This window comes from Rhamphochromis longiceps, linkage group LG4, assembly GCF_057381845.1.
Source record: "Rhamphochromis longiceps isolate RC_006_pf linkage group LG4, R_longiceps_female_GT1.1, whole genome shotgun sequence".
Lineage (NCBI taxonomy): Eukaryota > Metazoa > Chordata > Actinopteri > Cichliformes > Cichlidae > Rhamphochromis > Rhamphochromis longiceps.
This window is the reverse complement of record NC_140560.1, coordinates 34,250,211-34,383,373: the sequence shown is the minus strand read 5'-3', so window position 1 is coordinate 34,383,373 and position 133,163 is coordinate 34,250,211. Positions and strand designations below refer to the sequence as shown.

At 39.6% G+C, this 133,163-nt stretch overlaps 4 protein-coding genes across 6 annotated transcripts; 3 read left to right on the top strand and 1 right to left on the bottom strand.

Moving 5' to 3' along the window:
* The first annotated feature begins 48,931 nt into the window (after positions 1 to 48,931).
* LOC146672174 (E3 SUMO-protein ligase ZBED1-like) lies at positions 48,932 to 50,345 on the top strand. Its single transcript, XM_085405299.1, has 3 exons — positions 48,932 to 49,259; positions 49,557 to 49,707; positions 49,813 to 50,345. The coding sequence occupies exons 1-3, from the start codon at positions 48,955 to 48,957 to the stop codon at positions 50,257 to 50,259; spliced, it is 903 nt and encodes a 300-aa protein (XP_085261425.1). The 5' UTR covers positions 48,932 to 48,954; the 3' UTR covers positions 50,260 to 50,345.
* Positions 50,346 to 51,404: 1,059 nt separating this feature from the next.
* Positions 51,405 to 97,885, top strand: sstr3a (somatostatin receptor 3a). Its single transcript, XM_085404694.1, has 2 exons — positions 51,405 to 51,585; positions 91,192 to 97,885. The coding sequence occupies exon 2, from the start codon at positions 91,226 to 91,228 to the stop codon at positions 92,675 to 92,677; it is 1,452 nt and encodes a 483-aa protein (XP_085260820.1). The 5' UTR covers positions 51,405 to 51,585; positions 91,192 to 91,225; the 3' UTR covers positions 92,678 to 97,885.
* Positions 97,886 to 112,812: 14,927 nt separating this feature from the next.
* Positions 112,813 to 121,160, top strand: eif3d (eukaryotic translation initiation factor 3, subunit D). 2 transcript variants are annotated; one of them, XM_085404696.1, is made up of 16 exons: positions 112,813 to 112,968; positions 114,828 to 114,953; positions 115,041 to 115,086; positions 116,170 to 116,306; positions 116,398 to 116,483; positions 116,573 to 116,645; positions 117,156 to 117,271; positions 117,360 to 117,492; positions 117,586 to 117,733; positions 118,067 to 118,197; positions 118,307 to 118,392; positions 118,517 to 118,646; positions 119,381 to 119,523; positions 119,707 to 119,899; positions 119,983 to 120,076; positions 121,043 to 121,160. In XM_085404696.1, exons 2-16 carry the CDS (start codon positions 114,831 to 114,833, stop codon positions 121,054 to 121,056), a joined length of 1,653 nt encoding a protein of 550 aa, XP_085260822.1. In that variant the 5' UTR covers positions 112,813 to 112,968; positions 114,828 to 114,830; the 3' UTR covers positions 121,057 to 121,160. The 2 variants fall into 2 exon arrangements, with proteins under 2 accessions (XP_085260822.1, XP_085260821.1); XM_085404695.1 differs by having other exon boundaries at positions 112,814 to 112,968; positions 117,150 to 117,271.
* On the bottom strand, positions 121,147 to 126,759 carry LOC146672171 (amine sulfotransferase-like). Of its 2 annotated transcripts, XM_085404698.1 has the most exons (7): positions 126,058 to 126,759; positions 124,144 to 124,229; positions 123,842 to 124,041; positions 123,119 to 123,245; positions 122,187 to 122,281; positions 121,917 to 122,088; positions 121,147 to 121,838 (listed from the first exon to the last, which is right to left on the bottom strand). In XM_085404698.1, the coding sequence occupies exons 1-7, from the start codon at positions 126,177 to 126,179 to the stop codon at positions 121,729 to 121,731; spliced, it is 912 nt and encodes a 303-aa protein (XP_085260824.1). In that variant the 5' UTR covers positions 126,180 to 126,759; the 3' UTR covers positions 121,147 to 121,728. The 2 variants fall into 2 exon arrangements, with proteins under 2 accessions (XP_085260824.1, XP_085260825.1); XM_085404699.1 differs by having other exon boundaries at positions 124,144 to 126,150.
* Positions 126,760 to 133,163: the final 6,404 nt, after the last annotated feature.

Genomic DNA, 133,163 nt, shown 5'->3' with positions numbered 1-133,163 from the left:
TACAGTATGTCATCAGACCTCCAGCTCCTTCGCTCCATGACCTCAATAAACACGTTCTTACCAGTTTATGTCTTATTTAACACATTTCCTAAATTAAGGTCCTCATTAGAGTCAATAAAGACTCAGTGCCAAAAGATTCTTAGTCACCAAACACCAAGATGATGATGGTAAAACACAGTCCATTTCTAAAAGGTCTTATTGAAGGGAGAGGATGAACTGAGGGGCAGCACTAAGGTCCAGCATAAGATTCATGTGAATTAATTTAAGCTGTGACTCATGAGAAGCAACTTTATTCCAGGAGTCCAGATGCAATTGAGGCCCATAGGTCAACTTTAATGTGGAACAAATGGCAAAATCTGCAAATAGACAAAAACAAGTCATCGAGTGTGCGGAGGTGGATTTTTCTGTGCAATAAATCAGATATATCTTAGACCTCGTGAGTCAGGATCATTGTCTTTTTATAACCTTTTGCTCTGTGATTCACTTACTGGGACTCTTCATAGTTCCTCTTTGTTTTCCTCCACAATAAACTCTTGATTGAAAAGACAAACTATCCAGTTTTTAGAGCCACATTTGCTGTCAACAGAATATTCCCTCACAAAGCACTTTATCAGGACCAGTAGTCAGCCAGTCATTTGGCAGGGCACAACATAAAACCTTCCTTCAGTTAACATGATTCTGGCAGGACTGCTGGCAGCAGATAGGCTGGTTTGCGAGAGTTCGGTCAGAAAGATGGATGAGCAGCAGTTGTTTGGATGGACACTCTTTGCTGATGCCAGAGTTCAGAGGTGTTCAGCCCCCTTCCTTCAGAGAAAAACAGAAAAAACAAATGTGAGCCTGCAGTGGGCACAGGCTCACCTTCTAGTGTTAAAGTTTGGTATTAGCAGCATGAATGCACAGCCTGTAATGGGACTGACCCAAAGCTGCAGTTCCTCTAATAGCCACTTGAGGCTGCTGCCAAATGTTAAACCCCACAGACATTAAATTTCGAGGCATACTGAGAAAAAGGAGTCAATTTTATAAATGTTGGTCATTCTAAGTTTCAAAAATGAGGATCATTTAGATTATGCTCATTGGCTTTCACAGTCAGATCAACCCCTCTCTCCTCACATCAAGTTTCAACACAAAGATGATGATGGCAAAAATCCTCGGGGCTTCAAACACCAATGGATGATGTCATGATGGCGACATTCATATTATCTTTTTCATCTGCCTCTTAAGTCTGACATCATTAGCCGTCATTGAGAGTTTAAAACTGTCTAAATTCCTTCATTTGTAATAAAATGATCAGTGTGGCTGCTCTACCAGGTGTATCAATAAAGTTTAACATCCAGGAGTCCATGAACAGAAGTTAGCATTTAGTTAGCTTCCAGTTCCCATCTAAATATGATATACTATAAGGGATTTCTGAAAGCCTAAAATATACAGCTCTGCTATCACTTTGGATAAAATGAAGAAGGAAAATTAAGCAGCAAGGACGTTTGTAGGGTTACTGAAGTTGGGCCAGCTGGCATATAATGGTACGCTGCGTGTTGGCTAGCTAAAGAGCTATGGTTAGGATATTAAAAACACTTTTGCAGAGTGAAGCTGGAGGATTCATTTATTTTTTTTCCAATCAATTAAATATGAGAGCCCCAGATGGGTAGCGACGAATGCAATCACACGAAAGGAAAAACATGGTGAAAACAGACCAAACTTCATCAGGACAGCATCTGAGATAATCCATCCAAAATACGAGGTTAGTCATTTATATATTGCTGCATGATTTGGATTACTCATTATAAAAACCTCCTGATCTTCAGCTTCATGTACTCATTCAAGTCTTTGTTAGCCTCAGAGTGATGCTTTTCTGACCTGTTCAAATATTTGGTGTCTGGCAAACTGTGTTTTAAAAACAAAGCTTTAAAATGTGCTGCAGATGAATGGCAGTAATAAAAACTGAGAGAGGCCAACAGTGATCACTGACTGTTTTTAAGGGCTTGTTCAGATTGAATAGAACAAAATACAAAATATTAAAACACATTAAAATGACAACAGCCTTAATAAACATAGTGTAATTTGGACCCGGAAGCAGGGTTTATATGTCATCCCTTAACAACCGAATGGTGGCTTTTATATGGAATTTTTTTATATGAAACAAAAGACTAAAAAAGTAACAAAACAAAAAAAGCCCAAACAGAAGACAGCCAAAATTTGTGAAAAGGTGCTGCAATGCAGAAGAGAATTCAGAGTACAGGAGACAATCTGTCAAGAACTTGGAAGTACATACACTAGATTTCAGCGTATATGCTGAGTAAAAAATTTGCTTAAACGGAAACAAAGGGAGGAAGTGCAACTACCGGCGATGAAAAGGAAATGATTACTTTTTTATGCCTGCAGGTTGGCATACAACCTGTGCTGTGTAAAGTCTGCTGCTGGTGGTGTAATGGTGTGGAAAGTTTCCATAGCACACTGAATGTTGTTTTCAGTGTTGTTATTGACGATTTGAGTCCATTTACGGCCACAGTTTGCCATCTTTCAGTGGCTATTTCCAGTATCAAAATACACAGAATTGTCTCTTTCCTGGTCACCAGCTCTGAAACCAATTACAAAAGTCCCTTTGGGATGTGCTGGATTCACATCATAACAGTGCAGCTAACAAACCTGCAGAAATAATGTGAATCTCAAATAAACATTTCCCACATCTTGTCCAGACCAAGAAATTAGGTTGTTTTGACAGCCAAGAGAGGTTCAGTGCATTAGTATTAGTACAGCGTTCCTAATGAAGTCCTCACTGAGTGTATTACTGCTGTTAAAGAAGCACTTCAGTTGTTAAGCATACTGACTATTCATTTATGAATGTGTCATAAAATATAAAACAAACCCTGATTTCATTATTTAATGCCTCTCTATGGTTCAATTGAAGCTGCGCGTGCAAACATTGTTAATCATAAAGGAGATAGTATACACAAACAGGGAAGGTTTGGTTGAGAATATTACTTTAAGTTAGCGTGTCACTGTGCTGCTGCAGGAAATACTGACAGAATGTGACTCTGTGTTACCAAAAAACTAATTCGGCACAGACATGAATAGGCCAGATAAGTCTCTCAGATGGGTTGTTCTGAGCTGACCCTTGTCAAATTAGATCTGTTGCCACCAATGCCAATCAACTGGAGTATTTATTACGAGATAAGGTAATCTGCCTGCTGCAGACTTTTCTGACTGCATCGCTTTGACTCGCTGTAACGGCTTTCATCATTGTAGTCTGTCCATTATGAAGAATCCATTGTTCCCACTGCTCCATTCATAGGAGAATAGTTTGTTGCAAGGCAAACCACAAAATGGATTTAACGGGGTGCTGGATATTTGTGCGGCGGTCCAAGATGTTCTTCGGCCTTGGATTTTTGTTTCTTACTGAAAAGTCACTCTGAGAGCTGTGAATAAAAAAGGACCGCAAAAAGATACAAAACAATCACAAGTGGCATAAAACATAGACACAAAATAACAGATGAGACCAAATAGGATGCAATAGGGACACAAAACAATCACAAAAGAGATGTAAAATAATCAAAAAGAGACTTAAAAGCAAAAAAAAGAGAAAGTAGCCACAGAGCCTCTAAACAACCCAAAGATATACATAATAACTACAAACAGAAAAAAGATACAAATTAACCACAAAGGGACACCAAACAACCAAAAATATCACAAAACAATCTTAAAGAGAAACAAATTAACCACAAGGAGACACCAAACGGAAAATAAGAGATCCAAAACCCCCACAGAGACGTGAAAGAACTACAGACACAAAATAATCCAATTTAATTTTATTTCGATAGTGCCACATCAAAGCAATCGCTGGTGGTGTGCAATACTCTAAGATTTGGTATTGATCCGATACCGAGTAAATACAAAATACGGATACTTTTTAGTAATTAACATAGATGCATCACCATTTCTAAATGTGAATGGGTTTTCATGACCTTTAAGTGTTTGGGGGGATTTTTCCTTTAAGTTATTAATGAGTTAAAACCCAGGACAGGAATACTATAATGAGTAAGTCTGTAGCACATCTAGTTGTAGTTTAAATATAATAATCATACTGTATCTGTTTCATGGTTAACACAAAGGGGTAATTACATTCAATCAAATCTGAGCCATATTATAATTGGAATGTTTGCTTTAATTCAATTATATCAAGGTCTCAATGTAATTTATACTTTTTTAGTTGATTAAAATAAGAATTAGCCTGCTGGACTTTAAAAATTACAGCAATGCTGAAGATAACTAAAATATTACTGTTACCACCATCATATTTCTGGATACTCTCTGCCATGCTGCGCTGCTGGGCAGCCTGGCTAGCTGAACATGCTTGCTTCTTTGTCTAGCGCTGCTGAGACACGTGACATGACCAAACTGTGGCTGCTCTGCGCTGTGACACTTGAAAGCAGCGGCACTTACACAGGCAGCCAGGTTGCCCCTTTGCAGCAGTGCATGCAGAAACTAAAGTATCAATCTCATTACACATGGATTGGATCGACCCGCCCACCACCAGCAATCGCCTCAGGCACTTTATATTGTAAGGTGATGACCCAGTTCTACAACAATAGACCTAAAATAGCTAATTAGAATTACAAAGGAGACACAAAGATACGGTGGCCCCTAGAGACAAAGCATGTATAAACTCCAAAACACTTACAAATTCCAAATAGCACGCACAAACTCCTCAACACATACAAAATCCAAAACACATGCAAACTCCAAAACACATGCAAAATCCAAAACACGTACAAAATCCAAGACACGTACAAGCTCCAAAACACGTACAAAATACAAAACACGTACAAAATTCAAAACACATACAAAATCCAAAACACGTACAAAATCCAAAACACATGCAAAATCCAAGACACGTACAAAATCCAAAACACGTGCAAAATCCAAAACACGTACAAAATTCAAAACACGTGCAAAATCCAAAACACGTACAAAATTCAAAACACGTGCAAACTCCAAAACACATGCAAACTCCAAAACACGTACAAAATTCAAAACACGTACAAACTCCAAAACACGTACAAAATTCAAAACACGTGCAAACTCCAAAACACGTACAAAATTCAAAACACGTGCAAACTCCAAAACACATACAAAATCCAAAACACGTGCAAAATCCAAAACACGTACAAAATCCAAAACACGTGCAAAATCCAAAACACGTGCAAAATCCAAAACACAACGGAAGTGCTCCAGGACGCTAGGGGCAGTGTTGAGCTCGATTTGTAAAATAAACGGCAAGTTTGTTGCAAACACATGGGCTCTAGTCTCCGTTGCGCTTCCCAGGTTGCCTAGCAACTATGATACTAACAGCTGGAAACGTGTCATACAACTTTTTTTGACAGAAATGAAGGAGAACATATTTTTTTTCATTTGTTTGTTTGTTTCTACAAGAGCTTTGTGTGATTTGATAAGTATCTGAGGCTGAGACCACAGGACAGTAAAACATGATTTTTGGGCTTCATTTCTGTACTGAACAGTCATTTAAGATTACCTAGTAAATAACAATTAGCTAATGTTGTTCATGAGACTAAAGTCATATCACTTTGGTAATGTAAATATAATATGGCCAATATTATGGTTATTATATTAGTCATTATTAGGTATTACAGCAGTGAACATGAACTCTTTGTCAAATACTGAGCTTCAGTACAGATTCAAGTTGCAGTTATTTACATGTCTTACCACCTTAAATCTTCACTCAAAGACAAGTATATAGGAATGACTGCCAAATTTATTTGCCACTGAAGCCGAAGGATGGCATCTGAATAAAACCTCTCTTGACATGCCTAGATGACATTAAAGCTTGGTTGGCTCTAAACTTTTTAAATTTGAATGAAAAGAAAACAGATTTGTTGGTGTTTGGACCCAGTGGCCCCTGTGAGTCCTCTTCTTTTCATTTGGAACCCCTGGAGGTTTATTTTAAACCTGTTGTTACTGCCCTTGGTTTTAAGTTGGACCAGTCCATTTTTATCATTTAAGGCGACTGGCAAGAGTGAAATCATTTCTTTCTAGGCAGCACTTTGAAACCGTGATCCATGCTTTTATTTCTTCCCCTGTGGACTACTGTAACGCACTTTATGTGGGGGTCAGTCAGTTGTTACTCTGACATCTGCAGCTGGTTCAAAATGTATATTGACAGTGCATATATAGGTGTATCATATATAAGAGACAAATGTTGTTCCTTCAGTATGTTGGCATTACTAAATTTGGCTCAAATGCTTACATACATGTGTAAAAAGAAAATGTACAAGCTGTGAGCTGTTTCAAATCAAATCACTTTTATTGTCACATCACATGTGCAGGTACATTGGTACAGCACATGTGAGTGAAATTCTTGTGTGCGAGCTTCACAAGCAACAGAGTTGTGCAAAATACAATAATGTAAACAAGCAAAATACAAGAATGGCTACATCTGAAACTAATAAATATATGTACAATATATAATAGTATATATATGTTTCTGATAAAATGAAGAGTAGACTGATGTATTAAATATTCCTTTATTGGGTGAGAAAATCAGACCATGTCATAACTGCTTTAAGTCATACAGAATAGATATCAGAGCCTTAAACAGGCTGGCTTCTGCTAAATGGGTCAAACTGGGCAGAAAGTATACAAACACATAACATCCTTATAGAATATGATGTAACACTATAGATCAACTTACCTCAGAATATATAAAGCATATAAACAATTACAGCAATATGATGCAACAAACACAGCAGTGCTACTGATCCAAAATACTCAAAGCTTCATAGAACTGAAACAAACATTTATTTTTAGTTCCATTCTGCTGCTGATACAGACTTTAGGTTTCTGAACATTAAACTTGTTGCTGCCTTTCATAGTGCGTAACTTGAAGGCCCTGAGTACTTTCTCCCACACTGGAAACACTGGAATGATAAAATTATTTGAACATTACCTAATAAGACTGATTCAGGACAGACAATTAGTTATTTTAAACGTTTCTAGCAGTCCTTCACAAACAGGGAACAGTCTGTCTATTCTCTCCATCTGTCAGCTGCTGCTGGCTCTTCCTCCTCCTCTTCCTCACATACTGCTGAGATTGTCCTGGTGGATCATCAGGGGTGCAAAGCCTCACAGATGATGTAATGCAGTGGGTCTCTCAGTCTGTCCTCACTCTGGACACTTGCAGGTGTCACACATAGAAATCAAATGTGTGATAAGCTGCAGGATTCAAACACAAGTGTGACTTATAAATACATGTTCATACTTTTATTCCACAATCAGAGAGAAAGAAACAGAGAGAGAGTGCAGGACAGACAGACAGGTGACAGTCTCAGGTGTACACACTGCTACAAAACAGCACCAGAGAAGGAGGATTTAGTGTTTGTGTCATTACGAGTGCTAAACAAGAAGAGTTCCCAGATGGTACAGTGGACACATGTATGACTCCTGTGATTAAAGCATCTTTCTTTCAGCTTAAGGAGTGAACCGTCAGCTGACTGACTTTAATTACGCATAAAATCATCACATTCTCTGTAAGATTAAAGTCAGCTATTGAACGGCGAATATTTTGAAGTGAAGGCTTTAAAACCAAGTTAGTACAAACGTCGCTAATGTCACATAACTTTCCCGACATGTTGCCAACAGTAATGTTTTAATGTTCTTCATTATAAAAACATTTGCGCATAAATAAGTGACATAATATTCAGTACTTACTTCTGGAAGTTTACTCTTCGTCCGCTCCGCTTCCGCCGTTTTTTTTCGGCAAAATTATCCAAACCACCGCCGCGCTATGAAGTCTGGGATATGTTGGGCCATGAAGGCTACACAGACCCATCCTTAAAATTCAGGGAAATTAAGGACGCATTTGAGGGCCGCATTTCGAGCAGCCTTTGAATTGGGACAGTCTTTGTCGTGTCGCTGTGACATAATCGGCCTTAAAATGCGGCCTTTAAGGCTGCAGACCCCAAATCCGGTCATTGGTACTTCCTGGCTTGTGTAGTTACTAGGTAACAAAAGCTCAACACTGCCCCTAGCGTCCTGGAGCACTTCCGTTGTGTTTTGGATTTTGCATGTGTTTTGGAGTTTGCGCGTGTTTTGGGGTTTGCACGTGTTTTGGATTTTGCACGTGTTTTGGATTTTGTACGTGTTTTGTATTTTGCACGTGTTTTGTATTTTGCACGTGTTTTGTATTTTGTAAGTGTTTTGGAGTTTGCACGCGTTTTGTATTTTGTACGTGTTTTGTATTTTGCACGTGTTTTGGATTTTGTACGTGTTTTGTATTTTGTAAGTGTTTTGGAGTTTGCACGTGTTTTGTATTTTGCACGTGTTTTGTATATTGTACGTGTTTTGTATTTTGTACGTGTTTTGTATTTTGCATGTGTTTTGTATTTTGTACGTGTTTTGGAGTTTGCATGTGTTTTGGATTTTGTACGTGTTTTGGAGTTTGCACGTGTTTTGGATTTTGTAAGTGCTTTGGAGTTTGCATGTGTTTTGTATTTTGTACGTGTTTTGTCTTTTGCATGTGTTTTTTATTTTGTAAGTGTTTTGGAGTTTGCACGTGTTTTGGATTTTGTAAGTGCTTTGGAGTTTGCACGTGTTTTGTATTTTGTACGTGTTTTGTATTTTGCATGTTTTTTGTATTTTGTACGTGTTTTGTCTTTTGCATGTGTTTTTTATTTTGTAAGTGTTTTGGAGCTTGCATGTGTTTTGGATTTTGCACGTGTTTTGGATTTTGTAAGTGTTTTGGAGTTTGTACGTGCTTTGTCTCTAGGGGCCACCGTACAAAGAAACCCAATTAGAGAGACTTAAAATAACCAAAAAGAGGTACCAAACACTCACAACAGAGACACACTTAAAACATCTGTAAAGAGGCACTAAACAAAACCCTACACATAAACTGAGCACATGCATTTAAGGGAAATTAAATGCATTTAAGGGAAATTGATCACAAAGTTTAGATAAACTAAGTTTATGGAAGAGTTTAAAATCTAAAATTACCCAGCTCTTCACTAGTCTGATGATTCAGTCTAATGTCACATTACCCCCCTCTGTGTCCTCCTGCCACTTTTGGCATAAATGCAAAACCATATACAGTACAGATTGGTTCAGAAACATTTGTGCAGAAACAGTTTTCTTCTTTTTATATTTGCAATCAAGATGTAACCGAAGGGTTTATTTGGTTTTAATACAAGATATGCAACAATCTCTTTCAACTGACTATCTCATCTGGCTACCTTTGTAGTGGAAGATTTAATATCATTTATTATCCAGTGTTTACACAGACAGATAACTGCATGGGAAAAGTGGGCACATGCCCAGGGCATTAAGGTTTTATTATTGTATAGCATACAATGTTTATTTAAAAGGTATTAGTTAGTAGCATGATTACTGTTAGTCTGGTGGGAGAAAGGCAAACTAAGAGAAAAGTCAGAGCATAAACTGTCAGCAGATGTGTCAGAGTGCCTGGATGCTAATGCTGCTAGAATGAGTTCACAGGATGACTGCAACATTAGGATGAGTGATGTTTGTGGTGCAGCAGTGCTCACACTACCAAACCAACTGTCTAAAGTTAAGAATTTTCTCTGGCCCCTGTTGAAGGCTACTGAGGAAAATAGCTTTTTTCTTATGATTTAGGATGTTAAAAATCAACTGAATTGAATCTGAAGCGGGACTTTAACAACTGTATTTTTCTCTCAAGAACCTCACAGAAAGTTAGTCCTTAGCAGGGGCAGTTCCAGATGTTTTACATGGGTTGCCTAGAAAGGGAGCCAAGAACAAGATATCTATATTATAAATATTTTATTATATTAAATAGTTTAAAATCGGAGCAACATCTAATGTAGAAAAACTGTAAAAAACACGCACATAATTTCATGGACATGAAGCTTTGAGTGTTAATACAGATTTGTTACATGAAAAGTTGACCTACACACAGCAGAAGACCACGCCAGGTGGAACACCTGTGATCTAAGAACTGGAAACTGAGGCTGCAGTTCACACAGGCTCTCCAAATTGGACAATAAAATATTGGAAAAACGTCCCCTGGTATCATGAGTCTTGATATCTGGATGGATCAGATATTTTGGCCACTTAGTAACAAATTTAGATCGTTTAAAAGTCACAGCATACCTAAATATTGTTGCTGACCATGTAAATCCCGTTAACCTTCTTCTGATGGCTGCTCTTGGGAGGATAAGGTGTCCCAAAGCTCAGACTGTTTTAAAATGGCTTCCTCAACATGGCAGGGAGTTCACTGTACTCAAGTGGTCTCCACAGTCACCAGATCACGATTCAACAGGGCACGGAACAATTGACGGAAAAAGTGTGGAGTTTATACCAGTTTTTAAATTGTGTTGATCGGCCACGTAAAACCAGAGTTATGATAAAAATATCTGCAATGTTTGGTTTTCTTCCTGAATACTGTCGTTGTTTATATTTACTGCAGGAAGAAACAGTAAAAACTGCGTTTTATAAGAAAAACACTGGAAAGCCTGTGAGCAAAAACACAATCAAAAAACCCCAGCCTTTCCTATTCGTCGAAAAATGTACCATGTCGACCAATCAAAAAATGATATGGCAACATGGCATTTATTGTTTAGGAAGGTGGAAGTTTTAGGAGTGACGGCGGTGTTTTGAGATGTGAGAGATTTGCGACGTTTAGCGCAAATCTTGTGTAGTTAGTGTGTAGTGTAGTCAGTAGTTTTGTTGTGTGTGTCAGAACAATGAGGCAACTACTGAATGTTACAGGTGTTACAGGAGTGATACATCTCCTGTTGTCAGGCCTGCAGGTATCAGGCTGTTGTTCTCCTTTATCTCATAGTGGACAGAAATAATTTTTTAGAGTGGCACAAATAATTTGTGTGGCATCAGATTCGATGCAGAACAGCTGATTGTTCTGTAAATAGTTTGAAATGTTTGTTTAAAAAATGCCTTGGCTGCATTTTTAGGTAAACAGCTGCAAAAAACTTCGTTGTTCGCATAACTCAGTTACTTTTTTGAAGAAGTAACTATATAATTAACTGCCCAACATTGGTCATTATTTACTGTATTTTGCAGACAGAGTTACAGGACTCTCTCCCAGACCACAGACTCATACTCATAATACAAATCAGAGCTTTATTTAAAAGAAGAAAGTTTTGTTTTCAAAATTGGAGTTCAAGTTACTTTTTACTTCCAATAGTGTTAACATGCTACACAGGTCATGAACAAGATTTGTTTTTTTAATTTTCATTGTAAGTGGGCTAAAGCAGTTAATTAAAAGTAGTCAAACATAAATGCTGTAATTTGATTATTTTAATAAACCATGTAACTTGGATGGATTCGATGCTGGTGTGACCACAGTGCACACGTCTGCTGTTGCTCACAGTGGTCCAAGAGACCGCTCAGGGAATTTGTGCGTTCACTCAGACACATGAAAAATTAGAGGGAACATTGGAACTGAGGTATATGTAACCTATGATACCTAAACAGATTAGATCAGAACTGTAACTCAGTAAACCTTATGAGTAAAAGTACTCAGTTACATGCTTTCCATTGTTGGACACTATAAGATTAACTCTATCCTCATGGCTTCAGTTGGGGATGAGGGGGGTCATGTGCCCAGTGCTCAGGAAGAACAGTGCTCACTGCACTTTCATTCAGATTAAAGTGTGTGTTTGACTCCTAAAGATGTTTATGTTGTGTTGCACATGGCAGGTACAGAAAGCAACAGAAGAGCAGTAATCTAACAAGATGTCAAAAAAAGCGAATGCAACAAACACAAACTCAAAGTAATGTGGCTGAAGTTGTAAGCTGCCTCGTGCTATGAATGTACGTTTTTCTAATGGAGTCATTTGGCAGAGACGTAGACAGACACTTACATCGATCAGTATGCGGCTCCAGTCTCTATGAGCCTTGATTCAGTCAAAGCAAAAATAATTGCCTCCAAAGTGGGCTCCAGCAGCTGCGGTGGCGACGGTCTGAAACAGCAGCAGCGAGTCATGAGGACGAAGCGGTTTGAACCTGCTGCATAAAGCGCAGGTGCGACAGAAGAGAGGCAAAATTGTCCTTGATATTGGTAATTATTGAGGTGCCATCCATCCCATTTTGTTCCATTTAGAATCTCCTCGCCTGCATAAACAAGTGTACTCAGTGTTTTGATTTGGTCATTAAGTCCCAACAACAGGCCCTCATGCCAAAGCAGACACGCTTCCACATGTGAAACTTTGATTTCCAACACTCCTCTTTAGCCTCTCGCTTAAGGTCATTGTGTTTGACTAAGTTGCCACGGTAACCACATATCTATAATGCAAATGCTGCCTTGTCAGATCCGTGAGCTTTAGGTAAGGAAAGCAGATCTATTTACAGCAGCGGTGTGTAGGCATAATGCACTATAACAGTGTTGGAAAGTCACATAAAATGTAGCAGCTAAGTATCTCTGCTGGATACTCACATTATGTTATATAACAAACATTTGATACAGTAAACAGTGTACTTATGACATCATCGTTAAATGAAACAATCGAACTGCAAAAAGTCAACAGAAAAAACAAACAGTTATTTGAAATGGACTGGCGTGCAAAACGTGTTCCGATTCATTTTTAATCCGAGCAGCAAACCCAGAGCTGAAAAATAACGTCAGTGAAAATCTGCAGTTCCTCTAATGACCATGAAATAGTGTTAAAAAGCTCAACTTTACAGCAGAAATAATCATGTTTACAGCATGCAACAATATACAGCTCTATACAGGGTGAATTCCTGTATTACTAATCCATTTGGATACCAGTAAAGTAATTTAACAGCTTTACCAGCTAAACTGAATCACTGAACTACACCTTGTCTGTCCAAAACTATAACACATGTATATACAAGATGTTTAATAGGTGGTATGGCTATCTCCCATCTACACATGACATATCAGAAATGCAGAAAGACCTACACTTCTCTGCCAGTGCGTAGGTGGGCTTTGTTCTGCTCAAACAGAACCAACAAATATCAGCAAACACACAAAACTGTTTTTTGTGACTTTTGTGACCATGCAAACACTGCACTACACAGTTTAGTGCAGGCTACACTAATGTTATTGTAGGATCTTTACCTTACAATATAAAATGCCCTGAGGCTGTTTATGTTTTGAATTATGTTTGAGCAGAACAAAGCCCACCTGCACACTGCCGGGGTGCCGCAAGACTGACACAAGTACCACACGGCACTTTCATGGACATCCTGGGTTGCAGCAACAACTTGGACATGCATGCCATGCCAGCATCCAGCAGGCGGTGTAGTCCAGCCTCAGTCACCTTGAGTCAGTTGCACTACAGTGGCACTAATGACGTTGATATTGTGTGGACCCTTTTTGTGTCACATGACCAATGGCTGGAGAATGGAGTGCACCAAACTGATTCTGAGGTGCAAAAGTTCATTTATGCTCAGTAAACAAATTACCAACTTGAGTGACATCCCGTTCTTAATCCACAGGATTTAATGTGATCTTGGTCCACCCTTTGGACCTATAACAGCTTCAATTCTTCTGGGAAGGCTTCCCGCAAGGTTAAGGAGTGACTTTATGGGACGTTTTGAACATTCGACACTGATGTTAGACGAGAAGTCCTAGTTCATAGTCTCCACTCTAAATGATCCCAAAGGTATCCATGGGGTTGAGGTCAGTTCTTCCACTGCAAACTTGCTCATCTATTATGGACCTCGCTTTGTGGAAGGTGCCCAGCTATGTTGGAACAGGAAGGGGCCATCGCCAAACTGTTCCCACAAAGTTGGGAGTATGAAGTTGTCCAAAACGTTCCTTTGGACAATTCCTGAAATCCTGAACTCCTTAAAAACAACCCCACACCACCAAACTTTACACTTAACACACTGCACTCAGAGAAGTACTGTTCTCCTGCAAACTGCAAAAACCAGACTCACCCATCATATTGTCAGACAGAGAAACCTGATTCATCACTCCAGAGAACACGTCTGCACTGCTCTGGAGTCCAGTGATGGTGTGCTTTATTCGCTGCATCCAACACTTTGCATATTGCATTGTTAGGGTTAGGGTTGCATTAAAAATGTGATGAAATTCCTTAAACCTGCTTTCTAATGGCCAGCAGGGGGCGACCCCTTCGGTAGCAAAAAGTTCAGCTGTAAAGATGTTTGAGAAAATTAGCCCATTTCTCACTTAGAGATGTAGTCTCTTTAATATTATCACTACAATTGATTTATGACTTCAACTTTTATGATTTGTGTTAGCTCCTTGGAAAACAGAGTGATTAGTACTACAGCAAATAAATCAAATCAAATCAAATCACTTTTATTGTCACATCACATGTGCAGGTACATTGGTACAGTACATGTGAGTGAAATTCTTGTGTGCGAGCTTCACAAGCAACAGAGTTGTGCAAATATTAGGATATTTATAGTGTATTTGTTCTCACAGAAGCTTCATAATTTTGCACTTAATAGATTTCAGGCAATACGCAACTCAGAGAGATACAAGTGAATAATAATTAATTTAATTACATTAATTAAATCCCAGAAAACGTGCAGACATACTGAAAAGGAAAGAAAAGAACAGTAAGAATTCAGCACGTGGCAGCAAAATCACCCGATGTAAAAAGTAAATTTCTGTTTATGTTCTTAAATAATCCTTTTTTACCGGTACCACTTTACTGTACTCAGACTTTAAAAAAAGATGTTTTAAATAGAGCCATCACACAGACAGAGAAACCTGTTCATTACTTTATTACCAATTAACTGTGCAGAAGGTCACGTTACCTTTCAAATTGCATTTTAAAATACTCAAAATGACACCACAGCTAATCAAGAGGGCATGCCTGTGGGTATCTCTTGTTTCATTTTAAGGGCTTTGCAGCAGTAGCACAAGGTCTTCTGGACGACTGAATACTGAATATTGAGGAGTTTTGATATTAGAGACAGTTCATATGTCTACACACTGGATACACACAGAGGTTAAACTTGATTTGGCAGGTGGGTTAACCCTAAGATGAGGCGTAGCAGTGCATCATGAAGAAAATAATTACATAGATATAAGTCACATAATTTGCTTTGTGAGCTCCAGCAGATTTTCCTTTGTGAACAGCTGACCTGTGCTCCTACTGCAATATTCACTAAGTTAACTCAGTTAACTCAAAAAGATATAAGCAGGTGTTATGTGAGCAGATTTCTAACCTGCAGACATTATGAAGCTAGTATAAAAAGCAGACTTCAGTGAGTGAATCTAATCAGCTTCATCACCTAAAATATAAATTGATATCTGCCGCCCGTGATATAACCTAGTAACAGCACCCTAGATGTAACCAGTCCAATATAGTGCATCAATATAAGTGTTATCACAGTAAAATGGTTAAATTAAAAGCAGTTTGATTGATTAGCACCAATTCAAAACATAAACAGCCTCAGGGCATTTTATATTGTAAGGTAAAGATCCTACAATAACATTAGTGTAGCCTGCACTAAACTGTGTAGTGCAGTGTTTGCATGGTCACAAAAGTCACAAAAAACAGTTTTGTGTGTTTGCTGATATTTGTTGGTTTGATTAAAAAGTTGCATTTGAAATTGGCTGCTGCTTAAAAATGTTTAATCTTTGTACCTCTATGCTTATATACTACTGTATGACCACAGCTCTACGTTTGTGCCATGAAGGTATCACTGCGATGAGAAGGAAAAAGGCTGTGCTGAGAGTTTAAGAGGGCTGTGGGATATCATTTTTTTTTAAAAAATTATCAAGCAAGTATATAAATGTTACCAGAAGCAATGCCCTGCTGCAGCACAGGAAAAATTACTCTCATTTAATAATTATGTGCATTAACCAGCCTATCAGATTTAATTACTCAGTAATTGAAGGTGCTGTTCTGGCCCACAGATGCAAACATTAAATTTTTTACATTTATTTTTGACTGGATTTTATTGTTCAGAAAAATCGCCTAGTTTGCTATTTCTGTTTGTTTGTTAGAGTTACTGGATCTGAATCCATTATAGTTTTGAGGGATTACTGAACAATGCAAGCTTGGGCACAACAAAGTTTTTAGCCTTGCTGGCTAGTCTAAAGTAAGAAAACCCTTAGAAAATAGCCAAAGCTAAGCGCGGTTAAATGGATGATGTTAGGGTTGCAAACATAATTTGAGATTAGTTTGCCGAGTGTGGCTGACGTTAGGAGGCTAGCATCCACATCCGCTTAATTCACACCTTGTTCATTTCTAACGTCTTGCTACAAAGAGAGAAAGGTGCTGCTCTGGCTAGTGGTGGGTGGCGTCATAACATCTTAGAACCAAAAGGGAAAACTGTTTTATTAAACAAGAATAAGGTGTTAAGGTGTTCCTGCCTCTTTACATTCAGCTGCAAGCCACTCCAGTGCAAGTGCGAGTTTCTTGTGTTTTTTTTCATTTAGTATTATGTCAGTCTATTTTTGTTATTGTGTGTTATAGTGACTTGGTTATTCAGTTTAGCTTTTGTTTATTAGATTCCCTGTTGTGTCTTTGCCGTCTGTGTCTCTGTGTTTATTTAATTGTGTGAGTTCTCGTGCCGTGTTTCTCCTCGTGTTTTATTCCATCATGTTCACCTATGTTCCCCAGCTCGTCATGTTCTCTCTCCCCGTCCAGTCTGCGTCTCTGTGTACTTCCTGTTTTACTTTGATAGTCTCCCATCAGTGTACGCCAGGTTGTGTTTGCTCTTCCCCTGTCTTGTTATGACTCGTGTCAGCTGTGTTCGCCGTGTGCTCCCACGTCTCCCTCAGTTCCGTGTTGCATTTTTCTTAGTATTCAGGTGTGAATGCAAACTTGAAAACCAGCATAAAGAGAGTTCAGAGTGATCACCACAGTGATTGTAGAAACATGAACAGATAGAAACAGAGGCTGCAGCCTGACTGCTCATCAATTTGTTTTCTGTTTAAGGTCAGGGTCTGGTCTGCTGGGCTCGGCATTCATCAGTCTGGGTCCTTAGCTAGCTCAGCATTAGCATGGATTAGCATGCTTGCAAAGAGCTCAAGTTGTCTTGGCAGCTTAAGTCAGTTGTTCCTGTTCTGGATGCACTTTACCATCACGTTCTAGTCTGTTATGCAATAATTATAAAAGTAATGTCCAAATCCAACTGTAGACTGCTAATAATTTTCTCCTCTGACAAACTGAAATCAGCTGATTGTAGCGCAAGTGCAAATGTTACCAGTAAGCGAGGTCAATAGTGAAGCAGACTAACAATTCCAAGGAACTAGACTACTGGGAACCAGCTCTCTACAAGAACCAGTTCTTAATTCCCATCTCTAGACATGACAACGGAGTGTGGAGGGAATGATAGCACTATCATATAATGATATGTACTTACTGTGGTGCATGTCCAGCTGCCTTAAAGTAGTATCAGAGGTTAGGGACCGTGACCTGCTTGCCATTTAAAAAGCATTCTTATGGCTCCCCTCGCTGACATTTAAGTCAAAATATTATTTCTTCTTCACAGAGCAGTTTCTCTTCTTTTGATCAAAAATGTGGTCATTTAGTGTTCAAGGTCAGCTGAGAAACAATCCATCACCTTTGTGACAAATCCATCCATCATCAAAAGCAGCGTGATGACTCACTGCCTTTTATTCACCGGCTTCTTAAAAGATGATGAGCCACATGTAAATGCTTTTTTAACTTACATTCACTGACTGAAGGCTTCGCTGTACGTGGACAGAAATAATCTTTTGTCCTCTCTTGTTTTCATCGACTCCTCCTCATAATAGCTATTCATCTGCTCCTCTGTTAGAGGCTAAAAAACACTCATTTCCAGAGGGAAAGCTGAATGCCCCCAAACAACTCCTCAATTATGTCTGTGCTGAATCATTTACTTTAATTTGTGCAGCGTTTTCTATTTCTTTCACAGATAGCAAACCAGGTCAAGATGATTGTGGATGTTTCAAAACCAAACTGTCGCTCTTGTGGGCTTGTTGATTTTTTTGTCCTTGAAAGAAGGTCCTAGAGTATCGGTGCTGTTGTTGCTGCATCTTAAATGTGAATTTTTTTTCTCAGTTAAACAACAACTGATTGTTGACTGATTTTTTATGCATTCAGGTTTATTATTCCCTTTGTCTCCATTAAGGTATGAATCACCACTTGACCACGACCATAAATATATTTCTTTGATCTCTGAACAGTCACAACGGTTTAACATCTGTGACCTTTACCGTTAGCAGATTGAGTAAAAAACATCACAAGAAACACACACAGGGGAGTTTACCTGAACTTGAAAGGGTTCCCCGTTCATTTTAAACATAAAGGTCAATACACAGACTTTAAAAACAGTTATATATAAAGTTTTAACCACTTTTCTGATTAGCTCAAATTGTTCCCCATCCACTAATTTGATGTTTATTTTATTTAGAAGACACTTTTAGCTCAGCATGTATTTCCAGTCATGTGAATTTGTCTGATTTGGAGTGTACATCCCTGCAAGTTCATGGTTTTTAGAGACAGAGGCAGAAAAGCAAAGATGCAAAAACATCCATGCATAAATAAGCACCAGAAGCATTTGAATACAAAAAAAGATATACACATATAAAAAGTCACAGAAAAACACAAATTAACAAAATTACAGAAACACAAAAATTTAGTTTAAAGAGTTAAACAGCTTTAGCTGAGTGATGCTATTTTGACCAGAGCCAAAATCTGCAGTTCCTCTAACGGCCACGTTAGCCTGACTCCAAAAGGGAGTCTCTCAAAGACTCAACAGGCACAAATTTACAACAATACATACTACATAATTAATCTTATTTATATTCTGTCTGGGACAAACAGTTTTGGCCTCTATAGATAGTTTCACCTCTCATAACAACTCTGACCTTTTCAAATCTCTGTGTGAGCTGCTGGAGCCTTCTGGAGCATTTTAATGGATTATTGGAGTAATACTATGTCTGGTGGTGAATTACAAACCATAACAGAGGGTGTGCTTGAATTTTAGAGAGTGGAAACGAGAGAGATGGGACCCAAATGCAGACACGGTGTAGCAGGATGATGTTAAACTGAAAGCAAGCCTTTTTTTTGGGTGGCTGTACAAAAAACTCTTCAAAGTAACCAACGAAGGGATGAACTGAAAACACTAACAAAACCTAAACTTGGTGGAACACAGTTAAGAGTAATCAGACAAGAGGAGACAATGGGGAAGCTAAACTAAAAACACTGAACACAGGATGTGACACTTTCCAAAGTAAAACAGGAAATACACGAATGTGGAGACAAGGATGACAAGAAGGAACACAAAGGAGGCACAGGAACGCCTAAACACTAGAAATAATGAACAAATAAGCAGAAACCGGACCAGTTTAAAACATACCTTTACTTTGCAAAGGTGATCTGCATCAGGTAATATATTGCTGCTGCAGATTTTTAAGGTTGAGGTCAGTATAAATATCTTCTATTCTCTTTAAACTCCAGCATAATATTCTAAAAATGTATATGTTTTTACTGTAAATGTCCTGAGTGCCATATATTTCTAAAACAACTCATACAGGAAAGCAGGCCTACCGCTGGCTTTTACAAAATTAAAATATTTTGATAGCAAACAAATCAAAATTGAATTTGAAAAACTACAAATTCTGTACGGAAACTAGTTTTTTTTTTTTTAATCACACTGAGGTTTTATTTTTTTTCTCCATCTATATAAGTGAAAAATCATTGATTAATGAAGCTTTAAAATACAGCATATAAATCTGCTCAATGTAAAGTTAATGTGGAAAATTACCTTTCGTGTAAAAGATTAGAAGCAACCATGATTATGGGTAAGGCTGTGGCAGGTCAGTCATGGTCCGGGGGAGTGCATTCCAGCGTGCAGTCCACACCTGTTGGCAATTAAGCTACTTAAGACCAGCGCCCGCAACTACTCTTCGCCAGATCTTCAGCTAACCTCTGTTATTGTATGTCATCACAGTTCTTGTGATATCATTCTAGTGATATTCTCTGTTCACCGAGTGTTTCTTTGCTTGCAGTCATCCATCCGATCTCCACGCTCTAACTCTGACAGTACTCACTTTCATTTGGTTTAACGGAAGAGCTCATGCTCACTTCTCCTACCTGCCTGCCTCCCTGCCACAGTTACTGAATACCACGGATCATCACTGGCTGGAACCATCACCGTCGCACTCGCCCCACTTACCCCACTTACCCCTCTCATGCCATTCCTCCACCTGCAATAAGTAAGACAGTACTTGTCCATGTTTGCTCTGCACTGGAACATCTTCTGAACTCTGTCTCCTCTCGTTACAGTGACTCAAAGACTCCTGGTTTCGTTCCCCGGCCTGACTCCCCTTTTCCCCCCGCCACAGATTTCATGTGTATATAGTTTCCTAGTACTCCACGTTTATTGTACAGTTCACGTTTGCTACTCTACTTCTTAGAATCTCACGTATGTTTCATAGCTCACGTAGCATCATAGCTGACAGTTCATAGTCACGTCATAGTTGTAATTTTCTGTTTTTAAATAAAGTCTTGTAATCACGTTTACCAGTGCCTCCGTTTGTATCTGCAATTGAGTCCGTTTACCTGGTTTGGCCTTCAGCCGTGACACTGTCATAGCAAGAAAAACACTTTGTAAATGGTGTGCTGGTATGTATGAGCAAGGAATGAGGAAGAAGAGCTAGTGCTTACATGTTGAGGTGAGGAGTGGGCAAGGACCTGGTCATGAACTGGCCCACAGTTTTCTCCCCACCAGTGGCAGTGTTGTTAATTTTAAAATGGCACTGGATGAGATCATGGACTGAATCATAGCTTGTGCTGGTAGAAAGTGCAGTTTTGATGAACATCTATGCGATGCACATAAACACAAATATATGTATAAATAAAGAAACCAGAGGTCAACACTGGAGCATGTGAGAGGGTAACTTAGCTTAAGCCCTGTTGGTACAAACAGCCTCTGTACATTACCTCTGTGCTCTCACATGGTGGTGTTTCTGTAATAAAGTGGCGAACACTCCCAGAGTCTTAATGGGAAACCATCACTGAATGGAAGATTGGAGGGCAGCCACAGAGTTCATCAGGTTCAAACAATAAACACACACTAGTATTAGTATTTGTATGTATGTGTATAGTACAAATTATTCATGTATACAATTTTATTGATTTCTGTATTTTAAGCATCTATCTATCTATCTATCTATCTATCTATCTATCTATCTATCTATCTATCTATCTATCTATCTATCTATCTCTCTCTCTCAAAGGCTATTGAACATTCTGAGATAAATGCATTTCTCTCCTCTGTAATGTGAAGGTATTATTGCTTCAAGCATAAAGGACCCTTTAGTGTGCTGAGCCACTATCAAAGTGCTGCAGTCTCTGAGAGGCTATACAACCTTTATACTGCGTGAACATACATGGAGTGCGATGTGAGCTCCTCTTAGGGGAATTCTTGTCCTCCGAACACTTTAGAGGCATTGTCTTTGCAGAGATTGCAGGTTTTTGGTGCCATGCACATTTATTCAAGCAGTAAAAACAGAAACTTTGAAGTTAAGATAAATAAAACCAGATACTGATTCTAGGATGAGATTTATTAGTGTTTCTATTACAAATGCTCACAAAGGTTTTGTTTGTTGGATTTATTTTTAGCTTTCTGTCAGTTTTTCCTCCACATGATTACACCCTTCCTTCTATGGTAGTGCTGCTGCATGACAAGCAGAATAACAACAATCCCTACAGAAATGATATACAGACCATGCAGATAATCAAACTGCAGAAACTGATGGGAATAATCAAAAAATACATCTTATCATACACAGTATGAGACAAGTGGACAATAAAGATGCTTCAAGGGAAGGATTTGAGAATATATTGTGCACACTGTTGTGTGTACTGCCATGTATTTCACAGAAACATGTTGACAGCAGGTAGGAATCTTTATCCAATGAAACAATATCATGAAACAACAAAACTAAAAACAAAAGGGAACAACTTTTGAGTACCTAAAGCCAGCCTCAAGTGGCCATTAGAGAAATTCCACTTTGGCATTTATGCATTTTCTTAATTTTTCAGTTGTTTTTGCTTAATTTTGGAGTGCTGAATGCATTAATAAAAGTGCTACAGGTAGGCTGCAGGGTATACAAAATAGAGAAAATGAGGAAACAATGAAACTCCAAAATAATGGAACAAGAGACATAGGCAGGAACTCAAACAGAGGACACAGGAAGGTGAACAGAAGATCTGACAAAAACAAAAAGCAAAGGAGAGACACAGGTGTCTTTATGGCACGGCAGAACAAAGGCAAAAACAGAAAGTCAGTAACATTCACCTAGAGATCGGTTTGCAATCACCTTGTGACCACTGGTTGCTAAGTGGGCGCCAGGTGGTGGTGAGTGTTTGCTGACCATCATTAAGTGAAGATAGTTGCAAAGAAGATGACAACCTTTTTGTGATGACTTTGATCTATTGCAGATTGCATTGAAGATACAGACTCGTCTTTAATAAGCACTCAGCAAATACTCGCCAAATGATAGTGAAACTTGGAGAAATAGATTGCTGAAAATATGGAGGACCTGAGACCAGTCGGTGAAACCTGTTAACCACCAGCCTTTTGCAACATGCTGGTTGCAGCAGTAAGTCACAACTTTTACCTTAAAGTCTCAATTTCTGGTTTATGGTGCACTCTTCACAGTTAACAGTTGATGAGAGTTTGCAGACAAGTTTGAGTCTTCCTCACAAACAAAAGGCAACCATAATATTCTGATAGAAACTGATTTTGTGACCAACTTCCTCTAGCGACTAGTGGTTCGCAGGAGTTCACTGACTGGTGTCTAGACCTGGGCTTCAGCATTTGATTTAACAGTGACTGTCAAGAACCTCCAGCACCCACTCATAACTGGTTGGAGATTACTTATGTCTCTGTGACTGGGCCTTAAGAGAAAATCCAACTCTGAAACAAAGAACAAATAATCAAAAGAAATAGAAAGAAATAACACGGAGAAACATGAAGACAGACAGGGAACTACAAAGAGCAGGGAGAAAAAGAGGAATCAGAATCAGGAATTATTTAACTTTACATGTACGTAAGAGCTCGTTTTTGGCTAAAACTGGATGTAATTATTGCACAGCACTGGCTGTAAAATAGGGGTCTGCAGCTTTTAGTGTGCAGCTCATTTAGCGTGGTCTCTAAAGCAAATATGACTTTTAAAAGATTTGTTACGAGAGCGTTTCAATTATGTACATGTATTAACTCATTTTCACAGAGTCTGTGACATGCTCATATTAAAAATGTGGGTATAGAAGTCTCAGAGCTCTAAATGATCAGATAAAAAAGACTCATGAATAGATGTGGAAGTATACTCCAAGATTCAATTAAGAGATGCAGAGTTCCTGCACTTTACTTAATCTTACTCTCCTCTGTTGACATTTTGAAACCTGGTGAGACTTGAGACGAGCAGAGAGCCTGTCCAAAGAAAAATGAACTTGAAGACAGGGATTAAAGGAAACTAAGAAGTGGGTCTGTGAAGGTTACAGCCTGAAAAGAGAGCCACTTATCTAATCGGAGTAGCAGCTGGTTCCTGTCAACATGGATAAAAGGAGCACGGAAACAGCTTTACTTTTTCATTAAGAGTGATAAGCGTCCAGCGTAAGCAGCCGTCACACCTGAATACACAAACACACAAGAAGCGGCTCTGATTTTATTCCCATGTGTGGAGACGAGGTGATTTGTAATATGGCTGACAGAGTGATAGAAATAGATTATCTTGGTTTAAAAAGATAATTCTACAGATGGGCCACATAGGGTGGTGTACTGATTTGTTAGGAAACATTTCCCAAAAGTTACAGATTTAACAAAAATAGCCCTGAAATCTGATAAAGCCTCCAGCCGGCTTAAGAAGCTCTAGTGAGGCAGAGATGCATGTTGTGGTTGTGCTTTGAATCACAGACATGGATAGCTTTCACACCTTCAGCTATTTAGGATTCAAAATGGAGCAGCTGCTTGTGGCATGATGGCAAAACCTGCACTGCAAACTGACAGATGTTGATTTGTACAGCACACGCCGATCCTTAATTCTTTTTATTTTCCTAGGAAAATGAGATATGGGTTCAGCAATTACATCTGCAAACATACATGGAAATGAGGTATTTAAGGTAAAAACAGAGTTTGTACAATTCTGCCTCTTAGGAAAGCTTTCTTGTAATTTCTTTAAGTAATGATCAGGAATAGTTCTCAGGGCCTCTTGAAGGACCTTCAAAGCTCTTCTTTAAATGTCAGCTGCCTTTTGCTTTGTTCTCTGTCAAGCTGATCCCACACTGGTTCAATCATGTTAAATCTCTGGGGAAGCCAATTTATGACCATTAGAGTTCCATTTCAGGTACGCTTTTGCCAAAATGACTGTTGTTCCCAAACAGACACATTCCAGATTGTACTGATTGTACTGTACTGTAAGATCCCCCAAACCACTGGATGAAATGCAGCAGAGTTTAGCCCTGCCACATATTTAACTTGTCCAGTTTTCTGCAATTTTACTAATAGCTCTTTGGTGCAAAAATACTATCTCATGCCTATCAAACTGTGTTAAATTTACCATTTTTTCATCGGTTCAACCAAAGAAATTAGAAGAAATGTTATTTTTTCTGACAGGCTTCAAGTAAAAATGTTCCTAAAGATGTGATTTAATATGGATTTTTTGGTAAGTTGTCTGTTATGTGTAGACACAAGACTGGTTTGTCTCTTGAGTTAGATGCATTTTTTTTAAAAATGCTAGAATGACTCATAGGTCAGTGTTATGTGGCTGAAAAAAAAAATTCCTATGAAAATTGTCAGATAAGGACCGGGCTGAAAATCAGTGAAAAAGAAAAGAGAAAAGAAAAAGCTCTGAAAGACCTTCAGAAACTCTGTAGAGTGATTGCTCAAGACCACTTAAAAATGATGAGAAAGTCTGGCTCCGTGAAAGAAAATGATAAAGAAATGAGGGGTGGCTCAAGACTTTTGCACACTACCTTATGGTGGTGTACCCAAATCCTCTCTTAAAGACAAAGAAACATTTATCATAATATGGCCGCAGCCTTTCACCGTTTACCACAAACATTAATGCTGGTATGATTACAGAGGCACCACTGAGAGTTAAGAATGGTTTGGACTGAGCCGTTAATGAAACTGTAATGTTGTGAAGCTGTGCATATGAGTAGCACAACTAAAGCTTGCAAGAGATAAAGCTACTTAAGCCTTATTATAGAGAAAAGAAACTGCTGAGGCAATTTTTATTAGGGTTTACTGGCAGGAGTAAAGACTAGATTTCATGGAGTCATTGATTCCAAAGGATTTTCATCCAAATATTGAAAACAAACGTCATTTTTAAAATTGTGTTAGTTTGTCCAGTTTCATTTATGTCTCTGAAATTGGTTAGCTATATATAAAAAAAATCTTTAATTGCTAAAAAAAGAGTTAATGCACATGTGGATGGTTTAATTTGAAAGCTACTGTGGAGGTTCATCGAAGCAAACTACAAAAAAAACAGTCACTGTCCAAACACTTACGGACCTAATTGTGTGTTTGCAGCAGATGTCACACTCCTATAATATGAGCGAAGATTTTAATTATTTGTTTTTTCAGTTATACATATCTAGAGTGTGGAACCATCTGTTTTCATAATGATTCTTAAAGCTTTCCAAGTAATGAAGATGTTTTATAATCACAGTCTGTCTAGTGAAACACTTTAGATTGAACGGTTTGGAGGAATTAAACATCTGTGGGAGGTGTAGTTGGTTCCTCATCTACAGCTTGCTTGAGGGTTAAACAATATGAACAGCAGATTATGATGCAAACTAGCAGTTGCCAGCCTGATAAAACATTTTGTACTTTGGTGAGATTGGGTCTCAGTCACTCTGGCCTAGAGACCTCCTGGCAACCTGTGGTTGAAAAGGGGAAAATAAGGTTTTCTCAACAGGTTGGTGAACGGTTGCTGGGGTCTACTGGCAGTTGCAAGATAAAATTGGTTGGGTATACAGTGCAGCACCGACAACATTCTTGTGACTGCTTTGGTCAGATTACTGCAGCCACTTGTCTGCAACCCACTGCCAACTACTCACTGAGCAGTGATGCAAATCGAAAAAGGACATGCTCACCTTCAAAACAAAAGTTGTGCCTTTTGTGTTGGTTTCGGTGCTGAAGCCCAATGTTTACTTTGGAGGTCAAAACTCTCAGTTTTAGGTTTTTGTTACACTTTTTCAAGTTTCACTACTACTTGATGAACATTAAGCAAGTGTTTGCAGACAGGTTTCTTTCATACTAACTGTGGATGACTGTGGCAATCTCCTAACAACCAAAGCAACAACAAGGAGGCATCCTCTTTGGGGGTGTTGAAATTCATAGGCTGCCGCATTTGTAGGCCGATTACGTCACAGCGATGCGACGAAGGCTGTCCAAATTCGTAGACTCCTCCAAATGCATCAGACAAATGTGTCATCCTTTTCCCCAGATTTGAAGGACGGGTCGGGTGTATCCTTCGTGGCCCACCATATCCCAGAATTCATAGTGTGGCCCAGCCAATTCCAGTTTCCAACAATGGCGGAAGCTAGTTAGTTTTAATATTACTCTTATTACTTTTTCTGGGTCACAAAATAAACGTTTAACATATTTTCAGGCTAGAATGTAGCTGTGTACACTTCAAATATCTGCTCGGTTTATCAAGACATCACATATTTGCAAAAGTGCTCCGATGTTTTCGGAGATGTCTGTTACCCACCAGCTCAACAGATAGCCGGGGTGAGAACAGTGAACTGACATCATTTTCAACCCCCCCCGCGGTCTTTCGCTACTCTAGGTTAAACATGATATATAAGTCTTTTGTGACCAGTTTCACCTAGCGACAGCCAGCAACCACTTGCCAACCAGTTGGGGAATAAACATTTTTCCCTAAGAGCCAATGGTTGCCAAGGGTTCTCCAGCCAGTCTCTAGGCATGTGTGTAACGGGAGTCTTAGATGCTATCATCAAAACAGGAGAAACGTGCAGAGTCAAAAATGACCACGGCCGCTGAGGTCATCTACTAGGTCCAGTCTGCACATAACTGAGTAGACTTGTAAAAAGCTTCACCACATTAAAATTGTTTGCAGTGAATATTTATGCTAAAATGTTCACCCTTACTAGGTTTAATAGATTTGAACAACGTAATTATGCAGCAAAGTCTTTATCAGGCTTAGACTTAACATATTAAACTTCATTTAGTAACAAATGCAGTCCAGCCCTGAAGCTTATTTTTCATTCATTTGTTCCTTTTCTTCCCAAACATTATCCAAAATAGAAATGGAAATGTGTGATGTTTGAATAAGAAAATTGAACACAATGAAAAGACAGTGCTTATGATAAAGTGCACTGATTTCTGAGGGAAACTAGGCTGCAGTTGGTTTGTGAATATATCTTTTTTTTAATTGTTATAAACCCATTAAATGGATAAATGGGAAATGACGAGTAAAATGAATGTCCTTCTGTTTAAAAAACATGATCTATTCATCCCTGTGTCCATTATTCTTCTTTTGGACGAAAAGAGTAAAAATTTTAACAAAATTTAATTTAAATTTGCTTTTCTTTTTCTTCCCTTTTCTCTTTGCCTGAAAGCTGAAAGAATATGTTAGTCAGTGAATGGCAGTTACATCACTGGAGTGTTTATTCAGAGACAACAATTTGGGTGTCAAATCAGCCCTTCTCTTCTGTGGTCACAGAAGGTGGAGGTCAGGGATGAAGCTGCCAGGGGTTTAGTGTGTTGTTCCAGTTCACCTCAGCTGAAGAACACTTCGCTGTACTTTCCGCTCAGTTGCTGAAGTACATCGTTTGATTTAAGTCTCTTTTTTCCTATTTGTCTTGTTTTCAATCGAGGCTTTATGATTGACAGCCTGAGGTTCTTTGTACAAGTGCAATCTTTCCATTATTCAGCACACACAGGATTGATTCTCCCTCTTACAGAGGTTTCTGTAATGCTTATTGATGAAACTGCACTGGTTTTCTGTATTTATTTAAATATCTTTTTGTGTGTAGTTGCTTAACAAGTGCTAAGTGCTATTTGGTGGTTGCAATGCAACCCAACTTTTCAGGGTGTGTCTTTTGAACCAGGATGGAGGCAGTTCTTTTGATGCCCAGGTATGACTGTATGGGCGACTCCAGTTCAACTCCAGTTCGACTCCAGTTCGACTCCAGTTCAACCAATCAGACTTTCATTGTCTTACTTTCATAAAAAGAAATCTGCAATAGTCCTGGATATGGATGCTGCCACCGTGACATCACCCTGACCATGACCATGACCGAATTTCCCAGAGGAACCCACCCGAGGGATTAATAAAGTTTTATCTTATCTTATCTTAAGTTTGCTGTCTCCCTAGTACGAAACTTCATGTTTTAGCTTTTTGGCCACTGCCATGTATTTATGGAGCCTATTAATTAATGAAAGACCAAGACAGACTTTTAATTCATTTGAAAGCCTGATGCTTAGCCTCGTCCACCCCAGCTGTGAAACTCAGAAACCAGTCTTACTTGTTATCATCTATCGTCCACCTGGGCCTTACACAGAGTTTCTGTCTGATTTCTCAGACTTTATATCTAATTTAGTGCTCAGCTCAGATAAAATAATTATTGTGGGTGATTTTAACATCCATGTAGATGCTAAAAATGACAGCCTCAACACGGCATTTAATCTGTTATTAGACTCAATTGGCTTCTCTCAAAATGTAAAAGAACCCACCCACCACTTTAATCACACTCTAGATCTTGTTTTAACATATGGCATAGAAACTGAACATTTAACAGTGTTTCCTGAAAACCCTCTCCTGTCTGATCATTTCCTGATAACATTTACATTTACAATAATTGATTACACAGCGGTGAAGAGTAGACTTTATCAAAGTAGATGTCTTTCTGAAAGTGCTGTAACTAAGTTTAAGAATATAATCCACCCACTGTTATCATCTTCAATGCCCTGTACCAACATAGAGCAGAGCGGCTATCTGAACGCTACTCCAACAGAGGTCGATCATCTTGTTAATAATTTCACCTCCTCACTACATACGACTCTGGATACTGTAGCTCCTGTGAAAACTAAGGTCTCTAATCAGAAGTACCTGACTCCGTGGTATAATTCTCAAACACGTAGCCTAAAGCAGATGACTCGTAATCTGGAGAGGAAATGGCGTGTCACAAATTTAGAGGATCATCATTTAGCCTGGAGAAATAGTTTGCTGCTTTATAAGAAAGCCCTCCGCAAAGCCAGAACATCTTACTATTCGTCACTGATTGAAGAAAATAAGAACAACCCCAGGTTTCTCTTCAGCTCTGTAGCCAGGCTGACAAAAAGTCAGAGCTCTTGTGAGCCAACAATCCCTTTAACGTTAACTAGTAATGACTTCATGAACTTCTTCACAAATAAAATTTTTATCATTAGAGAAAAAATTACCAGTAATCATCCCACAGATGTAATATTATCTACAGCTACTCTTAGTACCATTGATGTTAAGTTAGACTCTTTTTCTCTAATTGATCTTTCTGAGTTAACTTCAATAATTACTTCATCCAAACCATCAACGTGTCTTTTAGACCCCATTCCTACAAAACTGCTCAAAGAAGTCCTGCCATTAATTAATTCTTCGATCTTAAATATGATCAACCTATCTCTAATGATCGGCTATGTACCACAGGCCTTCAAGCTGGCTGTAGTTAAACCTTTACTCAAAAAGCATCTCTAGACCCAGCAGTCTTAGCTAATTATAGGCCAATCTCCAACCTTCCTTTCATATCAAAAATCCTTGAAAGAGTAGTTGTCAAACAGCTAACAGATCATCTGCAGAGGAATGGTTTATTTGAAGAGCTTCAGTCAGGTTTCAGAGCTCATCACAGCACAGAAACAGCTTTAGTGAAGGTTACAAATGATCTTCTTATGGCCTGTGACAGTGGACTCATCTCTGTGCTTGTCCTGCTAGACCTTAGTGCAGCGTTCGATACTGTCGACCATAATATCCTATTAGAGCGATTAGAACATGCTGTAGGTATTACAGGTACTGCACTGCAGTGGTTTGTATCATATCTATCTAATAGACTCCAGTTTGTGCATGTAAATGGAGAGTTCTCTTCACACACTGAGGTCAATTATGGAGTTCCACAGGGTTCAGTGCTAGGACCAATTCTGTTTACATTATACATGCTTCCCTTAGGCAGCATCATTAGAAGACATATCATACAGTGGGGCAAAAAAGTATTTAGTCAGCCACCGATTGTGCAAGTTCCCCCACCTAAAATGATGACAGAGGTCAGTAATTTGCACCAGAGGTACACTTCAACTGTGAGAGACAGAATGTGAAAATAAAATCCATGAATCCACATGGTAGGATTTGTAAAGAATTTATTCGTAAATCAGGGTGGAAAATAAGTATTTGGTCAATAACAAAAATACAACTCAATACTTTGTAACATAACCTTTGTTGGCAATAACAGAGGTCAAACGTTTACTATCGGTCTTTACCAGGTTTGCACACACAGTAGCTGGTATTTTGGCCCATTCCTCCATGCAGATCTTCTCGAGAGCAGTGATGTTTTGGGGCTGTCGCCGAGCAACACGGACTTTCAACTCCCGCCACAGATTTTCTATGGGGTTGAGGTCTGGAGACTGGCTAGGCCACTCCAGGACTTTCAAATGCTTCTTACGGAGCCACTCCTTTTGGATCATTGTCATGTTGGAAGACCCAGCCTCGTTTCATCTTCAAAGTTCTCACTGATGGAAGGAGGTTTTGGCTCAAAATCTCACGATACATGGCCCCATTCATTCTGTCCTTAACACGGATCAGTCGTCCTGTCCCCTTGGCAGAAAAACAGCCCCATAGCATGATGTTTCCACCCCCATGCTTCACAGTAGGTATGGTGTTCTTGGGATGCAACTCAGTATTCTTCTTCCTCCAAACACGACGAGTTGAGTTTATACCAAAAAGTTCTACTTTGGTTTCATCTGACCACATGACATTCTCCCAATCCTCTGCTGTATCATCCATGTGCTCTCTGGCAAACTTCAGACGGGCCTGGACATGCACTGGCTTCAGCAGCGGAACACGTCTGGCACTGCGGGATTTGATTCCCTGCCGTTGTAGTGTGTTACTGATGGTGACCTTTGTTACTTTGGTCCCAGCTCTCTGCAGGTCATTCACCAGGTCCCCCCGTGTGGTTCTGGGATCTTTGCTCACCGTTCTCATGATCATTTTGACCCCACGGGATGAGATCTTGCGTGGAGCCCCAGATCGAGGGAAATTATCAGTGGTCTTGTATGTCTTCCATTTTCTGATGATTGCTCCCACAGTTGATTTTTTCACACCAAGCTGCTTGCCTATTGTAGATTCACTCTTCCCAGTCTGGTGCAGGTCTACAATACTTTTCCTGGTATCCTTCGAAAGCTCTTTGGTCTTGGCCATGGCGGAGTTTGGAGTCTGACTGTTTGAGGCTGTGGACAGGTGTCTTTTATACAGATGATGAGTTCAAACAGGTGCCATTCATACAGGTAACGAGTGGGGGACAGAAAAGCTTCTTACAGAAGACGTTACAGGTCTGTGAGAGCCAGAGATTTTCCTTGTTTGAGGTGACCAAATACTTATTTTCCACCCTAATTTACGAATAAATTCTTTACAAATCCTACCATGTGAATTCATGGATTTTTTTTTCACATTCTGTCTCTCACAGTTGAAGTGTACCTCTAGTGCAAATTACTGACCTCTGTCATCATTTTAGGTGGGGGAACTTGCACAATCGGTGGCTGACTAAATACTTTTTTGCCCCACTGTAAATGTTCACTGCTATGCAGATGACACCCAGCTCTATCTGTCCATGAAGCCAGATAACACACACCAATTAGTTAAACTGCAGGAATGTCTTAAAGACATAAAGACCTGGATGGCCGCTAACTTTCTGCTTCTTAATTCAGATAAAACTGAGGTTATTGTACTCGGCCCTGAAAATCTTAGAAATATGGTATCTAACCAGATTCTTACTCTGGGTGGCATTACCTTGGCCTCCAGTAACACTGTGAGGAACCTTGGAGTCATTTTTGACCAGGACATGTCATTCAACGCACATATTAAACAAATATGTAAGACTGCTTTCTTCCATTTGCGCAACATCTCTAAAATTAGAAATATCCTGTCTCAGAGTGACGCTGAAAAACTAGTTCATGCATTTATTACTTCCAGGCTAGACGACTGTAATTCATTATTATCAGGATGTCCAAAAATCTCACTGAAAAGCCTTCAGCTAATCCAAAATGCTGCAGCAAGAGTCCTGACAGGGACTAGAAAGAGAGAGCAGATTTCTCCTGTTTTGGCTTCCCTTCATTGGCTTCCTGTTAAATACAGAATTGAATTCAAAATCCTGCTCCTCACATACAAGGTCTTAAATAATCAGGCCCTATCTTATCTTAATGACCTTGTAGTACCATATCACCCTATTAGAGCACTTCGCTCTCGCTCTGCAGGCCTACTTGTTGTTCCTAGAGTATTTAAAAGTAGAATGGGAGGCAGAGCCTTCAGTTTTCAGGCCCCTCTTCTGTGGAACCAGCTTCCAGTTTGGATTCAGGAGACAGACACTATCTCTACTTTCAAGATTAGGCTTAAAACTTTCCTTTTTGCTAAAGCATATAGTTAGGGCTGGACCAGGTGACCCTGAATCCTCCCTTAGTTATGCTGCAATAGACGCAGGCTGCCGGGGGATTCCCATGATGCATTGAGTTTTTCCTTTCCAGTCACCTTTCTCACTCACTATGTATTAACAGACCTCTCTGCATTGAATCATATCTGTTATTAACCTCTGTCTCTCTTCCACAGCATGTCTTTTATCCTGTCTTCCTTCTCTCACCCCAACCGGTCGCAGCAGATGGCCGCCCCTCCCTGAGCCTGGTTCTGCCGGAGGTTTCTTCCTGTTAAAAGGGAGTTTTTCCTTCCCACTGTCGCCAAAGTGCTTGCTCATAGGGGGTCATATGATTGTTGGGTTTTTCTCTGTATCTATGAAGCGCCTTGAGGCGACTTATGTTGTGATTTGGCGCTATATAAATAAAATTGAATTGAATTGAATTGAATTGAAGTGACCATATTTAAAGGTTGGCGTGCTCAGTTATGAGCCAAGGGTTGGAAAGCTGCATTAATACAATGCTCAGATACAGACATCTGCTAAATAACTGACTAATTTCACTGACCAGAACTACAGCTCAGACTTCTTGGATGGGGATGGATGGATGGATGAAGTCCAGTTAAAAAAAGCTGAAGCTACAGCTGCATCTGCAGGACTCTCCTCCAAGTGGCCACTAGAGGAACTGCAGTGGCTTCATGTTTTAGCCCTGCGGTTTCTTCTTGGCAAGAACAAGTCAGCTTTTTCTTGTTCTTTTAACACTTTCAACCTAACAATGTAACAGGCACTGGTGGGTGGAGCCCAGTCTAATTACTTATTGTCTTGTCTGCTCTCAGAGTGGATTATCAGTCCTTTATCAATCCTCTACAGCCACACCAGCCATCTCCAAGTTCTCCTTCACTACATCCATCTGTGGCCTTCCCGTTTCTCCTGCCTTCCAGCTCCAAAACTGTTGCAGTTTTATTCAAACCACTGATGTGTGAAGTCATTTTTGATAAGAAAGCATACTGTAACAGTGAAGTTGTTAATAAATATTTTTCCTTCATATAATTAAACAGGGAAAAGTCTTTTTTCTGAACTAAGTTCCTGCAATAACCTACAGGAGGGCAGTGATGTGTGAAACTATTTCTGGTGACACTACACTGCCCAAGTTGCATGCTTTTGTAGCTTTTTTTTGTGTTGTTCTTTGTAGATGGCCCTTGAACGCTCATTTCATAGCACATCTTTTCAATTACAACTTTTTCCTAAAGGTGTCCAGCTCATACTCTTCATGAAAATGGTGATTTAGCAAAACGTTTAAAAACATACATGGAAATAGGGTTTGAAGACCTTTGTTCAGCATCTTGAATACTCTGTACAGTAACTAGTCTTCATGAAGAGTTCTTCAGTTAGATAGTTTGTAGCCACTTCTTCTTTTGTCTTCCACCTGTACAGTTTGCTCAGATTTTTTAAGAGCACACTGCAAATCACGCAAATAAGGCAGATTTTTAGAAAATAGCTCTTTGGGAACCATCACGGTGGTGTAGATTTTATGCCTGTCAAACTGTGTTTTTTATTTTTTGTAGATTGAACTAAAGAAAGTGAAACAAATTATGTGGGGTTTTTTTGACAGATGCTAGTAACAAAGTGCTGAAGATACAATTTAAAACTGGTTCTTGTTGTCTGCTGTTAGTTATTTATAGTTGTCTGTTATGTGTAGACCCAACACTGCTTCAGCCCTTAAGCTGGGTGTCTTTTTTATAGTTGAATGATTCATAGATCAGTGTTAAATGGCTTAAAAAATGGACTGAACATGAGTGAAAAAGCAGACAATTGTCATGGTCCTCTGTCTGTTTCTGTCTCTCCACCTCAACCTCTCTGCCACATTCTTGTGCTATCCTGCTTTCCTGCTTTGTGTGGTTATGTGTGTGTGTATCTGGGTGTGCTGGTTTTTTGCAGTGGTGGCAATCAGTGGATATTTCTCCCCTTTTGGTTCCACACACCTTCTGGCAATCACACACCTGCCTGTGATCACCTTGTCAAGAGCCACTACTTAAGGCAGTGTGTGAGCTTCTGTCTGCGCTGTATCAATGAATGACTACAGTCATTGTAACCTCAGCTCTGGTGTTAGTTTATGTTTCCTGTGAAGAAACTTGTTGTGTCTCATGTGTAGAGAAACCTGTGGAGCGGAGGTGTGGAGAGAGTGGTGAGCAAATAGTTAATACTGAGCGAGCTGTAGTGGAGAACAGCCTTCTGGAGTAAAATCACTGGCACCTGGGAGTCGGGATCAAACATGACTGTGGAATCGAGGTTTTGGGATTGTTGTTGTTGTTGCACATTTTTCACTTTAAATAAATTCACTGTTATTCGAGGAGTCCTGCATTTGAGGCCTGCTTTGCCTCGCAGCCAACCTGACACCACAGTCCAAAGAAAAACTTTAAAAGATCTTCAGAAATCCTGGAGAACTATTCAAGCCCCAACACCTACTAAAAAATATTACAAGAAATCACCATTGGTGAATGCAGGCAAAACACAAGCTGCCTTGGCATTATCTCTCCTTGGAAGAAAATAAAAAGAAATGAGCGGTGACTTTTGCACAGTGCTGTATATTAAAGCCAAAACCTCATAAACGGGTTACCAGGTTGCTCTGGCAGATAGATTGAAATTGTATTTAGTGTGTTAATCGTGTATGGAGCCACAGGTCAGTGTATTATTAGTGCCAGGTCTAGTCTCAAACCCAGATTAAATAGGGACGGATCTGTCAGGAAGGCCATCCGGCTGAAATCAAATGTGCAGAACATCAGGTATGAGATTTCTATACTGGATCAGGGGATACCAGGATAACAACGACTGCTACTGGTGCCATTAATCAGCAGGCTGAGTACTACTACTGAAATTGTGCTACTGCTGGGTAAAGACACAGGAAGAGGAGAGTTATGGATGCAGTGAGAGAGGAGATGCAGAGGGTTGGTGTGACAGAAGAGAAAGCAAAGGATTCGGTGAGATGGAAGCAGATGAGTCACTGTCATGAACCTTAACAGAAGCATCTGAAAGAAGAAGAAGAAAAAGAAGATTGTGTATTTAGACTGTGTTTCAGAAACGATCTGGCAACGTGGGTAAAATTAAACACCCAACTTACAAATTTGGCAGCTGGGAAATGGTGCTGAAGTTTGAACAATTCTACAAACAGCAGTTTGCATATCACAACCAACATGCCACACAATTTTAAAGTTGTGAAGTTTTTGTAAGAACCAAGCAGTTCTGTCACCTTTTGTGTTCAGTGCCTCGGGCCTTGAGTATTAACATATCACAAGTGACGTGTCTCAAGATGTTTGGTATGGAAGCAGTTTTATAACAGCAGGTGGTTCCACGTATGGCTTTGATTCCAGCGTCTGCCAGTAGCAGCAGCTTCACAAAGGCCAAGTGGATGTGCAGCCTCCTCCCTCATCAAAACCAGAGAAAAGATCAGTGGCAGGCAGAGTGCAGTCCACACTCTGGCAGACGTGCTTTATTCAGAGACAGTGTGCATGCCCCAAAAGTCGAGTTTTATTCACCAGAATTTTCTTTGACTACAGCCCTACAGAGCTCATTATAAAAGCAACAGCAGATTCAGCAGATAATCCCCTGCAGGTTTATCAAGACGAGGGAAGTACTGTACGGTCCTTGAGTAAATGTAGCTTGCACCACTAAGAAGCAGTGAACCTTTAACATTTCTCCTGTCTTTGTTTACTAATTCGTACTAAACACTGAAAAAGAGCCGCACTCATTAAACAGCTAAAAGGCAGAGAGCAGGGATCTCATTAAGAAGATCCTGTTTTTGTTACGCGCTCGCCCACACCTCATCATCACATCTGACTCATCAGAGTCTTCGCAGGACTGTCCAACAAACGGTTAAAAGCTAAAAGTTAAGGATCACGCTTTAAGGTGGATGCCCTCTGAGCACTAGGCGGCTGCTTTCGTTCACCCACGTGCAATCGACAATCCTTCTATTTTTATGCATGTGAATTTAATTAGACAAACATTACATCAGGTAATGAGCTCAAGCTGGAAGCAGGGTCAGACATCCCCTTTAAACAAAGACATCCAGAAGATGTTTTAATTTGACAGTTTCATTGACTTTGTGGAGCTGTTTTTGTTTTCCTTTAGGGATCAGGTTTGCCATTTACAGTCTGTGCTATTTGTAATGATAAAGCAGGCAGGAAAGACGTGGGCAGTGTCCGTGACCTTTTTGATGCTGTAGGAGTCTGGTCCCTGAGGCGCTGTGCGGCTTGCACTCTTCACATGGATGGTAAACTACATCAGATAAAGAGAATGTAATACCAAAGCTATAGGACTGTTATGTATTGTGCCCAGACTGAGCGACTAAAAGGATAACCTTGATTTTCTTCCCAGGCAGAGCCAGTTGACAGCTCTTTTGCTGAGACCTAATCTGAACCATGGGAAATATGAATAGTAAAATCCAATAATAGACCTTCTACAAAAGGCTGGCGACAGCAAACACGTGAATATTAGTGCTGCAGCACTTCTGTTTGTATCCTTCACAAACATTTTTATATCGGTTTCCTCTTTTTGTGTTTTTTTTTTTTCTCTTTTTCCTTGAAGAATCTAAACTTGACAGCAAACTTTCCTGTTGTTCTCTTTTGTTATTGTTAGATTGTGATACAGATACAATTTCTCATTTCAGTTTGTGAATCTGACTCAAAATGTCCAATTTTGGCCTACGTCTTTCGCAAATCCAACATCAAAGTAATTAAGTAATAGAAAAACAATAAATGACTGAAAATTACCTTAGAAATGTTGTGGGATTTTTTTTTTTTGGTTCAATAAAAGTTTAAGTTGACAAAAACATTTTGCTTTATAATTGCAAGAGAATCAGGTCACTGAGCTACCAGAACTTTTTCTTCAAATTTACATATTTATTTCTTACAATTTAAGCCCAAAGAGCCGTGCTGACAGATACTACAGTGTCTCTTTTTCATGCGGGAAAAAGGAATTGCACTTCTTTTTCTTATATTAAAATATCTTAGGCACTAAATGTGCCTGACAGAAATACGAGTTTCCCTGGCCATGCTTTTAGGCGACAGTTGTTGTGATTTGGTGCTATAAAATAAAATGGAATTGGACTAAATTGGTCCGGCCCACTTGAGATCAGTAGGTTGTATGTGGCCCACAATGTAAAATCAGTTTGACATCTCTGCCCTAGGAAAACATCTGACCTGATTTTGAACTCAAGTTCATACAAAATGACAAAAGTTATACTTAAGCTATGTGCAGTATAACGGAGCCCCGGGCACCTGTGAGTTTAAAACCTTTTTTGGGGTGCTCAAGCATCCCGAAATTTCATCCTAGCACCCCTAAAAATTGCTATAGTAACAGCAGTAATAATAATGTATTTTGGTATTATCTGACTTACTGGAGTCTCTACTGAGACGGTGCAGCTTAGAATGAAAACAGGTTTAAATGTCCAGTGTTCTTGATGTCACAGTGTTAGGATGCACACACACACACACGGGCGCTGGATGCTTCAACGCTAAGGCTTGTCATCAATAAATAAGACTTGCCGCTCGGGACAGAAAGGAGAGGAAAAAGTAATTTCATGTCACAAACTTTAGAAAGTGAAAATTATTCAGTTAATGCCCGGGTCATTGCAGTACTTAAAAAGTGTCTGGTTGTGTGTATTTGTTCTCTAAATAAAGGCTAAACTGCTAGAGATTGTGAGCTTTCTGTGTCACAGTCTTCTGGCATATCACTCACTGCCAGCCAAGAAGCTGATGTCCTTACTTTAGTCTGTTAAAGTTTCCTATTCTTGTCAAATTGGGCTTCATTATTTATTTAGAGTACATTTATGGATAATGAACTCAAGCGAAGAAAGGAAAGATGCTGTTTTGAAAATTACATTTTTTCATATGTTACCTCTTAACTGACCGCCAGTCGTAGCAGCCCAATATTCAATTCCAGTATGACTAATTGATATGGATGGAGAGGGAAATCGACAGGGAGAGCAAGAGAGGGAGAGCTGTCTGAAGACAGCAAAAGCAGACAGCACAAAGAAACAGGTAAGAGTGGGCGTGTGGCCAAAGTCAACACCACTGTTATAAGACCATAAGACAGCTTCTGTTTTGCCTGCATTCACCAATGGTGAGTTCACATAACTAAGCAGTATGCTACATTGTAATCAAATGTGGAGTCTCCCTAACCTGATTTTATAATATCTTATGTCTCTTTATTTACTGATAGTGAAGTTAAATGGAAAACAATGATTGTTTAGCCAGAAAAAAGATTGATTTGTGTGCTTTTCAGTGGAATTGGAGTGTTTAATCCTACATTAATTGCTTGGTTTGTTGGTGGACGGCTTCTGTGTGACTGAAACAATGTTGAGGATGTTTCTACTTCGATCTGCTTTGCTAAAAATAGTTCTTCAACTTGCTTTAGAAAATTCTGATAAACATGACTAAACCTTTGCCTCAGGTTTGATAACTGAAGGGTCCACTCCAAAGCAACTGGATTAAATTCTGATCTGCAATTATTCTTCCAAATTATTTTTAGACACTCCAATCAGCCATCCGACTAAGTAGGTTGCTTTTAAAAGAAGCACTGTAACGTGAATCTAATTAAAATGACATTTGGAGAGTTATGAAGGGTTAACGATGTTTACTAGGAGCTTACACCATCATTCACTCATTCTTAAAACCTATTTTGTGGTATAAAACTCACAATACTAAAAGCAATTTATTATGTTTCATCAATTATAGATTGGAGTGCACGACATAAATGACGTTATCACTGGGAGCTGAGCCCTACTAAGGGTTTTATCCTAAAATCGCCCCTGGCTCCAAGACTAAGCTCAAGCTGCAGTGTAGATATACTCTTGACGTGTGACCTTATTATGGTGAGCCAGTCCCAGGATATACGAGGGTATTGTCGACCACTGTTATCTGCATGAAACGCACCAAACCACGTTGACATCTGGTAGACCTATTCAGTGCCTTTATGTCTTCAAGTGGTCCAGAAAAGAGTGACCAGTAGTTAGACCCTCTCTCTACCTTTGTGTGTAACTTTGAAGATGAAACAAATCAGGTAACATCTTCACTTTTATGCACTTGAGCTCATTTTAAATGTTTTGCAATCTGTTTAATCTGCAGTGATTTATCATATTCTCCAAAGTCATGTTTGTAGTGTGGCTGCTCTGCAAGGAACACTAAAACACGGCTGTTTTTGAGCTCAGAGAATCACAGCTGAAGTTAAAGGCAGGGTGTGACATGGTTAAATGTAAATATCTGCAGGGGAGCTGAAAATATTAATGAAAAGTAAAGGTATTAGCAAAAGAACAGGTTAAACTTACACATTTAGTCAAGTAGGTAATCTAAAACTGCTGGAGACTCCACCAATTCTACACGCCTGTTTTATTAAACTAGATCTAGGAGATCATCATCATGGATTACTTTGCTAACATGCTAAAGCAGTTATTAACAACTTTTTCACTATATACTCTAAATCTACCCCACATGGTCAGCGTGGGTAGTAAAAGGAAACCTATCTGTTAATGATGCTAATTTACAGAAGTTTGTTTAGTCGCTAACCCTAGCCTACCACAGAAAGCAAAGATGTAACTGATCTCAGATCATTGAAAGCAGAGCTAGCTACAGCTTGTCTGCAGCACGCTTGTCTCTAATAAGTTTCCCGTCAAGGACCAAAGCTTCATCCACAATGTGCAAACAAGAGATAAAGCCACTGGCCTCTCAGCTTCACAAGCTGATGCAGGCGTGCCATCAGAGTGGATCCTGCTTTTACAGACAACAGCCAGCAGCAACCACGAGATGGAAGTAATTTAAAGGAAAGATGCAAACAGGCCAGAAGCTTTATGACAAATTATTATTTTCAATGAAATGAGAGAGATCATTTTAACTTTGGTTTTAATTAATGTCTATTTTTAGATTTCAATGGACAAGCACTGCTTGCCTTGCTTACCCTGACTGGACGGCACGGCCTGAAAATATGAGGCAAAGTGAGCGTGAGCTACAGTAATAAAGTTGTAAAAACAAACAACTAAAGCACAATATAAAAATATGAATGGGAATATATTTGAAGAGTGATCAGTGACACTTGATTGCTGTTACTTTAATCTATGCTGGCTACATAATTGTTCATGTAACAGTTCATGCTCCATCTGAAAGCTTAATTATTTCCATTAAATTAAATATTTTCGGACTGGCTGCTCTTTTCCCATCAGGTAAACGGGGCTTCCTGAATGACCATATTAAGGGCTCTTCCTGACAACACAGAGACCCAAGGGTAGAAAAAACTGTGAATCCCAATTGTTTAGAACACTATAAAATTAGAGTTTTGGCATTCTTCATGCTGAACTCATTATATGAAACTTTCTCCACGTTTCAGATGAGCATACATATGTCACAAAAAACAGTATTTTTGTAACTTTGCTGGTAAAAAATTAAGAAAACTTGACATTCACCGAAGAAGACTGATCTTCCTGAACAGACAGACCAAGATTTCAAAATACCCATTATGTGGATAAACTGACCACATATTTAAAATCCAAATGGGTAACTACTCATCTAAATATCCATCCTGTTGTAATAAATAAAACATGTCTCTGATGTTTGGCCGATCACTTCCCTTAAGTGTGTTTTTAGTGTATTTTTTTTGTTATGTTCTGCAGATATTTTGCCCTTTTCTCTGTGTTTTTATACACACTCTATAATACTTTCAGTATTGGGTGGCCCACATTCTTGTGGAGGTTTCACTTTTCTTTCACAGTCTGCTTTCACCGCAGAGGACACACATATATTGTATGTGAAATGTGGAATGAATCTTCATCTGGTTGGCCGTGCATGTGCACTCACACAGACTCACGCGCTGTTGCGGCAGCAGATGGGCTCATCATCCTTGTTGTCATGGGTGTTTTAACGAGAGTGAAGGCATCCTTTTGTAGCCTTGGAGGGAGAGAAACACTTTATTTCAGAGAACCGCCTGTTTGTGAAAGCACAGAAGAAGTGATTATAGGGAGTCTGGAAAAAGCTGCACTGGCGGTCTGTTGATCGGTTGCACCATTCAATCCATACATCTAAAAGGAAAATGTTGATGACAAATCTGGTGTATGAGATCTGTGGTGCCAACAAAGCAGCACCAGCACACAGGCCGTAAAACGGACACATGCTCACAATAAAACTATATTAAAAGGTGTCTTTCTTATTTATCCGCAGGTCTAAAAATTCTTTTACCCACATTGTCACCAATCGTGTGAACATTTGATGCACATACGACAGCTTTATTGTTTTTCTATTGCTTATTAAGTAAGAAATGTAATAAAATAAAACCCTGCAATGAAAGGCAGACAATAGAAAACACATTATATGACAAACATATTAGATGGCAATTTGAAACTGATGTATTTTTATACCCAACCTCATGGCAGCTGTCAAATAAGTACTATTTCACATGGATCCACTTCAAGTCCAAATTATCACCGGCCTTAGTATGTGGGAGGATTTTGTGGAAGAGGAGTGCTAAAATTTCCCCAAATTTAATAATGTAGCTCTGAAGCCTTTGAAGATAAAAACATATTTAATTCCTTCTTATTACTTTTATCTTCAGCTTTTTGGGGGCTGGGAGCTCATTTAACTTCCAATTTCTGTACCTAACACTCCATTATCAATAAAGAATTGCAGAGAATGGTGTAATGATGAAGCTAAGAGCAAGAAACTCTCATAAAAGAGGACTGAAGAGAATATCTCTGGTCTGAAATCAAGAAACAAGATACAAGTTACAAGATATATCATTTATACTTCAAGAGCATCTTGGCATGTCCTAAACTAAATCATATATTTAGGATTTGCGAGATCTCGCAAAAGTCCGTCTTAATTTTTTTTTCTCCCATGTCCCCTGCGGGGCTCCGTATGAACAAGACGTTGACAGATCATTTTTTTCTTCTTTCTATCGGGTTTGTTTTTCTTTACTCGAAGAGATCAAATTATTGGTGGGGACAATTCAATAATCGCTGAATATTGTTGGGGACATGTCCCTTCCGTCCATGCCAAATCTATGCCCTTGCTGGGATCTGCTGGAGCCACTCTTGGGGGTCACTGCACTGAGTGCTCAGATTACCACTGGGACCACTGTTACCTTCATCCTCCACATCTTCCCGAGCTCTTCTCTGAGCCCTCGGTACTTCTCCAGCTTCTCGTGTTTCTTCTTTCTGATGTTGCTGTCATTCCATATTGCTACATCTGTCACTACAGCTGTCTTCTTCTGCTTCTCCACCACCACTATGTTCGATTAGTTAGCCATCACCATTTTGTCTGTCTGTATCTGGAAGTCCCACAGGATCTTAGCTAGGCCACTCAGCACAGATGTTTCTGTATACTATGCCGGCCAGTTGGTTATAACGTCCCATGTATACCCTGTCTGCTAGCATCTTGCAACCTCCTGTTATGTGCTGAAATGTGTCAGGGACATAGCCTGCACCTGAAGATATAAATTACTAACAGATAGGTGTGTTGTTAATGGTTTAAATAAAAATGTAAATCATATAGTTCAGTTTGGTCTCATTGCCATGGTGGCAAAGAATACTGTTTAATCATCAGCGCTGTCCATCCAAACTCATCCCTCTTCACTGTGAACTGTTCATTTTGTGAAGGGCCTTTTTGTAACCCAAACCACTATATTTGCCTAAATCTAACCAAGCAAAAAACCAGTGACTCAACACGTAGAATTCAAATCAAGTAACAAAAGGTCCAAACAGGAAGTAAACCATGGTCTCCTGGCTAACAGTTATCCCTCCAGTCTTCTGATGTGGACTTTCTAGGTCTCTAAAATTGATTTGTTATTTTTTTGGCATCTATCATTGCCACAGCTGGTCCGTCAAGGAACCGATTCCCACAACGCGCCTTGTGTGTAATTGTGAAATGCAGGGAGAAGGTGACAGAATAGCATTACATGACATAGACATCCAATAAAAAATTTCTATAATTTATATCAAACATTACAAACTGAAAGTCTTGCTGGCAAAAAGCCCATTTTCTTTCTTTCTTTCTTTTAGACAAAGCCAGCTTCTGATTGAAACCTGACATTTCGGGGATAAACCACAGAGGACAGCAAAGAAGCACTGTCATCAAACGCAAAAAGCGATTCTTCTTCTTCATAAAGCATTTTCAGCAGTGACAAAAATGCACAGAGAAAGAGGCGTTTATTTCTTTTCTCTCCTTTGCGGCATCGTTATGACTCTTGCAGCTGCAGTATAGTCAACACTCGACAGATTTTCCATTCCCTGTGTGATCTGAAATGAGAAGCTGAGTTGAGAGATTGGCCCTTTGAAACGTTTGTTGCAGAGAACATGCTCGTGTAGCTGAATAGACCTGGAAAAACAGGTTACTTCACTTCATGGAAACTAGATCTTACAGACAGACTTGTCCCAGAGTTTATGTGCATTTGCTGGTAAATGAAAAACTCGATACATGGCTGAGCAGTTTTCCAGGGAAGATGTGCATCGGGAAAAGCAAAGACAAGATGCCTTATCTGTCCATTGATGCTTGACCACTAAAAAAGGACAATGTGACTAACATGAAAAGCATGAAATTGTGCCTTTTCCTGACATATACAGACATGCACACACACCAAAAACATATATTTTTGTGCGTTGGCTGTACATTATGATAAACCTACCAGGCATATGATATTAATATGTGCAGCGTAGTGTTTGCATCACAGTGATTCTGTATCAAAACAGGCCTGAGCTCCGCCAGAATCACTACAGCTCATTAAGTGTGATTAAAATCTAACATCTCACTGTCTGTAATTTTAAAGGATCGGCATTTGAATTTAGGCAGATCAATTAGCAGAAACAGGATACAGGATTCATAATTATGTTTTCATTTGTATAGGGTCACCTGTGATTATGAATAGCTGGTTTCTGTCAGACTGGAATGAGCCCTGCATGTCTACAAAGTGAGCAGATCATCTTTCAGTCTGCAGTGCTGCTCCACCATGTTTCTGACTCTGAGGGTGCTCAACCTCTAACTTTGTACTTAATTTTGTCACCTTGTGACAAATTTCCATCTCCCTGTGTGTATTTTTTTGACCTATTTTCAGACATTTTGTGTTTATTTTCCATCTCTCTCGTAGTTTTGTATCACTTTGTAGTCATTTTAAATCTCTTAGATGTTAGCAGTCTCTTTTAAAATATTGTATTTGTGGCTATTGTGAGTCTATTTTTTTATTTGCATTCCATCTGTTTTTACTTCTTTGTGTTTGCTTTACCTCTGTTTATATATATTTTTGCTTTCAGTATGTTTTACTGGTTTATCTGAATGTTTTTGATAGCTTAACAGTCATTGCATCACCCTTAACCACATGGACTGTTTCTCTGTATGCAGTCAAAGCCTGCTTAAATGGGATTGGTTAATTGTGCATAATCATATTCAGATATCTGTTAGTAGAGATTTCATCTTATCACTAAAGGTGCAATAATTTCTCTCACACACTGATTCATCTCTGCTTCCACAAGGACAGAAACCGCCAAGCTTTCATACCTCATGCAGTAAATCTTCACAGTGCAAAATCTGTGTCTTCCAGAGAAAATCTGTCCTCTTATGGCAACAGCGCCTTTCTGAACCCTCACAGCACATTTGTATTTCACTGAACTGTGAGTGTTCTACTTATTATTAAGCTGTTTTGTTATGTTCTTACCTTAGTTTTTAGTTGCTGTCACAAAGAAAGTATCAGCTTTTGAAGTGAATAATGTTGTGCTCTTGTTTTACTTATTTTGGGGTGAGGTTTTCTTTTTGTAGTTTTCGTATTTTTTTGTTGATCTTCTGTCAGTTTTTGTAGATTTTTTTGGGTGATTTTTCAGTACTTGTAGCTGGTTTGTGTGTCTGTTTGGTTGACTTTTGTTTCTGATTTAAAAAAAACAACAACTTTACATTGGAACGAAAAAAGGACAAACATAAGGACGAGATGTGATGACAAAACAGTAACAAGAAAAATGTATAAACATTGAAGTGTGTGTGTGTGTGTTTTGAATATTTTTGTGTTGAATGTGTGAGAAAATGCTGTGAAACTGTTAATTCTGTCCAAAACCAACTGTCATGGCGAGCGGAGTGAGCCGTGTGGAGATGATAAATGGTAAAGCGCATTTGTATAGCGCTTTACTCAGTCCCTAATGACCCCAAAGCGCTTTACACTACATTCAGTCATTCACCCATACATTCACACACTGGCAACGGCAAGCTACATTGTAGCCACAGCTGCCCTGGGGCGCACTGACAGAGGCGAGGCTGCCGGACACTGGCGCCACCGGGCCCTCTGACCACCACCAGTATGGCAAACGTGGGGTTAGTATCATGCCCAAGGATATTTGGCATGCAGCCAGGAGGCAACCTGGGATTGAACCACCGATCTTCTGATTAGTGGCTGACCTGCTCTGCCACCTGAGCTACAGCCACCCATGATAAAGGAGGATCCAATTGCAGGCACTTGTAAAGTTGTGAAAGTGGTTTATTGAATACACAGCACAGGGAAAAAATGGCAAACTAAACTATACTAAACTACAGAGCACGAACCTGAACGAGAACAAGCAGAGGAGAATGAAGCTGGACAGCAGGGAGAACACACAGGTGCGACATGGTGGATACACAGACAGACCAGCAACTACAATAACAGAAGACACGACTTAAATACACACAAAGAAACACAGGGAGATTACACACAGGTGGTGGACACAGCTGGGAGCAATTAACGAGACGAGACAAGAGGTAAAACTGAACACATTCACAAGAGACGCAGACCTTCACAATAAAACAGGAAACAAGACCTCACTACACAAAGACGCAGACTTGACACTGAGAGACAGACTGAATATAACACATGGAACCTAAATGCTAAACATGAGACACAAATCCTGAAACACATATAAACAGAAACATGGAACTCTAATAATAATAATCTATCATCATCATAATCATCACCACCACCACCAGTATACAGGAATAATCCATTATTCAAAGCCAAAACATAACAACTCCAAAATGCTGGGTCGAACCGCAACTGTACATCACGATGGGTTTAAATCAACCAATCAAGGTAAAAGTGATGTGCAGACTTTCAGCTTTAGATCAAAAGGTTGACTGACCAGCAGTTTTGTGGCCAGGTGAGACCTGTGAGGGAGGCCATTATTAGAAGTAACCTATCACAGAGACAGCAAAAATCTTCAGGAGTGGCCAAATCAACAATCTGGTACATTTAGAAAAGAGCCTTAAAGACCACAGAAGACAATTTAAATTGATGGTGACAGAATTATTTCCATGGTTAAGAAAAACAGCATGACAGCATCCAATCAAGTCAAGAACACTTGAGGGAGTCGGGGTGTCATTGTCAAAGTCTTCAATGAAGAAAAACCTTTAATGGAAATAACAGAGATCAGGGTGAAAACCACTACTTACACTCAAGTCCAGAAGGGTCGGGTTAGACTTTACTAGAAAACATCTAATCCAAGATTTGATTAGACTGTACCAGGCATAAAGAGAACTAATGTGGGAAGCAGCTCATGATCTGCATGAACTGTTAATCATGGTGGAGGCAATGTTACGATATGGCCATGTACGGCTGCCAGATGAACTACACCACTAACGTTTACTGACTGCTGATAAAAGAAATGCAATAAACTCTGACGTGTACTCTCTGCTTGGATTCATCCAAATTCTGCAAAACATCATAGTGTAAATGGATAATGACCCAAACCACACTGCAAAAGCAATCCTGGAGTTTCGTAAGGCAAAGAATTTGGATATTCTTCAGCAGCCAAGTCAGTCACCTGATCTGAACCCAGCAGAGCAGCTCTTCACTTCATAAATGCAAATCTAAACACAGAAACATCCACAAACAAGCAGCAACTGAAGGTGGCTGTAGTAAAGGCCTGACAGAGCATTTCAAGTCCATGGATTCCACACTTCAGGCAATTAGTGACCGCAAAGGATTTCCATACAAGTATTAAGGACACTCCTCATTATAAAATTATATTAGTTTGTCTAATTCATTTTAAGAACCTGTATAAACATTGCTGCAATTCCTGAAGAGTTAATATTGTGGTTTTATGAAGCCCCTTGAACTAAAGTGGAAAGTCTGCACTTCATTTACATATGGGTTGTTGGAGTTAAAAGCTTTTATGCTGTACAAAAGTAAACGACAAATGTCTTTGTCCAACCAATTCTGAACCCAACTGAAGGCTATTTATCATTTTGTTAGATTCTGATTAGGGGTGGGTTTAAAAAATCGATTCATCGATTAAAATCGATTCTAACTGGAATAAAACGATATCGATTCATTAAATCCGGAAATCGATTTTTTTTTATACATATGTAGTTTGCCGCGTATGAAACTTGCAAGCGGTTAACATGAGGAAGTCACGCGAGAGTTAAGTGACCTGGACGCATGAACCATCATGGCTACTCCCGGGAATGTGCCACCGAGCCTAAAGGCAGATGTCTGGCAACACTTTGGATTTAAGAACTGTGAAGACAGTGAAGAGCCGGACAAAAGCAAAGCCGTATGTAAGATGTGCAAAATGGAGGTAAAGCACTGTGGAAATACCACAAATCTCAGAAATCATTTAACGAGGCATCATCCAGATATCCCGCTAGCAAAAACGGCCGACACCAAGCAACGCTCACTCGAAAAGGCATTTGCAATGAAGTTGGCATCCACTTCTCCACGTGCCCAAAAAATAACCCAGTCTGTGGCAACTTTCATATGTAAAGATATACGTCCGTACAGCGTTGTTGAAAATGATGGCTTCCAAAACCTCATTAATACGCTAGAACCACGCTATGTTTTACCATCACGCAAACATTTGAGTGAAGTGGTAATCCCAAACATGTATGAAAAAGTGAAACACGATGTTACAGCCTCACTCAAGTCAGCAGAGAGAGTCGCTATAACCTGTGACAGCTGGACATCCAGAGCAACAGATAACTACCTGACTATCACCTCACACCATATCGACCAGGAGTGGAGACTCGTGTCTCATGTCTTACAGACAAGAACCACCGAAGCAAGCCACACAGCAGCTAATTTATCTGAAATTATGTTCAAAGCAATCGAAGAATGGGAGCTTACAAACAAAAATCCAGTCATCGTAACTGACAATGCTGCAAATATGGTGCGAGCTGTAGAAATAACGGGCTGGTTGCACATTGGTTGTTTTGCCCACACACTCAATTTAGCTTCACAAGCAGGACTGAAAGTTCCAGCTGTTGCTCAGCTGCTTGGCCGAGTGAGACGCATAGCATCCTTTTTTCATCGCAGCACTGTTGCAAGTCGCAAGCTTAAAGAGAAGCAAAAGATACTGAATCTACCTGCCCATAAGCTGGTGACTGATGGGGTGACCAGATGGAACAGCACATTGGAGATGCTGGAACGCTTCCTAGAGCAACAACCAGCAATCTCTGCAGCTCTACTCTCACCTGAAGTGAGGAGAAGTGACAGTAATCTCTGTAGTCTTACAGAGGCTGACGTAACTGATGGAGAAGATATAGTGAAAGCTTTGAAGCCGCTGAAAGCAGCCACACTGGTTATGTCTGAAGAAAAGTCCCCGACCCTTTCCATCATTGCACCTCTGCATGCACAGCTGCTGGAGAAGATGATCAGTGTCTCTCATGACTCCTCACTGATTAAAGACCTCAAGACTGCTGTATACGACAACTTGAAGTCAAGGTATGTTTATGAATTGTGTGTATATGCCATGAATGAGTGTAACTGTATGGATGCATGTATTACATGAAAATTCTTATTATAGTGAAAAAATCTATATATTATAAAAATGTTAGTTAAGCCCTCTTGTCTAGTAATAGGCCTTTTGATTTTATATCTATCTATCTATAGATGTTTATATATAAATTATGGAAACAAAGTCGTATATTAATGTTTCTGATCTTGCATGAGTGTATGTAACCATGCACATGTATATCCAACATAATAAACTGAGTTAAATGTGCAAAATCTCTTTTCAAGATATGTGGCCCTAAAGGACAAGCTCTACATTGCATCAGCATTAGATCCTCGCTTTAAGGCCCTGCCATTCTTGTCCAAAGAGACCTGTAACAACACATTCTCTCAGTTGGTGTTGGAAGCAGCAGGTTTGGAGAACGTGGACACAGCTATTGTGAGTTACAGAAACAAAAACAAAAAATTATTGGTTTTTTTGCACTACTCGAGTTAGAATATAAATAGTAATTTCTTTATTAATTAAGTTTTCATTTTTCTACAGCGACAGTCTGATGGTGACACATCTGAGGAAACTGTCCCTGACATCTCTCTTGGTGGTGTTGATGAAGTGGATTATGCCCCTCCAATTAAGAGGTCAAAGGACTCTGCATTAATTTTTCTCCTTGGGCCAGCCTACTCAACAAAAACCACAGCACCACAGAAAACACCAACTCAGAAGGCAAAGGAAGAAGTGAATCGATACAGGGACGTTGAGCCTGTTGCACTTTCTGAGGATCCTTTGATCTGGTGGAGGGACCATGAAAGGGAGTATCCTCTCTTGGCTCTACAAGCAAAGCAGTATCTTTCCATACCTGGGACCAGTGTTCCTTCTGAACGAGTGTTTTCAACTGCTGGTGACATTGTTACCGCACAAAGGAGCTGCCTGACTCCACAACATGTAGACCAGCTTCTCTTCTTGCAGAAAAACCTTACAGTCTCAAAGAAGTGAGAGGGTAGTTATAAATAAGGCTAAATTGCATTAGTTTCACAGAGGTTTTACAATACTGTTCAATATGTTTTCATTTTTTGAAGTATTTTAAAAGGCAGTTTTTCATTTTCTGATCGGTCAGTTTCTGTCAGTTCACTTGTACATGCTGTGTTATACTGTGTGTCTCCAAAACACAATAGTGGATTTCAGAAAAGCTGTGTGAGACACTAACAGCAAAACTATTTCTCTGAGGTTTTACTGATGTTTACAAAAGATGTGTTCTATTTGCACTGGATCCCTGATCCACTTGAAATGTATGTATGAAAAAATATATATACTAATGTTAATTAAAAATTACATTATTTAACTGCTTTAGTATCTGTTCTTAATTTTGAAATTTATGTAATTCATTCACAAGGCTTAGAGGGTTCTTTTGACAGTACATATACAAGGTGAATTATCATAATTTTATATATATTATGGTTCATATAATAATATTTCGGACTGATTCAAAATCGAATCGAATCGAATTGAATCGAATCGTGGATCGAATCGATTCTAGAAATCAGTGACGATTCCCAGCCCTAATTCTGATGTTCATTCCTCTGGATTTTTGTAATTTTAATCTTTTTACTCTTTTTGATTTTGATTTCTTAAATCCGCTTTTCTGTTTTCCATCATTCTGTATAGTTTTGTGTTGTACTTGTCATTTCTTATGGCTTTTTCCTGCCTTCTTTTATGTTCTTTGTGATATTTTGGGGGATGATAAGACATATCTCCCGTTATGTCATCTTTTCTGTAAGGTCCTCAATTTTCAGAGTGCAGGCTGACTGTTATTTAGAGTAGAGGGAGGTACTTATATGCCCGACTGGCAGCTTTCTAGCTAAAGTGTTTAATTTAAAGTATCATAGACCACACCTGCTCTTTTTAATGGTTCTTTAGGCTTTGAAATGATACCTGCGCTACTACAGTCACATTCACAGAGTGTGCACACACGGGAACGACACACACACGCACACACCAAAGGATTTTAACACCTCCTATTTGACTGTGTGCGGCAGCAGAGCTGTTACCTAGTTACAAGCTAGAGACCGTGCGACCTGCGCTGTTCATAATGTTGCGGTGGGGACTCTGAATGCATCAGTCTGTCCGGAGCAGACGGAGGGAGAAGTGAGAAGGAGGCGGACGGAGGAGCGCAGCGGGCTGCTTCTCTGCTGGAGATGCCACTGGAACTCATCCCGACGGAGGCAAAGTGCAGCGGCTCTTCTCGCGTTGTTTCACCGATAAATCCAGCAAAGCCCCGGTAAAAGTCTGGTTCTGAAGGTGCGGAGAAGTCTCAGCTTTAAGGTAAGTTTGGGTATCTGTTGTAAACCTGACCGGTTCATACTAATGGATGTTTGCTGTGAATGAGTGCGGACAGCTGATGATGATCTGTTAGCTCACCTGTACATTCAGATGATTTATGGTTAACGAGAGTTTTCCGTTAAATGCTTTTAAATAACCCTTACAGACATGTTTAGGAAGTTCTGAATGAATTAAAATTAAAGGCACAAATTCTTCACACAACAAACTGCACGCTTTTTAATATTTAGACCATTTTTTCACTGCAATAAATGCCAAATCAGCAACTTTAAAGATTCTACTACAGTCGGAAACCTTTCAGCTACAGCAGCCATAGGCAGATTGTGAGACAAAAGCACCCCCTCCGTACACACATGTAAAAGGTACCCACCCCACTGAGAAGGCTGACCCCCCCTCCCCCCCTCCCCAGACTGAATGAGTCACGGAATGATTGTGAAGGCTGTGGCCATTTTCTTCTTCCTCTGCTGGTTTTAGTTTTCTTTGGATTGTGTGTCTCTTTTAGAAATTTTTGCATCTCTTTAATTGTATTTTTGAGCTGTTTGTGAGTTATTTTTGCCTTCTTTGATGATTCTATAATGATTTTTTGTGGTATTTCTAGTCACATGCTTGTGGTCAGTTTTTGTTTGTGTGGTTCTTATTTTGTTTTTAGTGTTTTTGTTAATCTTTTTTAAAATTAATTTTGGTGATGCTTTTAGTAGTTTTATTTGTTTTTGTGGCCAGTTTCTTTGATCCTGCAGTTGTTAATTCTTTTAGTCTCTTTCTGTGCTCTCTCTGATAGTTTTATTTTTTTCTGTAGTTTAGGTCATTAGTTTTTTCCCCCCTGTGGTTTATTTTGTATTTTTAGCTATTCTGAGTTTTTGTGTGTAGTCTTTTTGTGCATCTTTGTGTCTTTTGTGCACTCGAAGGACTTTATGCAGTAAAGCTTCATTTAAACCTAATTTAAGCTTAGCCTACGCAGCTGGCTCTCACCACTGCCAACAGCATCCAGTGAAAAAGTCCTTTTTAAAAAAATGGTTTGATCAGGATGTATTTCAATATTGCAGGGGAGATGGAAGAACTACTTGTGAGCGATGTATTACTTCACAAATACCTTGCATATTTAAGCTTATTTGGTATCATGAAAAGAAAAAAAAGATTAAAATCTCTGTATCTTACAGCGATTCTTGTTTAAAAAGGGATTCTGTGCTTTTCTGAGGTAGTTCACATTCAGTGCAAACTGCTCCTCACTGTCAAATATAAGTGAGAGGCATCTATATTTGACAATGAAATGAGGCAGAAACATAATGAGTTACTTCTTTTAGGCACTAGTAGCATATTTAGTCCAAAATTCCCAATATTTTACATTTTCTGTTATGGTCTTATACTAAAGGTCATTTTCTACATCTAGTTTATCTCATTGAGAGTCCAGTCGTCACCTGTTGGGAGCATTTGGCTGCAGCCATTTCCATGCAATGGTCTTCTCTCCTGCAGGCAAATGCATTTTAATGAGCTACTCATTCTGTTTCCTGGGTTTATCCATGATTTTGCACAGGTACTGTGTAACAAAAGGGCAGTCGGCTTCTGAATCCTTCAGGCAGCTTTAGTGACTTCGTTCAAAGGCACTTTGTTAGGAAACGCAGATGAGATTCTCATAACAGCCGCATCTCTTTGCTTGCTCTGTACTCTCATTTACATACATATATTTTAGTCCTGCAGCTTGTGTGTATTTCTGATTAACCGGCCAGTTATTTATGCTTTTGTTCAGCTAAAAAATAGATTAAAAATACATTACAATATGCATTTCTATAGTTTAAGGGCAAACACAGATGTTTTTAATATAATGGAAGAACAAGGAAAACGAAAGCTAATATTGCATTTAAGAACTTTTTAGCATTTTTGGATAAAAAAAAATCAATAAAGAAAAGATTGTAACTACTTATCTACCCATCTAGTTATACTCACCATCATCTATGTTCCTGTGTGGTTACTGCTTTTAGAAGAACTCTACATAACACAATAACCAAACTCTAAATACAGTACATACTCTAAATAACTAAATACAGACCTTAGACCTTGATGTAAACAAGCAAAAAATATACAATTTCTCCTTTTTTAAAATCTTTACAATCCAGTCATTTTACTGTGTTTCACTCATTTTAGTAAATACAATTAACTGCTATTAAAAATTATTATAAACAAGCTTAACAAAAACACCCTGTTTCATTTTGTTTCAGCCACATTTTGGGATTTTAGACCTAAATATGGAGCTCTCATTTATGATACTGGTATCTTTGGTGAGATCATTATCAGAGCGGTATCTCAGTGAAGTGAAGTTTGAGTGTTTGACAAGACGTTTGGGAGAAAACACTTTCCTTTTTCTCCTGTAAAAAAAAGGAAAAAGAAGTTCCCTACTGTGTTTATGACAGTCTGAGTGTGATTACCAGCCAACTTGATTTCCACCATTTATTGTGAAAGAGTAGAAAACGCATCACGTCTCCATCATGTGAAACCACTCAAGATGTAAAATGCTCGATCTTTTCCTGGTATTTGATTTTTTTCTTTTGCTTTGCATTTCAAATCTAAAGGAGTCAAACACTCATTTTATTGAAAATGTGATCCTTGAAGTTAATTGAGATGCATTTGCAAAATAATAGCAAACTGATGCCATCATCTGCCCACAAATGAGTCAAACACACACACACAGAGTCACCACAGGTGGGTAGCTAACAAGCACAATCCACAGCCTCATTTCAGGCAGAATTGCCTTTTAAGAGGAGAGTAAATTATCTCTGGTAACATTATGATATCTCACTACATTTAAACAGATTGTGGTGGGTTTTCTTTCCCCTTTCTTGTAGAGATGTACAGATAAAATATTTAACATTGCTGGTTTACTCCAGTCATGAAAAAAGGTTGTCATGGTTATGCACCTTTTAAATAAAAGTTCAGTCATGAAGAAATATAGTATATTTTTAATGAAATGAGCATATTTTAAAATAAACTCTTTACATAAGAAATTATAGTTGGACTGACTCTTCCAGGCCCCCTTCCACCTGCTCCCCACTCTCACTACAGGTCAACATGGCATCTGTCAGTCACTCTCCCCAGAGACTTCTGTCTGACCTCATCTGTCAACCTGTCCATTGCAACAAGAAGGGGCTCAGAGCTGATACTTGATGTTATCCCCCCCACCTTGAACCCATCTGTCACTCCTACCACCTACCTCACCATTGTCTCTATGCATACATGTCCTTCACCACCCTCACATACTTCTCTGCCACTCCAGACTTCCTCATGCAGCACCACAGTTCCTCATTTGACACCTTATCATATACTTTCTCTGGATCCTCAAAAACACAATGAAGCTCCTTCCGAAATTCTCATAAGGAGAACCTCTCTCCTTCAACAACTCTTTCCCATATCCCCATGGTATAGCTCATCAGCTTTATTCCTCTGTAGTTACTACAGCTCTGCACTTCAACCCTGTTCTTAAACATCAGTACCATTACACTGATTGTTGTGGACTTTTTGATTTCAGTGGTTAAAAAGTCCACTGTCTTCTCTCCTAGACATCTCCATACGTTCACAGCTATGTCATCTGGACAATCCACCTTTCATTGGATGTATGTTCATCCACTCCAGCCCTCACGTCCTCCTTACTTATTGTTTGCACTTCCTGGTTCACTATCTTCATTCATCCTCCTCTGACTCTTATTCTCTACAATCAGCTCCTCAACGTTCTCCACCTTGTCAGCACACTTTCTTCAGTTGTTAGTACATTTCCATCTCAATCCTTGATCATCCTAACCTACTGCACATCCTTTCCGGTTCGATGTGTCTGCCTAATGAATTGATTCAAGTCCTTTTCTCCTTCCTTAGTGTCCAGCTTAAATACAGTTTGGTTCATAAATATTTGGACAGAGGCCATTTTTTTCTAATTTTGGTTCTTTACATTACCAAAATTAATTTTAAATGAAAATTCTGGGTTTCTTCCTTTTTAATCCTCTGCCAGGCCTTTAATTCAGCGGCTTTCATTTGCTGTATGTTTTGGGTCATTGTTCATCTGTAGTATGAAACATGCCCAATCAGTTTGACTGCATCTAGCTGGATTTGAGCAGACATTGAATCTTTGAACAGTTCTGAAGTTATCCGGTTGCTTCTGTCCTGTGTCTCATCATCAATAAACACTAGTGTCTCTGTACCACTGGCAGCAATGTACTTCCAAGCCATCACACTGCTCCGCCATGTTTCACTGATGATGTGGTGTGCTTTGGATCGTGAGCTGTTCCACACCTTCTCCAGACTTTTTGTTGCCATCATTCTGGTAGAGGTTGATCTTGGTTTCATCTTTCCAAAGAATGGTTTTCCAGAATTGTGCTGGCGTTTTTAGATTTTTAGAAGTCCAATCTAGCTTTTCTATTCTTGGGGCTTATGAGTGACTTGCAGCATGCAGTGAACCCTCCATATTTACATGCAGGCTTCTCTTTATGGTAGACTTGAATATTGATATACCTACACTACATCCTGGAGAGTGATGTTCACTTGGTTGGCCGTTGTGAAGGAGTTCATTATCATAGAAATGATTCTGCGATCATCCACCACTGTTGTCTTTTGTGGACTTCCAGGTCTTTTTGCATTCCTGAGTTCACCAGTGGTTTCTTTCTTTCTCAAGATGTACCAAACTGTAAATTTTGCCAATCCAACTATTGTAGCCTTTCTTGGATGGATTTTCTTTCTTTCTGTTATTTTCAGCTTAAAGATGACTTGTTTCATCCTGCATGGAGAGCTTTGACTGCATGTCGAGTGTTCACAGCAAAATCTTCCAAATGCAAGCACCACACCTGAAATCAAATCCAGGCCTTTTATCTGCATCATTGATAATGAGCCTATAGTCTACCCATGTTCCTCCTTCTTGAGAGATCTGCTATGTTAGCTTAAACAAGTTAAATAGATTTGTCAACCAATCAGTAAAACACTCAGCTGATCATCAGTCTCTTAAATAAGCAAACAAACTGCACTTGATCAAAATTCAGGCTTTCATATTGCATCCTTCCAGTTAATCCATGTGACTGCAAATCGAAACACGAGTCCAAGTTTTTAAATTGCCTCGAAATTTATGTAAAGAAGTACAAGTCTGGAAGCGGCTTTGATCATGTAGCTGAAAGATGCGAAAAACAAAATGTTTTTTTTTTCCTTCAGCTTCTGAGATTGACATCTAAAGCCAGAATTGGATCTCAGGCTGCGAGTTTATTAAGTTCGTCTGACTCCCCGAGCCCTTAGGAGAAGCCTTCATAACCCCTCTCTTAGGCTTCAGAAAGGCGGCGGCAGCAGCACCCTTAGGGTATCAGACTTCCTACTGAGTTCTAAGGAAAGGAGGTACAAATAAAGATGTTAAATATTCATGTTGAGCCACGAGTCCCTGATTTATTCAAGTAATGTTGATTTCGTTCTGAACATTGGCAGAAAAAGATTGCCAACACTTCTGATCCTCAGCTTTAAGCCCACACATGAACTTTATGAACAACATCACTTTTTTCCCCATATGTTGACCAACGCGTCCCACACAGTTGTATAAGGTCACACTTGTAGACAAAAAAAAGAAGAACAAAAAGAACAAAAAGAAGAAAAAAACATGTTTTAGTGACATATGTAGTTGGTTTTACAGGGCCGATAAATCGTTTTTTTTTTTTTAAATAGCAGTAGTTATATTTATAAGACTGTACATACTTTGTCTGTTCTTAAAATACACTGAAACTCTTTGAATGGCAGATCTACTTTGACAAAGTTTCAGAGCTGTGAGTAGTAATGGACTTTTTTCATATTTTATGGACAAGATTATTTTCAGTTTAAATTAAAAAATAACTGGAAGATTAAATAAAAAAATGGGATCGAATTGTCAGATTCATTCCCTCCCCAGACGGCCACTCACATCCTGGGCCATCTGACCTCAGGAAATCACATGATAGGGTGGGGCCAGGTTTCACAATGAGCTCACCCGAAACCCTGGCTGATTAGGACCCACACCTGCTTTCACACCTTGGCTCATGGGATTAGGTAGAGGATCATCAGGGGGTCCTTTGTCCCTCTTTGGGGGGGAAACTCCCACAGGGTTTAAATCTGAGACTCCCCACCAATTGGACCCTTAGAACTGAAGAAGCTTCTCGGATGAGACGTGAAACGTCTTCAAGCGACTAAAAGAAGTCCAGACGCTTTTCTTTCCAAGTTCCTTAGACTATGATGACCTGGATGACTGAGAACCTTCACAGACATTCATTCCCGATGTTTGCTGGATTTTGCCAGGGCAGGCAGCAGCAGAGGAATGCGAAAGGTGATTTCAGTTTTGGTGGTGGTCTCGGGAATTTGTCTCCGTGGATGATTTGGTCCTGTTGTCTTCATTAACCAATGACCTCTATTTCGCTCAGGGGCGTAATAGTCTGAATGGTGAGTGGAAAGGATGACAGAGTGTTTGGTGAGAAGTGGGTGGATCATTCCATGTTATTCCTGATTTAGACTTCTACGAAATCAACGTCGTAATTTACGATATAACCTTTTTTATGTTTTAAGAGTGTATGGTTATGTGGAAGGTTACTGTTAAGTAACCTTCCACATAACCATGGCTGTGTGCGGACAGGGATAGGACCCAAGGTGCAGACTCCAGAGACAAACTTAATCCAAAACAGCTTTAATGCTGAACGCAAACATAACATAACTGGAAAAAACTCAAAATAAACTAACACCGGTGGACTGGCAAAACACACAGCAAAATAAACGGTAGATCGCGACACTGACATAGAGAAACACAGGGCTTAAGTACACAGAGGGAGCAATCAGGGAATGGGTAACAGGAGGGAAACACAGCTGGGGCAAATCAGAACTGACGAGACAAAAGGAAGCGTAAACTGAACACACTGAGATAAGACAGAGACCTTCAAAGTAAAACAGGAAACACATAACACAGACTCACATGCAGGCACTACAGAGGGAACAGAGACGTGGGACCAGGGCAGACACAAACACTGACTGAACACGGGGATATAGGAACTAAGGATACACAGAGACGCGAACTAGACAAGGGGATACAGGTGATAGGGGAGACAGAGCAACTAAAGAAGACAGAGACATAAACCATAAGACAGAACTCAAAGAAACCAAAGACTAAAAAGTATAAATAATATAATAAACTCAAATACCCTGGGTCAACGACCCAGGCATCCTAACAGTTACAGCATAGTGTTAAAAGGATTTCCAGTTATGCTGTAAGTTACGATGTGGATTTCACACAGAAGTGTAAATCACGCTTTAAGCCTAGTATATGGTTACCACATTGGTTGTTGTGAACAGCAACAGAGATGTCCATTTATACAAGCAATTAAGGTGCACTGAACAGTCTTCTCCAGAATTGTCTGTGGTCTGTATTTGTATAGCGCTTTACTTGGTCCTTAGGACCCCAAAGCGCTTTACACTATACACAATCATCCACCCATTCACACATTGGTGATGGCAAGCTACATGTAGCCACAGCCACCCTGGGGCGCACTGACAGAGGCGAGGCTGCTGGACACTGGCGCCACCGGGCCCTCTGACCACCACCAGTAGGCATCGGGTGAAGTGTCTTGCCCAAGGACACAACGACCGAGACTGTCGGAGCTCGAACTGGCAACCTTCCGATTACAAGACGAACGCCCAACTCTTGAGCCACGATCGCCCCATGATAGGCACTGGTATTGCAGGTCAGAAAAAAGAACTCAGGATCAGTGCTGGTTTACGATTAGAGGTCGTTAAAACAAGAAGCAGACTTATGGCTCACACCAATGTTAATGGGGGCAACAAGAAGCATGCGCCTAAACAGGCAGTCAGCAGTGCCTCAAACGGAGGAGTTCAAGGATCTTGGAGTCTTGTTCTTGAGTGGGGGGAGAGTGGGGACCGAGAAAGGGATCAGTGTAGTGTCTGCAGTGATGCAGATATTGTACAGGTCTTTTGCAGGGATTTGATTATGACAGCTGATCTGCATCCTTACACTCATCCATGGCAACGAAGAGTGGGTAGTGACTATGAGAAAATATCACAGAAACAAGCAGAGGATTGAGCATCCTCTGAATGGTGTCTGAGAAAATCAGAATCAGAATCATCGATAACTGTTTACCATATACATGAGGAGTTGACAGTATAGATATATCACCAGTATCAGTATCATTATCACTCTCAAAGGCTGAACCAGATGAGGGGGTTCAGGCCAGGGCATGAGGAGAGTGAGTTGGAAAGGTTGGTGGTCCCCTTGAATTGCTGGAGGTAGTGGCTGGGGGAGAGGGAGGTCTGGGCATGTTTACTAACAATAGCTCCACTGCACTCTTACCTGATACTGATAGAAAATGGATGGATGGCTTGATTGATCAATTATTGGATTGAGAATGTAAATACTATAATCAGCCTAACCAAAACTGCTAAATCCCCGATGTTCTAAAATGCGCCAGCTCTTCACCAAATCTTGGTATCTCAAAACAACGCTGACCTTTAAACAAAACAGAATATTTTCTTTATTTTTCAGCCCGAAGGTTCCCGCGTATTCTTCACCTTCCAGATGTTATTAGATTGAATGAGTCATTATGATTGCACAAAAACCACAGCATAGCCACAGAATCCCTGAAGACACTAAAGGCCCTACTAGTGCCTTCTCTGGTCTTAAGAGGAAACTGAACTGCTTTTGTAACTGTAATAAGGAACAATAAGAGAAAATGCAAATACATATTTGCATGTAATTTCAGCCGGTATTGCTTTGTCTCTAAAGTTTGACATTTTACAAAAATATGCTTCCTTGCTCTCTTATTGAGACTCAGCGCTCCCTGAAGTGGTATCGATCTGTCTGTTTTTCCTCTGCAGATTCTCTGAAGGCCACATCACGCATTTTGAAAGAAAAGCGAGCCCTTTCAACAAAAGAAAAGCATTTGTGACACTTCTGATCTTCTGAAATGGTGCTCATGATGCTTCTATTGTGACACACTGTGTGAGATTGAATACTACAGTTGTGAAGTAAATGGACAGTGAAATGAAATGAACTGCCTCTACATGGCTTTGCTGTGTGGCTGCACAATTCAAATATAGTGTTACTTTGTGTCTAATGGGAATTTCTCTACAGCACTGCTATGGTAGAACCATAAAAGAATTGTGGAAATGTCTAAAACTGTTCTCATTTTTGACTAACTATTTAATGCCATCTTTAGTTATTTAGAAATATACATAATAAATGTTCTCCAGAAGTAAGATGCATAAAATTAAACTCACAGTTCAAACTGTGTTTATATACAAAAGCTTAGATGCTTTAGTGGTGTCAGAAATAAAGCTTTGTGTGTACGCATGGCCCTATTTTCTAAATCTCATTCACATTTACATGAGCATGTAATCTTTAAGTAGAGAGAGACAGCTTCATAAGAAAGGTGGACAGAAATGCTTTTCTGATGAAAACATCTTGTGGAATATTTAGCTGCCAATAACATTTTCCTGGTACTGTGCAAGGTATGGCTGTTGAGTTTTAATACATATATATACCAAGTAAGATTTGATATTTAAGACACTTTGGAAGCAATCATAAATGTACCTGTAAAAAGTTTCCATAAGAAATGTAACCATAAGAAAAAGCCGGAACAAGATTGTCATATATTTAACAGGATGAAAAATGAATAACAAATAAAGGCCCTCCATTCAGACAAGTGCCTTTTAAATTTAATAGTTTCTTTTGGACTTCTTTCTTCAGAGTGACAATATGAAACATTTGTGTGTGTTTAAAGCAAATGACAAATGTTCCAAGTATATATCACAAGTTTAACCATCCATTTCAACTCCTTATCAGAGTCTGGTTCACAGGGGCAGCACTTTAAGCTAAAATGCCTTCATCTCTATCTCTAAGGCCCCCATCACCAGAGGTGATGACATCAAGGCATTTCCAAGTCAGCTGAGATACAAAATCTCTTCAGTATGTCTGGAGTCTAGAAACACTTCATATAGGAAGCTTAGCAGCAGCTCTACTCTGAGACACCTTGAATGACCAAACTGATGCTTATTTCTCCAGCTTGTATTCCTTTTCTTTTACCCACACGTCATGGGTGAGTGTAGGATTGGTGATTAACAATCAAATTAACAACTTTTCTTTCATGCTTCGGCCTCTCTGGTGTCTAATCAAAAAATCCAAACAACTACTGTTGGTTGCAGTGCATTTCAAACTAACACATTTCTGTAATAATACTGCATCTTTCAGTTACTGCACTACATTCAGTAATTACGTTAGAGTTGCAACTATGTTGTTACTTGTGTTGCAACACAAGTAACAACATAGCTACACGATGGGTACAACTATGTACTTCTGGATGTCGTACAACTATACGATGGGTGGATAAAGAGGAGAAAAAACCTATCATCCATGCCTTTTTCTTCCTGCATACATGCGCTACAATCAGCTGACTCTGGTCCATGTGCAGGAAAGAGGAAAAAGATGGAGTGGTTTACAACTTTTCAGGAATGCCGATATGGACATTTTCTATAGGACAAAAGGGCAAGAGCATATTGGTAACGTGCAAACCACAAAGACCCCAGAGTGACGTTAAAGCCAAACAACAAATACATATTCCACATTGACTAAGGTTTATATTGTTGGTAACCATGTCCAGTGTTGGGAAGGTTACTTTTAAAATGTATTCCATTACAGAATACAGAATACATGCCCCAAAATGTATTCTGTAACGTATTCCGTTACGTTACTCAATGACAGTAACGTATTCTGAATACTTTGGATTACTTAATATATTATCATGCTTTTTACAACAACGTGAATGTACTATTGCTGTGTGATTTATTACTATTACTGAAGGTCCGCGACTCCGAGCTGTAGTAAAGGGACCTCTGACTAATACGGCGGGGTCCCTGTCGGCTCATAGCCGAAAAATAGCTTTACTTTGTTGTGTGGGTCAACTTTTCTTGCGAGAGACAGAGAGAGACGTTGAAAGACTGCTCCAACGGAACTTATTGTTTTCGGAGGAAAACACGAACACGGTGTACAGTCGAGTCTTAATAGCTTACTTACAACTGGGCTCGTCAGGCACTCTTCTTGGCTGAAGTGGTTATTATTATATTTACATGCTTCCAGCTCCCGTTTTTCCTCGATGACAACTCCAACCTTTCCACTCCCCTTTTTCTCTCTCCCTCCTCGCGCTCACAGACCCATAATGTGTATGGCAGTCCATTCTCCCTGCAACACGGACTACACTGGCCATGATGCTACATTCTTTAGAGCTATGCTTGTAGCATTCTGCCTGTTAGCTTAGCACAACAACAACAACGAAAAGGCGCTCTCTCACCCAGGAAACACACAGTCGCAGAGAGAGAGAGAGAGCGTCGCCCTGTAAACATGGCAACCGTATCGCTTCCGCCTGGAACAAAAGAACGTAGCTGTCAAACAAAACCCAAACAGTCCTGACCCGCGACAAAATGAAACAGGAAAGTACCGCAGTGTAATCCATTTATTTCAACAAAGTAACTGTATTCTGAATACCACCTTTTTAAACGGTAACTGTAACGGAATACAGTTACTCATATTTTGTATTTTAAATACGTAACGGCGGTACATGTATTCCGTTACTCCCCAACACTGACCATGTCTCTTTTACACATTCATACAAGCACTTTTTCTATATTGAGTGCTTAATATGCACGCTTAGATGAATTTATAGGGAGCAACTTGGGTTTCATAGCTGGCTTGAACCACCAACTTTCTGATTCCTAGATTACCTGCCCTACCTGTTACAGCTAACCCCACAATGCATTTAAGTTTATGTTATGGAGTAAAGTGAAAATGATTTAATGAGTAGTGTAACCAGTGAATGAGCCTAAATCAAAAAAAAGTGTGCATCTCTGTGATTCAAGCAGTTTCTTGCAAATCTGCACGAGAACACGTTAACGTTACCAGTGAAACCTGTGAAATGTCCAGTATCACAATATCCCATCAACTCTACCCTTAAATCTATTTGAAGTGGGAATACATGTTAAATGCAAAACTGTGGGAATAGTTTCTAACCCGAGAGTCATACATGACTCTGATGGGGGTGGTGGGTGTCGAATATCAGCCGCTGGAGATGAAGCTTTTTATAGACAGGGACGAACCTTGAACCTTTAGCTGCTGTGCTTTTAATGTGCTGTGCAAAGCTTTTGTAATGTTGCTATGGTTACCTCTTGATTAAGTTACCTTTCACATATATTAAAACTGTCATTCAACCCGATGACTCAAATTAGATCTACAGATATGTGATATTAAAGACTCTGTGTTTCTAAATACACCAACATTATGTTACAGGCTATAAAAACAGATATGGTAAATATCTTAATATAGCATCCAGCCTTTGATTATAATACAGTCTTTCTGCACTCTTCCCTACTGGGAAACTGATTGGTTCACTGCTTGGCAAGCTGCTCAAAGGTTCAGTCTTGGCTTTCAAGAGAAAAAAACAAAACAAAACAAAGCAAATACACTCTTTAAACATGTCTTTAACAGTGTCCCTGAGCTGCTGCTCAGACCTGAACCTTTCATGGCTTTGTGGACACTAGAAGGCTCCAGTAGACTAACTTTGAATAAGAGTTTTACACCTTGGCTCCTCATTCACAGACCTTCCATATGCACTTCAGATAAGCAATAGAAAAGTGTTCTTAAAGTAATTGGAGATTTCGTTATACAGCTTTAAACCGTAAACGGTCGGTTCTTCTGTTACCACCAACAATCAGACATGGAGCACTCAGTTGTTGTCAACATTTCAGAGCAGCAGCATGATTTAATTTCATTTTATATAAAGGCTGGTGAAAAGAAGTCACATGCTGAGGAATCAGAGGGAGACTGAAACACTGCAAGGTTGTTCTTTTTCTCCTTTCCTAATAACAGGATCAGTAATCATTACAACAGTAATATTTGTAAAAGTAGCTTCACTGATTACTTGAATGGCAAAAACTGAAGTGCTAATTTCTATGAAAAAGAAGTCTGCCAAACACTAATATGAACGCTGTGGCTCCACTCACCTGCTGTTTAGTTTAGTTTATTTGAGAAATTATATATAATGTTCATAAAGATTACATAGAAAATAAAGGTTTGTGAAAAAAACACCCCTGTAAATAACAATGGCTGACCCGTGCAGCAGCGGAAACAGATACTTTAAAATCTTTTAATTAATTAGAGACTTTTTAAAAAGTGAAATTAAACAGTGATGAATCAAATATTGATTATAGTGATGTAGGTAAAGTGATGGCCCTCTGGATGTAAGTGTGTTTTGGTTAAGGAAGGCATGAAAAAAGTGAAAACTGAAGTCTTAAAAATGTCTTGTGTAATATAAGTTAATCCTTACCACTGGGACCACTGTTACCTTCACCTTCCACATCTTCTCGAGCTCTTCTCTGAGCCCTCGGTACTTCTGCAGCTTCTCGTGTTCCTTCTTCCTGATGTTGCTGTTATTAGGAACCACTACATCTATCACTGGGGTCGTCTTCTTCTGTTTGTCCACCACCACTATGTCCGGTTGGTTAGCCACCACCAGTTTGTCCGTCTGTATCTGGAAGTCCCACAGGATCATAGCTCGGTCACTCTCCACCACCCTTTTTACCTCGGGACTTCCAGGCCATACTCGGCACAGGTGTTTCTGTATACTACTAACTATGGTTATGGCGTTCCATGTAAGCCCTGCCTGCTAGCATCTTGCACCCTTCTGTTATGTGCTGGATTGTCTCAGGGGCATCTTTACACAGCCTGCATCTGAGGTCTTGCCTGATGTGATAGACCCCAGCCTCTATGGATTTTGTGCTCAGAGCCTCTTCCTGGTGCCCGAGGGTGTGCGTCTGGTGGCCGGGCCTTAGTCCATGGGGCCCGGCCGGGCATAGCCCGAAAAGGGGACATGGGCCCATGCTCCCACAGGCCCACCACCCGCAGGAGGCGCCATAGGGGTCGGGTGCATTGTGTGCCGGGCGGCGGCCAGGAGCGGAGGCCCTGGTGGACTGATCCCTGGCTGCCAAGACTGGCAATTGGGACATGGACTTTCACCTACTGTCAGTGGCCAGCTCACACTGGAACGGTTCGCAGCCGAGTGTGAAGCAGCGGGAATGAGGATCAGAACCTCCAAAGCTGAGGCCATGGTTTTCAGCCGGAAAAGGGTGGAGTGCCCACTCCAGGTCGGGGATGAGTTCCTGCCCAAGTGGAGGAGTTCAAGTATCTCGGGGTCTTGTTCGCGAATGATGACGGATTGGTACTACGGCTGCAGTGATGCGGACGCTGCACCGGTCCGTCGTGGTGAAGAGGGAGCTGAGTGTAAAAGCGAAGCTCTCAATTTACCGGTCGATCCACGTCCCTACCCTCACCTATGGCCACGAGCTGTGGGTAGTGACCAAAAGAACGAGATCGCGGATACAAGCGGCGGAAATGAGTTTACTCTGAAGGGTGGCTGGTCTCTCCTTTAGAGATAGGGTGAGAAGTTCAGCCATCCGGGAGGGGCTCAGAGTAGATCCGGGTGAGGTGTTCCGGGCATGTCCCACCGGGAGGAGGCCCCGGGGCAGACCCAGGACACGCTGGAGAGATTATATCTCTCGGCTGGCCTGGGAATGCCTTGGTGTTCCCCCAGATAAGCTGAAGGAGGTGACTGGAGAGAGGGAGGTCTGGGCTTCTCTGCTTAGGCTGCTGCCCCCTCGACCCGGCCTCGGATAAAGCGGATGAAGATGGATGGATGGATGGATGGATTTATTAATAAACAAAATACCAACTGTCTTCATACTCATACAGGGAGTGCAGAATTATTAGGCAAATGAGTATTTTGTCCACATCATCCTCTTCATGCATGTTGTCTTACTCCAAGCTGTATAGGCTCGAAAGCCTACTACCAATTAAGCATATTAGGTGATGTGCATCTCTGTAATGAGAAGGGGTGTGGTCTAATGACATCAACACCCTATATCAGGTGTGCATAATTATTAGGCAAAATGGGTCAAAAGAAGGACTTGACAGGCTCAGAAAAGTCAAAAATAGTGAGATATCTTGCAGAGGGATGCAGCAGTCTCAAAATTGCAAAGCTTCTGAAGCGTGATCATCGAACAATCAAGCGTTTCATTCAAAATAGTCAACAGGGTCGCAAGAAGCGTGTGGAAAAACCAAGGTGCAAAATAACTGCCCATGAACTGAGAAAAGTCAAGCGTGCAGCTGCCAAGATGCCACTTGCCACCGGTTTGGCCATATTTCAGAGCTGCAACATCACTGGAGTGCCCAAAAGCACAAGGTGTGCAATACTCAGAGACATGGCCAAGGTAAGAAAGGCTGAAAGACGACCACCACTGAACAAGACACACAAGCTGAAACGTCAAGACTGGGCCAAGAAATATCTCAAGACTGGTTTTTCTAAGGTTTTATGGACTGATGAAATGAGAGTGAGTCTTGATGGGCCAGATGGATGGGCCCGTGGCTGGATTGGTAAAGGGCAGAGAGCTCCAGTCCGACTCAGACGCCAGCAAGGTGGAGGTGGAGTACTGGTTTGGGCTGGTATCATCAAAGATGAGCTTGTGGGGCCTTTTCGGGTTGAGGATGGAGTCAAGCTCAACTCCCTGTCCTACTGCCAGTTTCTGGAAGACACCTTCTTCAAGCAGTGGTACAGGAAGAAGTCTGCATCCTTCAAGAAAAACATGATTTTCATGCAGGACACGCGTCCAAGTACTCCACAGCGTGGCTGGCAAGAAAGGGTATAAAAGAAGAAAAACTAATGACATGGCCTCCTTGTTCACCTGATCTGAACCCCATTGAGAACCTGTGGTCCATCATCAAATGTGAGATTTACAAGGAGGGAAAACAGTACACCTCTCTGAACAGTGTCTGGGAGGCTGTGGTTGCTGCTGCACGCAATGTTGATGGTGAACAGATCAAAACACTGACAGAATCCATGGATGGCAGGCTTTTGAGTGTCCTTGCAAAGAAAGGTGGCTATATTGGTCGCTGTTTTTTTTTTTTTGCTTTGTTTTTGAATGTCAGAAATGTATATTTGTGAATGTGGAGATGTTATATTGGTGTCACTGGTAAAAATCAATAATTGAAATGGGTATATATTTGTTTTTTGTTAAGTTGCCTAATAATTATGCACAGTAATAGTCACCTGCACACACAGATATCCCCCTAAAATAGCTAAAACTAAAAACAAACTAAAAACTACTTCCAAAAACATTCAGCTTTGATATTAATGAGTTTTTTGGGTTCATTGAGAACATGGTTGTTGTTCAATAATAAAATTATTCCTCAAAAATACAACTTGCCTAATAATTCTGCACTCCCTGTATATACAAAATCAATGTGGTGCTTCCAAATGATGTTTTTTATCCACCATCACACCTACGAATTAGATGTAATAAACCTTTGTCAATTATTCATTTGCATATGTTTTTACCTTCAGTAAATCAGCAATGTAGTGATGTGCGGATCGATACTGAAATATTGATTCCTCCGATACCAATCATTTATGTTCTAGAATCGATTCTCATATTAAAATATCAATATTTTAGTAATTTAGGGTAAATTTGTAGTTTATCATTAACAGGAACACAGTGGAAAGAAACTATATCATTCAGATTGTCTACATTGGAAGGAACTACTTCCTCTTCCGCCTTTCATAGTCATGTGCGAAATACGTCTGTATAAATGTGTCGCAGCCCCTGGCGTGTGCACTCACAACAATGGCTGAGCGTAGACGGAGTCATGTGTGGACGTATTTTACCTCCCCAAGCAGCCGAGACATGGTTTGCGATACATGTGGCAAGAAAGTGAGGTGTTGTGGCAACACCACTGACCTTGTCAAACACCTCAGAGTAAATCATATCACAGAATATGATGAGCTTATGTTGAGGTGAACTGAAGAGGAGGAGTGGGACAGGTGCTGCCAGGGTGAGACAGACGTCTCTCACAGAGTCCTTTAGTGCTGCAGGCAGGCAAGGTGTTCAAAAAGCGCACGACTTCAGTTTTTTTATTTCAATATGATGAATTCTGCATTATTAAGTGATAAGAACAAGTAGTCTGATGTCCTGTGATCATGGTGATTTGAGATACAATAAATAAATAAATAAAATAAATAAGTTAAGTTTTTGTACAAAGTATCGTATCGGATCAGTATCGTCGATACCACCCCGAATTTTACTTGGTATCAGATCGGAAAGGAAATCAGTGGTATCGCACATCACTACAGCAATGTAAATGAAACAAAGGGATAAACTTGGTTTAAAGGGAGACTGTAGACTGTTTTTCAGACTGTGCATGAGCTGAGAGGCAAAGCATGCAAAGAATCCACGTTCTGCTGGAAATGAGCAGAACAAATTCAGTTTAATAAGAGAACAGTGGGTAATGGCTTAAATTAAAGAAGACACTGTTGCCTCTAAAATTTTAAAAATACATTTCTTAATTATCTCAGTTATAAGTAGGACACTATCAGTCATATTTATTTAAAAACATTGGTTTGCTTCATATCTGTTTTTGTTTTAATTGTGAATATTCTAAAATATAAATGATGAAACCCTGTATATCCTGGTTTCCACACTTAATTCTGCAAGTGACAGTGTAAAGATACACTATACACTTGATGATACTGACTTATGGTCTTATATTTGCTCCTTAAACGTTACTAGAAGACCTTAAGAGCTGCATTGGCAGTATAGGCTTTAGTATAGGCTTGATTTTCCTGCAAACAAACTGTAGATGCAGGTGTCCCCGCCACATGACACTGCAGTAATTGCACATACCTGATACAATATTTTGTATCAGGTATGTGCAATTAGTATTAATTTTGTATCAGTCTCACATTTTGTGTATTAGAATTTCTAACTATAGTACCGTATTTCCCGGACTACAAAGCGCACCTGAATATTAGCCGCACAAGCTAAAATCAGGGGAAAATCCTGTTTTGTACATACATTAGCCGCACCTGACCAAAAGCCGCAGGTGTTTCAATGTTGACTTATCATATGTAAGAGAATATGCACAAAGGGAATTGTCAGGAAAGAGATGGCTGTTTGGAGACACACCCCTTTTATTAATATTTTGAAAAACAAGTTATGGGTACATATTTGCATAACTTTTTAGGTATATGTACAAGTAGCGGTAATTACAAGTAGGACACATGTGCTGTGCTTCATAAATGAGTAACAAATGTAGTACATAACAATAACCTACAGCACACCAGAAAAATAGATTCGGACTACCTTTTAGGCTCAGGTGCAGCGACACGGCTTTAACAAGAAGAAAGGTCAGTCATTCACCACCATCTTTCTCTTCTTCCTGCACACTAAAACCACCAAAGTCCTCTCCTCCAGTGTCGGATACGAACAGGCTCAGGGTGGCTTCATCATCCACTCTCAGCTTCTTTCCTTCGTTGTCACTTTCAAAACCAAAGAAATCCTCGTTGTCAGTGTCAGAGTCGAACACCCTCAGAAGGGCCGTGGCGGTGTCCTCCTCTCCATCATGCAGCAGTCCAGCCCTTTGAAATCCGTTGGTGATCGTGGATGTTTTCACAATTTTCCACGCTGTCAGGTTCCACCGGTGGAGTTGAGCATAACTTGCTTTTCACAAGTTTATCGCCGCTCATCATCCACGCCTCCCGCTGAACACATAGCGCTACTTTGAAGTTTGTTTTTCGCGCTACTTGTACGGCACTATGTTGCGTGGCGGATGGACATGTGACCAACATACCACTCTTGAACCCCGATACTGTGTGTCTGATCACATGCCCTTCCGCCAGGCAACGTAGTGCCGTACAACAGCGGAACAAACAAAACAAATCCTCTTACGATATGACAAAAATCATGGACAATCCATAGAAAAGCCGCACCTGACTAAAAGCCGCAGGGTTCAAAGCTGGTGCAAAAAGTAGCGGCTTATAGCCCGACAATTACGGTAGTCGAGGATAAACAACATAATTCATATTTCTGGCAAACAAAACTCAGAAATGATTTCTTGCTGTCATGTGGCTCTCACTCCACACAAATACAGATTTACTTAAAAGCATTCCCTTTCCCTGAGCTACACCTTTATGATTATTGATTTAGTTACACGTATAAAATGATTCAACAACAGTTCCCAGGCGGCAGCTTCAGAGTTTAAATGTCAATGATTGATTAAGTTTCACGTGGTAGGTTAATCTATAACCATATTTGCTTGGTTTTTTTAAATGCTCTTAAATGCATTTTGAACTGCAGTAAGAGTAGAAGTATGATGTGTCATAGAAAGTAAAGTATAAGCGCATCTCATTGGCCTCTGTGTGAACACCTGGTGATCTGCACTGCTACTCACCTGTCAGGATAACAAAGCTCCTCCCTGAAATGCTCCGAACCTTTAAAGCTGTGCGGCTGTCGGAGACTCTGACCTTTGCGATGAATGCTCTGCTCAGCCCAGCAGGTGCAGCAGCGTTTGACAGCTAAGATATTGGCATTTCCGCTCCCGCAGCGAGTTAAAACTGCCACTGCAGTGAGATACAAAAAGAAAAACCCAAACTCTCCCAACTGTGTTTACCTTACATTTTGCATTGAGATCACTGTGCTGCTGTTGTGCAATGTGAATATATTTAGTCATCTTGATCCCGTAGCAAAAGAAGTCATTCCCAGTGGTAAAGTGCAAGAAAACAATCTATTTTCGACATCTTTTTTTTTAGAAATACCTTATTTATGACTGATCTTGAAGACAAGGAAATTCAAACCAAATGAGATCTGATTGAAATTTGACTTTGTGTGGGGAGCTTGATGTTGAGCCTGTGCGCCTTTGCATTAAAGGAGCCAGCTGAGATGGTCATGCTCATTAGGATTCCTTCTGAATGCCTTCCCTTTAGGGTAGACCCAGAGCTCACTGCAGAGATTATGCATCTCGTCTTGTCTCAGAATTAGAACGTCCTGGGACAAAGGATCTCTGGATGCTGTGCTTAACCCACTGCCATCATGATATTAGCAGAAGAAAATGGATGATTTTGCAAAGTGAGGCATTCACTTTGCCTCAAAGTGTAGACAAATGCATTATAAAATACTTACAGTCAAGTGCTTGACTACTATATGTAAGTAACAAAGCAACATGGGCAGTGGCCTCCTCATCATTGTGATATCAAATCATGATTGTTGCAAATAAGTCAGTAGTTTGCCTAGAAGAACCAGTTCAATGGAGAGTCAGTGGTACTGGGCAGAAATTACTCCACAGGCTGAGCTATCGGCTCCATGGTATCCCATGTTTGATGTCATTCATTCACCAAATAATAAATGTGCTGCAGCTTGGCGTTCCTCCCAGGAGATGCTGCGGAGCGCTCTTAAAAAACCAGAAAGTAATGCCACCCTGCCTTCATGCTGCACTCATCCTTTTTTCATTCTCATCCCTGTCTCACATTGTTGGATCAGTGAAGTTGCGACCCCAGTACTTAAGCATCTAGCTAGCTCTGCGGGGAGCAAGCAAGTTACTTCGTTTGAACTGACAGTCTTGCTAGCTGAAGTGAGTTAGGTGGAAAAAAGTTTGATAACTTCACTCTCAGAGAAAGACGTAAGGAAAATTCGATTTTTTTCAAAAGTAAGGACTGCTCAGCAAGACAGATCTTAAACTCATATGTAACATCCTCATTTGTAGATTTATTTACTTCAGAGAGTAGATTTGTTCAGGATGTGTGGACGCTTTGATTTCATTTTCTGGAAGGTACATTTCCGGAAGATCGGAATATTTAATCTTACAAAATTGTTGGAACTGTATAAAAAGGAAAAACTTCCTTTTAACAGGAAAAGAGTTCCAGTAGAACCGGGCTCAGGCAGGAGCGGCCATCTGTCGCGACCGGTTGGGGTGATCGGAGGAAGACAGGACGAAGACACACTGTAGAACAGAGCCAACAGCTGCAGACCTTTGCAGTCATGTGTCACCAGCACGACTCCAAAGACTGATCGGCCTTGTGATCCTTCCCTAAATCTAGACTAATAACTAAAGGTGACAGAGCCTTTGCAATCATAGTTCCCACTCTTTGGAGCTGTCTGGCCTCCAGTCTGTGATCAATGAGCTCAGTTGACTTTAAACTGGCATTCAGGTAACTTATTATTATTTGCCTTTTAAGGTTTTTATTTGATGTGAAGTACCTTGTGGGTACCTTTGTGTCTTGAAAACCACTAGATAAATAAATTTGCTTCATTCAGAAAAGCAGTTGGAAGAACATTATGATAGCTTGCAAACCGCATATATATTACAGAATACTACTGAGAAAATCAGTGTAAAGCAAGGTTATTGCTTTACACTGAGTCTGCAACAGCACAGGTCAGCTGATCACGTCTGTTCACAAGCAATCTGTTGGAAGTTGTCCCCACCTGGAAAATCTCACTTTGATCGCTATCCCTATCCTGACTCATACCTCCACAACTGCAGCATTTTTAAATGAAGTCTTAATGATGAATGTGTGTGTGAATGGGTGAATGACTGAATGTAGTGTAAAGCGCTTTGGGGTCCTATGGACTAGAAAAGCGCTATACAAATGCAGGTCATTTACCATTTACCATTTACCATGAATGAATGAGCACGACATTCAGAAATGGGCTGTGTGAAATTCTAGGTTTACGATTATTGTGGACATGCCCACAACTGCAAACTCCACAGAGAAGAAAGATGGTTAGGAATACAAGCACAGAAAACAAGTTTAAGAGCAAAAAACTGACAGGGGCAGATGGAAAGAGAAGGCCGAGCTGCCAAAACTGTCACGTTCTTTAAAAAAACAACAGTGACGAGATGGCAGCATCAGTCTGTAGCAGCAGCAGAAGGCAAAGACAGTGTGCTTATGTACCTCCAGCATCTATCTGGAGATGGCAGAAGTGATTTACTAATAATTGACCTGCGCTTTTCTGGTTTTAATGCCTTTTGTATAGACGTGAAAAATGTTGTCAACACACGGATGTCCATGCAGTGTCAGCTTTGAGTTGTTCATCTGTTATTTTGTACTGTTACTAATTATACTGTCATCTGTTATCCATTATGATGCTCTGACATTAGAGTTAGTCAGCTAAAACCATACAGCCTGTTTCAAATATCAGCTCAGTTAGTCGTTTTCAGCTTCACCGTGGCTGGTTTTTTGAACAGTCTGAAATGATTTCTGTGACTGGGATTGAGAGATTGAGAAGCAGCTGATCACACAGGCCAGCCGGTGGCTAGTCTGGCTTTAATCAGCACCTATCTCGAGAACCATTCATTTGATTTACTCTAGAGTTGGCATTTGCAGTCTTGTGGATTGGAGTGAATCCAGTGCCAATCACCTGTCGGCAACAAAGCATTTAGGCATGTGGACATGGTGAAGGCAATGTCCTGAAATTCAAACCTGAATGGGGAAGAAAAAAACTGTGTGATGCTATCACGTCAATATGGTGAAGAGGGGGTCTGACCTGGTAGTTGCAAGGTGTGCCTAATAAAGTGGTTGATGAGTGTATGTATAGTATACGCTTATGTGTACTTAGCAGTCTCACAACACCTTGACACAAGTGTGTGTCTTTCTATGCTTTTCAACTAAACCTCTCCTGAGAATGTGTTTATGTCTGCTTTCAACTGAAGAGCGGTTTCACGGCTACCACTGACAGTGTGTTACTGGCCTCGGTCTTTCATGCATATTTGAAAAATGCTTGAAGTCATTTGACTGAAAACACTAATTCGATGGTGGATGGTATTCAGGAGCGTGAGAGATCCAGAAGTCTGACTGACAAAAGTACAAATGGTTTGTTGAGTTGTGAGATTCAGATCAGAAGTGTATCAACACATTAGCAAATATCTATAGTAGTGAAGTATGTGTAAAAATCACAGCAGTGTGCACAGAAACAATGAGAAAAGCTAATGTGGGTGGGGAAATGCATTACTGATTTCAGAACCAAATTAAGTATTGAGAATTATTTTTCTGTTGTGAGAAAAACTCTAAATGCATTCTTACGTTTAAACGTCGCCAGGTACAAAAGTAACTAAACCATCCCTTAACCAAAAGCTATTTTTGAATTTAACCCTAAAAGAGGGATTTGAAGGGTGTGAGAAAGTAAGAGAAGGACAGAAAGTTCTTACTTTGATAAAACTGTATCTCTCTGGTGGTCTGAAAGTCAAAGTACTCACAGAGTCAAACAGAAACAGTCACTCGTGTTGTTTGAATGAGCGGTTCCTGAGAAGGCTGCAACCCACAATCACACCCACACTCTCAGCAAGCCTCTCTTTTCAGCTGTAACTGTATAACTTCCTGCATGTGATGCATTTAAGGAACTTCTGTAAATTCTATCTAACGAAACATCTCTGCAGTAGTGTGGGGGGCTCAGTGGGGAATGACACACAGCAGGAGCAAACAGAAGTGGGACAGACGTGAAAGTAATTACACACAAGTGAAAACAATCAATGCAATGCAGAAAGAAATGAACATGAAGGTACAAGCACTAAGACAAGACGGAGGAAAGATGGAGATGGAAACAGCGAGGAAAGTAAAAGTAGAAAAACAAGAAATAAAAGAAATAAAAGAAACTTCACCACTAAAAGTAAAAGTGAACCAAACTGGGAACCAACTAAAAAACAACTCTACAACCACGACAATGGCATAAGATAAACGAATTCACACCAGATAATTTATGTCTTTGTTAATATCAATCAGTTTTATCTGACTTTGGCTTAAAGAAAATACCAGCTTATGATCTCACATGGTGGTTAAAGCAAAAACGCTTAAGTTCCTCTGTGGATTATTAAAACCATCTGCCAGAGGTCGGCAGATCGACCCAAAACTACCGATAAGATCAATACCAACGCTGGTTTTGGTATCGACTCAATAATAATGTGATAGGGTTAATACCTCGTTTCTATCCTCAGTGTTCAGTGTGTAGACCACAAATAAATCTGATCAGCTGAAATAAATAATCTTTTGGGAAATGAAAAAATGTACCTCACACGTACTCTATGAAAAATGAAGCTTTTTTTGCATCTTACACAACAGAAGCTGACCCAAAGGGCTTTAGAGACAGTTCGTTTCAATTCAGTTTTATTTATGTAAATTGACTTGAAATCACAACAATAATTGCCTTATGACACTTTATATTGTAAGGTACAGACCCTACAGTCACACAAAGGCTGGTACATTTACATTCCAGGGCCCGTATCCCTAAAGATTCTGAGAATCCTCTCAGAGAGCTCCTAACTTAACCTAAAAATTCCTTGCCAGGAGTTTTAGCTTAGAAGTGATTCCAGAACATTTTCAGTGAACTCTGAGCAAGGAATGGATGGAAAATCCTATCTTAGTGAGGAGGTGTGGTTGACCCCGTTGCTAGGTATGAGTCATCATTTCAAAAGCCGTGATTGGTTGATCCTACAAGTTTGATGGAAATGAGCTTTTGGTGATAATGAGCAAAGGATGTACCCTCAAATCAATAAACATAATTATACACTCTAATCTTATGCTGACTGTAATTGTAAATAATATTTCACATTCAAGAAAATATCTGGAAAATGAATAGTAAGCTGTAGGGGTTATAGCCTAACATTAGAATCTAAAATATGTGAAAACTTAAACTCATTACACCCTGTTCAAATAATGATTTGTGTCTTATTTGCTCATATTAATATCCTAGCTGACATATTTTGTACTTTCACTCCCATATGGACCCTGTTCAAAACAAGATGGCCTATCTCAAGGGGCTGTCCTTAATGAAGTAGAAATCACAACGTTACAAGTCCAGTGTGGTCTTAACGAGGGTAACACGGCTCAGCTTTTAGCAATGTCTGTGATTGCAGACCCAAGTCATCACTGCTGCATTGTTGCATTTTCCCGGTTGCCAAATACCTCAGGGTTGTGATTACTTTCGTCTCCGGTGTAATAGTGTTGTGGCGTCGAGTTGGTGAAGTAATTGCATCTCTAAGGAGATCCACCACAAACATGATTCCTGCACGATCCAATCTGTAGCGTCTCAATAATTCCCTGTCATCCAGTGTTTGCAGGACATCTCTCCTGCCTCTTCTGTTGGCCATTTTGTGCAGCTGCTTAGGGGAACTCCTAAGCCACTAAAAGTCCTCTTCCCTGCTCTTAGCAGATCTCGCCTTAGGAGCCCTTTTAAGTGTTAGGAATCTTGAGGAATAGCTTTTATATTAACTGGGATTGTCGTGTCACTTTTAGGGGAAATTCTAAGAAAACGTCATGACTCTGAGAATTTTCTTAGAATTTGGCCACTAGGAGCCACTTTTTGCACAAAGATTCTTTAGGGATACGGGCCCAGGTCTCCAAAAAAATGGCACCACAAATGCTACACTGTTTCTTCGGTCGATATCTCGATTGTGACAAAGTATTTCATAGACTTCACATGTTCTAAAAAAAACAAAACAAAACTCAAAGGCTTTGGTTAAACAGTGAACCACTCCATTGCTTGAATGATTTTCCAACAAAACCACAGCTCACAATAAAAACAACTACTTCCCATTCACAGTAATTGTACGTTGTGTGCCACTCACTTCCATGAAACCACAAATAGCAGTCGCACCTTCATGTCTGAGATAAGGCAGCTTTCACCTCCAGCAGCTCTGATAGCTGCAGGTTTGTTCAGCCACACAAAGGCACTTCTGCAACAAAAGCCACTTGTTCAAAGAATGTTTGAATAAACACACACTGGGGTGATTTTAAGACTGCTCAAGACATATTAAAGGGGTCGGTTACCTTTAATACCATTACATGTAAAATGTAACACTAAAACAGTGTGTTAGCTTGAACCATCAGAGCGTGTGCAGACCTTTTTGATGCAGAAACTCCTGAAGTCTGCATTTATTACAGTTATGTAAGTGCAGGTGTAAAACTGCATGGATTCATATCTGGGTGAAATTTCATAGTATAAATGGTGGCCACGATGAGCCTGCCCTGTACATTTTTTGTTTTTGAGATATAGAAAAAAGGCAACTATACTTTCAGGATGACTCCATGGAGACTTTTAAAAAATCTAATAGGCATTTCTCCGTAGTGTCCTCAAGGAGATATAAACTTAATTTTAAATTTAACCCTAAAATCAAGTCTCTACTCAACTCCCCCTCTCACGGGGGAGTTGAGATTTCCCCCGACATTTAGAGATTTCATCAGAGATGGTCTAAAAATCAATCAAAGATTGCTGGACAGATTTTTTTATTCGATTTTTTTAGTCGTTTTGATGAGCGGTTCTTGAGAAAGTTTTACCCCACAATCAGCCATTTCGCCCAATCAGACACACTCACATTCAGTCAGTCTATGCTCAAACCTGTCATCTTTTCAGAACAGCATCTTTTGTGATGCATTTAGGAGACATCTGTAAATTGTAGCCTTGTTTCCGCCACTGTATTGGATAAATAAATCTGTAAATCTGTCCGGAATGACTCAGCAAGACAACCAAAAATAAAGAAAAAATGAATGTGTCACCAATGATCACAAGCGATGAGTCCCTGATACATCTCTAACCATCATCTAGTCAAAGGCTGTTGACATCAAACGGCTTAAATATAGATCATATTTCATTTTAGTCAGGTGTGCTGTTTTTTCCAAGTATTTTTCTTTTGCTATGTGAAAGGTGAAGAATTGTAGTGACAGTAGAAAGCTGGTGAACAATAATCTAAAGAAAGCAAAAACTGATGTTTGGGTCACAGATTTGAAAACGTTCTCATTGATTAGATTAGAGACTGAATGGAATATTACAAATAAAATGCAGTTAACAGACAAGCGTCAAGATGTTATAGATGTAGACAGAGAGCTTGGTAAATTAATTCTGTGAGCCTCGTAAAAAATTAAAATAGGTGTTATGGATGCACGGCAGAGTTTATTTTAAGATGAAGCTGCTAATTGTGTAATATTTGAACTTTCCTGCGGATCATGAATATTTTCAGCAGTCGATGAAATGTTGTCAACTCACAGAGCCCAAATTGACATATTTAAATGGCTTGTTTTATCCAAAAAAACAACTTTATTCAGTTTATCTTCACACATGACAAAGAAAGCAGCAAGTATTTGAGTTTTTTGGTTGAAAAAAGACCTGAATTTCTTGTGAAATACAAGCGATGGTATGCACACAATGCCATACATGTAATTCAACTGACAAACATGTTTAGCTGTTTAATAGTTTTTACATAAGACATGCAAATCAAGCTGCTCCATGAAGCCAAGACAAATTAACTGAAATTTAAATGAAATTTTTATGACCTGTTTAAATGACGCCTGTTTTTTTTGCACCAACAATCTGAAAAGAGGCACTAAAATTCACATTTATTGTCACAAGCCAGGCTTCCATAGAAAATTGAAATGAAGTTTCAGAAGAAATGTAAGCATTGGTCCTTGACTGTTATGTGAATGTTTAGAGGCGCATATCTTCCGATGCGGTTCTGGGTGGCCAATTTAAAACTATTCATTGCTAAGTCCAATATCAGAACCACTAACAGAACTAGATACGAGGCCAGTATTTGGTGCCCTGAATTATCTGAACTTCTGCTTGTAACAGCAGTTATGTGGCTTTCTTCCACAGACATGCAGTTAGTGGGTTTAGGTTAATTGCTGGTTCTAAATTGGCCATAGACGTGAGTGTGAATGGTTGTTTTCTCTCTGTTTGAGCCTTGCAATAAACTGGTGATCTGTGTCCCCGCCCTCTCAGTCTATAGCAGGCTCCTGCTCTCTTGTGAATTGGATAAGTGGAAGAAAATGGGTAAATGAAGAATCAGGTTAAAAAATTAATCAGTGAAAAGACAAAGTTGTTGTTTTCCACTTCTGTGATGATCACAGTTATGGTGTCGATTGTACTTTGCACCTGAGAGTCCTGTAGGGTCCTCTTGGGCCCGAGTTATATAACGTTTGTCTGATTGTGAGGGGATCTGTGCAGATGTCCCTAGGTCTGCCAGCTTTTTGGGGAACTTGGACCTCACATTGCAATGCACCATCTATGCATTATCTATCTAAGTTGTTGTTATATATTCATGCAGGTTTGGCTATCCTGGTGACAAGTGAAACTGAAGTTGTTGCTTTCTCATTATTCATTCAAAGCACCGCACAGAAGAAATGCCAAATGATAGAAAGCCATTAGACACTAAATGAAGCTTTTCCTCAGTGACTTCAGTGAGAGTCGTCTCTGTTTACATCACAGTCATTATACTGAACTAAACTAAACAAATTAGAGCAGGTGCAAAAGATTTTTTTAAGTGAAATAAACAACAAAACTAGATAAAAAGGAAAAAAGAAACAAAGTAACTGAAACTATTTTGTGTGAAGACAGAATAAAACAAATATTTTGATATTAGTTCATTCCTGAACTTTTACTGTAACTAAGACAACAAACTGTCATCTTTTCCTAAATATAAACAAGCATTTTTTTTCTGCCTACTTATTTTGATGGAAAATACAAGTCCCACTAAGGTCCATTAAAATAATAATTTCACATTAACTTTTGGTTCCTCGTGGGACACCAAACCTTCTTTTCATCCGCTATGACCTCATTTTCCTTTGGACGTTTTTTCGCTCGTGCTCTGCAGTGATGGCTCTGGATCAACATTCATATGATGCTCTATGAGTATGTGGGCCAGATTAAGAGAAAAACAAATTAAATAATGGATGAAAACCCAGCAGAGCTCCACTTTCAAAAATATATCAGGGTTGTTGAAGGCTGATTTGAGCTGATTATGACCTCGGAATGATTTTGACAGTCTGACACAGACCGAGCTTTTAATTTCTGATTTATTTATTTAGCATGGAAAAAAGTTTTAGGACTACTGCAAAGTCTGAAGACTTCTTGAGTGACAGAAAAATCCTCACCCCTACAGTTCAACCAGGGATCACATTACCGTTAAAACGCCTCTGTGCTCCTTCTACACGATCAGGGTGCCAATTCTGGCAGCATCCTAAATCTCCTGCTGAGGTGCTTTGAAGAAACCAATTATAATTCTGTCTTTTGAATTCTTCTTGGATCTATTTAAACTTTTTTGTGATATGTGATCACTTTCCTATCTAAGTGCAAATGAGGTCACGTGCACTCTTCTTTATGCCTTTGTTCCTCAGGACAACATAAGTGCTGCAAAATAAAAGGCTCTTTGTTCCTTGTGGCTTTTGAATAGAGCTAATGGTTTAAATGGCACTAATTTATTTATTTTTTTAGAGAGTAATACCCATTTTGGTGACACAGAAAAATCAAAAAGTAAATGAATTGTTTTATATATTTGATATATATTGTTCAACTGCAGTCAGATCCCTGACACTCCCATACTGCCAGGTTTAGAAAAATCGATTAAAAATAACAACTTATCATAGATTGAACTGCTTCTCTTTGCGAGTTTAAATGAATTCAGATTAGTTTTCAAATGTATATAACTTCTATTCCTGAAGTATCTTTCTAGGTAAAAAAACAGACAGTTGTGGTGTTGGTAGGAGCGAGGCGAATGGCGGCACTAAAATGCCACAACAGTCACAGAGGAGGAGCGAAGCCAAATCCAGACGAACAGGAGGCAGAAGTAAAAGTCCAAAATCAAAGGCAGTGGAAACAAACAAGCCCGGCCAGACAGTAGCGGCCAGACTCCGCTTCACCTCCGCTGAACTGTGCGCTGTGTTTGTTGCATTTCTTCTGGCTGGAGCATTTTTAATGACATCTGAAAACTAATAGGGCTTGCTGTGTGGCCAGTTTGCAGTCCAAGAAGTTTGTGCTTGAGTTTTGATGAAATGATGAAATTCTAGTATTTTCTGAATTTTGTCCTAAACTCAATTTATCAGGCTGTGTGGGAGAGTAAAGGTGGTCATATCAAACAGACTTTCTGGCTCGTTAGAATTATTTTGGTCTCATATAACATGTTTGAACATTGTTTTAAAAAAACCCTCCACCTATTTCTTATTTTGGTTGCAAAGTATAAAGGGATGAGGGGAGGCTTAAGACTTTGGCACTGTACCATATGTACCAAAGTCAAATTAAAGAAGGGACGGTACAAGTAAAAATGGATAGATGGATGGCTCATTTAAAGACACAAAACTGGCCTGACAGTTAGACATATACTGGGTTACTTTTTATTAACTCTTTTTGTTTCTTTTTCTAAATAAATAACCAGTCAAAGACAAATCAGGACGGGAGTTATCCATTTGTGTAAACTCAGCAGAGTAAATAATCAGAAACTCTGGGAATATGAATCTGAAAGTGATGCAGCATTTCTAAAGTTTTTTGAGACGACCCGTCACTCCACGTGTCCCCTCTAGTGCTCATACCAAACCTGCCCCCATGCATGCCATTATTTTTGGTGTCAAAGCTGATAAGAAGAACAGTTACATGGTGATAACATCAGGACACTTAGCACTTTATATACTTTATACTATATTTGTTAACAAAACCAAATCAATTCTCTTTCCCAGGGAATAAATGAAAGAGCACTTATTTACAAAGCTTCTCAGTACTATGAAGTGTTTCTAGTGATAAAAGAAAATTCTAAGAAAATTGATAAGTGTTCAAGTGTTCCCTTCATTATGATGTTTTCTGAGAAATCCGGCTTAGAGTTGAGACATATCATGAAAAAGAATGATCTTCACAGAGCATTGAGCCCTTAGAAGAGCTCCTCAGGTGAAAAACTGTTAGGAGTGGAGAGGACTTTAAGAGGCTTAGGAGCATCTTAACGAGGGGAAGAAATGGAAGAAAGGCACTTCCCTATGACAAGTGGAAAACCTTAAAATCTGTTGGTTGTTGGTTATAGCTGCAGCCTCAGCCGGTGGCACAGCAAAATGTGGAATTACCACGAAAAACGAATCTATATTTGTATACACCGGCACAAAACAAAAAGCACGACTGTAATCAGTTTATTTCAGTAATTAGTGCATCTTCAGCATGTATTGTGACAAAACTGGAGATGTGTCACCATGGCAACCAAGAAGCCAAAGCTTTAAAAAAATGGTAACATCTGCTGCAAAATATGATATTATCTTCAACCTAACCCTGTAGTTTAAATGATAACAGATAGTAGTAATAATAACAGATGAATAATTGAAATTGAAGGTAAAAATCCATCATGGTGTCTCTGGTGTGATAAGTAATTTGCTCCTCCACCAACTCCTCCAACTTACAGATGTGGCCTTTTTTTCTGCTGTTTAAAACTGAACATCATGAATGTTGTGTACACAGACACAGAAAAGTACACGTGAGAGAAGACAGATGAAAAATCATGTGCAAGAACACAAAAATGGTAGAAATATGCGTAGAAATGGGGATGAAGTGAGCATCATGTAAGAAAATCTCCACTTTGTGCAGGATTCGCGGTACTTCATTTGTCTCTGTTTGAACGCTGCAGGTTTGATGCTGCTGAGATGGGTTTTTGTGGTGCGTAACTGGATCCCCGACCTAACACCATATCACGCTCAGCAGGAATGAAAGCGATCACGACAAAGTTAAGTATGTAAATCCTGGAGAAATGCCACGGGGATGACTGGGATGTGTCTAACCACAGCAGTGATCACACAAACAATTACAGCTCTTTCACAGCATCCTGTTGTGATGCAGTTTACGTGATTTTTTTCACATCTAACAGACTCACGAAAAGCAGCAGTCGTCAGTGTTTAGCTGGTGTAATTTAAAAAGCAGGCCAATTGTCCCTGTTAATTATAAATTGATTAAACGCTATATATATATATATATATATATAATTACTGTCTATTCAAATGATGGTTGTGAAATCTGTTCTTTAGTCAAAGCTTCTGGTGACTCAGAAATATGCACAATGTCCTTTAGCATTTGTCCCATGATTCATATCTTAGCAGTGAGATTTGTAACTCGTCATATTAAAAAACGAACAGCAGCTGAAGGTAAACAAGTATTCTGTGATTTTATGTTTTTAGGTCTTCAGGTTATCTCACCCCTGTCCAGTTATTAAACATACTTCACTATTCCATGTTGTTGTTGTCAGTTGCTATCTTCATGTTGCTTCCTATAGTGAAGCTTTCTGTGTGTTTGCTCAGGTTTGCTCTTTGCTTCGTGTTCTTCTAGTTTACTTTGTGTACGACCTTTTCCAGGGTTTCTTTTGCCCTTTGCCAGCTCCTTGTTGAAGTCGCCTGCTTCGCTCACTGACCTCCTGCGTGCGACCTCAGCCTTTTCATTAATGATTTAGATTTTGTTGTTTTTGTTTTTTACTCTGCCTTCTTTTGTCCCGCGGTCGAGTCCTCCTCTCCTTCAGTGAATGAATAAAACAATGAAACTCTAACTACAGTCCCCAGGTTCACATCTACACCAGTGCCATCCGAGCCTGATATCATATTTATTGAGGCACTACACAGTATTCATTCTCATTTAGAAAGGGTGGGATGGTTGAACATCCTAAGCCTAAGAACGAAAAATGTCTAACTATAAAGTCACCTAATGTATATGTAAAGTAAATTATGTATTTGTAATACACTTATAGTTAGCTAATATTGCTATTTGCCAGTCTAATCATTTAAAAATGAAGAAATTTAAAAAGGTATAAAAAATATATACAGTATAATGTAACATTTTAAAATGAAGGAATTTCTGCATTGAATTTATATGGATCTTCTGTATTTATGAGCCAAAGACTGAATTTACCATTTAAAATTTATGGAAATGCCCATAAACAAAAAAAACCCAACATAATGATGTGAGAAAGTGATAAAGTCGTAACAGCTGGATCAAGCTGAGAAAAACGTCTCTGGTTTCTATAATGGCCTGAAATGTTTGAGGCATGGCACTTGATGAAGTCTTTCTCAAATAGCAGTGGACAGCTCAGATTCGCAGAATGTAAGGTGTTAAAGCTGGTTTCTGCAGAGCCCCTCTGATGGCATGGTCCAAAATATAAATAAATTGTGGCCACAAAATACTACTTCGTGGGCACGAAATACTTTTTTGTGCCCACGAAATACTATTTTGAGGACACGAAATAGCTATAACGTGCGCACAAAATGCTAATTTGTGGGCACGAAACACTTGAGCGATAACCGTGATCCTTCCCAGGCCCTTCCAGTTGGTTGACAATAAAATCTATCCCAGCGTCCAGGTCGTACTTACGTCTGTAAAGCAACTGGGCTCTCAATATCCTGTTTAAATGTCTCTCCGTAATAATGGTTCCTTGCATTGCCAGGCTTTTCAAAAGGCATTTGTAGCTCATTCCCAGCCTAAAATAAAACTTAATCATACTGTCTCTGTACACAGTGTATAGGTTTAGCCTACTCTTATGCTTATGTCTCTTAGCAGCTGTCCAGGAATTGTATCAATATGATGTGCACACGTTATCTATTTCACCTTGAGGCGACTTTTGTTGCAATTTGGCACTGTATAAATAAAATTTAATTGAAATTGAAATTGAATTGAATTGAGTTGCCACAAATGCGTAATTCGTTGCCACGTTATACCCAATTTGTGCCCACAAATTAGCATTTCATGCGCACCTTTTACCTATTTCGAGCCTTCAAAATAGTATTTCGTGGGCACAAAAAAGTATTTTGTGGGCACGTTATACCCATTTCGTGCCCACAAAGTAGTACTTTGTGGGCAAAATTTATTTATTTTTTGGACCATGTCATCAGAGGGGCTCCGTAGGTTTCTGCGTGTGAATCTCGTCTTATTCAGGGAGCTTTTTAATCATTTTTTCACATGCATTGTCTTATACATTTTATTCGTATTTTTTACGTTTCTATTGAAGACATACTGCTTTGAGATTTTCACAGTGTCCGTCTGCCTGAATGTTTCCGGTCATAAATATCCTTTTTTTGCTTGTACTAGCTCCAAATTTTCATTAGACACAGCTGACTGAGAAACCAGCGTCTTTTCCCACACTTGTGTGTGATAGAGTTGTATAATTCCTCCCATTGTTTCAACTGAAAGATCTCTTGCTGCGATGCTTCCTTTCAATCAGCCAGGTGCAACAGCTCATTAAGGTCTGCAAACACTCAGACTGTTGTTTCATATTTAGGTTTGTGCATGTCTTTGTTTTAGAAATGCAAATTACAGGTGATTACATGTTTTTTCACCCAACACTGAGTGATTGGATATTTTTTTCCTTATACCTAAAAATACACCATTATGTTTTCTTGCTGAGGGACTGTTATTATGAAGTCTTACTCTTTCTAGAAAGACATTTGCTATCAACACGTTATGGACATACATGCAAATCCAAACCAGTTTAGCAATATTAAAACTGTGTATCTTTCTCATTGGATAATGATAATCTAATGACTGCAGCTGATTTGGTAAACATGTTGACAGCTAACGAGACAACAGGGACACATTTAAACATAACCAGAGGACATAATTGTATTTGTTTGTTGTTTGTTTTTTACAGTTTCTCTGTTATTTAATTGAAGAGCGATATGAGTTCAGGGCAGTACAAAACCACCATGTGCGCAGGCTTTTATCAGCAGTACAACATACCAGACCCAATTTGCTGGTATTTGTAATTTGTCCTTGTTCCTTGCAAAAGAAAAATGGTGTGTACTCTTTCTTCCTCTCTTTCAAACACTTCACCTCGAGAAGACAAAAAAACTCATTCTTCTTTTATTTGGTTCAGTTTGATTTACGACCCTGATCTCTGGGCTTTGTCTCCCCCCTGTTTCCATGGTGCCCAAATTTGGGGAATGTAATGTGAAATGTGCGTAATCACGAGGAACTGGAGATATTGAAAAATGATTAATGTGACAAAACCAAGAAACTACTCGGCCTCGCAAAGAGGTAAACAGTAGATTGGCTGCTTTTGTTTTCGTGTTTTGCACTTTGCATTTTTCCTCACGTGTCTTAAATTAAACTAAAGAGACTGAAATCCTTTTTTATTGAGTCTGCAGCTGCCGCCTTGGCACAACAATAAGCTTTCAGTCAGTTTGTTAGATGAACTCTTGGATACGCTCAGGGCTCTGCTGTTCACACATTAGATGTTCTGTAAGTTAAAAAAAGAAGAAGAAGAACAAAGCGATTTCGAGAAGGCTTTCTGTAAAATTCATCCTTTTATTCTGACACATTCTGACACTGAATACACTGAATAGGCTGTACTGCTGTGTACTTATTAAAGAGTTAACTTAAGGTCTTTGTAGGTGAGCTACGTCATCTCCATTAGTCTACAACATTGTGTTAAAAAATGTTACAGATATATTTGTTTAAATGGTGGGCCAGCTCAGTTGCACGATGGTTAGCACTGTTGCCTCACAGCAAGAAAGTCCTGAGTTCGATTCTGTGGAGTTTGCGTGTTCTCTCCGTGTGTGCGTGGGTTCCTCCCACATTCCGAAGACATGCACTTAGTGGGGTTAGGTTAATTGGTAACTCTAAATTCACATAGGTGTGAATGGTTGTCTTTCTCCATGTATTATAATGAATGGATTGTATTTATATAGCGCTTTTTGAGACCCTCAAAGCGCTTTACAATTCCACTATTCATTCACTCTCACATTCACACACCTTCCGATTACAAGACGAACTGCCAACTCTTGAGCCACGATTGTCATTAGCCCTGTAACAGACTGGTGCCCTGTCCAGGGTGTACCCTGCCTCTCGCCCTAAGACAGCTGGGTTCCAGCCCCCGCCCCCAACATTGAGCCTTACAAGGAGAAGTGGAAGAGAATGGATGGATGTTTCAATGGTTTAAAAATAGCTCATGTTTTGGACAAAAGTTATCTAATTCAGGAAACAGCAAGCCAGGCCAGGAAATCATCCAGAATAATGATGTGTCTATTTTACACACAGACTGTGTAAAATAGATACAACATGACCAAATTCCAGTCTGCACACTCCAGTAGACACACTTTCCGGCATGTTTAGTGCTGTTTCAAGGCAACTAACCCTAAGTGGAAGTGGGCTAAAAAAGTCATTCAACACACAAAAATAGTTTCTGTGTGGTTATTTCAGAAAAAAATGGCTTTCATCGAAACTTATTAAACTTAAATTGCTTTTATTTTTGTAGTTATAATTCTAATAGTAAAAAAACAATAAAGTTCTGTGTCTGTCAATGACAGGCAAAGGCTGGAGCTGGTAAAAACGATCTTAGAAATTCTTCCCTTCATTCAAATTAACGAATGAGATGACGAGCTGCTTTCTTTTTTGTTATCTTGAGCTAGAATGGAGGCATATGGAGATTCCCGTTATGATTGGCCACTAAATGCAGTTCAATCGAGAACTGGCATTGTGCAGTTGATGTTAAGTACTGCAGAACAGAGCATGAGTGTAGAGACCCTCGAAACTTTTGAAGCTCAGTAAGGTTGTTTTTCACAGGCTCTTCTGTATTTGTTATTCCCACTTATCAGTTATTTTAGAAGACGAAAAAGATTCTTAAGCCTTCTGTTTGTTGGTTTGTTACAGCTTAAAACAAAAGTTATTACTAAATACAGATGTTGTGTTAGTTTTTGCTGTGAGCGAGCTCTAATTTCTCTGATCAGGGTTTCTGCAGGTTTTTAGAAAGCCTTAATGTTTAAAAATCCTGTGATCTGAAGTTCAGGCGTAACATTAAGGCTGTCATTTGTTTTCAAGTTAAAGCCGTTATTATTCACCATACCATGTATGTGATGGCCAAACCCATAGCCACACTCTAAAGTCGGTAACTTGTGTATTTTCATTTCTTCATTTGAACACAATAACACACTTTAGTTTCCAATAACTTTATTAATTGGTTTGGATACATTTGTTCTATTTGTAAGCACGTACATTTAGTTTACTTAGGAATTCATACCAGTTCATTACTTTTATTTTTGACTAACCTTTGTTTCTTTTACTTTTTACCTGCCATGATCCCTGGGAGTTGCCAGACAAAAGGTGGTGGACAGAGTTTGAAATCATTAAATACAAAGAGGGATAATTGGACCACACCACCACTTCCTACTGAAGGGGAGAATGTGTATTTTCTTTAATTAAAAACAAAGTATTTGTATTTAATTCAGTATTTGAGTTTAGGGTTTAGTAGTTTTGATTTCCTTCTTTGGTGTTTAGTTTATTAACGAACCAGAATCTACTGCATTTTTGTTGTTTACAATTGTGTTTTGTTTAGTTACCCCTCATGTTCATAGTGGTCTGATCAGGCATTGTATGTACCCTTGTGTGTCATTTCATGTTTAGGTCAGTTATGTTTGTTTGGGCAGTCATTTGGTTTGTTGAGTTTTGTTTCTTTGACCTCTTTTATGAGCTGAACATTTATTACTTTTGTAAATATAATTTTTGGGGGGTTAAATAAATGGAAACCCTAGTTTTCTAATAATTCCTGTGACTCCTGCTTTTTCAACTCGGTCCATCACAATGTACCATAAACTGTATATAAAAAATGGATGTAGCTGAAAAGTGACACCAGTGCGGATGTACCTTAAATTGCTGTATTTATTTGCCACCAGGGGGCGATGTTTATGTTTACTATTGAAATTGTAGTGTTAAACTCTTTAGGACAACAGACCTTTTCTTGCTCTTGGACCTCAGTACAGCTATCCTAGTTTCAGGTCACTGAAAACAACAGAATGCTTCAACTGTTAATAGATAAAGTCTTCTCAGTCTACAACTTGTACAACATTTTTGACAATATGTCATTTCAGTTTGGACAGCAGTGACCAATAAGCAGAGCAACACGACCTTCTCTAGCATGCCAGATACTCATTCTTTCTCACATGCTTCATTTAAAAATGAAAGAGATTGTGTGGGTGAGCGTAGCAGCTGTTATTTCCCTTCAGTGTTTGGTCAGCATGACAAAGTCTCACCCCCCTACGTCTTCCAGTCGACTCTCCTCCATGCGTGTTCCCAGTTCACATTAACTAGAGTGCTGCTGGGTTGCTAATGAAATCTCAATTATCTGCTTTTTCCACGTGTGAGAATATCCTGTGTTTAATTTACCTGCTTTATCAAAAGAACCAAATATAGATGGCATGGTGAAATCATGCTGCAAACAAGCATCTTTATCTATTTGCTGTGTGAGTCATTATCTCATATCCATTTCTATCCCATTTTCGTTATTTTATCTACAGCCTTTCTTTTTTGCAGCTCACCCTCTGAGAAACATCTCTGCTAACTCTTCATGTAACAGCCTAGCTTATTATGGCTAACAACACTTTTTGGGAGTGAAAAAGTGACTTGCAAAGCTTGATTTTATAAAATACCCTAACTCTTAATTTACAAATGCATTGTAATACTATATCTAATAATCTGTGCTCAGAATACAGACACTTCATCTTACCACAAGTTTTATAATTCCAGATAGATGTTTCCTAAATATGTTTTATTTCTCATTAGCAAAATTACAACATAACTACTATTTACATGTATTGGACAACTAAATTGGGAGACCTTTTGTCTCCTCCTAGTCAGCCTCCTAGTAGGTGCACATTTAAGTTTGAAAACCCAAGGTGATTTTCTGAAAGCTTGACTTCTTATCTTGACCTTGAGTTCAAGGTCACTGAGATTCAAAGTCGTCCAAGATGTTTAGTAGCTGCACCTATGGTATGAATTTCAAAATCCTACAACACCTCGTTCCCGAGTTATTCGCAAACTTGGGTGTCCACACTACCAACCCCGCCCACCCACCTTTTATGGCCGAGGGGTTAAACGTGTTGAACAGGAGCTTTGGGCCACAGCTGCCTTTGTGTACACAAAAGAAAAGCAAAAAACCTAAATGAAGAAGAGAAGCCACCACAGACTGTGGACATGTCAACACATACCACATTCACATTAAAGAAATTCACCATTTACAAGTTGAGACATAACGCTATAACATTAAGACAAGAAAAAGATGGGTTTAAACAGCTCTGCTGGAGTCGGGTCCCATGAGCATCAAGCAATCAATTGTTTCCATTGTTTTTACAACAATGGAAACCCCAATGAGTTTATTGGAAGACTGGATGGATTTTATTGCATCTGTGAAATCGAAAAGTCATTAAGTGAAAGGCCGGCTTTAGGTTATTAAACCTGCAAATAGCAAAAAATAATGTTTAGTGGCCTGAATGGCAACAAACTATTTGGTGACAGAACAGAAATATAGGAGTTATACCAAGAAAAACAAATACTGTCTTCATGTGGTTAATGTGTGTTTTACATGCAAAGAATCCCCAGTTTTAAACCAGGATGAGATGGGCATCTGAAGGTTTATGCCTCTAAGTCCAACCTCAGTACCTCGGCTTCATAAAATAAGGAAGTTGCTGAAAGTACAACTATAGCAGTATTTTAAAAAATCAGACCAAGCTTATAGTTAGAAAAAATAATATTATATATATATAAAATATTAAAAATGATATTCAGTACACACAAATAATAAATAGCTTGGGATACCTTGTGAGCATCATTTTCAATCAAATAGTAAATTCTTTAGTGTTACACTTATCTATTAACAAGCATACTGTTTTGTGTTTTAAAAAATTGTTGATGAAATTTCTTAAAATGACCCAGTAAATTTATACAAAGTTACAAATTGTATAGACTTTAACCACTTCAGCCATCATAGTACATCATGGTAAATATATATTCAGGTTAATATTTCTTATTATTGATGACTTCTTAGTCTGAGTGTGAAGAGCTTTAATATTAAAGTAAAAGTACTGTTACCCTTTGTCATGTCCTTGAAAAACAGTTTTTCCATTTCTTTTCATTGCTTTCTGAAAGAAACTTGAAAAATGTCAGCTATGAAGTTCAGTGACTTTATTTTATTTTTCTTTGCTTCAGCAGAACAGATGGGTGGGAGCTGAGATCACAAAGCAACATGGGTGACGCGTCGTATTCCGGCCTGGAGATGACGGCTGAGACGTGGGAGAACGGCAGCTTTGCGAGCCCCTCGCCGGGTCTCCCACTGTTTCCGCTCATGTTCAACGACAGCGATCTGAACGACACGCTGTTCAACTCCACCAACTCCACCGCCCCTGATGCCTTCTCGGGTCCCAGCGTAGCAGGGGTCCTCATCCCACTCATTTACATAATTGTTTGCATCATCGGCCTGGGCGGCAACACTTTAGTGATTCACATTGTTCTGCACTACTCAAAGATAGAGTCCGTGACAAACATCTATATTCTCAACCTGGCCATCGCCGACGAACTCTTCATGCTCGGCCTGCCTTTCCTGGCGGTGCAGAACACGCTCCAGTCATGGCCCTTCGGCTCCTTCATGTGCCGACTGGTCATGACTGTCGACTCCATCAACCAGTTCACCAGCATCTTCTGCCTGACCGTAATGAGCATCGATCGCTACCTCGCCGTGGTCCACCCCATTCGGTCTTCTAAGTGGCGGCGGCCTCAGGTGGCCAAAGTGGTGAATGGCACCGTGTGGGCGCTGTCATTCCTTGTTGTTCTGCCAGTGGTCATCTTTGCTAACATCCAGAAAGCAGGAGGCACCTGTAACATCGCCTGGCCCCAGCCGGCTAACATCTGGAGGGCTGCTTTCATCATTTACACCTCCACTGTTGGATTCTTCTGCCCTCTTCTCATCATCTGCCTCTGCTACCTGCTCATCGTCTTCAAGATCCGCAGCTCGGGGAAGAAAGTCCACGCCACCTCGACCAAGCGGAGAAAGTCAGAGCGGAAAGTGACACGCATGGTTGTGATTGTTGTTGCTGTGTTTGTTTTCTGCTGGTTACCTTTCTATGCCCTCAACATCATCAACTTATTGGTGGCCCTGCCACCAGAGTACCAGGGCCTTTACTACTTTGTCGTAGTGCTCGGTTATGCTAACAGCTGCGCCAACCCTATCGTCTACGGCTTCCTGTCAGACAACTTCAAGCGGGGTTTCCGGAAAGCCCTCTGCCGCTCCACGAGGAAGGTGGAGAACCACGAGCCCCTGGAGCACCAGCAGCAGGACGAGGGCAGGAGGGCGCTCATGCCCAGAGAGAGCCTGAGACGAGCAATCAGGGATGAAGAGGATGATGATGAAGAGGTGGTTTCAGAAATGACTGAGATATACAGAATTGCCCAGAATGGAAACAGCAGCTACCAGCTGCAGAGCTCGCAGCCGTTATTCTTAGAGAAAGGCGCAACACCTGGAGTCACAGAGCTAGGCTCCCCAGATAGGCGGGATAACATGGGGGATGCGAAAGGGAAAGACGCCAACGGGGCCACCCTGACTGTCCCACTGCTTCTCAACGGAACCAAGGGTGGGAGCACTAAAACGCTACCAGAGGAAAACTTGGAACCAAGCGCATCATTGGAGATAAGTTACCTCTAGTGTAAAATATGAACTTTAAGTTTATGGGACCGATGTGGAGTGAGTACAATACAGGGTGGCCTGCTTCTAAGCCAAAAAAAAACCCCCATAACAACCCATTAATGAACACTTGGGTGGGTCTTAACATTTTTTCATCAGTGTACACATTAAAAAGCATGTTTATAATGTAAATTTTGTTTATATGCATGCCTGTATGTACAAATATGTGCCTTTAATTGGTTTGATCACCATTTTTTCTGCTCTTTTAAGCTGTTATATTCCATAATGTGAAAATCATTTGCTCAGGTTTGGCTGTATTTAAGCTTCAGTCGCCATCTAGGTTGATGACATGGGTGTTGTTACTGCAACTATTATAAAACCAAATGCCTGCAGCTCCAGCTCCTAGAAATCCTAGTTTGTCTGTTAGTTTCATTTTGCTGCCGGGATCACACTTTGTGTTTTCTATAGAGAGTCAAACAGGTAAAGAGGTGGTCGGGGTGGATGAACAACATGCAAAAAAAATAATGTTTCTGATTGGGTTAGGACAAAAGCACTCATTTTCACACTCAGTGAATCCAGGAAAAAGTCAATGTATTACATATTTTTTGAATATGATTGTTTAATTTAACATAACCACCAGCTGCCAGCTCCTAAACATACTCAGCATCTCATTAATAGTGTCATATCTTATCTTTAAATACTTATTTAACCCCTTGGATGCATGGTGCACTGTTAAATTAATCCTTATACACTTTATACCGGGCTCTGTGCAAGGCATAGTTAAGGTTATGAGAACTGTGGATCTATGATATAAACTATCTATATACTATATAATTTGTGGAAAACTGTTTTCTCTTACTTACATTATTAGTATGTTATTATTTTCCAAGCCTGCTGCACTTTTTCAAATTCCAGGGACCCATTATGTTCATTTCCTTGCCTCATATTTTCATTCTTTGCTTCTACTAGAGTAACTTTACACAATTAGCAGTTGAGATGAATCCTTATTTAGCTTCCACTTCCCTCAGTTTATCCTCCATCTAAAACAAGTTTCTCTGTTCAAGACAATTTTTGATTGGCTGGCCCCGCACATACAGAAATTTTAAACTCATGACCAAATGTTTTGGCAGTGGCACACATTTTGTGTTTTGTACACTTTGTCATTTCAGTTTTTACTTGGATTATTTTCAGCATAAGCATTCTTTGCTTCTTTTTTTTTACTGGTGAATAATCAGTTCTGGCCCAAGTCCTGATTGATGGTAATCCATTTCTGTATTATCAGTGCTTCAAGTCGATCACCCTTTGTGGGCTTCAGGTTATCTGCTTGCTTTTAAAGGACTGATCATACGAAAAACATGCTCAAAGATCAGCTTCTTCCAATGGTCCAAGAGCAATGGGGTGATAATCTGTGCATTTTTCAGGATGATGGAGCACCACATCAGAAATCAAAGCGATAACTAAGGTCAAATCAGCTTTTTGGATCAACGGCCAGGAATCTCCTCAAATCTATTTCTTAATCCCACCGAGATTTAATCTTAGAAATGTGCCATCATTCAGGATTTGGCTCAGAGGCTGATATCCACCACGCCACAAATAACGTTTGTATGAAAGACAAGATTTGTGCCTTTGCCAAAACTTCTGACCCCACTGTTAGAAGCTTTGGCCATATTAAGTAATAAACGTTAGATATAAAAGATGAGCATATCCACGCTCATGCTGTAGGAATTTTCTCGTAGAGCTTCCAGCCCTGCTTTCAGAAATCAAACACTTTAACAGTTTTAGATCCAGCATAATTACAAAATCTTATTATCCAGCTGCTTCCAGTGTGTCATCAGAGCAGCAGTTGTGCACGTAAAATAATTTGAAAAAGCCGCCTCATAAAACCAAAGTGCTTTATAATAACGGCTGGATTGATGTGACAGTCAAAGAGATATTAGAGAATCCATTAATCTGTCAGTGCTGAACCGATACCTGTGTGAAAGCCCTGAGGCTGCTGTCAGAATGAGAGTGCTTCTAATAACCGCTGACATACAGAAGTTGCTGTTCTAAAACATGCCAACAAAAAAGGAAAAGTTCATAGGAAAACCATTTTTTAAATTTAAATATTCTATATTTTTTTCATTAATTTCAGTGCCCCATTTAAACTCAGTATAATCTCTGATCTAATGAAGATCAAGCTGCTGCAGGCACTCGCAAACTCCATTAGCGTCATCCAGGTTTCCCTCGCTTGCATCATTTGTCCGTGTCGTAGTTCCTCACCGTGAAGATGTGAAGCGTGACGCAGGACCGAGTTCTTTCATCCAGAGCGTCTCGCGCGTTTCTGATGACGACACGCCGGCTCACACGAGTCAAACCGCAATCACACTGGAAAGCGGAAATGCTGTGAATTTTTCATGTAGTGTTCACCTTTATTTATATTCCTATAGATACAGATCATATATATATATAATTTTAAATTTAAAACTTAAAATGAGCAAACTGAAACAAATGAAACTTGTTTCTACCTGACACTCAGATTATAGAAGGAGAAAAAAAACCCTCCCATTTCTGATATATAATCATACTGAAGGCTTTTATACCCTTATTTGATTTACTTATGAAAGTGTCCACTTTCTCATTACTTTCATATATTGTTTTAGGAAGTATCCAATACATACAAGTTTCATTTATATAATTTTTCAGGGGATCTTATATCTGTTTTCACTCTTGTATGCTTTTCATACAAGTTTCACACAAGACAGATACAAACGTTATAAGATTTATATATATCTTTTCCATTAGCCTTATATGATTCACTATATGAGGCAAGCCAAATCTGATGCAAGTCTTTATAAGTTTTTTCGATTTCTTTTCCATATGGGTAGTGTCAGAGCAGTCTGTTGAGTGAAGGCAGGTATCCAATGATTTCAAGCCAAACAGTGAATGTAACAAATTCTCTTAAATTTCTTGTACCTGCTGCTCAGGTAGCGGGCCAAATGTTTACTCATTATTTTAATAAGACTTAAAACCACTGACAGACTGACCCAGCCTTAAAGTTGTTTCATTTTAAGCCTCAGAAATAAAAATTCAAGGTGCTGAAAAACACACATTCACTTTTCTCCTTATGCTGCAGAAAAGCTTGAATATTTAACCAGTGACCTTGAAATCAGTTTAAAATGCTTCATAAATTTTCTGCTGGATATTGTTATTCATATCTTTCAAGCTATTGTCTGCAAATAACATATTCAGATTTTATATAATATGCTTTTTTTTGCAACATAAGGGTTTTTAAGATAATATCAGATGTGGGTGGCTGATCGCAGCAGTTCCATCTATAGAAATACTACGTCCACAGTTCACACCGACACTGCTTTTTAACTGACAGGTTTACTTTTCCATGCATGGCAACATTTTCCCACAAGAAAGAGACAAAACTGTATTAATAAAGAAGAAATTAGGGAATATACTTTAAATTGATGTCTGTTCATTCAGTAAGGTTGCTTGACGTAGGGAAGTTGGTAAGGTTATAATCATAGGGTTGCAATTATTTCTGGTTTTAAAATACAGATTTTTGTGGTTCGCTTATTGCCCTACTATTAGAATTATTTGCTATGCACAGGTTGCTAAAATAATGTTATTACACCTGCATACAGACAAAGAAACCCATGTTATCTTTTAATTTAGCAAATTACATATTTCTTTGATGTCTAAATTTAACTAAAACAATACTTGTATCCTAGTTTTTCACATGTGGAAGACGAATTTACCCATAAAACTCCAGCACTCTCCCAACACATGCTGACTGCTCCACAAAACAGTTAAACCACACCAGAATCTTCAACATGCATATTTTAGTAATTTAGATATTTACTGTCTCGGGCCCTCGTATTGAAAATATGATCAAGCTAAGCGAAAAGAGAAAAGAAAACATCGCCCCTATACCTGGAAACATTTTTTTTTTGTCTCTAGCTGCCATTTTGACTTTTGATATTCAAGGCCAGACAAGTGGGACTCCACTATTTAGAACAGGGATATTAGACATACAGCCTGGGCCAGAACCAGGATGCCAAAGGTAATGTGTGGCCCAGTATAGACGACACGGTACTATTCAAGGAAACTGCAACTTTCTCCAGGGTAGAAGTCTAAACCATCACCAGATTTGCAGAGATGTTACAGAAAGTGTGCCAGCGGGTTTGATTTATGGCAAAGATATTAAAATTGCGCCAATTCTGCATCAGACATTCAGGCCTGTGGATATTTTTTCGTTTCTACGTAATGATTCTTATTTAGTTTTAAGATCAGAAGTTCAAGATTTAGAAGGTTTTTTGGTAACTAACATGCAGCACTAAAGATCAATACAGCTGTCAGACTGTGTGGAACTCTTTAAAAATAAAGTCAATGAAAGTGAAGACGAGCAAACACTGCCAGATAAAGCTGTCACGTCCCGGTCGCTTAGAACAGGTGCAAGGAGACGAGCTTTGAAGAACACTTGAACAGTTCTCAGTGAATATCAGGTAGCTTTTTTGTTCGGATTGCCCATCCCTATGTGCAGCGAGTGTTCTGTATTATTTTCTATTGCTATAAAAGAAATCAAGCTGCATTCAGTTTCCATGAAAACGTGTTTGCCGTAGCAGGAATGGTTCATAAGGACAATTTCTAAGAGACAGAGTTGCATGGCTTTTTATGTTACAGCATTCTTACTGATTCTATACAAATAATGTAGATAATTATCTGATTACATGGGTGTACTTTGAAATTAATCTGTGTCGCTGCTCAGATTGTGACCTTAGCGAAAGAGCTAATTTGTCTGTGTTGTTTCTTGAAAGCTGAACACTGAGCCATCATGCCGAGGCTCGCTGATTAATTATACACGTGCTGCCTGAGGTGTGTAGGCCAGGGTGGATCCAGAAATATTTGAGCAGTAGCCACAATACTGTTTTTATGGTCCTCATCAATTTCAGTACAGCTGTAATTAAACATATAATTCTGAAGGATCTGCGCCTTAATTAACCGTTATGATCTGTATAACTGCAACACTGAAAAAGATTTTAAAAAGTTAATAAGTTACTATTTTCTTATCTGAAGTTATGTCTTTGTGGTGTACTGAGCTGCTTCGGGAATGTGAGTTATCATGTAAAACAAACTTGGTCACACTGGCTTTGTGTTGGTGTGCATTCTTGGTAATTTTGTGTGTTTTAATTGTCATAAAGTAAAGCTATGTGCCAGACAGGCGTCCTTTCTTTATCAGACTCCGGTACATGTGAATGGACTCCTGTACACACTGTTTGCACTTTGGTGTGATTACACACAGACTTTTTTTCACATAACTGTAAAAATGATTTTGTTCATTACTCACAAACAGTGTCAAGTTGCCTCTATTGAGCATACAAAGGTTTATTGGGGCTCATGGAAGAGGATCTCCATTAAACGCCAAATATTGCTTAAAATTTACTACTGACCTGCCTTTCTTCTTTTTCCTACCCTAAAAAAGTAGTAATTAAAGTGGATTTACTAAACACTACGCCCTCAGTTCACAACTGCTGGCAAAGCAATGGCGTAAAATTCTGCATGGAAAACACAGTTGTACAAACCCCGTCAAAGAAGCACAGATCCATGCTACTCCACAGCACCTTGCATTTAAATGACAGCTCATTTATACTGAAAATGGAAATAGAAAATGAAACACGTTAAAACATTATGGCATAAGAACCCCAGAACAAACTGACTTTATACTTTAATCATGGCACCAGTATCGGGGGAGTGATTATTCATAAAATGTATGGGTCTGTGCAAAAACCTTGAGCCACTGTTCATTTTACTTCCAAGGAGTCAGACTTGCTTGTAATTTTTAAAGTGCTCTTGAGCAATAGTTTCACACCTTCAGAAGTTCTTTCAATGTTTTTCTTTGGCTGCTTTTTCCACTTGTTTTCAGTTGGTTGTGAAACATCTGTCTCACTAAAAACACTGCATCCAGATAACCTGAATCACCTTTCTAACGTTTGCCTATATACGTGGATTGTTGAACATGCATCAGGATATTAGCTGAAACCGTAAGATATACAGGTACTGTGTGCAGCATGTCCTTAAAAACTTAAGGAAACAGGACAAATGGAGGACCAAGGAAGAAGAAGCCAGTCTAAAAGATCTTCCCACCGTGTCTGGAAGTCATATAGATAATAAACAAATCTAAGTCTAAAGGTATAAAAACACTTTTTAAGTATATATGATATGTACATGTGAGATTATAATAAACATAAACATTATTATTTGTAGGGAAAACTGTACAGAATATTAGGAAATGAATATATAGAAATCCAGTATACATTCACCATTTGAGGCATGAAATTGCCATACATAAAGCTATTGCAGAACCTGGACCTGATGCTGCTTGTGGGCAGGAGGGGGGACGGCTGGTACATGGTGAATGTGGGCTGAGGCTTTGATGCAGTTATGGGCTCCGTTGAGACAGCGTCTGTGCACAGCATCCTCGATGGAAGAAGTCACAATGATCTTCTCTGCAGTCCTCACCACACTCTGCAGAGATTTCCTCTATCATGGCGTGCAGCTCACAAACCAGAGGGAGATGGCTGGTCAGGACACTGGTGGTGAGAACAGGAGGGGGAAAGGTGTGGTCTCCTCTTCCGGCACAGGAAGTGCAGTTGCTGAGCCCATTTAACCCGTAATAATGTATTAAGTGACCAGTCAAGACTATCGGTTATCTGCACCACTGAAACTTGATACTATTGACTTCCTCCTCTCCACTGTCAGTGATGAATGGGGAATGCCTGGGCTGGCTTGTGCTGAAGTCAATGCTCATCTCATCTGTCTTCTTAACATTTAAGATCAGATTGTTGACAGTGCATCAGTCCACCAATCACTTCACCTGCTCTTGATAGGACAGGTCCTTGTTTTCCCTAATGAGACCCACCCCTGTTTCATACTTGATGATATGATTAGAAGCGGATGCAGCGCTGCAGTCAAGGACTTAGGACATATCCTGAGGAGGGGAGCTGATGGAGAGGTAGATGCAGTTGGAGGGGGTGTTTCCGTGTCTACCTTCTGTCTGACCTCAGTAAACACTTTCCTGATGAGTTCACGCTTTCATTCTCTAGTTTCAGTTCTTATTTTGTACAACTTATTCTCTCAATTACAGTAAAAAGGAGGTTAAAGTTGTCACTGTCCACCTGTCCTCACCTCTTGACTCACAACTTTCTATCTGAACCGATCTACCTCTACTATGTTCTTTATGTGCATATTTGTGTGAGTGTGCGTATGTATATGTGTGGTTAAATGTTTGCGCAGAAACTCCACCTGAATTCCTGCCTTCTGCCTCCACACACCTGAAACAATCACGCACCTGATCCTGAGGTCCTCGCTTGTTCCCACTACGTAAGGCAGTGGCAGATATTCAGTCTTCACTGGATCGTTACATAGCAACAGTTAGTGAAGCCCAGTGTTCTGGGCATCCATCCTACCTCACAAACCATCCTGACTAAACCGTCCTACCTTTATGAATATGAGCTAGAATCATACTCTGATGGGTAAAGTTAAATGGCAAACCGTCCTACCTACTTAAATTTATGCTGGAATTATTCTGTGACAGCAGAAATGTGCATAAACTACATGCGGTAGAACAGTTTGCCAAAGTAGGATGGTTTACCAGAACACTGGCACCTTCTTGTGTTATAGTACCTGTCAGAATGATTCTGTTGTCCTCCTCAATAACCCTACATTGGTGAACGTTGCAGAAATGGTAGATCTGAGGATATTCTTGCCTGTGCAAACTGGGACCAACACAGCTGCTGATCTTTTGTATAGACCATTATCTCACTGTAAATAAATGCACTGAACTTGGGTTAGGGTACCTACTAGGGCACCTCAACCACCTACTTGCCAGGTGCTTGAGTTCTACCTGGCTAATAATCTCTGACAAAACTACAGTATTCTTTATTGTGTAGCTGACAACTTGCTTACTTATTAGTTTCAATGTCAGATCTGCTCCTTGCTAATCACAGTCATCTTTAGCCCCTTTTCCATGGTACCAGGTACCAGGTACTTGTTTAGTACCTGCTCGGCTGGGGTTCCAAGCGATCCAAACAGGTATTAAAAGACACATACCTTTAGTACCTACTGCCAGTAGCATTACTTGATGAGTCATGAGAGTGTCTCATTCACGAAAATCAAAACCACCATTTTTGAAACTTGGCAACGAAAGAAATGACTACAAAAACCAGAGCCCAATCCATAATCGTCCCTCCACCAAACTTTACATGACAGCGTACCACGTAGTCTGCATGCGTACGTGCTTGAGTTTATACTCCTGGCCATGGAAGTGATTGATACACCAGAAGCCAAAGATTTAGGTGGTTGTGTGGACACGTGGTGCTCAAAAATTGAAGTAAAAAAATTATTTTATTTCAATTACAGTTCATATTTTCCACCAACTAAAAAAAACCTGCAGGTGATACAATAAATTTAATTGTCAGTAAATGTGATAACAACTCTGTATCTTTAATGGAAACCCAACGTCCCGTGGCTCATTCATGAATCTAAACATGCCTCACAGCATGTTTTATTTATCCAGCTGTAAATACAATGAAACAATGCTTCTGTTCAGTTTTATCGAGTTGCCGCTGCTTGCTGGTCTTCAGCCCACGCACAGCCTTCTGCAATGATCCTCAGAGGAGCATAAAACCGTCATTAAAGACACATTAAAACTGGGTTTGCTTGGCACATACTTTATATTGCCCGGCCCCTGTGGCTTGCAGTTTGATGAGAGTGGAGATTTGTTGTGGCCGAGCAGAGCTCTTGTTTACTACAGTTTGTTAGACTATAAATATAGTGTGACCCCCCCCTCCTCCAGCGGCGCTTACTGTACATGGAGAGGTGATAGTCAGTTGATGGGTCTGCTGGTGGCATCACTATGACTCACTCTGATTCTCTGCCTACAGGCTCTCACCCACGTATAATATGGACCAAGACTCAAGTTAACTCTAATAGGCGATTATTCACTTTTTTGGCAGGAGAAACTATGGAAACTCAGAGTGAACACTGTCATCAGCTCAAGAGGACAAGCGCAACAAGGTCCCCACACGATCCTAATGAACACGTTATACAACTGCAGCTGATTCTGCAGCACATTTAAAATAACAGAAACATGTACAAACATGCAAGCATTTTAATCACTGAAGGCTTTTAAAACACAGCTAACACAAATGAGGGGGAGTCTTTATTTTCAGAAATCAACCTTTACCTGAAGTGTACAGACACATACTGCTGCTTCGGTGCATAGCAACAGTATGTGTCTCGTGTTATATTTCCTCTCGTCAGACTGTCTGACTCGACTCAAACCATCAGGGACAAATGAGTCTCACAGTTCTCTTGGATGCCGGTTAGAGCAGAGTTTCTATTTGTTGTCGTTTTGGGGGGTTTTTTCCTAGCAGTGCTGCTGCAGTTCCAGTGTTTGGATTTATGACTCAGTCAGTTATTCAGACAAAGAATCTAAACACATTTATTTGCACAACTACAGATTCCAGAGACAGATCCAAGTATTAGCAACACAGGTGTTTGTCCTCCCTGTTAAAAATCAGGAAAAACTGCTAACCCCCCTCCCCACCACCACCACTAATTTCAGTCACGTTATTAGTCTTTTCCATTTCAGTCATGGGTCTTTTATTTGCTAATCAGCTCTGTCCTGGCCATTATTTACAGTCGATGTCAACCATAAGAAATAGAAATAAATTAATCACAGAAAATAAATTAATTAAATGGAAAGAGCCAAATATTCTGTGGCCTTTGGCACCTACGCTTTTTACAGAAAGTAAATATACACTCACCAGCCAATTTATTAGGTACATCTATTCAACTCCTTGTTAAAGTAAATATCTAATCAACCTAAATACTTTTTGTCTTTCATTTGGAGGAAGTATTAAACTTGGTTACAAAAGTCCACAGCCTAATAAGTCAACTGTTCATGAAAGGGTGACACATGCATGGTTGTTTCCTTATAGAAGACTCAGAAGGTGTCAGACATGTCAGCTCATTAAACTCATCTCAGAAACAAAGCAAACAAAAGGGAGGACAGAAGAGTCTTATCTGTGTGTGTTGACTCAGAAAGCAATAAAGAATACATTATATTCCAGTAAATGTTGTGCTTCATGCTGGTGCCTGGTTTTTGTATTTTTCTTGCATAAATAAGGTTTCCACCACAAATTGATTTCTGAAAATGGCAGAAATTGATGCATCTAAAATAAATGAATTAGAAAAAAAGACAGAATCCAGGAAATTAATTTTCTGGGAAAGTAATCAGACCTTCCTGTCCAATGTGTCCCCTTATTTTTCAGTGTAACATACTGTGCAAATAAGTCTTCAGTTATGACCTTTAAATTTAGATTTGATGGTTTTATCGTCCAAGGTCTCGGATAAGATGTAGGTCTAGGTAGGTTTGTAAAGCTTTTGTATTGAACTCCTTATTTAAATGTTGCGTTCAAGAGAAAAGAATTTAAAGTGTGATGCACCATTCCAGAGATTTTAAAGTGTTGTATCCTGAAGATGGACACTGATGAAAAAGAGGATGACCACATGACTTCTGTTTCAAATGATTACATGCATTTTTCCCAAGGATAAAGCAGCTGTGTGGAATGCTCGGCCTTGATCCTTTTTGAGAACCATCCCACAACTCAGCTGGTTTGACAACTGAATATAAAGCACTGTTAACATTTGGGGAAGCTTCAGTTTGGAAGAAAATCAGAGTGGGCAGCATCTGCAAAATGCAACACGTTGTGCAGTAATGTATTGAAATCTTGTAGCATCCACCAAGTCCCTCTGCTTAAGAAGGCAAATGTACAGCCTGAGCTAAAGGTACAACAGAACTTCACCACATCGAGGGGCCAATGGATGGGGCCATGTACTGCAAAATCATGGATGAGCTTCTCCTTGCAAAAGCCAGAATGATGAAGATGTGTCTCCCAGCATGACACTGAACCAAACAATACCACCAAGCCAACAAAGGAGTGGCCAAAGTCTCTAGACCTTAATCACAAATCTGTGAAGAGAGATGAAGCTTCGAATTGCCAAGCGGCAGCCAAGAAACCTCAAAGACTTAGGGAGTTTCTGTAAAGAGGAGAGCGACAACACGGCTCCTGATATGTGTGCAAACCCGGTGATCAGCTGTGCTTCCCCACAAGGGTTTCTCCACCAAGTACCTGGGGATCAAATACTTATTCCGATCAGTGACATGCAAATCAATTCATAACTTTTCTGTAAAGGGTTTTCTTCATGTTTTTTTCTAATACTTATTTCTCTGACTGTATGAATGAAAAAGTAATACAAACTAAGGAAAATCCACAGGTTTGTTTAGTTTATGTGTGTTGATGCTCTTATGCATTTTATGGTAGATATAAATCTAATAGTTCAGCTGCTGTAGCTAAGATTAGCGTAAAAATTGTAAACAGCAAACTTGGCTCTGTCTCAGCATCCTCAGCACCATGTGTTTCTCTCTGAGCTTTTCACTAAGTCTTCAACAGGCCCAGTCTCCCTGTAGCTCATTTGCAGTTCTCTGGTTTTTGAGGTTGTTTTCATGGTCATCTGGCATCCTTTGTTGGGCATTCTCCATATCTTTGTGATAATTTTGTGTCACTATGTAGTTGTTTGTTCTGCTGCATCTCTTTGTAGCCCTTTGATTATGCTCAGACTTCCCAGCTCGGGCCCTGGGCTTGTGCCCAGCATCTTCAGTAATCTCTCCATGCAGCTGGTGCTCTGCTTTTGAACACAAATGAAATGTGCCCCAAAGACAATATTAATGACTGTTACAAAGCAGTGTAAGAAGTGTATTAACGTTGAGGGATGGTTGGTTTAATGCAGTACTGGACTTTGAACCAAGCTATTTTCTCCCAGAAGAAATCGCAGCTATAAGATGAGCCTAGTTTTAATAGCCAGATAACAAAGGGTCCTTTTATATGATCTAACTTGTTTGGAGCAGCCATCTATCCCAAATTCTAAAATTACCCTTTGAAATGTTTCACAAAATGCACTTCAGTTTTTTCCCTTGCAAATTATGAGAAAGGAAATAAAGTATCGTGGATAGCAGTGCTTGATTGTCTTCCTCTCCACTGTACACTTTCATATGAAACTGTAGAATAGTGTTTGATGCAATGCTCTGGGTTTGTTACAGAAATGACAAATCAGCTTTAGATCATAACACTTGGAGTGTGAGTAAGTCTAATTCGATGAAAACAAATGTCTGTTTTCACTCAATTCAATTTAGTTTTATTTATAAATCGGTGCTTTACATTGTAAAGTAAAAACCCTACAATAATTCTTATTTATAACAAGTGAATGGCCACATCATCATCAGCTGATATCTGTTTAACAAACATCAGTGCTGACTATGTGCAGGAGTTCATTCCTGCTGCACATCATTGTTCACTGTGTTACAATGCATAACGTGTGTGTGAACAAAAATCATTTTCTAACAGAAACAAAGAGTAAAACAGTACAAATGTGTTACCTCAGGGTCGTGTTCAAACAGAATGAATAATTTTTAAAAACAAATGATCGGTCAGGTTGTGCATTTCCAAATTTTACATGTTGTTTTACTGTGAGAAAGAGATGTTATTGAAATTATCCCAGCCCGGCTTGGCAAACAGTGTTTATAGTTTGATCACTATGATCTCTACTAAAGACAAAGACGATGTGATTGGTTCTTTTTTTTTAGGCCAATCTGATTTTCCAATGATTTTCTGGTAGTTCTGAGCTCAGTGAATATCCTCACTTTTAGTCTTACAAACATCAAAGACCTCAGGACTGTGAAGACTTGTTTTAGTTAATGCGAGTTAACGTCATTTTACAAAAGCCTGTTGGAGGTTAAAATGGGCGGATCAAAGACTTGTTGTGTGATGCAGTTCAGGAAAAACAGAGAACAGCTGCACACTAAAACAGCCAAACGAGGAACTTCCCAATATTTCCTGTGTTTGCTACTTTGACTTCACTGTCTGGAAATATCTTTCAAAACCATGGCTGAAAAATTTAATTTATTAATCAGATCAATTTTTTGCACAGAGTATCTAGAACTTTTTAGGAAGCAAAAAAGCAAAAAAAAAAAACCTGACAAATTTGGACTTTGGCTGGGTTTTTGCAGAATAAAGGCCTTTTATTACTTTTTTTGAGTGTCTGGCTTTAGTTTGACTTTGAATAAAGGAGTCACAGGTCTCCTGCAGGCTAACATGTAATTGTCTTTTGCTGCCTATAATATTAAAAAATTATTTATAATTGTAAATGATTTTTGTGGAATTTTTAAGAAATGTCCAATAAATTTAAAAAATACAAATTTAGATAATAAAAAATAACTGCACAAAACTAGTGAAAGATATTTATGTTTCATTAGAAAGCTGCAGTTCAAAAAGAGTCATGCAAGTTGAATCATTCTTACTGAAAGCCAAATGATTACAAGGTTAAACATAAATACCAGTAAACAACAGTTTTAAAGGAGAATGAGTGTTAGCAGCCTGTTGCATAACAGAAGCAAACTTCAGCTTCCCTTTGTCTTCATTGTCTTTCCTTTTGTCCTCACCGTAATCACTTTGAGAGTGAACTGTGAAGTAATTTGTCCTTCAAATGCTCAGTGTCTTTTCAGCACATGTAGCACCAGCCCACTTTGAACCGCAGCCATGACGAAGACCCAATCACCAAAGCATTTAAGCTTCATATTGCCAGGATGGTGAAGCACCAGGTAGCATGGATGTTGCTCTCTGGGCTGATTCTGTCCTAAATCTAGTTCTTTGGTTTCAGCTATATTCCTTTTTTCAGACAAACATGCCCATTTTTGCATCAACTATCAATTTTATTGATTATTTACTACAAGCAGTAATCAGTTTTAAATGAGGCACATTTATTTTTAATTACTGCAAAAAAGTCTGCAGGTTCCATCATTTATTAACAGAAAATGTGCACGCTACACTAGAATGTGCTTTTTTGTGTTGCTGGATATCAAGTTTTGCTTTACACTAGGATACATGTCTTTGAATATTACTTTCATCATTATTTGTCCAAAATTATCATTAAAACTGAGAAACGTGTTTTAAAGACAATATGACATCACATATTTACTTGTTTTACAGATTTTAATTCATATATTTTACAAAAAATGCAGAGAAAGTCCATTTAAACATGAGTTGAGTTTACATGTTAGTATTTAGTGGTTAACACATGCCCACAGTGTTACACTTACATACTGTGCGGCTGATAGTATATCAGGGCTTAGGCGTGATGTCATAGTTTATGTTCACATTAAATGCGTAAAAGCTTGATAATTTATAGGGGATTATTGTAACTGATCTAAACACTATTATAGCGTATACAGTGACTCCCAGCAGACCTCCCTGCCTGCTTAAAGAGCATCTGTTTTTCAGCGTTATCTTGGAAAGAATCGAGGGAATAATGATTTCATTAAGTATGAATCATTTCAGTATGATTCAGAGGTGTGAAAGGATGGGTGACATTTCTGCTGACATTTCTTTAATTTGATCCATAACAGGGGAAGGTTGGAAAACTGCAAAGTACTCCTTTAAGCCATCATACTCACACGTTTACACACATTAAAGTGTTTTATGTTTTAGGAAGATGAGGTTATCTTCAATTGGGAAGCAGCACCAGGTCCTGATTCTGAGAAAAAAGCTTCATATTTATAGAAACTGTTTTAAAAAGATCTTTCTATTTCCCCCTAATCCATTGTGTGAGGTGTGCTGCATGTGATTTCTGTGTCTTAAATATCAGATAAATGGTAAAAATGGTACGTTTTTAGACATCAAAGTCTTACATAAAGATGTTGAATAACCATAAATTCTGTGTAATGTTGAAAAAATATTACATTTGAGGATAGCTCAGACTTCAATGACATGCTTTTTCAAATGTGTAGTGCCTCGTGTACGTCAACAACCAAACAGCTTTTGTCTGTAACACAGTGGAAAATATAATGATAATAAATAATGGTTACACTTTTGTGTTGATATGAAATGTAACTGATTATAGACTCACTCTGGGATGAAAAATAGCGTTCAGCTAAGGCTAGCTGTCACGCTCAAAGTGAATATGCGAAACACAAAGAATCAGATTCTTCTGCTCACTGAAGCAACAGAATAACAAAATATTAGAATTTAACTCAGCACAGCTGAAGCACACTTTTCTGAGATGCTCTGTCCTGCACAGGGAGCCACATTATTATTGGAAATGCTCAGTGGCGAGTTCATGATCAGTGACTCCAAGCAGCAGAGGTGAGTCACCACACCTGCCAATCAAAGTAGGCCATGCCCCTAACTCCAGCATCCAGGTGGATGTATTTTAAAAATCAGGATTTATGAAGAAGACAAAAACATAAATATGGTATAAAATGCCTTTTAATTCTGTAAAGTTTGGCATTTGTTTTAAATCCTGTCCTGTGTGACAGCTTTTCCAATCAGATTTGTGATCTGAATGCACGCTGGTGCCAAATACATTTTGCTTTCCCAAGAACAGCTATATAAAAATCTGCTCGTTTAGGTGTTTCTTTCTTTTATTTATTCATTTTTATTTATATTATTTCAGTTATTACATTATCTGTGGGATGATATGATGATGTCTAAGGCAGGACATTAGAAGATGTTTTTGTACTCTGTTTTCCAGTTGCTTGGTCCAAACCTGTAAAACGGGCTCGGCAAGACTTGTAGACGTTTTCAAAAAGAAAGTTAAAGATTTACTTTTTTGCTTTTAAATTTTCAGGATGTTTAGTTTTATAATTATCTTGTACCTCCTGCAGCTGTGAAGCAGCTTGGTGTGAGGTGGATGTCAGTATCAAGTGGAGCTGCTGCGCTGGCTCCTCTCACTGGGTCCAGCTTGATTTATTAATCAAGTGCTGGAGGTTGCAGCAGATCGTCATTACTATTGTGATGAACATTGTGCTGTTACCTGTTGTTTGCAATCATCTGCCTGTAATAATCCCGTCTCTCCTCGCCTCTCCTGGTTTCCTGCTCCCAGCTGTCTTGGAAATCTTTCCTCCTTCGGAAACACACTCGGCTGCTGCCTGTGGAGCAAACTTGCCCACTTCATCACTTGTTCTCTGTAACCTGTCAAAGAAAGGAATCACCTGCTCCCCAGCCTACCCACGCTCTGCCTGTTCCCCTTACTAACTTCTGATTTGCCTCCAGCCGCCCACGGACCCCCCTCCAGTCTCCTACAACACAAATAAGACTGACACAGTTTATCACTCAGCTCTGCAAACAATATTCCTCATCTGCAGCTCCGTTAGCTCCCTGTCTCACTCGGGGAGACCTCCTGTGTTTTGACACTTATGTTGCAGAACGTTGACACCTCCAGCCTACTAGTTTTTCACTATTTATTCTTTACCAATAAATGTCTCAAACTTGCTACCTTGAAACAGCTAAATGGCAGTTTTCTTGAGAAAATGTTACTAGAATACATTCTTTTCTATCCATCCATCAATCATCTTGATGCATGCTCATCAATCATCCAGGTAAGTAGAAAAGTTGATTCTGTTCATCTGGACGTAGCGTTTTGTGGGAGAAACATTTCGTCACTCATCCAAATGACTTCTTCAGTCTCAGCTGACTGCAGGTTTCCCCAATCTTATAAACAGCACATTTGCATAATGACTGAAACCAGCCCACTGAAGGAACAATTGTGAATGGTACTCATGGCCAGTGATCAATGGTCCTTGACAGTGGGTTTTGATCAGTGGTTGTTGATCATTGGTCATGAGAATTTGCATAATTAAGATTAAGGAACTGACCACCCAGCCCATTGTTCCTTCAACATACATCAATCATCATCTTCGGGTCACGATGGCAGCAGGCTTAGCAAGGTTTCCCAGATATCCTTCTTTCCAGCAACGCTTTCCAGTTCCCCTTGAAGGATCCTGAGGCCTTCCACAGGCCATTCAACACATATCATCTCTCCTGGGTTCTCCTTCCAGTTGGTCGTGGCTGGAAAACCTCTTGGGAACATCCTCATCAAACGCCTGAGCCAATGAAGCGCGCTCCCTTTGACGGGAAGGACCAGCAACTCTTCTCTGAGCTCCCGCCAGATGTTTGACCTCCTCACCACAATCTTGTGCTTTCAGTCACTACCCAAAGCTCGTGAGCACAGGTGAGGGTTGCAACGTAGATCTAAAATTGAAAGCTTCGCCTTCCTCACGCTCCAGTTTCCCCATTCTTTTGTGAACAAAATCCAAAGAGTTTTGAACTCTCTTCCATGGTGTAACTTTTCCCTGACCTGTGTTTAATTTCTAATTGAAAAAACTGAGAAACAAGGATTTTTCATTAAACTGGAGCCAGTAAACTGTATATGTCTGGCACTTGATTTTCCCACGGTGGCCCTCAGTAAAACTGAGTCTGACACCTTTGGTTTAGAACAAAGTCGTGTGAAAGATGTTGCTGCTGCTGTAAAATTGCAAAGAAACATCAAGTCTGACAAAAATACACCTCTGCGTCAGACAGCGGCTGTCTTGTTCCTTTCCACCTAGCTAGCAAAACACCCTCTGTGTGAGGGTGTAAAAGATATTCTTTTTGGTTTACAGAAATAATTCATACATCCATCAAGATACATAATAAAATCACTTAGCACACACTGTGCTGACCATCTGTTGTCAGCGCCGCTCCAGAAATCCCGGAAGGACGACTGTGGGCAAGTTTGATATGACTCACCGCCCAGCTGCCGGGAGATAATCAACACACAAAACAAGGAAAATGGCAGAGTTCACTGTAGTGCTGTATCTGTTGTCTACACAGTGAGAATCTGTGGTTTTGTTCGAGCTCGACTACATGTCGGAGACGAGAATGCAGATGTGGAGAAAGACTTGCAGATATGCGAAGATGGCAGCATTATTCATCACCCGACTGATCCCTGAGCAGCAGGAAGGGCTGACGCTGCTGCAGGAGAATTCATTTTCTCTCTGCCAAATTGACAACAGTCGCGCACACAGACTCCTTTTTCTGTTTTAATCATATTTCCTGACCTTTGCGCCGCATGAGTAACATCTTAATTGGATTGGGGATTCGTTTAGAAGCCCCTCTCGAGGCCTCTGAGGTGATGTGCGTCTGATTTACATTTCTAAAGCACTTTTGACAGAACGTGTATGAGATTAAGCTCTAATTACTTGCATAAAGCAGCATTAAAAAGACAAGATGAAACACGGTGGACTGACAATAAATGGAACCTGTATGAATCTTGTATCTGCTGAGAAAACAAGGAGAGAGAAAAGAAAAAGAAACCTGTTTTCCTCTAAGGTGAACTTTGCTCCAGTTGCTCCAGTTGAGTCCATACAGTCCAACACTGTGAGCTACACCCTCACAGGCCATCTCAGAAATGGCAAAAAGAAGAGAAGACAAAACACAAAAAGGAAAGAAAACAACAACTTACACGTGGCAAGGTTCAGTAACCAGCACTTTATATGGAACGCAACAGCAGGACCTTGGATGAGGGACACTTTCTGCATTTTCTAACCCAATAACATGTCCAGGTGTTACTCATACAGATTAACAAATCCTCCAGGCCAGCCTTCAACACACAACACACACACACCTCTAGTTCTCAGCTGGCAAACAGTGTTGTTTTGCTGCAGGTTCACGTGCAGCTCCCCACAAATGTGACTGCACAGCGTGGTGATGCATACAGCTCCGGAGTAATCTGTAAACATGACATATTGATCTGCAGAATGATTTTGAATCCTCTGAATGATTTTTCTAATGTGGCTGTCTCCTGTTCTGTTGCTACAAAGCTCTGACGAGCGTCTCATCTCCTTTCTGACTTTCGGGAGTTTCAGTGGTAGTAACTGTTGGCTGACGTTAATCAGCTCCAGTTGTGCTTGTTTTTAGTTGTCGCTGGTTCAGTTCCACAAAGAACTTCAACAAATAGGCTGAGAAACACCATCACTCACAGCTGCTTCCAAAGGCTCCATTTATATTCAAACACAGGAGTTTAAATCAAGCCATAAAATTTTATTTAATCTGCAAACTGTCAGATAAGTGCAGTGCAATAAATGTGCATGCAGTGAAAAATAGCATAAAATGCAAATAAAAGAACCTCAAAACTGAGTTTGTTGTCCCAGTAACCAAACGCCATGACACCCTCAGGATGGATGGATGGATGAATGGATGGGTTTACCAGGATTCTGCTACTGACTGAACAAAAATTAAGATACCAAAAAATCACCATATAAAATTGACCATATGGAAATACTTTCCTGTTTTAAATGGCTTAACAAAATTAATTAAATAATACTCATTCCATGCTTTTTAGAAAGTATAGGTATTTTAGGCTGTGAATATTGGATATAATTTGTAGTTTCAAATGTATTTCTACACATCAATGTAAGAAAACATAATATTTACCCCATTTACCTTGTTTTTTGATATTTTAACAACTGTTTAAATGTTTGATTTTGGAAATTGCGCCCGGAAGTGTAAATATATATTTTGGACGTTTGTGGAGACCGTGGGTGATCACAATGTAAAGTATTCACTGCCCTCCTGTGGTCAAAGTGGGAAATTGCAGCACTTTTTGACAAGAAAAGTTTTTAAATACTTGTTAAAAGCAAAACGTCTGAGTGATTATTGTTGCAATTATTGAAAAACACCACCACTGTTGACAAACCGCAGTATTTAAGGCTTTTTTGGAAACATTTTTTGATTGTGTCGTTGATCGCTAGCAGGAACACATGTAGTTGGTACCCTCTAGCGGTGACGTCCTGAACTGCAGCACACAACAGCTGTCAAGTTAGACGTGATAGCATAGCTTTACATCCGATGCGTTCTTTCAAAATAAAAGGACACGTAACTAACGCAAAGGGATTTAAAAAATCTCTTGAAAATTAGCCAATGAAACCCAAATAAAATTGGCTAAAAATGTAGTAATATGCAAAATTATATAACATCCAAAGATCTACAGTATATATGTATGAATGATTGTTGTATTTCTCTTTAACAATATTGAAAATTAAACTTCATAAGCATAGAATTTGAGAGTAACATTTCAAAAGGCCATTCAACCATTTATTTGCTCTTTGGCCTAATTAATTATTAAAATTACATACATTAACCTGTATTTTTTTTTCATGTAATGTAAAAATAGCAGTTATCTTACTTTTTAGGGAACGCTCATTTCAGACGACGGTAAAAAACAAACAAACAACTGACGTACTACGTCGGCTGCTGCTGTAACACTGCAGGAAACACAGCGCTATACGGCCCTTCGCACTTCCTTTCATACCGGCGCTGTGTTGGGGCAGAGCAGCGTCAGAGAAACTGCTGGATTAAAAGACTCCATATACTGACACAGAATTCACGGTAAGAGCAGAGAAAGCACACACAGACGTGTGAAAAGCGCCTGTTTTTAGCAGCATTTTCAGTCAAACATCAGAGTTTTGTGTTTACGCGCGTGACGCGCTCCACCCGGTTAGCTTAGCATTGCTAGCATGACCACCTGGCGGTGCCTAGGGTTAGCGTTAGCCACAATGAGCTAACGGTGCAGAAAAAGCGTTTCAATGCTGCTCTATTTCTTTTAAATAATTACACTGGCTGATCTCAAGTTAGCAACTGTGCGTTTAGTCTTAGTATGTCTAGTTTTTAAGCAGCGATTATTACCAGTTGGCTACCGAAAGCCCGTAAAGAGCCCATTTATTCGTTTTTAATATCACAAATCTTAAACATCAAATCAAACGATAAAATAATGTCCTTGGACGTGCTTATGGTTGAAATCTTAGAATCGTGAATGTACCAGCAGTGAGCACCGATCATTACTTTATGTTACCAACTTTAATGCAGCATTACAGGATGATGAAATGATCCACGTCAGGTCTACTGCGCACTCAATCTGCTTTGGAGATTGTCTTGATTGGTCTTTGTTCATCGGTCTTAAAAGACACCGCGTTAGTAGGAGATGTTTTATTTTAGCCACAGAGCGGTTCTTTGTTGGTGGGAGCATGCCAGATGTTATCTTGAAGGGCTCAACACAATACCGGTTCCTTGTTTTTTTTTTAACTGTACCACCTAAACCTTACAAAGAAATATTTGACGCAGCTGTGGCCTACATTTAGGCTTGACTCAGGATAAGTATGATGAATGCAACCTCAGGTCCATCTGAAATGGCCCAGATGTCCCACTTGTGGGTCAATCAACATTTAAACCATTTAAATACTGTATTTGTGGCCTGTGGTTCATGTCTGTGGGGCATGCAGCATTTGCTGTGCTGTAACTGAGCCTTGAGTGTCAAAAGTAGACCAGATTTCTACAGGTCAAACTGCCCCACACTAAAATCATTTGGGGTGCATCCACACACATTCATTTTTGTTCAAAAGCCCTTCTGTTTTGCTTTATTGTAATTAAACAGCATTGTGGTATAGAAACCCCACGGCACCCTGCTGATTTAATTATAGAGTAACAGAGACACCCTCCACCCACGCTAATAGCTCAAAAGGTGTTTGTTACATGCTTAGGCAACAGCTTGTACCATAGGATCCCAAGTGGTGTACTGCAGGATCCTATGTTGATCATACAGCTGTAATGACTGATTCACGAGCTATGTAAGTACTTTTTAGGCACTCATGTACCAGAATTCTCTTTCTGTTTTTGTCAAAGGGATCCAAAATCTCTTTGTTGATAGATGGTGGGAAATACTACAGCATGACACATTAAAAGCATTTAATGATAAAAAAAACAAAAATTGAGAAGGGGCAAACCACAACTAAACATCAGTTAGATCCACCACCTAAAGAAAAGAGAAATGTGGGAAGAAACTATCCCAAAGACTTGCTTATATTGGCTAATTATGCAGGAGATAAATGAAATAAAAACTCAAACAAGGCAATTGTTGTAAAGAAAATAATTATTGCAATTCGGTTTTAACAATCAGTGGAAGCCAAAATTGTAACTAAAACGAAAATTTGTTTAACTGAAGAATCCTGTCACTGTTTTAATATGTTGTATTATAGCCATAAATCATGGAGTTGACTTTCAGGGGTCAGTGATGACTAGCCCACTGCGCAAGCTGATCAATGCCTGTTTCTTTTAGTGCATTGCTGAAGAAATCAGTGCTGCTCATTGCCTGAGACCCTGTATGTGTACCATCAGTCAGCTAGACCCAGAAGGTTTTTAATGTTTGGTCTCATAGGGTTTGTCGTCTTTTTCCGTTTCCCCTCTGTCTTCAGGCCATGGCGAAGTTCCACGCCCCTGTGATCCAGGACAACCCATCCGGCTGGGGTCCTTGTGCGGTCCCTGAGAAATTTAAAGACATGCCCTACCAGCCGTTCAGCAAAGGAGATCGTCTGGGAAAGGTTTGTTATCAGTTTTGCTCTGAAAAGAGGAAAAAGGTTTTCCAGGGTTTGTTTTTTTACTGACTTTGTGTGTTTTGTGTTTGGTAGGTTGCAGACTGGACCGGAGCTACTTACCAAGACAAGAGATACACAAGTAAGTCACAGCTGTACAGAGGGCTGTGCGATATGACCAAAATCTCATATCCCGATATAAGACATTTATCGTCCTGACAACGATATGAATCACAAAAATGTAACATTTTCTGTAAATTCGATGAATCTCGGGCAGTTCGACTTGGCGTGAAGTGTTTTCAGCTGGGCGTCCTTTACCTGGAGTCGAGTGTTTTAAACGATGCATGAAACTATACATTTTTACACATAGGTTGTAACGGCCGATGTTTTCTTTGTATTTATTACACGGCGTGCTGCGGGGAAAAGCCTGTTCTAACGTTTGAGTCTAAGGTTTATTTTTTTAGCACCTGGCGGCTCTTTTTGCTTCTCATCCATAAACTCTCTGCATACTATTTCACATGATTCAGTTTATTTTGAAAAGTCTCAACAGGATCTTGAGCTTTATTGTGAAAGGTTTACATGGAAAACAAACAAGCGGACAGCGGAGCCACGCAATGGTTTTACCGTTGTTGTTGCTAATGACAACTCATAAAAACAGGCGCTTGTCCGTCCGTAGTGTGGTTATATTAAATATAAGAGAAAGAGAGAACTTTAAGAAATTAATATAGCCACTACAGTGACCATCAAAACCATGAACAAATATTGCCGTAAACAGTTTATTTCACAACACCACGAAACAAACGATAGCGTGATAGGAAATGATAGACGTTTTTTTTATCATCATCCGATATATATCGCTATATCGAACAGCCCTAGCTGTACAAAATCTGCCTCTTTGGTACGTTTTATTTGGCAGATTTTCTTTGATTTTCTTATATCTAAAATAAAGTTTTTAGATGAAAATAGACTTGAATGTAGCTGGTTTTCAAGCGAATCTGTTACACCTAAATTATGTGGAAAAGATAATTTCTTGTGTTTCATTAGAATATCAGCAGGATTAGACCACGACATCTGTTTTATTTGTATGATATCACAGTTTCTTCTCTTTTATATTCTGATTTACTTTTCTGTTTGCACAAGCATTTCAAACATCATCAAAAAACCTTCAATTTATTTTGTGGTTTCTTGCTGATTTCTTAATTGTTTATGTTTATTTTGTCCTCAGATAAATATTCCTCTCAGTTTGGAGGCGGCAGTCAGTACGCCTACTTTCACGAGGAGGATGAGACGAGCTTCCAGCTGGTGGACACTGCCAAGACCCAGAAGACGGCTTACCAGAGGAACCGCATGAGGTTTGCTCAGGTACGACAGATCGTCGCAGAGTGGGTGATATTTAAATGTTTTTAATCTAACCTTTTAGGACTTTGGTAACAGTATGTTTTTGTTTTCACAGAGGAACCTGCGCAGGGACAAAGACCGCAGGAACATGACGCAGTTCAACATGCAAACGCTCCCGAAGAGCGCTAAGCAGAAAGAGAGGTGAGAGGAGAGCACATCTGAACGCTTTTGGTCACAGGCGGTGAAATCGTCACATCTTGAAGTTTGATCCCATGTTTTTGTCTTGTCAGAGAGCGAATGCGGCTGCAGAAGAAGTTCCAAAAGCAGTTTGGTGTCCGTCAGAAATGGGACCAAAAATCCCAGGTGTTTATTTACTGTTGAAATATAAATTCAATTTTTTGTGATGTAATAATGGGAAGGTTCATGTGTTTTTGCTTCAGGTTGTTTTGGATTTTTTCATTTTTATGATGTAAACAATTAATCGAGAAAATAACTGGAAGGTAAACTGATACTGGAAGTCCAGAAAGAATATTGGCCACAGCGTAAATTTGAGTTTCACACTCTGGCTGTTTCACAAATAAGCTTAAGAAGTAAATAAATCCCAGTGAGCCTGACCTCGTATCATTTAATATTGGCTAGTTTTGTAGTGCATCTCAGTCAAAGTAATGTCAGCATATGCTGCTTTAAATCTCAGCCCTTGCCAACAGTAAGAATTACATTTTTTTCTGGTATGATTGCTTTTGTGGCTCACATCATGTTTAAACCCATTTTTAAAGATAATGTGATCTCAAGGTTTTAAGACTCAAAGGTGTGTTTGTACTGTGGTGTTATTGACTTTGTTCTTGACATCCTTGTCTGTTCACGAAGGCGCAGCTGAAGCCCAGAGACTCCTCTGTGGAGGTTAGGAGTGACTGGGAGGTGAAGGAGGAGATGGACTTCCCCAGACTGATGAAGATGAGATACATGGAGGTGTCTGACCCCCTTGACATGTAGGTGAAGCTGAGCCGCTGTTTGTAATAGATTATTATAGGGGGGAAATGCAGGTGATGATGAGGTTTCACTTCTCATTTCCTGCAGTGAGTGCTGTGGTGCTTTGGAGTACTACGATAAGGCCTTTGATCGAATCACCACCCGCAACGAGAAGCAGCTGAAGAGCATCAAAAGGATCTTCCACACTGTTACTACCACCGACGACCCCGTCATCCGCAAGGTAAAAAAATATGTTGCCTGAAAATGCATTGCTGTCTGAACCCTGTGTTTGGCAGCTTTCTTACATGATTATTTATTTCTTTCCTCCCTCCAGCTGGCTAAGACTCAGGGTAACGTGTTTGCCACTGATGCCATCTTGGCCACCTTGATGTGCTGCACGCGCTCAGTCAACTCCTGGGACATCATCGTGCAGAGAGTGGGCAACAAGCTGTTCTTCGACAAGAGAGATAACTCAGACTTTGGTGAGCGACCTGTAGTCACCAGCAGCTGGTTTCACTCTGATGTTTTACACTTAGTTTGCTCGGAAAAACAAGTTTGACTGTAAATAAAGCCTGAGAGAACAGCTCATGACCCAGGTGTTTTTCTGCAGAGAAGAAAATTTGAAGGATTGCAATGAGAATTTTTAAACCACTCTTTTATTTACCCCGCATTTTGTTTACTTGAATGTAACATATATTTACAACCCTGAAAGACGTTCTCATTGTGGGGAAAAAATGCCCCAAAACATTCACCAGTGAACATGACTGAGTTCTATCAGCCATACTGACGCTCTGATCTCCAACTGTTCCCCTCAGATCTGCTAACTGTGAGTGAGACTGCCAACGAGCCTCCCCAGGATGAGGGCAACTCCTTCAACTCTCCTCGCAACCTGGCCATGGAGGCCACGTACATTAACCACAACTTCAGCCAGCAGTGTTTACGCATGGTACGAAGTCACATGACTGGAAGCCCCAACGCCTTTCTGTGCTAAGCTAAGCTAGCCTTAAACAAAATTGGCTCATGAAAGTGAGTGGTCTTTGTTTTCTTTCTTGTAGGGTGGAGACCGTTACAAGTTTCCTAACTCAAACCCATTTGTGGAGGAGGATATGGACAAGAGTGAGGTGGCATCTGTGGCTTACCGGTATGTTCAGTAGCTTCAAACCAATTTGTAATTTCTCATCTTTCCAGCAGAACAAGAGGCTGTTGTAACTGCTGTAGTAAATATTCCTGGGTTTAATTCCTGATATTTTGTATTTGTGTTAAAGGTACCGTCACTGGAAGCTCGGAGAAGACATCGATCTGATCGTCCGCTGTGAGCACGATGGCGTGATGACTGGAGCCAGTGGAGAAGTGTCCTTCATTAACGTCAAGACTCTGAATGAGTGGGACTCCAGGGTAAGACAGGAAACGGGTTTAATGAAGTAGAGCTTAGTCAGTCAGGCTCATCTGTCTGTTAGTCGAGGAAATGGCCCGAAATAATTAAAGCCCTTGCTAGGTGCAGCGTCTTCATCTGCTCAGCTTAAAATGTATTCGATATATCTCCCTGACCGTTTTTACAAAAACTTAGAAAAATAAGGAAAGAAGGTGCTCTGGAGAAAACAAATAGGCCTAAATGGCAATTCCAAAAAAACCAGAAATGTGTTTTTTCTCAGTCTTTTTCACGTGCTTCTAAAAACTGCTGCATTCTGTACTTCACATGTTTGATCACTAGATGTCAGCAAAAGGAAGTAGGACTCCTTCTGTGCTTCTGAACCTATGGTCAGCTATGTTTGTGGGTTGAGTCTATTGTTGGAGACCAAGCTCTCATACAGACATAGGTCCTTCCAGATGTTTCACCTCACACAGAACAGAGTCTATGCTGTGTTAAAAATAACCATGGTTGTACCTCTCAGCTGCATCTGTCTGATGTGAATTTTCAGTGAGTAAAAATCAGAAGTGGTGACACATCTCCAGATTCAGACTCTGTGAAATATTGCTGTAATGAAGGCAGTTTTGTTATTCCAGATGCTTTTAAGGCATCCGCTACTAGAGCCACTCCTCTGTTCACAGGCAGTTAACCTCCTCCTTCAGCTAAGTATATGCTGTTCTGTTTATAAGCTTTGGTGCGTCTGATTTGTCTTGTCCTGTAGTATTGTAATGGTGTGGACTGGCGTCAGAAGCTGGACTCTCAGAGAGGAGCCGTCTTGGCCACCGAGCTGAAGAATAACAGCTACAAACTGGCGCGCTGGACCTGCTGCGCCATGCTGGCTGGATCAGAGTACCTGAAACTGGGGTGAGGAGCGAGATTCCGATTCTGTGTGTTAAAGGAGAGGAGGCTAATTTAAATATTAAGATGCAGAAAAAGGTTTTTCACCAATCATTGATTGAGGAGCAATCCAGTTCCTTCTTGCAGTGCTCGTAGGCCAAGGCAGTAAGCTGGACTGACTGTCTCTGCATCACTCTGTGGTTTCTCCAGGTACGTTTCTCGGTACCACGTGAAAGACTCTGCTCGCCACGTCATCCTGGGCACCCAGCAGTTCAAACCCAATGAATTCGCCAGCCAGATCAACCTGAGCATGGAGAACGCCTGGGGAATCCTGCGCTGCGTCATCGACATCTGCCTCAAGCTGGACGAGGGCAAGTACCTGATCCTGAAGGACCCGAACAAGGTGAGCCGGCGCAGAGAGCAGAACTGAAAGGCAGCTGGGAGGTGTGTGAGCTCACAAGCTGATATTCTGTTTCTCATCTACAGCAAGTGATCCGTGTGTACAGCCTGCCTGATGGGACCTTCAGCTCTGATGAAGATGAGGAAGAGGAGGAGGATGAAGAAGACGAGGAGGAAGAAGGTATGGTTTAGCTCCTATTTTAAATAGAGGTTGAACTAAAGCTTGTGTGGGAAGCACAGGATGTTCCAGTTTAACATGTTGGTGCTGGTGTGAAAATGGTTTCTGTCACTGGTGTGTGTTAGCGGTGAATACAAGTGCAGGATTTCTTCAGGTACAAATGTTTCTTACACACAGGACAGCAGGGATGTGCCCGACCAGCTGACGGTGCTGCTGCCCTCATTGGTCAGGGCCACAAATGCCAGTCGATTAACTAATTCATATTTTTAAATGGATTGTAATGCATGCTACATTTGCACATTCAGTGTTTGGTGCTCAAATTTGAGTGTTTTGTCACTTTTAGCCCATTTTGGTGTAACTTTGTGGAGTAACATTATCACATCTGTACTGGACCAGACTGCATGCTTAGTTGTCAGAGAACAGATATAAACTCTGTAAAAATCCAAGAAACTGTTGGAATTTGATAAAATCACATTTTCTCTTAGTGTTTTGGTCTTTTTATAAAACTTAATTCTTAAGTCTGTTTCTGGGGTTGAGAAGGTCTTTTTCTCTCCAGTGGCTCCCTTATGCTGCATTAACAAGAAACATGGTGATTATGAAATGACCAGTGGCTATTTTTTTTGACATATTCTTTTATTTATGATTGCTGTCATTGTTTTTGAACACTTTCTTTGGAACATCCAATCACATGAACCTCTGGGGTCACAAGAAGTTACTCAGAGTTAAAAAGGAAAAAAAAGAAAAAGTAGCCTGTAACCTCAAAGAAACATTTTGGGGGTTTTTTTTAACAGCTCATCTTTCAAATGCTATAAATGAAATAATTCAATTCCAGGGTGAAGAAATGCATTTGTCTGCACTTTTTTTTTTTTTAATTATAAATTCCAAAGTTTGTGTGTCTTTGGTTTTTGAGTGTTCATTGTTCATAAATCAGATTCTTCTTGCACTTATGTTGAACCCTTTTCATTTCAGATGATGATAATTGAAGTGTGGAGTCAGCTTCAGTGACCAAAACAGCCTTGATCCTTCACTGAGAAACAAGTGAATTCCTTTTGACATTCAATAAAGGCAATAGCAGATTATACAACTACCTTTAATGTCTTGTGTTTTATTTCTTGTACTGAAGTTCAAAACATGTCATAAAGCATTTTATAGCTGAGCACAACGGACACAACACTGAGCTTGATAAACAAGGAGTGGATGTGACTGAAAACTGCTTGCTCATGGGCAGAGTAGTCAGAAGATGCTCGAATATAATCTGAAGCAAGTGACTGAACATAAACTCGGGAAATTGTTTGCAAAGGACAAGTCTGATGGTTGTTTGATTTTTTTCATAAAAGAAGAAAATGAATTTACTTAATATTTGAATAACAGTTACTATTACTTTTTTTACAACACTGATGGGATATTTTTGTCACCCTAATGAACGGACAGGTGGACACCCAAGTTTGTAAATGTGATAACTCGAGAATGAAGCCACACAGGATTTTCAAATTGATAACAGGTGTATCTACTAAAAGTGTTGGGTGAGTATAAATCTCAGTGGCCTCAGGACAGAGATGAAGTTTACTGAAAATCTTGTGTCTACTAGGAGGCCTGAGGTGTACAACATGCCACTGCCAGTATTTTTACTGGGAGACCCTGAAGAGCTGCTCTGCTTATTCCCAGATGAACTTTAAAGGCAAATCACCAAGTTTCTCCCGAAGGACTTGATCCACTCTTTCACTCTGTGCAACACTCAGTGTGTTCTTCCAGTCTCCAATCTGACCTGTAATGAAGACAAAAACACACCTGATACCCTGATATCACATTTGTCTGCACAGCAGCTGCAGGTCTGTTATGTTACCTTTACGCAGGAATTTCCCACTGAACTGCTCTGGTGGAAGGTGCTCATAGTTTGCTTTCGAGTCATTCTTCATGTTCTCAAACTTAGCTTTTTCCACAACTTGACTGATAGCAGCTTCAGTCAGGTCTTTCCCTAAGAAGTTGCAGATCTTCTTCACTGATCCTTTGAGGTCCTGAAATAAAAGCAAGAACGCAACAGAAAAAGAACCTTAAACTCTGCCAGTTTTGAGTGTTTCCTTAGGAACAACAGAAGTGTAAAGAAACATCTTACCAAAATCATTTTCTCGTAGGTCAGGAAGAGGATGTTGTACTGGTCTCTGTTTGAATACCCCTCCCTGACATGGTCAAACCAGGATGATGCTAAAACTGTATAGTGGTATAATGCATCCAGTTATTTGGCATTGTCATTTTATTGAGTTCAGATACAACCCACATGTCACAGTCAGTTGTTACCTACAGCATGACTGCAGGCATGATCAATCCACCCTTTTGGTTCTGATGGACAAAACTCAATAATAATTTAACACTTTCTATTATTAATCATGCTAATAATGCTGTATACACTGTAAAATCTAATTAGTTCCCAGAACTCAAAAAAATTAAGGAAACTCGTTGCCTCAAAAATAATGAGTAAAGCTTAGCTAAAAATGACTAAATTAGGACAGTTCTTTAAGTTACTTGAAGACGTTTCACCTCTCATCCGAGAAGCTTCTTCATCTGATCTCAGGAATCCGCATGATAAGGTGGGGCCAGGTTTCACAATGAACTCACCCGATACTCTGGCTGATTGGGACCCACACCCAGTTTCACACCTTGGGTCAGGCGATTAGAGGATCATCAGGGGGTCCTTTTGTCCCTCTGTGGGGGGTTACTCCCACTAGGTTTATATCTGGGACTCTCCACCATTTGACCTTAGAACTGAAGAAGCTTCTCAGATGAGAGGTGAAACGTCTTCAAGTAACTTAAAGAAATCCAGACGCTTTTCTTTGCAAGCTCCTTTGACTATAAAGCCATATTTTTTTTTTCTATATGGATGTGCTATTATCCCTTAGTCTGTGCACTTGGGTAAGTATGTCAAACAGTTCAGTTTGAAATAATCAATTTCAGTTCTTCCTGATCACATTGATATCTGTTATCATTTATCAGACCTGGACTCTTCTTGGTCATCATCATTAGGCAGATAGTGGAGATGAAGACACGTACCGTTTCCCATCAGGTACCACTCGAAAAACTGAGCAAAGCTCTGAGGGGTCTCAAGGTCTGCAAGGCTGTTGCTGAAGTGATAGTAAGACACCATGTTGTCCTTTGGATTCCTCATCAAATACACAATCTGACATAAAAACAAAACGAAAAAACAGAATCCATGCCACTTTCAAAATCACTCATTCTTTAACAATATCTTGAGTTTGAGCAGTTTAGTAATTTCTACTAGTTTTAAGAGTTGTTTTATATATAAAGTTATATATGAAGTTTTATATATACAGTTGTTTTATAAGCAAACTTGTTTTCATTGGCTGTATATCAAAGCTAGATGTTGTCACCATAAGGTGACCCATTGATATGGAAACCACATTTTGAAGCTTCATTTGAGCATTCTACTTGCTGCTATGTTTGTTTTTTCTACTCAGGAGTGTCTATGTTTCAAAAAGCTGTGTGCTATTTGTGCTATTAGTGCTATGTAACTGACTAAGAAAAAACATCTGAATTTCATATGAACAAATACTGCCTCTAATCCTTTAATGCCATTCCTTAACAGTAAAACTTCAATAAAATTTTGCTTTTCTTTAACAAATGTATCTATCATTTCATACAATTACTCATAAATACTGAGCAAATTATATTTTTAACCACTTAAAGAACTTTATCATACTACATCTCTAAACCTGCTCTTTCTTCAGGCTGCTTGAGCGTCTATACAGCTCTGACCTTTCCCTTCTTGTCCATCAGTCCTGGAGGCATGAGAACCTGGGGGAGATGTGATGTGAAGAGCCGTGGAGAGGGGCGACGAGTGTATTTACCCCCTGTGTACTCCAGCCATGGCATCTTCTGTGAGTTGATGAAATATTCATTCACATGCCCATCCAACTCATAGATTGAAGTGATGATCTGCTGAGCCCATATGGTGCCTTTTGAGGAAAAATGTATTGGACATCATATCTGACCAGTGGATCACTCTGGACAGAATAAAACTGCAAAATAATGGGATGCTACAGAGATTTCTCACTGACCTGATTTTGGATAAGACACGAGGAACACATCGCTGTCTCTTATTTCAAAACTCTGAAGAGAGTCTATGTACTCTGCAGTTGTGTAACTGGAGAGAAAGTTATAGTTCTTATACAGGCAGAGACGGTTACCGAGCTGCTCCATCTTAGTTCCGAATCACACAGGCGGATAAGGAGAGACACAGTTTATGTAGTTCTTCACCCCATGTGGCAATAGAGATCGAAAATGTGACGTCATTCAGGGGTAAAACCGCAAACAATACTGGGAACTCGTGGCAAGGGTTACTAGCGCACGCAGGCTTTCAATTGGACTCAGTTACACAGCGATAAAAATAAACACAAAAAGTGGCAAGAAGCTGTTGTATTATTAATGTGAAGATTATGAGTAAAACATATGTTATTTTATGACCATAGTCAATGTAGTTGAATTATGTTAACAGCTGTAGGACATATATTATCCTTTAGTTGAGATGGTGTGCTGTGTATGTAGTCTAGTTCTCATTATACTTTTGAGTTAACAGAACATATTTACATATTAGTTTATTAGATAAATGTGCATCACTCTGTATCCTTGATCTGCTGTGAATGTCTCACACTGTGTTCTTGACATGTTTTATTGCTGAATCATGAAGAGAAAGGAGACTCTGCGTCTAGGGCAGAAGAGATAAACCACATTCCATACCACCACCTTTGTAGGAAGACAGGGAGCCAAGGTCAGGAGCCAGTCTCGCTAAGAAGTAGAAAAACATGTGAACATGTAGCTTTTATGACTAGGTGGGGGCTGTCAGAAGCTATAAAAGTTGCCACCATTTTGAGACATGTGCCTGACCCTCTGGCAGCATCTCTCCCGTCCGGATGTTTTAATGCTCTTTGTGTTGAATTGTATGGAAATAAATGATTGTTGATTGAGCATATATACACCGAGTATTGTCCTTTCTTCAGCCCAAAGATTAAAAGAATTGGGAGATTTTCAACATTAACTGCAATAGCCGGTCGCATGACAGCCACGGGAAGCCGACGGGTAAAGAGATCAGTTGTTATCGGATTACATCATGGAAGAGAAATTGTTCGAGCCATGTTTCTGAAGTAACAAAGACACGACGGATGGCCTGGATTGCAGCCATTCAAAGACCAAATATAACGTCCCAGAACACTCCAGCTCACAGGTTAGTCTGCTCCAAGCATTTCCACAAAGGTCAGTGTTTTGTAGTTGTTAATACATCATTTTTCATAACATAACTGGTGTTATAGGTTACAAGCAAGTCTGGCGCTGAACAGAAATTGTCGCGCTATGCTCCTTTATTTATTGTGCATAAATAGTGAATTGTCCTGACACAATATTGCGTTTCGCTTCTGTTATTATGGTACATTGACAAAAACATATACTTTTATTCACAGGATAAAACAGTTGTTTTGTATCACTAATTGCCCAGTACGATTACAGCATACAATATTGTTGTCACTGCTACATTTCTGTAATGCGAACCAGAAATTATTTCCACTGCTAATTAATTACCATTGAGCTCAAAGGTCCTATTAATAAACGGTTAACGAATGTGTATTTATGAAGACGATTTGTGAGACTGGTAAACTTATGATAAGTACGATGGTCTTTACTTTCTACACGGTGCATTTCAAGGTCCTGTACCCATCCGTCGGTAAACTGTACCTGGGCTTGTTGCAGTGACCTGAAGTTACTAAACTTCATGAGTGTATGCACTCACTCCAAGAACCGTATGATTATAAATATGAGCGTGGTGAAAGTGGGCAGCACGCTAACGTATTTTGTCCACTCTGTGTGCTCGTAAGGGTCTAACCCTTTCACTCGTTTGATTTTTTTCCTCGTATCTTTTCTTTGACTTTTCATCAAGTCTGTCTTTGTATGGACCGGCATTGTTTCCTTCGTTTTGTACATACCTTCTTTGGGGGGCAAAGAAAAACCAAGAATTTATTGGAACCGGAGAATGAATGTTTTGCGGTGCTGCAAATGCTTGCATTTGATGCGGTACTTGGATTGTTTTGCCACAAGTTCCCGGCATGCAATGCGTGAAAGTCACGTGGTCTGTCAATGTCTATAGTCTGAGGAACTGTTACTGTTACCCTTTTGTGCTTATGCAAATCTAAGTGTGCCAGGACTCGTGGATGACTGGCTGCTGGGAGTCCTGTGCCAGCCTTCTTTTATGCAGATCACAGTGTGCCAGACCTCGCGGACGATTGGCTGCCTGGAGATCCCATGACCACTCCATGACCAATTGACTGGCTGATTGTCTGCACCTGGGAGTATAAAAGGCTGAAGATCCTTCACACTATGGGGTACTGCTGCTCTGAAGTGAACATGCAGTGTCTTCCTCGTCTGCTTTGCATGTGAAGCTTGTTTGTTAAACCTGTTTGCTGTGTTGCTATTTGTTTAAACCTGGTATATAGTTGAACTTAGTTTCATTAGAGTTTTGTGGTGCTGGCTTGCCTTAGTTAACCCTTATCTTTTACTCTTGCCTGTTCTTTTCATTGTGTATTAATTGTTTCCCCGGTGGCCTGTTGATCAGCCCCGTCAGTTTTCAGTTTAATGTTTGTAATAAAACCCCTTATTTACTCAGATTTCGTGAGAGGGCTTGTGTATGTTTCTCCCCTCCTGTCGCCTAGCAGAGGGGGTCGTAACAGGAACAACTATAGTTAATGTTGAACTAAAGTGTTAAGCAGTTGGGTTTTACTTATGTCTTTTTTCCGCTCAATTCTGATCTACAGGTTTTGTCTCTCTCCAACCAAAATTCACTGAACCAGCAGCAAAACAAGATCCAAACTATGCTTCACATTTGATAAATGTCATCATTAATTCCCTCTGACTTTTGCTGTTTTGCTTCCACCACGATAAAAATCAAACTTTAAGAACAGCTTACTGTGTACGTGAACAGTTTCCCATCTCAAACCTCTGTATTCTGCATTATTCATTCACTCATTATTACCCACCAGTCTATTGTTGTTCACAACGGTGTCAGCCGCTGTCTCTTTTTTGTTTTTGTTTGTGTTTTTTTTTTTAACTTAAATGACCTCAGACATCTGACAAGGATGCCTCCTGGGTGAGGTGTTCCGGGCATGTACCACCGGGAGGAGGCCCCGGGGCAGGCCCAGGACACGCTGGAGAGATTATATCTCTTGGCTGGCCCGGGAACGCCTTGGTGTTCCCCCGGACGAGCTGGAGGAGGTGGCTGGGGAGGGGGAGGTCTGGGCTTCTCTGCTTAGGCTGCTGCCCCCATGACCCAGCCCCGGATAAAGCAGAAGAATGGTTGGATGGACCTTGGACAAGAAAGCCTAATTTAAAGTTTTTAAAATTATGCAAAATTGCAGAACATTTTTAAGTTTATCTGCTATAAAAAGCCAGGCCAGGAAAATCTCCTTCATGTTTTTCTGTGTTTTATTCTCAGTTACTTTGACACAAAGGCATCTGCTATGATGCTACACCTCTGAAGTCTCACAGTATCAGTACTGATAAATGATCAGAAATATATTTCTGACTGTCTGAGGCAAAATTGAATCGGGACCTCGTAAATTGGAATCGAATGGATTCTAGAAATCATTGATGATACCCAGCCCTAGTGAGGCCCGACAGAAGTGGATGTAGCTGTGGGTAAAAAGAAAAGAAACTGAAAAGAACTGTTGATACATTTTTTGTTAAGGCCTGATCTGTCTGAAATTCATAGCCAGTGCTCTGACACGGAGCAATCAATCTCTGAATGCTGAAAAAGTAGCAGTGTATCCAGAAAACACATTATATGCTGCAATAAATGCACTGCCCAAGTGTCTCCTCTCCCCACTGCCTTTCAGTGGCCACGCAGCAGCAAACAAGTCATCAGAGGAGGCCGATGTGATGATTAAGTTTAACATTGTCTACAATATAGCCAAAGAGTGCCAAAGCACTTTCAGCACAAGCACTTTTTCAGTAACTTATCTTTTTTGTAGAAATGTGCTCCGAATAAAGAACTTTGTGTTGACAAGATTGTTATTTAATTGTTTACAATTCAATATTCTCTGTATAGACAGCAATTTCTCCCCAAAAAAAGTGCACATGTAAAACTACGGTGTTAAGCGCTGCGGTTGAAAATTTGGATGCACCTAAATTTTGTGCTGGTGCGACTAAGAAAAAAAAGTTAGGCGCACCAGTGCAACCATGGCAAAAAGTTCTGGACACAAACATGTCGCAGGACCACCTGTGCTTGTGTCTTTTCAAAGCAAACAGAGACTGTTGATGACTAAACAACTTGTAATCTTTGGCACTCATACTCATGCCTTTTTGAACCTTTAAATCACTGCTATTCTGTTATCATTAACAGACATTACTTCACTTTGATTTTCAAAGTGAAAGATTTCCTAAAACACTAACTTTCTGTTGAATAATCAGATTCTCCACCCTCAACAACATGAGCTCATTCATTTGTTTTATTTTGTTTTTAGAAAAAGAGTTCTTTATTATGTTTTAACTGGATTGACTTGCTGCAATCCTTTTGGACGGGAACTCAAACACTCATCGGTTCCCACAGTTAGGCTTCTCCTCTGCCCATTATAATCTGGAAAAACTCACCTTATATTTGTTCTCCCGAAAATTTTTACAGCGCAGTTAATTCAATCTTGCAGGCCTGCTTAGAACAAAAATGAGAAAAAGAGAGCTGATTATTAGCTCATCAAAACACAAAACATCGTCATACATGCTGCTTGACCATTCAGTATTTTAGGTCAGTTGCACTGACTTTTGCCTGCTGTTAATTCTTCAAGTACACTGTGTCGCTCTGTCTGTCTTAATCAGGAGACTGACTGTCCTTTAAGCTTCTTCTCAGGATAAGGACAGAATGAGAGGTGAAGCTGTCAAATTTTTAAGCCAAAGCCTGGCCTGTTTTCATCCCAATTCTGTTAATCTATCATTTTGCAGCTGTACTCATGTTTTCAAGTTGAGAAGAGTCCACCTGCATTAACACACTAAAACATTTATTTAATATCATTTTCATTACTATTTCTTAACACATTCATTCTCTAATTCCTCTATCTAGATTTTTAACAGGTCTCTCTCACTCGTTACACACAACACACATCAGTCAATTTCCTTTTATGGGCATGCAAACATGTTCACTTCCTGTTTCACTTCCTGCCAGACACACACACGGCAGTTTTCATACGCACACACACTCTTCATTTCACTGGATTTTCATCTGTTTCTACAGCCTAACCGAACTCTTATTTTATATTTACAGTCTATATACCCTCTGTAACTCTGCTAAGTGTTGATATAAAAAGAATGCACCCTCAGCACGCGCACACACACACACACACACACACACACACACAAAATACCAAACTACACACAGAAGAATGAGGGGTCATCAATATTTGGGCGCCACACACACACACACACACACACACACACACACACACACACACACACACACACACAATAAAATGTGTTGTGTCAAGTCAAACATTAACTAAAATTCTACCCACACTCCCCCCAGTCCTGCCTACTCAGAATTTAGCCTGACCTAGCTTCTGGAGCATACCAGGCTCGAGGCCACATTAAAGGCAAATCATCAAGTGCCAAAGGCACCGAAAAGCCTACCCCCAACAGAATTCATCCCCACCCGGGTTTGCTCCAAAAATAACAAAGACAAAACAAAAAACGAGTGTCCGAAGGAAGAGCAAATGCTCAGCTAGACACTCCCCTGTGCTAGCTGGGGAGAGCAGCAGCAGCTAGTCAAACGACCCTCACACAACACACAAACACCTGTTCACACTTGTAATCAATTCAATTCCTTTCATTCATTCCAATCCCAGACGAGCCACCACTTTGTTACGTCCCCACATAAAAGCTAGGCGATGAGGGTGGGGGACAGTAACAGTTTGATTGATTGATTGATTGAATGGTAATTTATTTCAACATGTGAACAATATACAAGTACATTTAGAAAAGAAATGAGAGAAAAAAAATATACTATACAAATTACATACAAAAAAACATTCTGATTAATTTACATGTTGAAAGGGAGTGGGAAGAAGTATACACTTATTTAATCCCACCCCTGTCCCATAAATTATCAGTGAATATTTAGTCAGCTTCCTTACTGATATAATTTGTAATAAAAATAGTGAACAGATTTCTGATATACTATATACTATAATATCACATCATGAATTTTTTGTTTGTTTGTTTTTAAATAGAGACATTCACTTAATTTAAATATTTTCCTTTTCTTTATAGATCGAGAAGATCATATTTTTATAACTCTTTTTGAACAGTTTTATGTTTGGACATTGCTTTAATTCCATATTCAGTTTGTTCCATAGTTTCACTCCTTGAACAGAAACACAAAAGCCTTTTCTTGTAGTACGTACCTTCATTGTTTTGAAGTTACAAAAACCCCTTAAATTATAACTTCCTTCTTTCAAAAAAAACATACTCTGAATATTACCTGGCAGTTCTTTATTTTTTGCTTTGAATAGAATTTGTGCTGTTTGGAATTTCACTATATCGTCAATTTTCAATATTTCAGACTGCAAAAATAGTGAGTTTGTATGTTCCCTATAACCTGCATTGTGGATGATTCGAATTGCTTTCTTTTGAAGAGTAAAAAGTGAATGTAATGTGGTTTTATAGTTATTGCCCCAGACCTCTGCACAATAGCTTAAGTATGGTGAAACCAGTGAACAGTAGAGAATATGAAGTGATGTTCTGTCGAATACCTGTTTTGCCTTGTTTAGTACTGCAATGCTTCGTGATACTTTGGAATGAATATATCTTACGTGAGCTCTCCAGTTAAGTTTTTCATCTATTATTACCCCCAGAAATTTATTTTCACTGACTCTTTCAATATCAACACCATTTATTTGAATCTTTGCATTTGTATTTAAACTACTATTTCCAAATAACATAAGTTTAGATTTATTCAAATTTAATGATAATTTGTTTTTATCAAGCCAGAACTTCACTTTACTTATTTCATTAGTCATATCCTCCAATAAATTCTGCAGATCATCACCAGAGCAAAAAATGTTTGTATCGTCAGCAAAGAGAACCATTTTTAATACTTTGGACACTTTACAGATGTCGTTAATGTACAAGTTGAAGAATTTTGGACCCAAAACTGACCCTTGGGGTACACCACAAGCAATGTCCATACATAAGGAGCAACCACCATTTATTTTCACAAACTGCTCTCTGTCACTTAAATAACTCCGGACCCAATCTAAAACTACCCCTCTGACACCATAACGTTCCAGTTTTCTTATTAATATATCATGATCTATAGTGTCAAATGCCTTTGTCAAGTCTATGAATAACCCAGCCACATATTGCTTTTTGTCTATGGAATTTGTGATGTATTCTATTGAATCTAATAGTGCCGATGATGTTGATCTGCTTGATCTGAATCCGTACTGACTCTCAGTGAGTAGTTTATGTTTATCTATAAATTTTTCCAGTCTGTTTTTAAACAGTTTTTCAAGAACTTTTGAGAATTGAGGTAGTAAAGAGACAGGCCTGTAGTTTGTGAAATGGTGTTTGTTTCCAGATTTGTATAGAGGTATAACTTTTGCTATTTTCATTCTGTCTGGAAATCGACCAGTTTGAAATGATAAATTACAGATGTATGTAAATGGTTTTATAATAGCCTCAATGACTCTTTTAACCACTATCATATCAATATCATTACAATCCAAAGATTTGTGATTTTTACATTTTTTGACAATTTCAAGAACTTCATTTTCATCAACGGCTGTGAGAAACATAGAATATGGATTTCTGTCAATCAGTGTATCGGGTTTTTCCTGTGCTTTCCCAGGATGAGTGATTGTTCTTGCTAAATTTGGTCCAGCAGTTACAAAGAATTCATTGAGACTATTTGCCACAACATCCATATTGTATTCTTCATGGTCATTACAAATGAAATACTTGGGATAGTTCTTTTGTCCAGTCCCACATTTTATAACACTGTTCAGGATTTCCCATAATCTTTTATTATTATTTCTATTTATATCTAATTGCTTCTTATAGTATTCCTTTTTACTAAATCTAAGTATATTAGTTAACCTATTTTTATATCTTTTGTATCTGATTTCAGCATCTTTAGTTCTCGTTCTTAAGAACTCTCTGTATAGAGCATTTTTCTTTATACATGCATTTTGCAGACCTTTTGTTATCCATGGACAGTCCATATATTTCTGTTTCCTACTATATTGCTTTATTGGACAGTTGGTATTGTACAGTAATGTAAATATTCTAAGGAATTTATTATAAGCACTATTAACGTCCTGTTCCTGATATACTTCACCCCAGTTTTCCTTCAATAAATCTTTTTTAAATGCATTCATTCTTTCTTCTGTTCTTACTCGTCTGTACTCTTTTTTACTGTCCATTTTATTGATCTTGTAATTCCTATCATAGATTGCAAAAATCAGTTTGATCCGGGTGAAATGAAAAGAACGCCAGGCAGAGGTATGTCACACAAAACAAATCTTTATTATAATCAAATACCTCAATCACATAAATGGTAACAACAAAAAGAGACAGCACCGCTGCTTTAATGATAAATCAGACAGGTCAACCCAAAGAGATAGTGACCACTTCAACAAAGGAAAACAACAAGGCTTCAACAGAAAAAGACAGCAACGCTGCTATTAACAATAACCAGGCAGGCTAAACAAAATAATGGAGGCCGCCATTACTTAAGGGAAACCACCGCTCGGTTAAAAACTACTCACAAAGAGCCACGCACGGTGGGGCTGATCACACGCAGCAGGCCGTTTCCATACCTAAACCAGTATCACACACTGACCAGCACAGAGGAAATCCACCGGCAGCCTCTCCCACCCCACCACACTGCTCTTCTCCAGCTTATCACCTCTGAGGGTAATTGGTGGTAACGAGGGCAGATGAGCAGTAGGTGTGTCCTAAAGGAGAAGGCAGGGGCAGAGAGAGACAAGGGGAGGGGCAAGAAAGAAGGAGGAGAGGGAAAAGACAACACCACGCCCACACACTCCCACAGCCT

Bases quoted from the DNA above. Each gene is read 5' to 3' on its own strand.
- LOC146672174 (XM_085405299.1), top strand. From the start codon at position 48,955: ATGCTGGAACGCTTCCTAGAGCAACAACCAGCAATCTCTGCAGCTCTA. The intron at 49,260-49,556 runs GTATGTTTATGA...TCTCTTTTCAAG, and splicing joins TACGACAACTTGAAGTCAAG to ATATGTGGCCCTAAAGGACA. The intron at 49,708-49,812 runs GTGAGTTACAGA...ATTTTTCTACAG, and splicing joins AGAACGTGGACACAGCTATT to CGACAGTCTGATGGTGACAC.
- sstr3a (XM_085404694.1), top strand. From the start codon at position 91,226: ATGGGTGACGCGTCGTATTCCGGCCTGGAGATGACGGCTGAGACGTGG.
- eif3d (XM_085404695.1), top strand. From the start codon at position 114,831: ATGGCGAAGTTCCACGCCCCTGTGATCCAGGACAACCCATCCGGCTGG. The intron at 118,198-118,306 runs GTACGAAGTCAC...TCTTTCTTGTAG, and splicing joins GCCAGCAGTGTTTACGCATG to GGTGGAGACCGTTACAAGTT. The intron at 118,647-119,380 runs GTAAGACAGGAA...CTTGTCCTGTAG, and splicing joins TGAATGAGTGGGACTCCAGG to TATTGTAATGGTGTGGACTG.
- LOC146672171 (XM_085404698.1), bottom strand. From the start codon at position 126,179: ATGCCGGGAACTTGTGGCAAAACAATCCAAGTACCGCATCAAATGCAA. The intron at 122,282-123,118 runs GTACGTGTCTTC...ACCACTATACAG, and splicing joins GTGGTACCTGATGGGAAACG to TTTTAGCATCATCCTGGTTT. The intron at 122,089-122,186 runs GTAAGATGTTTC...CTTTTATTTCAG, and splicing joins CCTACGAGAAAATGATTTTG to GACCTCAAAGGATCAGTGAA.